Source organism: Crinia signifera, chromosome 1, assembly GCF_055691185.1.
Source record: "Crinia signifera chromosome 1, ASM5569118v1, whole genome shotgun sequence".
Classification (NCBI taxonomy): Eukaryota; Metazoa; Chordata; class Amphibia; order Anura; family Myobatrachidae; genus Crinia; species Crinia signifera.
The window spans coordinates 429,143,984-429,275,982 of record NC_139217.1 but is presented as its reverse complement, the minus strand read 5'-3'; the positions used below and the strand labels follow the sequence as shown (position 1 = coordinate 429,275,982).

Sequence of the window (131,999 nt, the reverse complement as noted above, 5' to 3'; positions counted from 1 at the left end):
ATGTGTGGTCTATGTATATCCTCAATTATTTCCTAATTGTTTAAAGCCTTCACCATAATGTTAGTATGTGTCTGTCATACTCAATGACAGCAATGAATTCAGGTGTGGAGTTGTTCCTTCGTCCACGGTTTCCCAGATCGTCGATCTTTTCCCCAGATCATCAATGAAGGAAAATTAAAACTTGGTGTTTTTTAAAATTCTAAGTGAAATTTCCCAAAAACGGCTTCGAGGTGCACACCACCGGGTCCAGAGGTATCTTGTTGCCAAATTTGGTGTCTCTGAGTGCCACGGTGTGTCCGCAATGCGACGGACACGCACACACACACACACACGCACACAGACTCTTCAACTTATTATATAGATTCTGTAGCACCAACATATTCTGCTTAGCACATATACATATACACTTGTGTGTGTGTAGATAGATAGATGGATAGATACTGTACACACACACACACACACACACACTTGTATATATACAGTGATTTCTCCTACTGGCATGACGAAGTAACTACATAAATGCGATGGGAATATGTAATAATGATTTATGAATAAGGAAATGAGAACAAAACATCTACTCAATACTAGTCATACACTATTATATATTATACATAATATTTGTTAGTGTTATTAGCCCCTTTTCAGTATTAGAAAATATCTAGAAGGAAAACCCAGTATAATTTACTTAACATGAGATATTTTACTAAAAGAAGTGAGAAACAGCGCTCTCTAGTGTAAGAATCTGAATATACAACATGTGTACATAGATAATATTGGTCAAAGGCTGCAGTGAGCTGGTGGGTGACACTAAGTGCCAGATCAGTGGCACAAATACACAGTACCCTTATACATGTTACACCACACAGTAGTAACCTTATACGACTCAATATCGGCAGGGGTGCCGGCATTGGCCTGCTGGCTGGGAGGGGGGCATTTCTGTAGAAATAGACTTTTGATTTCAATGCAGCAGGGCCACACATCGGGATTTTTTTTAACTTTTGATTTCAATGCCGCAGGGCCACGCATCGGGAATAAATCGCAATCAGGTGCGGCTAAACACAGTACGATTATGACAATGTAGTCAAAAGCTCACCGCGGGTACACACCTTTAAGCTGTGCACACATGGTGCTATTCAGGCTAATGGCCAATTTTGACTATCATATTTCTATCCTAGTTTGGCTATGCAATTTTATCTAACTGCACTTGCAATTTTGACTATCTTGCTATTTGGCCCTAGGCCAAATACATTCTACTGGGGACATAGTCAAAATATAACTTGCCTAAACAGTCTATTTTTCTTCTGATACCAATGACGTGGGGCTGTGCTGCAAGTCCCCTAAACACTGTGAGATTCTGGCTAATTTACAATCCTATTTCTATCCTATTTTGACTATATAGTCAAAATTGTAGCAAAAATTCCACCGTGTACACACCATAAGTCCCTGATTTCTTGTTTTGTTCATTTGTTACTGTGGGCCTTATTCTAGTTCACTCTTTCTGACAAAATCCTTCTTAGATGGACAAAACCATGTGCACTGCAGGTGGAGCAGATGTTACTTGTGCAGAGAGAATTAGATATGGGTGGGGTTTTACTTCAAAGTGAGATCTATATTGCAGTGTAAAAATAGAGCAGCCAGTATTTACCCTGCACAGGAACAAAATAACTCACCCAAATCTAATTATCTCTGCACATTTTACATCTGTCCCCCTGCAGTGTACATAGTTTTGTCCATCTAAGAAGGAATTTGGGTACTTGTGACTTATCTGGGCGCCCGATGTTGAAATTGTATGCCAGAAGCCCTAAGCATGCGATTTGATGCGATTTCCCTTGAAGAGAAAATCGCGTTGCATTGTATGCTATTGTATTGCATGCAATGCGATTTGATGCGATTTTAATATGTACAGGCACCCAGATGCCTGTTTCATATGTGAAATGGCCCCCCAGACCCCATTTTTAATTGTATACCCACCCTGATGGCTAAATGACCCCCATTGTTAAAGCCACCCCACTATCAACGCCAACCCGAAGCGTGGCGAGCGCAGCGAGCCCGCGAGGGGCAGCGGTACGCGTCCTCCGACCTTTTCATACCCCCACTATCCACGTCGGCGTGGAGTTGATTTTATATTGTGTGGCGAGCGCAGCGAGCCACCGAGCCCGAAGCGTGGCGAGCGCAGCGAGGCCCGCGAAGGGACGTGGATACCTTCACAGCTATACGCGTCCCCTCGCGGGCTTCACAGGTATCCGCATCCACTCGCCACGCTTCGGGCTCGGTGCGCTATATAAAATCACCTCCACGCCGACGTGGATAGTGGGGGTATGAAAAGGTCGGAAGACGGGTACCACCGCCGCTCGCCACGGCGTTGATAGTGGGGTGGCGTTAACAATGGGGGGCATTTAGCCATCAGGGTGGGTATACAATTAAAAATGGGGTCTGGGGGGCCATTTCACATATGAAACAGGCATCTGGGTGCCTTCACATATTAAAATCGCAGCAAATCGTGTCAAATCGCATCGCATGCAATCTGATTGTATGCGATGCGATTTGACGCGATTTTTAGGTGCGATGAAGAAAATCGGGCGCCCAGATAAGTAACAAGTACCGGAATTTGTCAGAAAGAGTGAACTAGAATAAGGCCCTGTGTTAGGTGCTGCAGAATCCTTGTGACACCATATAAATAAACTATAACGATAATTATAATTAAATGAACTGAATCAGCACAGTGCTCTTATTAACCTTCTGTAGGTAAGACCGTGTATTTTGTCCACAGTAGGAGAAACATATTTCTAAAAAAGTAGTTACAAAATCTTTTGTTGCCTTGACTATTGTGTCAGTGCTTTTAGTCTGCTAAACAGATAACTAGTAAAGGTGGTGTAAGGTAATAAGCAAAGGAAGTTGTCATAGAAACTATAGACTGATGGAGAACACACAGGGCTGAACGATCTCACTAGTAAAGTTTATTTTTAAAAAAAGGTTCTTTGTTAAATATTCAACACAATGGTAAAAGCTGTCAGTTTCGGATGTCTGCTCTTTCTCTATTGAGCATCTAACCCAGGGGTGTGGAAATTTTTTTGTGCCAAGGGCCGTTTGAATGGGGAAAAAAGCCTTCTGGGGACATATGTAAAAATATCTCTTACAAATTGTCCTGCTGCAGCCGTCCCACGCTCAGGCAGCTGCCGCTGAATTGGACTGACAGTCTCCGGCTGCTGTTCATTAAGAGGACACTCGCGAGAACTACCGACCTCTCGCGAGAATTCTCCTGTACTTGACTCCCGGCAAAGCTGCCATTTGGATGGGAGGGCCACTCAGACCGGCTACCTGGTCTAACCCCTTTCTTGTTGTTCAGCCTAACATTTATTGGGTACTTATGTATTTGCAGGGCGCCCAATTAGCTTACGTACGTAGGCGTAGTGAAATCGCATCGCATGGTACGTTTTTGCCGTGCGATGCAATTTCAGTCAAAACTTCACAGGCGCCAAGACAGAAGCTGCACGTGACGAGGAGCGGTGAGCACACTGCAGATCTGGAGCGTGTCCCTACTGCTTGGGAAGTAGTTTTAATTTAATTTTTTTGCTTTGCAGGTGGATTCAGCGCAAGGGGGGTTAACATGTGCGGGGCTGGGGGGGGGGGGGGGTTAAAACATGTGTGGGCCCTGCTGGTGGCTTGATCCAGTGCAGGAGGGGTGAACATGTGCTGGCTGGTGGCTTGATCCAGCGCAGGGGGGATGATCATGTGTGTGTGTGTGTGTGTGTGTGTGTGGGACATGTGAGGGGGGTGTTGTTCATGTCTGGGGGGGGGGGTTGTTCATGTGCAGGGGAGGGGGTGATCATGTGCAAGGGGGGGGGGGGGGGTTGAACATGTGGGGGGGGGGGGGGTTGATTATGTCCAGGGGTGGGGGTGATCATGTGTAGGGGGGTGAAAATGTGCAGTGGGGGTGTAATGATACATGGCGAGTAGCCTGCCGTTTACAGTTGTTATGCGGGGTGACTTGCCTGTTGTGTCATGTTAATACTATCATACAGGTGGAGCAGACTGCGGTGTCATGTTGTTATTAATGTAATGACGGAGTAGACTGCGGTGTCATGTTGTTATTAATGTAATGGCGGTGCAGATTGCTGTGTCATGTTATTGTACTGGTGGAGTAGCATGTGGTGCAATGTAATTAATATTGTACTAGATTATTATCAATATTGTACTAGCATATAGTATTGTTTTTTTCCCTTCTTTCTTTTATAGTTGTTGTTAGCAGTGAGCTTCTCCACAAGCGTCGACAAGTGTTCATCAATCAGCTAAAGGTTTGTTTTTTTGTTATATTGGACATTTATCGCCATATTTACCTTACCAGTGCATCGTATTTTTCAGGGAGTATAGCCTTCCAGTTTTTATTGTACATAGGGTTCAGCTTGTGGTTTCCTATTATTGCAGGATCTTGGGGGCAAATAGGCCTCCCCACAAACTTCCATACATGCTCTATACCATTTATGTCGGGCAGAGCTGGTGGCCATTCATTTGGAATCAAGTCCGGGAATCTCAACGTTCAGGAGCCGGGACTGATGAAATTTACAAGCCGAAATTGTGGTACTACGAATGAATGAAATTTATCGTTGAACAAGCACTAAGGAGAAGATCAGAGGGTACTGCTATGGATGAAGACTCCCTGGAAATTGATTCACTAGAAGATCCGGAGAGTGTGGACATGTTTTGTATGTAAGAAACTGTCGAATTAAATAATATTATTATTGTTATTTTTTTTTTGGAAGTTACCCCTGAGCCGGAAGCAGAGACTGGTCCTGTCACGGAAACAGAGGGTCCTCCGGAGGAGACTGTTTCCGAACCTCCACCAAGGAAGCAACCCTCCAAGACGACCAGCTCTGTTCCAATCGGCCAAAAGCATTTTTGTAAGCATACAGAGGAAGCTCTAAAAAAATCCCCCGGATTCTTTCCAAAATTTTGCTAATCACATTGACTGTGAGATGTGGGTGATGGACCCAGAACAGTTCAGAATCTTTAAGAGTTTAGTACATTGCGGTATGTCACGTGCAGCAGACAAGGATTTGACTGATGAGTGTGACATAACGCCAGGTCCTATACGCCACAGGCCATTGCCCCCACCGCCCAACTACCCATATCACCACCCTATGCACATTGTGCCGGGTAATTCTCCGCCTCCCCATTCTTCTTTTTATGCGCCGGAGCCCCTATACCATCCACCACTGCCACTGAAACCACTACATTGTCTGATGGTGTCTACTCAGCTTTGCTGAGTACACAATCCCCTACACCAGAGGATGATTTTTTTTTTATTAATTTTTTTTCAATTTGGATACGTTTTTTAATTTACAGGTAATTACTTAATTAAAATGTTCTTGATCTTTTCCTTGATTTGTTTGTTCAACGATAAATTTCTTTGCTCATTTTGCCACAATTTCGGTTTGTAAAGCTCACAGTATGGTACTTTTGAATGTTAAGATGTCCGTACTTGCTGTTCTCCTTCACAAACCACTGTTCGACATTTTTGCATCTTCTTCCGAACCCATGGAACGTTTGCAGCGCTGTTTAAGAAGCTCTACTGTAATAATCAATTGCTATATGCCTGAATCCGATTTGCCTTGTTGTGATAGTCCCTTCCACAGAGGCAGTTGTTTTCCTTACATATTTTGATAAAACGAGACCAAAAAAAATAAAAAATGTAAGTAAAAAAATTGAAATTTAAAAATGTGTAGTTTCTTTTATTTTGACTGTCGTAATTTGAAATGTATATAATTATGAAAATTCTTCCCTCAGGTGGTGGATGACCTGCTGTCAGTCGGGATTCCGACAGTCAGTACTCGTTGGAATCCCGACTGTTAAACTGCCTGACAGGCAGGATCCCAATTTACAGGGGCTACTCTCCCTCTTGGGATTCCATGTCTCCCATATAGGGAGAGTAGAATCTGTTCCTAAAACACCACCACTATCAACGCCACCCCGAAGCGTGGCTATCGGCGGCGGAACGCATCCTCCCGACCTTTTTCATACCCCCACTATCCACGTCGGCGTGGAGTCGATCTTATATAGTGTGGCGAGCATAGCGAGCCACCGAGCCCGAAGCGTGGTGAGCCCCACGATGGGATGCAAAAAACATGTAAAGTAATCCTTATCAGCTCGCCACGCTTCGGGCTTGGTGGCTCGCCACACTAATTCAGCTTCAGTCGTAGAATTGCGGAAATCACGGCGTGGCACATGGCATGCAGGATGGCCTTGCCCTGTGCTGGGCAGCTTGTGTAATGAGTTGTAGTTTTGTGATTACTCAAAATTAGGCCCATAGGGGCATATTAACAACTTGCCTGGCATAAGTGTATAGGACATGACAACAGTCAGGAGTCCTTTATGTGACCAGTTAGTATTCCATATGTCCATACTGCCCCACTCTGTCACCTGTCTGTTGTAGAGGGAATTTGTTCTGCATAAGTGCACAATTGACTTAGTTCTGCTGCTGCATCACCCTAGAACAGGGATGGGGAACCTTCAGCCCTCCAGCTGTTGTTGAACTGCACTGGCCTCTGCGACAAGTGTCTTGCACATCCCCATTGGTGCTGCAAGCCGCCAAATGGTATGTGCCCTAGGAACGCATGGCGGATTATTACTGCAGCGGCAGGCATCTACTTCCGGCACCAGTCAGTATGCCAGAATCTGAATAACGAACTCCGGCATCCCGACTATTGGGACAGTATAACAATTGCTCCACAACCAAAAACCTAATACTGGATTGGTCAAAAGCCTGAGCAACTTCACTTATATCAAGAGCAGGTGTGAAACTCCAATTCTTGAGAGCAACGGGTGGAGGAGTTGGGGGAGTGGAGAAAGACTCAAGACAGGAATAGGGGAGGGATGAGGGGTTAGGGTATGATTGATACCTTGATGGTATTAATACATTTAGACACAACAAGCAGTGCTGAAGTTACATACAGCAGGTGCATTTAGCAGATGTTAATTCTTTGCGTTACAATAGTCTAGGAAGCATTGCACCCTAGACCCAGGTACATAGGAGGATAGTGGACGTAGGAGGGATTTAATGTTTTATAGCTGGCATAAAGGGGAAACTCAGTGGCCATAGGTTCACTCAGTGGTTGAACTAGCTGCCTGAGTCGGGCTCCAGTTTAAATGAAGACATTACTTGCAAGTATTGGGATTGTTTGAATTGATATACATTTCCCACTTAAGGAGGAAGTCCCAACATAACCGTGCATTTGTCAAATAATAATAGTTGGAAGAGTCTGCCTGTCTGTGTCAGGCACTCTTCCAGCATCTTTTCACTTGCTCTGCGTCTCACACATGTTTTTCTGTGTGATCCAAACACCTCAAACTTAAATTTGTCTGTCCATAACACTTTGTTCCAACCTTCCGCTGTCCAATGTCTGTGTTCTTTTTTAGCCAGTCTCAGATATGGCTTTTTCTTTGCCACTCTGCTTAGATGGCCAGCATCCCAGAGTCGCCTCTTCACTGTAGATGTTGACACTGGTGTTTTGTGGGTACCATTTAATGAAGCTGACAGTTGATGAACTGTGAGGAATCTATCTCTGAAACTAGAGACTCTAATATACTTGTCTTCTTGCTCAGTTGTGCACCGGTTCTCCCACTTCTCTTTCAACTGTGGTTAGCCTGTTTGTGCTGTTCTCTAAAGGGAGTAGTACACACTGTTGTAGGAAATGTTTCTTGGCAATTTTTCGCACAGAATAGCCTTCATTTAGAAGAATAGACGGTCAATGTTCACATAAAAGTTACTTTTCTGGCTTCTTTGAGTGTAAATCTAACCCACAAATGTGATTTTTTTTAGATACTCAACTAGCTCAAAGGAAGGCCAGTCTTATAGCTTCTCTAATGAGCAAACCAGCTTTTAGCTATGCTAACATAATTGTACAAGGGTTTTCTAATCATCCATTAGACTTCTAACGCGATTACAAACATAATTTATTTATTTACAGTTTCTTATATAGCACAACAGATTCCGTTGCGCTTTACAATAGTAGACAGTGATAAGACATACTGGGTAACAACAGACAGACTTGGAGGTAGGAGGGCCCTGCTGCAAGCTTACAATCTATAGGGATATAGGGGGGAAACACAAGGACAGGCACCAGTAATAGCATAGCAGTCCCACCAAGTTACAAGTCCAGAAGGGAAGCTATATAATACATAAGTGCCTCGGAGGGTTATGCATGTAGAACTTAAATATGATAGGCTTGCCTGAAGAGGTGAGTTTTAGAACACTGGAGTGATGGTTGCTGGAAATGGGCCTCTATGCACCTATGTAGATATTCCTTTAAAAACTAGACCTTTGCAGCTAGTATAGTCATTTACCAGATTAACTGCATAGAGTGTATTTTTGATTAATGTTACCTTCATTGAAAAAAACAACAACCTGATTTTCTTTCAAAAATAAGGACATTTGTAAGTGACCCCAAACTTTGGAACGGTAGGGTATATTAGCAAGAGATAGATCGGCCTTGCAGCGCCTTTGAGAATGGATTGAGGAGAAGACCAGTGAGGGAAATGCAATATAGGGAAAGATTGCAATAGTCAAGTCAGATGATGAGAATAGCTGAGCGTTGATAGCATCTTGGAGAAGAAAAGTCCCTATACTGTATTTTACTAATATTTCTGAGGTGGAGACCGTGCAAGAGACTGGACAGGAGAAATAAACCATAGGGCTCCTTAAAGTATAGCCCCTAGAAAGCCGAATTATGAAATCATGGTGTTAGTGATGGCTGAACAAAAGATGATAAATGATAGTTATAAATGGACTGCATTTGGCTTGGACTAAAGCTAATAAATCAACACAAAAAAAAGTATCCATAGAGATTAAAAATCTTTTTAATAACCTTGCAGATGGCCTGAAAATGTCCATATTTGCTGATAAGCAGTTCTATAGTGTAACAAAGCAGGATAGGAACTTGCTACAAAATGGAAAACTGGGCTGTAGTATGGCAAATGCATTTTAGGGCAGGTAACTGTAGGGTTAGGCACTTAACAGCAAGCACTACACTATTAGCACAATAAAAGGAATATGATAGGACTTTGCAGAAATAAAGTGGAATAGCAGCACACAGGGTCAGACTGCAGCCTTGAAATCTAATTCTGGGTTGCATAAAAGAGCCAATATGGCCTGCCAAAGTAATGGCAAAACACGTTATCCCCAGACATACTTTTGGTAGTATTCAATGCTGCCAGTGAGCGAGTTTCTGCGGTCATCCTCGCTAACGTTCTCGCCGGCCGCTCTCCATATTCTATGCTCCGGGGAAATCCTCGCCGGTTTGACGGCCGCACTCACTGTTTCTACCTCGCTGAAAAAGAAAAAACAGCAAGGTGGAAACGGCGAGGGGGGGGGGGGGGATGTCAGTTGAATGCTGACCTGTGAGCTGTGATGGTGAGCTATCACCACTGCTAGCCATCACAGTTCGCCAAAGGGCATTGAATATACCCCTTCATGTTAATCCTCACCATTTGTTCTTGCATTGTTTTGCAAAAAGGGAGTGTTAAAACTGTGGCAAGGCATGCTGGGATTTGTAGTTTCACAACATCTGGAGGGCCGCAGTTTGAGGACCCATGATCTAGAGTGTTCACTGGATAGCGGAGAATACATAATATAATTTCAATCCACTCATCAGAATACAATTTATGGACAATGTATATTATAGGCATTATGTTTCAAAACAGAGATTCTAAAAAATCACATTATACATTTTTTTTATAAAAGTAATGTGGTACTTGATTCCTAGCACGGCGCCCATCGCATCATATACCATTAGCTTAAATATGGTATATGATGCGATGCAACGTGATATTGTAAAATAAAAAATCGTATGGCATACAATGCAATGGAATACGATTTTTTATTATACAACCACCCTGATGGGTCCTTACAATGTTAAATGCCCCCCCCCCCCCCCACTATCAACGCAAACCCAAAGAGCGGCAAGCGCAGTGAGCCCGCGAGGGGCAGTGGTACGCGTCCTCCGACCTTTTCATACCCCCACAACCCACGTCGGCGTGAAGTTGATATTAGATAGTGTGGCGAGCGCAGCGAGCCACCGAGCCCGAAGCGTGGCAAGCAGAGCGAGTTCCGCAAGGGGGCGCGGAATACATGTAAAGTAATACGCGTCCGCACGCCACGCTTCGGGCTCGGTGGCTCTCTGCGCTCACCACACTATCTAAAATCAACTCCACGCCAACGTGGATAGTGGTGGTATGAAAAGGTCGGAGGATGCGTACCGCCGTCGCTCGCCACACTTCGGGTTGGTGTTGATAGTGGGGGTGGCGTGGGGGTGCATTTAACATAGTTAGCACCCATTAGGGTGCTTATACAATTAAAAATCGTATAGGGGCTGCATTTAACATTGTAAGCACCCATTAGGGTGCTTATACAATTAAAAATCGTATCGCATCGCATGCATCTATATTGCATGCGATGCATAAGATGTCATAAGATCAAAATCGTGGGCGCCGTGCTAGGAAACAAGTACCAGTAATGTTTATTAAACCCTGCAGGAATATTTGGATCATCACCGTCTACTCAGTACTAACCAACATGGGTTCGTGAAAAATCGTTCATGCCAAACTAATCTACTAGGGTTCTATGAAGAGGTTATCAAAAACCTCGATAATGGAAATGCTGTAGATGTGATTTTCCTAGATTTCGCTAAAGCATTTGATACTGTCCCACACAAGAGATTGATTAATAAAATGGAGAACCTAGGATTGGGTGAAAATATTTGCAGATGGGTAGGGAATTGGCTATGTAATAGAAAACAAAGAGTGGTTGTGAATGGTGCCGTATCAGATATGATACCGGTACTAAGTGGAGTGCCCCAGGGTTCGGTTTTGGGGCCCATTTTGTTTAACATTTTTATTAACGATATTGGGATAGGGTTACTCAGCAATGTATCCATCTTTGCGGACGATACAAAACTTAGCAAAGTCATCAAATCATCAGAAGATGTCACCATGCTTCAAAATGATCTTGCAATTCTAGATGAGTGGGCCAAAAAATGGAAGATGAGGTTCAATGTAGATAAATGTAAGGTTATGCACCTTGGGAGACACAACCAGTGTGCAAGTTACAACCTTAGTGGAGAGGAACTGGGTAATTCCATACTTGAAAAGGATCTAGGAGTCCAAATAGACAGCAAACTAGGATGTAGTGCCCATTGTAATGTAGCTACAAAAAAGGCCAACAAAATTCTGGCATGTATTAAGAGGGGAATGGAAACTAGGGACTCAAGGGTAATTATGCCACTATATAAAGCATTGGTGAGACCTCACCTAGAGTACGGAGTACAGTTCTGGGCCCCACACTATAAAAAGGACATCATAGAATTAGAAAAAGTCCAAAGGCGAGCAACAAAGCTTATTAGGGGAATAGAGAATTTAAGCTACGGGGAGAGATTAAGCAATTTGGGACTATTTACATTAGAAAAGAGACGTTTAAGGGGGGACATGCTCAACATGTACAAGTATATCAAGGGCCAATATAAGGAACTGTCACACACCCTCTTTTCTACTAGAAAGGAATCTAGGACGCGAGGGCATGAGTATAGATTAGAAGAAAAAAGATTTCATTCAGCTAGTAGAAAGAATTTCTTTACGGTCAGAACAGTCAAACTCTGGAACTCTCTTCCCAGAGAGGTGGTAACGGCTGGCTCATTAAATGCGTTCAAGGCAAAGTTGGACAAACATTTACTGGAGAAAAACATCCATGGGTACAAATAAGAAATATAAATTGTCTGTAAAATACCAGAACCTACCAAATGAATATCTATACCAGGTTGAACTAGATGGACGCAAGTCTTTTTTCAGCCTTACCTACTATGTAACTATTTAACTATGCAGTGGTGCTCCCGAGAATTTTCCAGGCTATGCTTCAGTGCCCAGACTGGCAAGACCGGAAAATTCTTGGGATTACCAGTGTCCTTGATGTTTATTGCCAGGAAGTACTGCTCAGCTGTTCGCTGTCAGCCACTGCCTGGCTCTAGCTGCCCGGCCCCACCTCCTTCCCCACTGTTGTGTGTGGTGTGGCTTGCTAATGTCACACCACACACAGCTGGGTTGCCGGGGGCAGGGCCGGTCAGCAGTTGATATAGTGCTCAGTGGCGCTACCCAGCCCCGGGAGAGACAGTGGTGGGATTTTTAAGGGAGCGCTCCCACTAAAAAACTCGCCCAGTGGGGAGCGCTACCTAAAAAAAAAAAAAAAAAAACACCACTGAAGGGGTTAATGAGATCACATTTGAGTAAGTCAGACAAAAATGATAGACATCCAAATAAAGTGTGTACATACACAGAAATTTCTGCCATAGCCATATAAAAAAAAAAAAAACAATATACAGTGTTCGCGAAAACCCTCAAAAAACATGGGTCCCTGGGACCCTTCACTTATAAAAATTGGGGTCCTACCGGACCTTTTCTGGGTCCCAACAGAAATGAAGGTTCTAAATATCTAACAACTTAAACAGAAAGAAAGGTAAAACTGTTTTGTAAAGCAGTACTGCTTTGGGGGGACAAAATGACGTCAGTACCAACACCGGCATCCTGACTACTGCCAGGAGATCAGAGCTAGCATCAGTGTAGATACAGGCGCCAGGATCCTAACTGCCAGGATGCTGAATGCGAGTATGCTGGGGCAGGTTGGGGTTGAGGAAGGAGAGTTTAGGTACTAAGGGTAGGCAAGGTTAGGGTTAGGCGCTGTGGGACCCACACTGTACAGGGTCTTCTAGGGGCACACTGACATACACATAATGTACAGGGTCTAGGGGCACACTGACATACACATAATGTACAGGGTCTAGGGGCACACTGACATACACACATACTATACAGGGTCTAGGGGCACACTGACATACACATAATGTACAGGGTCTAGGGGCACACTGACATACACACATACTATACAGGGTCTAGGGGCACACTGACACACTGTACAGGGTATAGGGGCACACTGACATACACACATACTATACAGGGTCTAGGGGCACACTGACATACACATAATGTACAGGGTCTAGGGGCACACTGACATACACACATACTATACAGGGTCTAGGGGCACACTGTACAGGGTATAGGGGCACACTGATAGAAGAAGTACCTATTTGCTGGTCTGCCCTATGGGTGACCCTGGACGAGGAGCGTGTTCGCAGCAGTGCTTTCTTCAGTGGGGCCGGGGAGCACATTTTGTGCTTCATCCGGATGCAGAACTTGGTGGGCTAGCAGGGGCTGCAAGCAGCTGCTGTCGCTGGCAGACAGAGGGATAGTCTCCGGTGCAAGTGGCGCGTGTTTAAGGCAGTGACTAGTGACGGGGGGAGGGGCAGCTTGGGCCCCATAGCCGCTGCATCCCCGTAGTTATGCAGTGTCAGTCCCCCACATCATGTCATTCTATAACACCTGAGCCGACCTCAGTCCCACAACAAAAATCCAGCAGCTGCCTCACAGCGCAGGCTCACAGGCACCACTTCACTTTCCACCCCATAAGCTCCCACACATCCCAGCAATCATTAAGCAATGGCCTCTCCCTTCCCCCCAGCATGCCTCCTCCTCAGTCTCCACAGCACAGATAGTGTCACTGGCGTCCCATCATTAGCCCCTGCCCCCACATGGTATGTACATACCCGGTCATGGTGGTCAAGAGGACCCGGAGCTCCAGGAGGGGGTACGCACACTGAAGTGCTCAGCACGCAGGAATACAGCAGATTTGCCGTTCTCCCAGCAGCGGGTCTCCTTGGCGGGGCGGGGCGGCAGCGGGTGTCCTGCGCGGCATCCTCCGCCGCTTCCACCCCTAACACGTTTGCACGTGCAGCACTGACTCCGCCCTGCGGCATGCTGTTGGCCTTTAAGATGGTCTCCTCCGCCGCCGCATCACCACAGAGTCAGCTATTGAGGATAACTCCTCCATAGAAATGCCGGGTCGGGCGGAGCGCGTCCCAGGGGACGCAGCCATCTTTGAAAAATGAGTCCCCGCTATGCAAAAGTGAGTAAAATACTCGCTATAGCGAGTATTTGCGAACCCTGAATATATTAGAGATCTTAGTGATCTATTTTTGTAATAAACAGTAGAGAATTAACATTCTTAACAGCAAAAGCTAAAAAAGCCGGCTAAAAAAAAAAAGAGAAAAAGGAAGGAGCAATAGAATTAAAGTGTGACGTAGATTTGAATAAATTATTTAGATGAGTGATGCAATACACTAGATATGTATTCCATTTTTTTTTAGACCTACCAAATCAGTGACAGAGCTACTGACAGTGATGGGGTAGGCTTTTTCCAGTCTGCAACAATTGGACAAGTCATGGCCGAGGCGATATGATGTAACAACCTATTCTGATGCCTAGAAAGGGTGGGAAGCCTTAGAGGAAGAATGAAAAACTTAGGGTCGAGGGCAAGAGGAGGGCATTGACTTTTTGCCACAATGAAGAAATCCGTGGACAATTACACCATACTGTATGTGAAAGAAGGTGACCTCCTCAGAGGATCTTCTCCAGCACACGTCTAAATATCAGGAAACATGGCCTTCAAAAAAGAGGGAACAAAATGCCAACGGTGTATAATTTAATATACAATTTATTTTATTTGAACACAAACTGAACTAAAAGGAGGCATTTTGTCAAATTTCTGACCATTATTTTTGGTCTATGATGATTCCCAGATCAGATTCCCATGCCAGGTCATGATGGTATCGTTTAGAAGCAGATTCTTCATTAAGCAAGGGAATATCCTAAAAATTAAGACATGGTTGAGGATTACTTCCAGCATATAGACTACAGTTAGCACTGATTTAATCCTAAAGTGATAGCGCCTAATCTGCAGAAAGCAAAACATTTTGGGGACGGTGAGTTCTGGCCAGCCAAAAGAGAGAAGAAAGTGTTGATAAATTCAGCTCCTCAGCCTCAACACTGACCCAGACCTTCACTGCATCAATAGAATTCCATTGTACACAATGGGAGAGCCAAGCCACACAGCAATATTTCCAAAAGTTAGAGATACCCAGGCCGCCATCTCAGGAGGAGTGCTGTAAGCAATAATTTAATACGTGGTCATTAATGAGCTCAAACAAATTATGAAGATTGAAATTGTAAAAATTTGACGAATCAAGAAAGGATATTAAATCGATAAGATTTGGAATATAGAAGCTGAGGAAATACATACATCTTTAATGAATTTATGCTGCCTATCCAAGATATGCGAAAAGCTAAGATTTTGCATAGACCTTCAGATCAACGTTCAGCAGCTAAATTGGTCTATAATTTAGACAATGGGTTGGGTCCTTGTCTGGTTTGGGAATTACCACTATGTCAGCTTGGGTTGTGGCCAATACAAGACACACCATCTAAGATATCGTTAAAAAAGATGCAAAAATGGCCGTCACAAGCAGAGGGTTCCTCAGGCCATCAGGACTCCAAGTGAGGCCCCAACTGGTAGGGGGTGAGTAGGTTGTAAACAGCAGGGACAGTAGTCCGCAGTTCCCCAGCTCCGCAGACCATACAACCCCCGACACGACCACAGGGCAGGGTAATTGGAGCGAGTGTGGTATTCAGATTGACCTTGATATTGGTAAAGGGGAAGACACCAGGAAGGAGCACTTTCACAGCACGTTTGCTTCCCTTGCTCACCAAGCCACCCACCCTACATCACAGAATGTATAGTTGGTGGTTAACAAAGAGATCAGAAATCACATTTGGTTGAAATAAATAACCTTTATTCAAGAAAAGTAATAGATTTAAGCACCAAAACTGTGAATATGCCATTACATTTAATATGAGAAACGTGATTTAAGAACAAATAATTTCAACACACCATAGTAAAAAACAAAACAAAACAGGTAGGGGTCAAAAAAAAAAGCAACAAAAAAATTAGAGGTTGAACTAATTAGAAAGTAAATGAGGCAGAAACGCAAATCAGATATATTTATTTCATAGTATTGCTATATATAAACGTTTGTTTTAAAAAAAATTATACTTTCATCACTTAATAAATACTTTAGATTAATTACACATTTGATGGTATTTTCTGCATTGCAAATTTATAATACAATGTGCATTTGAAAAAAAAAAATTCTTTAAAAAGTGATTTTGTCTTGTTGAAGAGCAGTGTGCTAGTATTTGCTTCCCAACACTACTGCAAGAGTAGTTTGCATTATCCAGAGACTATTTTCCAAACATACAGAAAAGTCCGTTTAGCTCAGGACTGTACAAGACGGCTCACCGAATAAAATAAATGAATGTTTACCAGAAATAGGCATGGGCATCCAAAAGAATGCTACGTTTTGTGCCATTGCACTGCTTATACAAAAATAAACTTGCAATGCTGATTTAAAAACTTGCATTTTTAAGCTGTTGAGCAGAGAAAATGTACATCTAATCAGAGGGCGCAGTAGGCACAGGCTTCATGCAGACCCAGAACTTAATCTGTTTCTTTCTTGTCTTCAGCCGTACAAATAGTGCATTCAAAGCAGTCATATATGCAACCCAGTCAGACAAAACATGAAGAAACTAATGTAAGTGGCTAACAGTAATGAATCTAATGGGTGAACTGTACAGACAACAGAGCGATTAGATTGCCAAGCAGGCTTTGGTTCATGCGGATAAGAGACCAACCTAACATTCGCCGCATCAGTAGCAGATTTACGGGACATGTGGGAAAGTCACAGTAACCTAGGCAATATTAACAACATATGGCTATTGTCAAAGGTCTAGCAAATGTCAGTGTTAGTGGCTAATGTCAGTTTTACACATTAGCAAGACAAGCTTGTTTTAGATTGACCTTAATATCTATTGTATAGAGCTATATACAGGGACTGGTACAGACATACATGGGATGAATTTAAAAAGCCGGAGAAAGATTAAAAAATAACAAACTAAGCTTCTCAAGCTGTGGTGTATGTGTACCCACAGTGATACGTCAAGGAGGTATTTATAAAAGAAAAAAAGGAGTACACACTAAAAATATCAGTTTACTATAGAAGTAATTTAAAAAATATCAAAGCAGTAATATAATGGGTAGTCTTCTATATATTTAATGACAAAGGATTACCTGGCAAACATTTACACAAGCGGACACACAAGAGGGGGCACTCTGTAAACACTTGCCATCAGAAGAGGCAACATTATACAAGAAGGTTGAAAAAACTCTGGTATGAAGCACCGCTGTAATAAACCATTGTGTAAAAGATAAAACGAAACTCTTAACACCTGTAGCACATAGTATACATATTAATTATACGCACAACCTCTACCAAATGGAACAGCAAGACATTGTTAATACAAATTTGGTATTATCAGGAGAGGCCCTTTGCCTTAAGGAATGCTTTCTTCCATAGACAGCGTAGAAGCAGAACATGTCATTTGCTTTTGAAGGGTAGGGTACATTTTAAAAGGATTAACTATAGTTTCCTTACATAGTACACGGGTTAAAGTGCAATAACCAAAGTTGAGATTACAAACAGAAAAAAACAAAAACACAACATTTGAAAAGCGGTCAGAGTGTATTATATGTGCAGCGTCAGTTTGTGATGCAATAAAATGTGCCTACCTAATAGGTAAAAATCCTTTCGTCAAATTTAAAATAAAGATTCAATATATATATATATATATATGTGTGTGTACATACTCTGTGCCCTGGGAAATAAGCAAATTGGTGGTACACATATCCAATGTAAAGAACAACGGGTTTCACATAATAGTTTCTGGATGGCCGTGCCTTGTTTGACTACCAAAATATTACATTCGACCCGTGGGACATACGCACTAGATGGACCGCAATTTGATGTTCCGATAAGTTGGGATAAAATCCATTTTTTCTAATTTTCTTGCATAAAGCGCAAACTTTTTGTTGCACTGCACAAAATTGAAATCCAGTACTTAAGCATGGCTTCCTCCGGGCCCCCAAAACAGCTACTGGCCAACATCCCGGCAATCAAAATGCCTTAAAAAATATCTAAAACAATTAACTGGAACAAATAAATTGTAGGTGCTTTTTGAGTTTAAACGTGAGCGCTAGAAAGGAAAGTCAAGTCAATGACCCGGCGATATTGGAGTTGGAAGGCTAAACCGGTCTGTCATCAAAATAAAAGGTGAAATGCCCCCAAAAATGGAAATTAGCCCAATATGGCAAAGTATAGATTAGATAAAGTGCTATTTGTACAGCTATAACAAGCAAGGACTTACAAACAGCTGGTGGTGTTACTGATGGTCTCAATATTGCGGCGCAGAATTCTAGAAAATCAGCTCCTTAGAACTACAATGAAGAAAACATGTAAAATAAGCTATATAGGAATAGAGAATGGCCGTAGTAATTACTATTAATATCTAAATAATACCAAGTGTGTATTGCTTTAATTAACAATACAAAAAAAAAAATCTTTCTTCTAATTAATTTGCAGACCAAAGTTCATCAGTTTGCCCGTATTTGTGATCGAAACATTCAACTAGAACACAAGTCTCTACGGTCAGGATTCTATGAGCAGGAAAGGAAGTGCTTTAATGTAGGACTGGAAAACTGGGTGACAAGTTAATCACCTTTTACAAGTGAACGCAATCATATTAGGACATGAATTAAAGAACAGGTCTACACCATCAAAGATCTGCTTCTCTTTTGAACTGATCATTTATTCCCAAAACACGAGCTTGACCTAGCTGTTCTTGCTGATGTACTGTAATCGGCATCTGAATGAAAAATCGCTATAGAAACACATTTTTAAATTACTCTGGCAATAAAGCACAATTAAACAGATAAAGCAACACTAAACTAAGTATGAGGAGTTATGCTGGGTACACATTAGGTGACATTGCAAACGATGTGATGTTGTCAACAATTTCCACATTCAGGAGCATGCGGTCGAAGAAAATCGAGGATTTTGCGGCATGTACAGACGACAGAGGAGGTTAGTGAATGGCCTTCAGGAACCTGCATCTTTAACGCTATAGACAATATGCACGGAAATATAATTTTCGATCTAGTTATCATGCATATTATGTGCAGTAATCATCTAATGTGTACTCAGCTTTAGAAAAACGATCTAAAGGATTGGGTCATAGTGTTATAATGTATAAAACTGGCCACATAAACTTAGTTCCTAACAGAAACAAAAAAAAAAAAACAAAGCTCGTCAAAAGTATTAACAGGATGTGCAGGAGAAAAGGATTCTCCAGAGGCCAAAACGTTGACAGAGGGAAAAACCAACTCCAGTCCCAAACAGCTGTAAGTATGTGTAAGCAACTTCCGCTTGTGCACACTAATACCTAACGATATCTTAAGGCCCATATATACAAGGGGTAACTTCACCCCAGTGCTGAGCGATGTCGTTTAGCACAGATCACTCAGCACACATTCCTGACACACATGCTATGTACCAGTGATGTGTTCTCACCAGTGAGATCACTGGCGATCTGAATAGATTTTGACTACATGCAATCAAGAGCAATGCACAGGGCCGCGCTTTGCAGTCACTCGAGCACATACTGGTGGAGCGATCCGTGCCTATGTTCTAAGTGATCTGGACAGTTTGCTTGGAAATAGGGCTAAAATTGTCCTGTGTATATGGGCCTATCCAGTGTCTATAGCCTGTCAAAATCATAGATATACTGCAAAAGCTATGAAGTATTTGGTAAAGTCAACATCACACCCGTAAGCACTGGGAAAGATCATTACAGAGTGCAGATATGCAGCTGGTACCATTAGCCTAGGAAGGCTCCTGTATTCAATGTGCCCTGCAAATAATGCAGATGTGTCCCACTACATCTTTGCTGCGCATCTAGCAGGACCACAATATGTACAGCCAGGTCCCATTACATTAATCACATAGCTGGAACATGCACGTGGGGCCTGATTCAGACCTGATCAAACAACTGCTAATGTTGAGAGCACAGCAATTAGGTATACGCCACCCCACCACAGTGAAATCCTGCAGGCCTGCGAACAGCTGCCAATCCACTTGTAAGCCGCTGACTGATGATTTTTCCCCTGTATGCAGTCTGTATATAGCCGTACTCGGTGGCTGCCATACAAACAAGCTGTTCGGGGGTTGGAGCAGACGACACACGACTTCCCTAATACGCATGGGCACGTCTGCTAGCAATTCGCAGCAGTACAATCAGGTCTGAATTACGCCCATGATCCTCAATGATACATCTGTGCGCTGCAATGCGCCACACATCTCTACTTTGTCCAGCTCCATGCAAAGTGTGCTGAAGGTAAATATGAGCTGTCAAAGCTAAATCTGGGAGGAATGGTGGACATTCGGCCATTGGGTGTCCATGTCAGTTTGTTGTCTTGCTGGTCATGTGTATACAGACAACACTTTCTTCTTAGCGTTAAAAAACCCTATTCTCAGGTAGTGATAATTTGAGCAGTGAGCTACACGCACTGCTTGGTGAGTGAATGTGTCATAGACGCAGGGTAAGTACACAAAGTTAACAAAAGCTGGCAAAAACAAAAATAAACCACAGTAGGGTAATCCCATTATAACAGATGCAACATTTGGAATGTTAGAATTTTAGTGTAGGTCCCGCTACAAGTTAGTGACTGTCATATGGGATAAAAGGACGAACAAAAGTAAAACCATATTACAATCTAAATTTGCTTCCAATTGGTAACTAAACAAGGAGCTGTAACGGACGTATGATAGATCACGTTTATAAATTCATGATTGTAGTGACTGTTACTGATGCAACAAGCTCAAGGAAAGCGTCAAATTCCCCTTCACAGCTGCATTTTTCCATAATCATCATACAACGTATTGAGGCACACCGTTCCATTCATGATTTCAGCAATCCAATCATATTACATAAGAAGATCGCCCCATCAATCTCCCTCAACCCCAAAATTACTGACCGCTTTTTCGCACTCCTTTTTCTACTTAGCACACCTTTGTTCCTCTCCTTTACCCGGTGAGCTCAACTCTCTTTGTATCCTCATCTTCCTCTAAGCCCTCCCACCCCACCCGACCCTTTGCTAGTCCTGCACTCTGCCTTACTGTATGTACACTGTTACTCTGTACTGTGCACTTGCAGTGGAGTCACATTTATGTTGCACAATGTACACAGAAGCCGAATCCCAATCCAGGCTGTTTACAGACAAGTGGCATCCACCTAGCAGCACATCCGAGTGATTATTCCTCACACCAAAGGGACCCACCCAGCCACACACGGCAATCTCTGTACCAGATTCCCTTTGCTGTGTGAATATGTCCCCTAATCCTAGAATTTTAATGAGTTTGGTCATAAACATAAGGATTCTATAGTATGATTTAGGAAACAGTCAGGAAAAAGATAAGAGGAATGGAAATAATATACAATAATGGGGTGTATCATTACCTTTCCCTCTCCTGATTCTACACAAAGAAAACATACCTAGAACAGATAGAAGTACATGCAGGGATGAGGAGATTACTGCTGACAAAGGGTCACTTCCTGCACAGCACCGTTCCACCTCAGATCACCTTCTACCATGGTGCTAGAGAACAGAACGAGGGGTCCTGCAGGCATTTTTTAAAAAGGCACAAGTATTCCAAAAATGTATTTCTAAAACATATATGTGCAAACAATGTATAATATCACTTATAGAAGCAAAATATAGTCAGGACTCCATTTACAGTATCTGGAGTTGTGCTTTTTTTTTCCTTGCAAATCTCTTTTTAAGAGATAATTACATTGATATCTCTCATGCATTATCTGAAGCAGCTTAGAACTAGTCACTGGAACGGTGATTGTTTTAAATCGTTATATTCTTATGGTCAGAAAAATAAATAATCCTTTAACTTTTTCATAAAAACCTCATTACGGCCAGAAAAAAAAAGTATTTCCTGAAGGCAACATGTGACTCTCCAGCTGGTATGGAGCCTGGGGACACACCCTCATAAGACAAAGGGTATGCTCCAATATGTAGTTCCACTGAGAGGCACGCGTTGTCTAAGCTTGCTAAATAAAAATAATCTTTTGTATCTACCAGAATTGGCCATTCTGATGTTTATTTGTACCAAATGTTCATTAAGAGACTCTTGTCCAGCAACAGAAGACATCCCCTATGCAAACTTGGGTGGAGAGATACTTAAGCGCTCCCATAGTGCCGTACAGAGGAGGAGTCTAACATATAACATAATAATACAAAAAAAGCTCACGGAACAGCCAACCAATCCTTGAAGAGCATCTAATTTCTATGCTCTAACCATAGGAATCCAAAATTAGTGTTGACCGATAAATGAATGCTGAAGAGTGCGGTTCCCACAGCATACACAGTGCTAAGATAGTGTAATGAGCTTGTGAAAGAATTGCTTGCATAGGTTATGTTTTTGGAGATATCATGTTAAAAAAACAAACAAAAACATAAGCGGCTAATATTTAAAAATAAATCTATACACGTTTAAAATCTTCATCTTTTCTTTCTGCTTACCTATCTTCCAATACCAAATGTAAGGAATATTTCATAGCATGAACCAATAGTACAAAAACATATCTTTGTTGTAGAGGACAATAGTATTATAATCCATCCACTACATATGGGGGAACACCCAAGAAAAGTAAATGAGGATTTGGTTTCCAACCAATGCCCATGCAGTTTAAGTCACTGATCTATAACCATACAAGTGATCTACTTCTGGAGAACCAGAACCGGTTGAGCATTATGCCTGTAGATAGCAAAGTCGGACTATTTCAGCATCTAATAAAATCTATTTCTTTTGTTGGTTTTATCAAAACGAAGTACATTGTGTTCATGTGATTCCCCTGTATGAGGTGAGTGGAGCAGCCAGAGTTGAAGTTTATTTGCCAAAACCCATGAAAACTAGGCAGTGTAAAGAAATTAGGTGGCTCTGTGCTCATAAAAAGATTAGGAGAAAAAGTTTCCCCTCACTAGAAACCGATAAAACGGGCATCGCACGCACAATGCCAAACAACCGATTCAAATAAGCAAAAACATCCACGCAGAAAATAATACTAGCCTTTCTGAGCATTGTACAAATAGAATGTTTTCCATTTTCCTTCAGAAACCCTGACAGTAAATCCAAATATATTGCATAAAATAATTAAAAAGAAAAACAAAAAAGCCATCAAACATAAATAAGAAAAACGCAAATAAATTTGTAAAAAGGACTAAATGCGCCTAAATATACAGCAAATAGTCCATTACTATGATTATAGCAAAGGTGAGCAGCTAAGATCTATTTGTTACAGAGTACAGAAGACGTTCTTCCACCACAACGGTACAGCCGGGATGAAGTGAATGAACAGAATGCCATTCCTCTTGCTTTAGGTAAACCTGCAAATATCCTCAGAAGACATGGGGATTATATTCCATTTATGGTAGTCTCCTAATCTTGGCCAAACAACCATGTTCTGCTGTGGTCCTTCCTGAATTACTTGAATCATTGATGCAGGGTCTTATTCTGGGCAATGCAGGGTCTAATAGTGTTGCTGTAAAAGGTCAGTTATAGTCATCCTCCTTCAAGCGAATTGGATTCAGTGCATCCAGTGATATCAATGTCATAGAGGTCGTTCGTAAACTGCAACGTCAAACAAAATGTAAAAGCATTTGCTGTAAAATAAAAATACATGACCAAAACTTTAAAATTGGCCATTATTAGGGTACATATGTAAATAAAAAGGTGCTTTTGGAAGCAGGGCAAAGCTCGTATAATCAGTCTCGATTGAAAGAATCGCATAAACTATAACTTTTGCTTCAACCCCAGCTACCATTTATAGGACATTTCTTAATATTAGAAAGTCTTCTGTGAATGTGCCAGAAGTGTTTGCTTCCTGGTCCGCAGTTTCTTCATGCACCAATAAATATGATCCCCTCCATTCCGCTGCAATGGATCTATCCCAGTGGTCCTTGTGACCTGTATATGCACAGAGAAAGAACAGTATGGCACGTTATATACACAATAATGCTCTCTGCATAATTACGCCATCATTTCAAAATACAGCAGAACTGATGTTTCATGGCATAAGCATGAGTAAAGATATTGGTCTTCTATAATAAAGGAGTAAAGGTGCCCATACACGTGCCGATACGGCCATGCGTTTTGAGCTTAAATAACATCGCATGCCTTGCGCATGCCATGCGATGCGATAAAAAGCAAGTACAAAAAGTATGTGCAGCACATACTTTTTGTACTGTGGGACGAGATGCTGTGGGAGCGTGCACCTCAAAGCACACATCGCGGCGCCGGAATCGGCACGTGTATGGGCACCTTAATTCTCTCATATGTAACAGGTCCACTTAGGACATTGCTTCTGCCCTTAATGCAAAACAGGGCTTCAATTAAACACTAGTGTAGCTTCTCCATAGCTACTAGATAGTATCTCATTACTCCATAGTACTAGATTGCATCTCATTGCGTTGCAAAACGTATGCAATGCAATCTAGTCCGAAATGCGTACAGTGTATGGGCTCCTTTAGAAGGGACGACTTGTGTGTGTGTGTGTGTCTGTGTGTGTGTGTGTATTGCAGAGAAAATTACTAATATTGGTGACAGAATGTAACTGACCCAAAAAGCGACAACATAGATTCAACACAAGGATAAGAAGCAGACCCAGAAGTGTAGGGGTTATGTGGAAATCTTTCTATTGAAAAAACTACAATGTAAGAACCTAAAACCATAAAAAGTAGGATTTTACAGATTACAAAAATGTAATTCTATATCTAAATTACCAGTTAGTTTTCCCAGTCTGTGCATGGCAAACTCTCGTCTTCATCCTCCGATTCAGGCGATGCTTCCTTAATTCGCCTAAGTGCTTCGTGAATGCTGCGAGTCAGAGGGTCCGCGTCGGGCAGAAGTGTGAAGGATTCTCTTAAAACGTCTGTTTGCACCTTCTTCAATTTGACCCCTTTTCTGATTTGTGCCAATATGTTATTGCTCTCATCCTCGTCAGGGGAAGGAGCCAGTGCTCGCTGCTCCACCTTTTTCAGATGAAAGCTGCCGCGTTTTAGGGAAGCCAGGACTTCATCCATTGGTGAGCTCACTGCAATAGAAAACATGGTAATAGCACCAAATCAGTCACGGGCCATGATTGACAGTTCTCTTATTCTCAATAAAAACAAAATCCACCTTCACTGTCTAGTTCATCCAAACAAATGTAAATGATTACTGTAAATTAGGCAAGATGGTTCACTTTACCAGCTATAGGGGTGGATTTACTAATGGTCATGTACTAAATGCCTGTGCTTTCAATTGTGTTGTTGCCCGATACGTAAAAACGGACAATGATTTTACTAGCAGGTTTTAGAACCAGACACTTTGTCAATAAACCCCCATAAACTCCTGCAGAGGGCCTACTGACTCCTGTTGTCTATTTACTAAAGCTTCTAAACATGAAAAGAGGTGGTGTAACCAATAGCAACCAATCATTTCTTTATTGCATCCTAGAAAATGATACACAAAATCTGATTGGCTGCTATGGGCCTCTTATTTATTTTAACAGCTTACATAAATGTACCCTCTACTGTCTATTCAGTATGGTTTGGGAGATATCAGGTGTGGCCCAGTAACGCTATATAGATCGATGCACGGTTTTCCAAGGAATAGTGGTTGCCAAAGATTTGGTTAAAAGTGAAGGTGTGCCTGGTGAAGATATAATTTTTTTTTCTAGTTAAGATTAAGAAAAAAACAGAAATAATTACACTGTGATGCAGTCACAAAGACCACAGGTCTCTCTGAAAGGTCTTGGCTATGGTCAGTGTACAAGTCCTATGGTGGGGGCACTGCGCATGTGCAAGAACCGTGCATGCGCATGTGCAGAATGGGTCGTGCATCTTTGCACGCAGTGTCCCCTAGCCTGACTGGCAGAATAAAGGCGTTTGGTGGCGACAGGGTCAGTTAGTTAAAACAGAGGTGTGTTGGGTTTTGCAGGAGTACAGAGGTCAGTATCTGGGCAGACACATTGATGGACCTCGGCTGCGGAACTGGGATGGAAATCTGAGCAACCAAAATGTTACTCAGATGACCATTGTTCATTCCGAGTGATCAGAGCATCTTTAGGTGCACCAGCAGATCATAGCAGCAGGCAAGAGGCCTCCAGCTGCATGAAAATATTAGCTGTACGGTATTGCACAGCCGCTGCCTGGCAGTTGTGCAATAATTTGCAACACTTATCGGTACAGACAATGCTCAGTTAAAATCAAACTTGATCATATTTAATACTTTGGACACCACAGATTTATTAAGAAACTATCACTAGCCAAATACCACAAATGACCAAATTTCCACATATGAAGAATATCCCAATAATTGGAAAAAAAAACAAAAAACAAACAAGCAGCATTCTGGATTTCAACATAAATTAACGTCTACCCACAACATTTTACAAGAGACCTTGATCAAACTCACACCAAATATCACAATTAATCAAGGAACATCACCAAAGCAGTTCAGCAAAGTTAGTTATCAAACCTGCGGATAAAGAAGGCAACAGTCCTCCTTAATACAGAGGACTATATTAATGAATCCAATAGGATCCTTGATGAAACAACCACATACATACAAACCTTTGAATAGAGATCTCACTGAACAATATCCAAATACACTAAAGAAACTCTTATAAAGACAAAAAAAAACAGTGTATCAATATAACCCATCCAATCATACCTGTTTTCAACCATCTACTCAAGTACATAAGAGCCTCAAAACAACACCCAGCCACTCAATTACATTGGGCATTAACTCAATTGCATCAAATCTGTGTACACAGATACGTTTCACTTTCTACAGCCTTACGTGAAGATACAGAGATCATACATACAAGACACCATGAACATATTGACAACTCTACAAGAAATCTAGATACAGTATAACAGTATTCATTGATGACTGCCTAATTCATACAAAAATAGGATTTTAATACCTGCCGGTAAATCCTTTTCATGAAGTTCATGTGGTATACTGGGTTCTCAATACATTGGGGAAGAAGAGGTCCTCCGCAGGAGACAGGCACATAGAACTCTTTACAGTGGGTGTACTGGCTCCTCCCCTCTACTTCCTCCCCTACATCCTCAGTTAAGGAAAAAATGTGCCCAAGGAGAATAAACGTATGTGAGGTAAGGATATACAGTAACTATATGTGTGTGCGGTGAGATTCATACCAGCACACCCGTAAACATTTATAACTGGTATATAAAACAGTTAACTTGTAGAATACTACAAGCAAACATCACCTAAGTGACAACATAGGAAACAAGCCAAAATACATCACACCTTAAAGTGACAACCAGATGCAGTAGAACTCCGCACAGAGGTGGGTTCCCAGTATACCATATCAACGTCGTGAAAAGGATTTACTGGTAGGTATTAATATCCTATTTTCACTATCATTCGTATGGTATATTGGGTTGTCAATACATTGGGGATGTCCCAAAGCTTCCAGAAAGGGGGGGATACGTGCGTAGACTGCTGCAGCACAGCCTGTCGAAACTGGGTATCCTCTTTGGCCAGGGCCGACCAAGTAGCAGCTCTGCATAATTGCAGAGCCGACACACCGTGACCAGCTGATCTCTTGCCCCAGCCAGTAGTCCGGACGGAAATAATCTGTGCGGCGGCAACCTGTCAAACTCAAGCTTGTAGCCGTGCGAAATAAGACCCCTGACCCATGGACTGAGGCAGGAATCCTCCCACACCTGGATGAAAATCGACAGCTGTGCCCCCACTGCGAGTAGATCTCATGGTGGGTGTAACCCGTCATGCTGAGGGCTTTTGGGGCGCTGTGCCTGAGCTGCGGTCAGAAGGTGCAGAGGACCCAGACTTTCTGAATTTACCATGCGTGCCTCTGTTAGCATTTGAGCCACCTCTCGCCTTAGGGTGAAACTTGCCGGTCTGAAAGGACTGCTGACTCTTGCCTGAAAAGGGCCGTCTGGGCTGGCTAGAGGCAGTTGGGAGAATAGTGGATTTCCCGGCCGTAGCCTTAGAAATCAACTCGTCTAGTTCCTTACCAAACAGGCGTTCTCCCGTGAATGGAAGGTTCTCCACACTACGCTTGGAGTCAGCAACCCACTGACGCAGCCACAGAGCCCTGCGGGTGGAAACCACCATGGCTGAGTTACGCGCATTAATAGTGCCCACCTCCTTTTGTGCATCACAAAGCACCTCAGCTACATCTTGTATGTGACGGAGTGAATCAGCCACCTGGGCCGTGGACATATCGCCCAGCAACCCCTCTTGGATTTGGGTCGCCAAGGTATTAATGGACTTTTCCATCCAGCAACAAGTCTCGGACGCAAAGCTGCCCCACTGGCCGTATACATAGACTTGAGGGTACTGTCTAGTTTTTTTATCCACTGAATCCTTAAGTGTGGAAGTCCCGGGCACTGGGAGTACCATCTTTTTTGACAAACGGGACATGGAAGCATCTACCACTGGAGGCTCCACCCAGGGGCGGATCCAGGATAAAATGACAGGGGGGGCACCATGATAAAAAAGGGTTTGGGTGGGGGAGGGGCGTGTTAGTAGTGCCAGTGTACATGCTAAGAGAGCGGCAGGAGAGGGTGGGAATGGAATTAAAAATAGGCCCTGGCATTTAAAGTACGCAGGCCCACCATGGCGACAAAAGTGAAGGATGTAGTTGTGCGCGCGCCAAAGGCGTGCTCCAGAAAAGGGGGTGTGGCCACTCAACAGGGGGCATGTCCTTGAGTGTAGTGTACAACACCATATACAACTTCTACACATTATGCAACAAAATACTAGACCCCATTATACTTGCCCCTTACACATGATGCCAAATGGAATGAGCCAAAATTGACATAATGCCACATGGATTGAGCCAAAATTCAAATAATGCCACATGGATTGAGCCAAAATTTACATAATAACACACACGGATTGAGCCAAAATTCACATAATGCCAAATGGATTGTGTCAAAATTTACATAATGCTACACGGATTGGAAAAAATTCACATAATGCCACACGGATTGAGCCAAATGCATAAAATGCCATACGGATTGAGCCAAAATTCACATAATGCCACATGGATTGAGCCAAAATTCACATAATGCCACACGGATTGAGCCAAAATTTACATAATGCTACACGGATTGGAAAAAATTCACATAATGCCACACGGATTGAGCCAAAATTCTCATAATGCCACATGGATTGAGCCAAAATTCACATAATGCCATACGGATTAAGCCAAAATTCACATAATGCCACATGGATTGAGCCAGAATTCACATAATGCCACACAGATTAAGCCAAAATTCACAATACACTTCATAAACAGGGATATTGTCCACCAAAGGCGCGCATTAAACATTTACACCATAATGTCCATTACACGTTAAGTTACACGCCATTATGTCCATTATGTGTTATGCCAAACACCATAATGCCTATTAAAAATTATGCTACATAAGTGCTGCTTCTCTACATGCTCATTGCCAAGGGTTCCATGCTCATTGCCAGAGGTTCCATGCTCGTTGCCATGTGGGATTACATGCTCATTGCCAAGGGGGAATACATGCTCGTGGTAAATGGGGGACAGCCGCCGCCAGGCAGAAGTGATAGCCACTGACAGTGGCAGAGCCTGGCTGTATTCAGAGCACTGCAGGTCCCGGCTATTTGAAATAATACCCCTTTCACACCAGAAAATGCATTCCCAGGTTGGCCCCTTTTACACCAGCCTAGTCCCTGCATTTTCTGGTGTGAGGGGGAGAGAAAACCACCCCTCCCCCCTTTAACCAGTTATCTCATTTAACCGGCTATATCTTCGGAACCAACTGACCCATTTACATGAGACAAGTATTATATTGAAGAACTTTTGAGTGGGCTTTGAATGATTTTGGTCCAGTGAAACTGGAACGTTTGGTTCCAGAGTAATCTGCCCTCAAAATCATGAACAGCCATGAAATTACATTTCAAAAATAAAAAAATCGGTTTACACGCAATATCTCTAGAGCCGATTGACCGATTTGGACCAGTCTGGTATCATATTGAAGGCGCAGCGATTTGGAATTGAATGATATCAACCACAAGCTTCTGTAATGCCAGGGCGAGAACTGGCAGCCGTCGGAACCGGGTGGGGGTCGGAATTGACGGGTCCCATATAATCCTATGGGGAAAAAACGTTGCAGGTTTGCAAGGCGATATCTCCGGTTCCCGGGGGGCTAGAGACACGGGGCTGGGCTCGTTGGAAAGCCCTGGTCCTCAGCTACAAAATGAAATGACAGGGGGGGCACGTGCCCGGGTGCCCCCCCCCCCTGAATCCGCCACTGGCTCCACCCACACCCGTCTGCTGGCGGTATCAAAGGGGAAAGTGGACTTGAAGCGTTTGGCTACTTGAAATCTCTTTTCAGGACTTTAAGCCGATTTGAAAGCATCTTCCAAATCAGCCTGCTCAGGGAATACCACATCCTGACTCAGACCCCTGTAACAACAACTGAGACCCCTGCGAACCTGGTTGTGTATCATCCACATCCTCCCCCTCTTCAACAGACTCCTCCTCAGAGTCAGGCTCTACAGCAGCTAAATCATGTTTGCGTGAAAAGCCACCCACTGGAGTGAGAATGTCCACCATTGCAGACAGGACAGATCAATCCTGTTGCACTCTCTGTGTCTGCAGGGTATTTGCAGTCAGCTGAGTGGACACAGATTCCAGCATACTTTTAATGCTGCTTGCCCAGTCAGGTTCCTTAGAGTCCCCCTGTGATCCTCCACACAATTGTGTGGGGATACCACTGAGTTGTGGAGACACCCCCCCTAGTCTGGGGTGACATACAGTGTTCACAAGTGACTTGTGAAGTGGATGCAGGTACAAACTTAGTGCTGCAAATCATGCAGGTTAACTTTCTAACCATCTTAGAAAAGGTATCACCCCAAACACACAGAGCCAGTGTGAAGTGTATAGAAGCTATGTGAAGTCTCTAACACTTATAGCCCAGAAATGCTTAACAAGCAAGTGGGAAAAGGACTCAGAGATATTGGGGAAACCAGCACACCCTTAACCTGAGCTCCCAGATTGAGGAGCTGGTTAGCAGAAATAGATATAAATGCACAGAGTAAATATCTATATAAGTAGGTGCAAGGCTATAAACACTGTAATGAGCGTTTTATAAAATTTCACTTGCTGTCTCTGCTGAAGTTCTCTTCCACCCAGTCTGGAGCTGCCAGCAACTCTGAGGAGTGTCTGCTGCTGTATAATGGTGCCCAAAGCATGCAGAGAGAAGCAGGAACCAGGAAAATGGCGCCAGAGAGCTGTGTCCCCGCTCTGAGTTAAGCCCCGCCCCTTACAGTGGCGCTGGTGCTTTTACTAATCTTTATACTGGCGCTGTTGCTATTCCTAGCAAACACATTAACACCTGCCCTGATGGTCTAGAGGCAGTGTAAAGCATCCAGTGTGGACAGGGGGCTCTGCGGTTCCCGTGCAGGGACACCGCAGTCACGATCATGCCGCATATCAACCAGGGTACCCCACTAGAGGGAACCCCGGGTAACACTCACGGCAGACGTCTTCGGACTGAGCCAGGGGTGTGCAGCAAGCTGGGGGTGTGAAGCGCTACAGCGCAATGCCCGCCGCGACAATCACCCACACAGGACAGTGGTCCTGCAGCAGGGACAGTTCGGTACCTTGAAAGGCCAGCAACTGTAACCCTCCCCTGGCTTCCCACAAAGCAGGGAGCTGTTTAGTACAAAACAGGCTCCCCAAAATAACAAACAAAATTAAAGAAAAAGAAAAACTCTCTTCAGGAGCTCTGTAAGTGCAGCCTCTCCGAGGGCACGTTTTTTCTAAACTGAGAATGTGGAGGAGGAAGTAGAGGGGAGGAGCCAGTACACCCACTGTAAAGAGTTCTATGTGCATGTCTCCTGCGGAGGACCTCTTCTTCCCCAATGTATTGAGAACCCAGTATACCATATGAATGATAGTGAAAACCTAATAGAAGCTAGTAAATGTGAACAGCTGTATTCTATCGATCAGTGGCCAGGACAACTGACTACAGAGTACCCTCATAGATCAACTGTAAATAAACTGCTCACAAGATTCTAAACTACAAGAAACTGAACTCAAAGAACAAATCATTATCTAAAGATTAGAATAGTAGAAGAGACCTACAAGAAAACAGAAGAAACATATAGGATCACACTACTCCATTGGAAGGAAAAACATGATACATGGAAAGAGACCAACAGTTACAAAACCTCACTCATTACCCAATACAATCAAGACACACAACCATTACAAAATATACTGTTGTTATCAGGAACCACCCGAGAGAGAACACGAGAGTACTAAGAACCACTAGTAAATTGAAAATCAAAATTAGCGAACATAGCTGCAACATCAGAAAAGCACTCAACACCCATAATCTCTCCCTTCATATTAAAACACATCATAACCAGAACGGCATAAAATTCAAAAAAGTATACACAATTGGTGAGGAGATTTGGAGAAAACCATTTTTAAAGAAGAACTAAAATCAATCTTCAAAAGATTCACAACACAACAGTTACAAAGAAGTAAAATCAGTCAGTCATTCTGGGATGATGCCCACATACTGTACATTTGCAATGCAGTAACCAGTATGCTATATCATATAGTATTGTTTCACCACTAGATATTAGCCTTCTATCGATGATACTATACAGTTCATACAATTTAGTTCAGTTTAAAAAATTACAATCTGTTCATACAATAATTTAATAAAAACACTTGGGAACCTATAAAATATTAGGAAACTACCTGTTAATACTAGGTTGGCCAATCCTAGGATTGGCAGGATCCTGGAATAAGGCATTAAAATTGCTGGGAGCTTCCAATCCCAGGATTTGCCTGTGCATGCGCAATCTAATGCACAATCAGCGGTGACCATTAAAGTAACACAAAGGACTTTTGGAACATCAGCGCCTTGTCCACATAGATGAGAAGGACCAGCACTTAGCACTTCGTACTCTAAGAGGGCTGCTTCAGGGATGAACCTGTAATCTACCACTGCTATGCGGTGCCAGCACTCTTCAGGGAGAATGCTATTGCTGAATATTTTCTTTGCAGACCAGTGATGAGAGAGATTGCCAAAGGATCTCTTTCACTGCTGTCTGTACAGGGATCAACACTATGCATGTAGTCAGTAGTCTCTACTTAATATCAATTATAGTGACTACTATTCTCATTGGGGGGCATATGTACTAAGCCTTGGATGGAGATACAGTGGAATGAGAAAAGAAAACGGCCAATCAGATCCTAACTGCCATGTTAAAGGCTGGGTTTGAATAGTGACAGTTCGGAGTTGCTTGGCTGGTACTTTATCAGTGTCCAAGGCTTAGAACATCTGCCCCATGATGCATATATACAGTATTTGTGTATATTTCAGTACAACTCTACTTATTCAGGGACTATTTCATGTAACGGTTATACAGATGACGGTGCACAAAGTGAGTTCCAGTCATTTATAAAACGTTTGCTATCTTAAGCACACGTCTAAATCGGTTGTGATGGGCAGCAAGAATACAGTACTTTCTTAAACTGGGCACATACTACACATCAGAATGGATGATATAATGTACCGACACAGATTAGTATGATATATCGCCCATATCACATAGTGGGCCCAATGCAAGTGTGGCTACATGAAGGGATTGACGGTCTACAGTCACGGGAGCGGCAACTACAGTAGTTTTGTGGGTGTGCCAAAGCCACTATCTCAATCTTCCAATGTAGAATTCCAGGCCTTGGCAATGGAGCTCAGCGGTTAGGATTAAATATGTAAATGGTGTAACATGCGGTGTCTACTTATACCAGACGCCTCCTGCGACATTAACATGTCCAAGCATCACTGCTGCTTAGGAGCAGCACCCACATATAATACAACCTTATCGAAATCTCCCCTAGTGTGTACCCACGACTGCACATACATGGCAATCTTCTGTGCACATCAGATGGTCTGATCCTGCAGACAACGGCATGCTGTTAAATGCTGGATGTAACAATATATTAATCCAACATATAATATGTTATGCAGATGGTGCAGCCACATGATATATCAGCACACCGTATCTGGCTGATGCTGTATAACACAATCGCTTAGTGATATAACCAGTAGCGGCTCCAGAGGAGGGGCTGCAGCACTGTTTAAAATCCAAATAGGGGAACCATACCAACTGCCATTCAGAAAGGAGTCACTGGCAGTTGGTGCAGCCCCCAATTGAATTTTAAACTCTGCTGCAGCCCCACCTCTGGAGCCACCATTGAATATACTGTAACCAATACATAGCTTCAATATATCTATACTATATTAAAATATGGTCATAAAAGTGGAAAGCGACAAACAATGGAACGTTCAAATGTAGCCACGCTCATTAGAACCATTTCATGGCACAGGTGGGACATGCGCGGTGAAACACGTGCACCCGTTGCCACGATTGTGTGTCGACATCACACCCGTGGCTCATTGAAAATACATTAGCCATCGCACAATAAGTGTGGCTACATCTGTAGTTTATGTGCAAAAACAGATACTGTAGGACTGGGGTTGCCAATTCTGTCCTCAAGATCTACCGACAGTTCATGTTTTTTTTTTTTTAGGCAACCTGTGGATCTATAGTAGGAATCAATGCAGCATGTTTGAAAATGTGACAGTTAGTAATGACTGCAGCTGTGCACCAGCTAGGTGCTCTGGGGAATGTGACAGTTATGGTGCCCATACACGGTGCGATGATCGCACAAGTTATGGGCTGGATCGCATCACAAAGCATGCGTTTTGCATGTGATATGCGTGCGATGTGAGGACAGTACAAAAAGTTTGTGCAGCACATACTTTTTGTACTGTGCGATGAGATGCCCGCGGGAGTGCGCATCGCACTGTGAAAACGCAACGTGTATGGGCATCTTAAGTAATGACTACAGCTGTGCACCAGCTAGGTGCTCTGGGGAATGTGACAGTTAGTAATGACTGCAGCTGTGCACCAGCTAGGGGCTCTGGGGAATGTGAGAGTTATGGTGCCCATACACGGTGCGATGATCGCACAAGTTATGGGCTGGATCGCATCACAAAGCATGCGTTTTGCATGTGATATGCGTGCGATGTGAGGACAGTACAAAAAGTTTGTGCAGCACATACTTTTTGTACTGTGCGATGAGATGCCCGCGGGAGTGCGCATCGCACTGTGAAAACGCAACGTGTATGGGCATCTTAAGTAATGACTACAGCTGTGCACCAGCTAGGTGCTCTGGAGAATGTGATAGTTAGTAATGACTACAGCTGTGCACCAGCAAGGTGATCTGGAAAACATGGACAGTTGGTAGATCTCAAGGACTGGTTTGGCCGCCCCTGCTCTAGGATCTATCAAAGAAAAACCCATTCTAAAGCACAAACTACTAACAGATTGCAGAGCAAATCTTAGCTCTGTAAAGAGAATACATCCCAAGAAAACACACTGCCTCCCTCCTGTTTATAAGACCCTCAGTGACATTGTATGACAGGTCAGGACCATACCTCTTCTCCTCTGTAACCCCTCCAGAGCTCCTGTCTTCTTCAGCTTGTTTCTGGCACTGAGAAGCTGATTGCTGTCAAATAATTGTGACAAAGGGACAGTTCCAGATATCTGCGTTGCAGAGTCCTCGGTCTCCTTCTTCACATGAATAACTCGGATTTCTAAAGGATCTGCTTCCTCTTTAGGAAGTGGTGGAGGTGGTGGCGGTGGAAGGGGTGGAGGTGGTGGCGGAGAGGACATGGGCAGGGAATGGGGTTGGACAGCTTGAATTTCAAGTTTTTCATGAGAAAAAGTGGTGAGTGAACTCGTTTTTGGAAGTTCAGATGTAACTACATCACATGATCGTGAATTATTCTCAAGTTGCATTAGGCCTTCAAGCTTATGACCCTCCAACATCTGCAACTTCCCCTGCGTTTCCACATCGTGTAACCGCTTTGTCTGCATATTAAAAGGTTCACCAATGCTGGGGGCAATTCTTGCTGTGGTTTTCCTTCTGCCGTCAGTCATACGCAATCTTGTAGATTTTAGTATCACTTGCCCTGGATGCCGCTAAACAGAAACAAAATGTAAGCGTACCTGATTCCGCACAACATGTAATGTATTGATTCATCATAAAAACTAAAAGGGTGATTCATATTGGTTTGCAAAAGTACATTTGGTTTGCTAATGGACAAAACCACGTGCACTGCAGGTCTGCCTGATGTAACATGTGCAGAGAGAGTTAGATTTGGGTGGGGTGTGTACATTAAATTGATATCTGTATTGCAGTGTAAAAATAAAGGAGCCAGTATTTACCCTGCACAGCAACAAAATAACTCATCCAAATCTAACTCTCTGCACATGTTACATCAGCCATCAACCAGCCTGAATCACCCCCTGAGTTTCAAAATTAAATTCAGCAGTTCTCAAAACTATTTTGACAAGTATTGGGAGAAGTCACATTCTACTATATCTGGTTTGTACAACATACAGCTCACCAAATATAGCTGAACAACAGCTACCAGCAAGCAATTAGACAAACCTGCTTGAATGTGCGCAGTCTATCCAAGGTCTTCTGTCGCTCCTGACTAAACCAAGTGCTTTTTCGATCTTCTTCATCCTGTAGCTTCTCTTGATTCTAAAAGGTAAAAAAATATATAAGACTTTATTATCACATCCCATCCTCCTTACCACTCCCAATCAAAAACCAATAGAAGCGCTGCATTCAAACATCTTTTGGCACCTTTTTTAAAAGAAAGTTTAGATTTCAAGCTACAATGAAGGAGGTCACAGGAGTTGGTGTTGGCGGAAGTGCATTTGTGAATGCACACAGCATGTTGATGTGGATGAGTTACAGGGACAGAAGCTCACAAAGAGGTTTTGGGTATGGACTCACTAAACTGGACAGCTGAAGAAAAAAAAAACATGTTTGTCTAATCTCCATTTCGGCGGTAACATTTGGATGGTAGGGTCGGAATCTGGCATAAACATAACTCTATAGATCCCTTCTGTACGGTTTTAACGGTTCAGACTGGTGGTGGCATAACAGTGTGGGAAAGGTTTCCTTGGAACACATTGGGGAGAATTCAACTGAGATTTGGAAATCAGGTATGTGGGGCTCCTGTAACTGTTTCCATGGACTCATGTTGTTTATGCCCAATTCTGACCCTACAGTACCTTTTACATGTCACAGAAGAAATAACTCTGTCTGTTTTCAAGCAACCCCAGAGCAAGTCTGATCTTTTACTATCGGTCAATATGCATTAGGTCGACATGGACATTAGTTTAACACAAGCAAAGGTCAATATGGTGATGCACGACACATAGAAAAGTCGACATGCATTTACCATCCATGGGGACTATGACTGGAAACAGTAAGAGAGTACCGAAGGTAGTAGAGTGGGGCAACTGGACCAAAAATACCCGACACACTAATTGGGGGTCCACTTGCTCAAATGTACAAATTGACAATTCAGACTATGTACACAATAGGTCACCCAACATACAAATATAACACAACACATGCAAAAAGGTAACAATCAGTAAGAGCGCTCACTAATACTTATAGGAAGTGGCTGTCTTTCCTTTGGGATCAGTTCCCACAAAGGACACAAGTTGTAGACTTTTGAGACAAACTGTCAGGTAGAAATCTACTTTTTTTGCAATATAAAAAGGTTAATTTCATTACACACGGCAAAAAAGCCTGAGCTCACGGTGAGCTCAGTTCAGGTGCAGTCATGTTTGGCTACCCTGCTAAACTCTTTCCTTACTGCCACAAGCTACTGTAGGCACCTCCATTCATGTTTTTATTTCTACTGTTACTGTATGCTGCAGTATGCCCTCAAGCTGCACTGAACACTAAAATGCCTAATTGGAAAGTGGTAAAGAAACCTTCCTTTGCGGAAGAGATGCTCACAGAGCATGTCACATAGTGATACAACAGCACACAACCAGCATAATAAAAATGTTAGTTTTTGGTACGGTAAACATTTTATCTAAATGGGGCACACAGTATTGGGGAGGCATGGTGGGGCATGAGGCTGAGAGACTCAGTTGGGCATCATTATACACATCAGCACACACACATTTACAGTGTAATTACACCTTCACTGTACGACTGGGTTACATGGATGGCACAATTTCAGCAATAATTAGTGTGGCTATATCTGTATCAGCCATTCAATTGCACAGCCAATATAAATGAACAGCAGATACAATAGTCTGGTGTGTACAAAGCATTAGGAGGACTGGTAGATAGAGTTTGGGAAATCCTGGAATATAGATTAAGGTATTGCTTGTTTAAATAAAGCAGGTGACACGAGAGCCCTAAAGCAGCTGCCTGATAGAAGTTCTGATGTCTGGGTTGTTCGGATATTTGCATCAGTTAAGGGGACCATCTACAACTTGCTCCACCTATTAGTTTGAGTGACTGAACACGCACATTACCATACCATGCTCTATTACCAGCATGCATATATACAGACACACACATCTCAATAAACAACAAATAATTGATGCCTGTCCCCTCACATTATATATTACTATGAATTGTGCAAACAATCAGCACTAGAACTCACCACTTGCGCAGAGTGCTGCATGCTGTCATCCTCATCACCATGAAGATGTGGCTGTACCTTTTCCCTGTGCTTAGCAATACAGATTTCCTTAAAAAAAATAGAAAAAAACGGTACTTGTGAGTTATCCGGGCTGCCGATTTCTAAATCGGGTCGGATCGGGCACATCGCATCGCATCGCATGCGACCATCGGATGCGATGCGATGCGATGACCCGATTTTTCCATAGGAATCAATGTTAAAATGGACTGAGTCCATTTTAACATGGAATTCAATGGGAAAAAGGGGTCCTTTTCATACCCCTACTATCCAAGTGGGCATGGAGTTGGATATAAACCTGTGGCGAGCGTAGCGAGCCACCGAGCCCGAAGCGTGGCGAGCGTAGCGAGCCCCGCGAGGGGACACATAATACCGTTCGCTCGCCACGCTTCGGGCTCGGTGGCTCGCTACGCTCGCCACAGGTTTATATCCAACTCCATGCCCACTTGGATAGTAGGGGTATGAAAAGGACCCCTTTTTCCCATTAAATTCCATGTTAAAATGGACTCAGTCCATTTTAACATTGATTCCTATGGAAAAATCGGGTCATCGCATCCGATGATCGCATGCGATGCGATGCGATATCGCATCGCATCGCATCTGATTGTATGCCTTAACTTAAGGCATACAATCAAAAAATCGGCAGCCCAGATAACTCACAAGTACCAAAAAAACATTTGTGAAAATCTATTATATATCATCTAGTTATCTGGTTTTTCCAGAATAAAGTGATGGGAACAGTGAGCGATATATGCGATTAGTAACATGTCAAGTTACGATTTTTAACTAGTAAAGTACATCTAAGTAAATCGCACAGGGGAGCGATGTTTTTAGCGACTGAACATGCGCATTTACACGCACATGCAGCTGCTTGGTGCAAGCAGGCACAGCGAATTGCTTATTTGCCGTCCCGTTCCCACCTAGCAGTGCGGGTCAGGGTTTCAAAGGCGTTTCCAATGAAACCGCTGGGCGTTCCCATGGAAATTTAGTGATGATGCAGATGCCAGGGACGGGAAGCAGATGTTACCGGAAGGCAGCTGCCCGCCCTCTTCCCGTACAGGGAACGCACAAACCTAAGACAACAGAGTGTCTTAGATTTGCGTGCACCTTAGAAATCATTCGGTGGTCGGCAACAATCAAATGATTTCATCCCCCCATGCATGCTGAGAATGTATGTTTATTAGGACGGAGTGAAAAAACTGAAATTGAGAAATTCTAAATCGTCCAGTGTGGGAAAGTTGTGACTTGACCTGATTAAGAAACGTGCAAAAGCTTTTTGATCTGAGTCAACATCTTCTGTTCTGGCAAGAGGCCTAAAGTTTCACTTTTTTGGTGAAAATGACGAAAACTATGAAGATGCTCCGATCTAGTTAAAATTATGTCAGAGGTCTTAGAGTGGTTTATTAATATACTTTAGCTTAGTAAAAAAATAGTACGAATTGTCTTAGTGCAAAGTGACTGACTTTGGCGGGAGAAAAAACTCCCTGATAAATGACCCATTTTCATGGTTTCAATTGTAAATGTGGTGTTTTCTCTGGAACATGTATTTTTTTTGTGGGGGGGGGGGGGGGGGGGGGGATGCTCTGTAAACCACATTTAAAGCTGAGAATTTCACAGCTTTGCGTGTGGACATGAAGAAGGTCCTAAGGCCTAAGAGTATCATTAGCTGGAGGCCCAGCTGGTATTTGTCTCATGCTCTGAATTGCACACAGGATAAGTGGCTAAACAATGGCTTAACTACTGTTCTCAACCTTTTACATCGAGCGGCATCAGTTTAAATACATGCATCGTGGTTACCTAAACTAGAGACAATTACACAAGTCTGGTATCAATAAAAAAAAAGGGAACACATTTAAGGAATAAAATAAAGTATTAATAACAGAATACTAATAATAATTTTATGACCTCCCAAGTTTGCCTGTATTAGTACATAAGCACAGAATCTAAAGATGCCAGCCTATGCCACCGTAGTATAAAATCACCAAACCCTCTCTCGGAATACCAGCCTGTGCCATCATAGCAGAAAACCACCAGGACCCCTCTTGTTCAAATAACACCAGTCAGTGCCCCCACTTACTGCACACCCACAATAGCCTCTGTTCAGCAAGGCTTTCTACATTTGTGCGCAGTTAAACAGAAAACCTGCAGCAGACACTTCCACGCGACAAGTGAATGGGGATGTGTACGATGCTATTTTCTAAAAGATGTTACCAGTTCCAATGATTTCAAATTTCATGGTAATCAAATCCTATGTGCTACCCTTATGTATATATGACCTAAGAAATATTGTAACACTTTAATAGTAAGACTTTGGAAAGGGATAAATAAATGTAATACACGCATAAAAAAATAAAAAACCTGTGTCAGTAACACAAACAAGTTTAAATAACATACACAGCACCTGGAAAGTATTCATAGCTCTTTACTTTTTCCACATTTTGTTTTGGTACAGCCTTATTCCAAAATGGAAGAAAAATAATTTTCCCCCTCAAAATTCTACACACAATACCCCATAACAACATCAACATGAACATTTTGGGGATATTTTTGAAAATGTATGAAAAATAAAAACAGAAATCACGTGTACAGAAGTATTCACAGCCTTTGGCTCAATACTTTGCCAGAAATTACAGCCTCAAGTCTTTTTGCCATCTCAGGTCTTTTTGAATATGAAGCCACACGCTTGGCACACCTATCTTTGGGCAGTTTCACCCATTCCTCTTTGCAGCACCTCGCAAGCTCCATCAGGTTGGATGGGAAGAAATCGGTGCACAACCATATTCAGATCCCTCCAGAGATGTTCAATGAAGCACATTCATAGAGCTGTCCTGAAGCCACTCCGTTGATATCTTGGCTGTGTGCTTAGGGTCGTGGCCCTGAACTGTTGCCCCAGTCCAGGATATATCTGTACATTGCTGCATACATCTTTCCCTCTATCCGGACTAGTCTCCCAATTCCTGCTACTGAAGAAAAACATCCCCACAGCACGATGCTGCCACCACCATGCTGTACTTTAGGGATGGTATTGGCCTTGGTGATGAGCCTGGTTTCCTCCAAATATGATGCCTGGCATTCACACCACAGAGTTCAAAATTTGTCTCCTCAGACCAGAGAATTTTTTTTCTCTTGGTCTGGGTTCAGGTGCATTTTGATAAACTCCAGGAGGGCTGCCATGTGCCACTCTACCATACAAGCCTGATTTGTGGATTGCTGCAGAGATGGTTGTCCTTCTGGATGGTTCTCCTCTCTCCACAGAGGAATGCTGTAGCTCTGACAGAGTGACCATCAGGTTCTTGGTTACCTCCCTGACCAGGACCCTCACCACTCAATCACCCAGGTTTAGAAAGTGTCCCACTGGTTCTGAACATCCTCCATTTATGGATGATGGAGGCCACTGTGCTCATTCGGACCTTCAAAGCACATATATTTCTGTACTCTTCCCCAGATTTGTGCCTTGAGACAATCCAGTCTCTGAGGTCAACAGACAATTCCTTTGACATGCACTGACAAGTGTGGGACCTTATATAGACAGGTGTGCGCCTTTCCAAATTAGGTCCAATTAACTAAATTTACAGCACCACAGGTGGACTCAAATTAAGCTGTAGGAATATCTCAAGGGGAGTGGTTCTAAATCCCGGCGGTTGGAATCCCGGCATTCAAAATCCCGACCGCCGAAATCCCGACAAGGGGGGGGGACGACACACGAGGATCACTACGCAGTGGGCCCGGTGCCTCGCTACGCACGGCACACTATTTTATTCTCCCTCTATGGGTGTTGTGGACACCCACAGAGGAAGAAAGTCTCGGGATTTTGGCGTCGGGATTTTGAACGCCGGGATTGTAACTGCATACCATCTCAAGGATGATCAGTGGAAACTGGATGCAAGTGACCTCAATTTTGAGCTTCATGGCAAAGACTGAAGACTTATGTACATGTGATTTCTTTGTTTTCTATTTTTAATTAATAAGCAAAAATCTCCCAAATACATTTTTTTTTTTACATTGTCATTATGGAGTATTGGGTTTAGAATTTTGAGGGGGGAAAAATGTATTTATTCAAATTTGGAACAAGACTGTAACATAACAAAATGCTGAAAAAATTAAGAACTGTGAATTATTCCTGGATGCACTGTACAGAGGATTCACCTGGCTCATACCATGTCCTGCAGGTGGTGTGTGCAAATAGTGTGTCATGGCCAACATTCATAATACTAATGAAAGGCCACGGTTTACACCTGGCCACCAGAAGTGTCCTGCCAAGCATATGCGGATGTCATGCCAAGCTAACTTGGACCCTTTAGAGAACCCTATCCTATGCAAGATGTATTATAGCGCCACATATCATGCCGCTGTATCATATCCTGCTTTCACCGGCAGAGAAGCAGCATACTGACGCAATGTGGCCTCTCTTCATGGATGGCTCCACTGGGCATGGGAGATCTCGTGTGCAACCCAGAGCTGGCAGCCGCAACAGACAGGGGCAGAGCTGTCCCTGCTGTGGTGATGTAACAACAATATCAGCTACTATCAAAATAGATGGCTGCGGGTATCAGAACGGCCAGTGCAATCTCAAACAATGCCCAACACATCGGCTCACTACATAAAAGTATCGATAATGACAGATGCACACGGCCCTTATGTCAATTGCCACACATCACCTCATTAGGCAAAAGCTTTGTGGTGTGTTTCTGAACTTCCCTTTATACCAAATATTGACCATCACAAATAGGTTGGCCAATCATGGGATCGGAATCTGCGGGATCCCGGGATTTGGCCCCTAAAATGCCCCGGGATTGGAGTTTCCAATCCTGGGATTTCGGGATTAGACTGCGCATGCACAGTCTAATGCCGGGCAGCGTCTGAGCTTGTGCTCAGACGCTGCCCGGCTTCTCCCATCCCTGGCAGTGCAGCTCTGCGCTGTGTGATGAGGTCAGAGGTCACGCTGCGCAGGCCACACAGCCCCTCCACAGCCCTGTCCTGGGTGTTGCCCTCCTGTCTGATCAGCCCGCCGTCCCACCCTGACTGCATCACCAGCCGTGCTCCCGGCTACAGCCTTCACTGCCCGCCCACTTGCCCGGCGGCTCCACTGCCCACCCAACTGCCCGGCCGCACCGCACATGTAAGTAAATATGTGGGGCAGTTTTTTTTTATTGGGGAACCCAATCCTGGGAATCCTGGGATTGGGCATTTTTCAATCCCGAATTCCGGGATTGAAAAAAAATGCCCCGGATTTGGCATCCCTAATCACAAACTGTTTGCACACACCACCAACAGGACATGGTATGAGCCCTGTGAATCCTCTATGTGTTATTTTAACTTGTGTTACTGACAGAACTTTGACAGGTTTTATGTGTCTAACTAGAATATTCCAAAATGCCTTGGGTAATATTAGACATAATGGTAGCACAAAGTATTTGATTACCATTAAATGATAAATTACGGGAACTAGCAACATCTTTCAGAAATAAGCGCTGTACAAATCCACATACCTTGTGCAGCAAGTCCCTTTAATATAAGAGAACACACGCAGGGAGTGTACTCAGCATCCTGGGCACAGCAGAGCAGAGGGTGGGTGCCTGCCCATGCAGTAAGAACCGTACCTTTTTGTTTCTGAGGTAGGCTTTCTTGGCTGAAATTCGGCCACGTTTTGCTTCAAGTTGCCGAACCTTTAGTTGAAGTTTATGCAGCTCTTCCCTCTGTAAGTGGATGGAGGCTGCCATGTTTTCAGTTGCGAGCATTGCCTCCATACTTTCATATGTATCATAGTAAACCACTTCTTCTCTTTTCTCTAGTAGGGAAACAAAATTTAGGGGGGAAAAAAAGTGAGGCTAAATGGTGCAACATATCTCTATTCCCGAGAAATCATTTCGCTCATTTGCCCTCACCACACTTGTAAGATCTAATGCTGTGTACACACGGGGGAGATATATTGCTAGCAATATATTGCTAGCAATATATTGCTGAGAAATATATTGCTCAGTGTACTTGCAATATATCTCAGCAATATATTGCTCAGTGTCCAGTTTTTCAGAGGGACCAGCAATTTTCCCTGAAAATTGCTAGCAATTTTGACTAGATTTTTTTTACCCTCTATTTAAATTCATTTATGATTGACATGGGTTGTGGGAAGTCCTTCTGGAAGGGAATAAAAGTGTATATGGTGTATATACAGATGTAGCAGGGGTCATCTTTGTAGGGGCAGGATAATCTAGCGGCAGCAGCTAATGCATTCCAGCACTGTCCTGTCTGGGTCACTTTTCTCAAACGAGTGACATACTATTGGTGTGGGGCAGCATGGTAATGCTCATGCTGCCCACCGATGGTGCAAATCACCATCGATGGGCAGCATGAACATAATCATGCTGCCCGACACCAATGCCCCCTTCATTTTAAATGTGGTCACATACTATTGGTGTGGGGCGCATGGTAATGCTCATGCTGCCCACCGATGGTGCAAATCACCATCGATGGGCAGCATGAACATAATCATGCTGCCCGACACCAATGGCCTCTACTACAGCCTATGCACTTACTGGATAGTGCAGCTGTGCAGTACTAGTGTGCTGACACAATGGGGGGAGCTGCTGCTGTGTGCGCGGGAAGAGAACGGAGCAAGAAGCAGGGGCTGGCTCTGTGACAAGGCGGGTGGGCGGTGACTGACAAGGCGGGTGGGCTGGTCTCGGTCGGTGCAGGAGGCTAGTGTCGCTGGTGCACAGTGCTTTGTGCACCAGCGACCTGCAATTTTTAGGCAGAATCGGAGGAGCAAGCTCCTGCGACCAGCGACCATGAAGGGCTGGCCGCGGGAGCGCGCTCCCAGCCATTTATCGCTGGCTGCACATTAAATCACTGCCAATATGGTGGCTGAGCGACCATTTTGCCAGCGATTTCATGCATAATTGCAGCCGTGTGTACACAGCATAAGTGACACTTTTGCTATCTGTAGTTCTCAGCAGTTGCAAAACCTCAGGTTCCAGGACACCCAGTACCCAGAATAGTCTTTCAGATAAGTTATTAAACATTTCAGTCCCTCTCATCACCAAATTTCTGATTTCTATAAATCCTCCCTTTAAAAACTACAATGCTGCCAAAAAATTTCTTCAGCAGAGACACAGAAATATATTTTACTGACGCAAAATCAACCTTGAAAAAAAGGACAGCATCAATCCTTTAATTACAATATTTCCCATATTTTGCTTTTTCTTGGTCGCCTATGGGACTGACCTAAATACAGTACGGTGAATTTGCACAACTGCCATTTTGCAGACACGGCTTTTGTTTCCACTGTATTTGGAACGTCTTTGATCAACAAATCATGCAATATCCCCCCTGGTGTGAAGCTCTGTTTCAGCAGTCATGAAATGTACTTACAAACAAGATGATAGACACAAAGTGAGAATGCCTCACAGCTTTCGAGACTAGCCTTTATAATAAGTACACATTGTTATGTTGGAATCTTATGAACAAGATGCTTGCAAAAACTTATTTGGTCTAACCTTTATAATAAGTACGAATTTTTTTTTTGTAAATCATTTGTCACAACACTCGAATGCTGTGCAAATCAGGGCTCGACAATTTATTTTTATTTTTTTAATCTAGGAGCCAGGATGAAAGTGTAAGCCAGAAAAATTAAAAATAGGGACAGTGTGCACCAAAGAGTTACACCATAATGCCTAGTACACATGTCACACACCCATTACATATTACACCACATGCCACAATGCCCATTACACATTATGCCACATGCCATAATACCTATTGCATATTATACCACACGCCATAATGCCCATTAAACGGTGTACCACTGTAATGCCCATTACTTGCTTGATACCAGGGGCAGATCCAGAAAAAAAGACGAGTGCACAACTCACCCGGCTGCCGCTGTATCAAGCAGGTCCGCGGCACGACTTTTTCAAAAGTCAAGGTGGCTCGCGAGCCAATCAGGAGCTACAAATGCAGCTCCGTGCTCGAGTCCACGCCGCGGACCTGCTCTGATGGCAACTGGCTGAGTTGTTCACCGCCCTGCTGGCTGCATGTTATATCTAACGGTATAATCCAACGCGGGGGACGCTGCGGTCATTAATTCAAGCCACCACTCTGCCCGGGGAGTTCTGATTCCTGGGACATCTGGTCTCCAGGAAGCAGAATCACCTGGCCCCCAGGTATTTTCGAGCCCTGGTGTAAATTAAATGATAACCAGTCATGACACTGAGCATAATTCAAAGGTGTATGCAACCAATGGTTTATGTACATGCCTGATGTCTGTGATCTGCGCATGTGATGACCATGACCCTTTAAACCACCTGTGGTAGAAGAACCGGTAAAGTGATAAACTGTAGTTATGTTTGGCCTAGGTTTCTGGCCTGTGTATTTTAAACACAGGAAATGTTGGTTTTGCTAACAGGTTTAATTACAGGTTTGAGTTTAAGTAAAACTCATAAAATGGGTCCTGAGGGTATGGATGTGAGAGAAGGGAGGGCTCCATCCACAAGGATCATTTCAGGTCTTTAGGTCTTCAGCCTGAGAGCAGGCTAATTAGTACCTGCACCTGTAGAAGGCTGACAGAAGATGTGGCAGTGCTTGGGTTTAGGTTCCCGATGTCACTACCAGGGAAAAAAGGCAGCAGGTCTGTTATGAGACATTGGGGTATATTCAATGCCAGGGCGAGCTGTGCCAGCGAGCAGTTCTGCCTGCTCGCTGTTACAGCTTGCCCTGTCAGTATTCAATTGACTCCCCTCGCTGTTTGGGGGGAATCCTCGCCGTCCTGTGACCGCGAGGAAATCCCCCTGGAACATAGAATAGGGTGAGCGGCCGGCGAGGGGGGTTAAACAGCGAGGATTGTTGTTTTCTGTGATCACCGCCGTTTAACCCCCTCGCCTGCCACATTGAATACAGGTCACTGATTTACTGACTGCACGTACCATGCATATGCTTATGTTTGTGGTATGGACATTTGTTTCTACCACCGTGAAAGCAGAAATCTGTTGTTTTGTTAGTGCCCAGATGGGCTAGGATATATTTTTAAGTATTTTACCTACCAGCCATAGCTAGATTGCATGGAAACCATGGACTATCTTGCGGTTTTCCTGGTTGCTGCCTGTTTAGAGGTGGCCATCTACCCAGGAGATGGCAAGCCTACCATGAGCGTCTCACATGCCCTTTGGGAGTGGTAACCCATTACACACAAGGGTCATTCCATGGTAACAAATGGTTCATTTTGACCAAACTGAGGTGAATTATATTTTTTTGAGCATGTGTTTTGATTATTTTGTGCAAAGTAAATGTTGTTTGTAGTCATCTTTGAAAACCCATGCAGTTCCTCTTCGCTGTCTGCTGTAGTGCTTCTAGCACAGTGTGGTCTGTATATCAGCATTGATATGCAAACCAGACCTGTGCTAGAAACACCAAAGCAGACAGCAACACCCCAGGCATTGAAGAGGAACTACATGGGTTTTCAAAGATGGCGGGTGCTAGAATAAACACTAGTTTGTGTGGTACATAATATGCTTTAATTCTGATGCAAAGCTTGTCGTGAAAACTGGTAACAAACGTTACATGAAAAAGGAACTTTTCATGGAATGACCCACAAGTGAAAGTAACGAATAACAAATTTCAGACATTAGTAATTAAGCAACACACACACATCCAAGTTATCTTCAAATGTATGTATATATTGCAGTTCATGGAGCATCAAACTTTGCACAAAAGACCGCACCTGAGATTTGCCGCTTGATGCTTTCCAGTTGAGCAGTCAATAACAGCTCCTCACATTTGAGAATCTCAAATTGTACTTCATATAGCTGAAGCTGGTGATCGTAATAATCCGCCTCTAATTGGTCTAGCACGGCTATCGCTTCGGTTCCGCCATGTAAACTCTGCATCTAAATGACAATGAGAAAAAACAAACTTAATTAGCTCACTGCAGTGCACCAGGTTTTACTTTACCTAAAAAGGGTAACATTGTTCTATTAACTTCTTCATCTCATAAGATCCTTCGGCTTATAAACGAAAATAAACATGCAGTAGCCTGGAATAACAGAGCCTAATAGCATCAGGTCTTGTGATGGCATGCAGACATGGAAAGGGATGCCAACACTGTAATGCTTTACTCTCAGCAGAGGGAGGAAAGTCTAGAAAAGGGTTTCTGTATACGTGCAACAAGGAATAACCAAAAAGATAAAAAGGTTAAAATTGAACAAAAATGTGAGATTTTCTTGCTTATTAGGAGTTTGCACAAAATCATATTTTAAAGATTATCACAATCATCAATTTTAATACAAATATTACATTGGATCTGGATGAAAGGTCAACGGTGTCTGAGTTTTTAACAATTTTTATTTTATTTTGCGGACTTTTTCATATTTTACCATCGATGTGCCTCACAGCAGCAAGGTACCTGGCCCAAAACATGGCATGGGAAGAGAGCCGTGTGAGGGAACGCTGTACACTTATTGTGGGTCCAGGTGTTCAAGTGTCAACATCGACACCAGAAAAGCTTAAAAAAAACCTGTCGACTTTTTTCACGAGTCAACATTTTCCTAGTATCGACTTTTTCCAGTGGTGACCTTGTATAGTTTGACCTAGAAACTGTCCACCTTATGATCAATATCCATATTACATTATTCAATTGGCACTATATTACTATATCTATCTCAGGAGGAGGTGCACACATCAATCAGCTGCTGTCATTTTTTAAACCGTATGTAACATGTCAGTAAGCAGCTGGTTGACTGGTGGTTGCTCACTTTCCATTTAATTACAAGCTTAGTACATCTGGCCCATTTTGAGATAGAAATATTAATTTGTAGGAAAAGTTTGCAGATGTATTTCTATGTCGTAGACTGCACATATGCTATATATTGCAGATGGACCCATTGGAACACATTTATGTACACACAATGAATGAGCTCTGAATGAGTGGTTCTGAATTGCTACACTTTGAGAAGTGCTATTATTTTTCAAAGCCCATGTGCACAAGACTAGAAGCAGTAAACACAATGCTCTGAACTATGCAGAACAAATGAATAGATAGTCCAAGAATAAGTTAAGTAAACGCATGAGACGCCAAGCTTCAAACCAGTGAGAATAACTAAGTGATCAGCACATCAAGGCTTGAAGCAGAGCAGACAAGCAATAAAAGTACAACACGATCTGATACAGAACAGAACTCAAGTGAAGAACAAAATAAACTCTATGAACAACAAAGACCTGTAAGACCTACAAAAGTGCATAACATGCTTTAAAAGTGTAATGCAGGCGAACTACCCTCCAAAACTTTAGAGAACTCCAAGTACCTTTATTAATTACGAACCTATGAGTAGACAGTAATTTTGTTGCCCTTAGGACACAAGCTACTTTCTAGATGTAATTGTATACAATGGAGAGAGCACAGCAGAGCTCTGCTCATCTGGGGGTGTAAAAATAAACCAGGATTTGAATTCTTCCATTAAATTATTGCTACGTTCCTCACATTAGGAGACTCCTGGCTTTGGAGGGTTTTCAGAGCTGATCGCTGCTGTGCGATTCTGCAATCAGATAGCCACGGCCCAGACAGAGGGAAAATCCGCATTATGCAAGTCTGCGAATGGCTTCCAAAAATATATCTGATCGTTGTCCAGCTGCAAATCCATACATAACTCAATCATCATCAAATGATGCGTAACCCTGAGCCTTCCACAACTCTGTGATAGAAAACACCAGGGCATGCCTGTGTTTTTCCTGACACTTAAAAAAGGTACTTGTTTCCTAGAACGGCACCCAATTTTTTCATCTTATGGCATCTTATACCATCGCATGCCATATAGCCGCATACGATGCATGCGATGCGATTTTTTATTGTATAAGCACCCTAATGGGTATTTACAATGTTAAAAGCAGCCCCAATACGATTTTTTTATTGTATAAGTGAGTGCAGCGAGCCACTGAGCCCGAAGCGTGGAGAGCGCAGCGAGCGCAGCGAGCGGACGCGTATTACTTTACATGTATTCCGTGTCCCCACGCGGGGCTCGCCGCGCTTTGGGCTCAGTGGTTCGCTGCCCTCGCCACACTATATAAAATCAACTCCACGCCGACATGGATAGTGGGGGTATGAAAAGGTCGGAGGACGTGTACCGCCGCCCCTTGCGGCCTCGCTGCGCTCACCACGCTTCGGGTTGGCGTTGATAGTGGGGGGGGGGGGCATTTAACATTGTAAGGACCCATCTGGGTGGTTGTACAATAAAAAATCATATACCATCGCATTGTATAGCATACAAATTTTTATTGTACAACATCGCATACCATATTTAGTCTTATGGTATACAACGCGATGGGCGCCGTGCTAGGAAACAAGTACCCTCAAAAAATGTCAGGTTACCACCCACAATTGCCAGCTTTATGTCAGTCAAGTTGTGAGGGGAATGCGATTAAAAAAATAAATAAATAATAAAAAAATAAAGAAAATCGCTGTTTGGCTGCAATCATGCATACTACAATCTGTACTCACTAGCAGTCGTTCCATACTCAATCGCATGTGAATTCACACAACAGCGAATAATCCCCTTTGTACAGAGTCTCCCGCTGCCCCACTAAGCTCTTCAAAAATCCTGGTAATCCAGACACCTACAGTATGTTGGCTGCGACAGTGACCTGCAGTAGAGGAGCTGTCCAAGCTAGAGAGAGGTCAACCAGGGCAGAGGCAGCCACACACTATACCCTCCCAGCCTATACAGGAAGGGTTTACTTTCACTTCCTGCGAAGCTGAGCTTCTGGACACAGACTGAGCCACTGCGGGACCTGCCACAGCAACAAGGTAAGTGCTGCAATAGATAATCATGGAGAGTGGGGACTCTGGGGGGGTAAAGGCAGTGAAATGGAGAATGCGGCTTAGGTGCCAATTACACTGTAGGACACACCCATAGATGGTACTAGACACGCCCTTTGGGCAGAAAATAACATGATCTCCCTGGAACTAGTTTTCCAAATTAGCATGTATACATTAAATCTTTTTCCCTGTATTCACAGGGTCAATATGGACTTTGTCACTGAAATTATTTTCGCATCTATGCTCCTCTCTTCACTACACCAAACAACCTAACCTGGCACCACAACACAAGCAGATAGAGAGAATAGAAGCTGGAGTGCCACTACTTCAGCAAACCCTTAAAAAACATGACTTCTGCGCCCATACACTAGGGCATGGTTCCTCAAACTATTTTGCTTTGGGACCCGATCAGACAATAATAATAATAATAATTAAAGGACCCCAGCAAGTTACCAGAAGGTTACCACACACCTGTGGTCAGCAAATAGCAAATGCATGGCAGCATTGTGGTGGCACAAAATGATGCAAGGATTCTGAAGTAACAGCCAATTTAATGTGATTTTTCAGACTGATTGTATCACTGACTGAGAAATTCATCAGTGTGACGGTCAGCAAAATGGAGTCGCGACCCACAGTTTGAGAACCGCTGCGCTAGGGCGATTCCACAGCGATTTGGTCACTCTTCATTTGTGTCTGGAGGGAAATCGGATGAAAAGTGTCAACATTGCATGTGTGTGTGACAATAGTTCCATTCGATGCGCGGCCATGTGAGCATTGCATCGTAGCCTGAAGATTGCATGTGCTGCACTATATATTTATCACCAAGCCAATACATAGGACTGATATAGTCGCTTCTCCATCCTGGCAGGAATGGCCAGCTAAGTGATTAGGTCCAACAGAAGGACATACTGCAACAGAAGATTCTCTACCACAATCACTGTGTACAGTGTTATGTCCCTGGAGACTGCCCTTCCTCCTCCAAGACTGCACTTACACATCAACCAATTTCGTGAATATTTTCAAAAGATATAGCTTGTAACATAATAGGGAAGGAGAGAAGGGAAGGTACAGAAAAGAAAGGGGAAAGATAAAGCACTCACGTGCTGTAGGGAAAGGCATTGGGGATGTGTCTTGTTATGGTCTGGAACTAAAATTACAATGACAAATTCTAAAAAAAATGTCCTTTATTATTCTTCTTCTGGAAAGCTTAGACTACCTGCAGCAAAAATGGGAATCTGGTATGGATTGGGTGCATATAGAGATACCTTACCCTCATGTTGACCCGATATAATAATGGTCATGTTCGGGGAGCAGAGTGAGCCCTGCTCCGGTGTTGGTCCTTGCACTCCTGATAAATGATTATACTGGGGTGTGTGGGTTAGGGCCACGGTGAAGCAGTGTCAGGAAGTGGGGGAGGAAGAGAGACACAGAGTTCACGGCAAAAGCTAAATCTTTCTCAAATGGGCAAAACCTGCACTGCAGGTGGGGCAAGTGTAACACAAGCAGAGAGAGTTAGATTTGGGGGATTTATTTTGTTTCTGTGCAGGGTAAATACTAGGATGATTTTTACATGGCAATTTAGATTTCAGTTTCAACACGCCCCACCCAAATGTAACTTTCTGCACATTACACTAGTCCTACCTGTAGTGCAACATGCTTTTGACCATTTGAGAAAGATTTTGCTGTGGCGATCAACTCTGAATCAAGCCCACATAACGGGAGAACAAGCTCCTCCTCATTCCCACATGATGCAGGTTCCTTAATCAGACACAAACACAATTCTTATTGCCTTGAGCTAAAATACCAAAAAAAAAAAAAAAAAAAGACAGCTTGCTGTGTCGATAGGTTACCTCCTCTTTTAGTGCATGTTTCTTTTGCTCAAGACAAATTTCTTTTGCGCGCATCAGTTGTAAAGTCTCCTTAGAAACCCCATACTGAAGCTTCTCTATGCGCTCCACTGCCACCGTCCATGCGGTCTTCCCAAACTTCTTCTGGTCGGCTCGCATCCGATCAAACACAGCTTTGGTCACAAAGAGATGAATGTTAGCGATACTAGAGAACTGGCCCAAACTGTGCAGGCATGCAAATGAGTAGCTCAATTCACTTAACCCAAATCCCAGGCACAAATTTCTTGATCACACTTGTACAAATGTATTTAATCATTTAAACAGGTCCGTCACCAAGTCGGTGACGGACCTGTTTTCCCTTGAGCTCCCTGGGAGAGCTCCTTCCGACTTGGCACTTGATGTTCCATTTTCTACATGCGATAAATCGTACATGATTTAAAAAAGTACTCTCAGGGAGCTGCCAGGGGAATCGGATGCGATACATTGCAGGGGCTAAAAAGCACCCGTGATGTACCACTGATGATCCGATTGCATTGCACTGACCCATTGACACAGGCTATACCAGGAAAGATACCCACGGGAAGAACAACTCGGGGGAGGGATGATAATGAATTCTAGTTGAAAAGTTAATACAAATAATGGATTTTACAGCCCATTAAAAAATTATCTACATTTCATTTTTGCTGAAATTAATATTTCATAATAGAAAAAGAAATAAATAATTATAACCTGGAAAAACAATCCCGATTAATGGCAGCTACCCATAATAAATAAAGTTTTCCTGTCTATATGTGAATATACAACAAAAATGGATTTATTAACCACAAGTGGAATAAAGAACACTGCCTTGTATACGATGCCAGTACTAGCACATAATCCAGCTAACCACTAATGAATACTTAGAATGGTGTTTCTAACAAGCACAATGTTGCATTAAAGTAGACATTTACTTTAAATGGATTTAGACTCCAGTCTCTGTAAATGCTAAAGGGCTTTAATAAACACAGGGATTGAGCAATAGTAACTAATACCGCTTTTCCACTGACATTTAAATCCTGGGTTTTTACACATGCCTGGGACTTTTTGGTCAGTGGAAATGGCTCTTCCTGGGTACTGAGCAGGGCTTTGGATCGGGAAGGTCCTTGGTGAACTGCAGTGGAAATGTATTACCCAGGTTGTCCACCCTGGAACCCAATTATAGTGCGGGGATGGGCTGAAACGAGAATAGTGCAAGTTGTCACCTGGGAGAGAGAGATGACAGCCTCACCATTTAGTGCAGACCATACAGGTTTTTACTCCAACCCTGCTTCACATGGGGAGGCTGTACTCCCACCCCAGTTGTGACATCAGACACCCTTTTGGAGATTAGAGCATTTCTGAAAAACGAACTGTGAGTACATTAAAGGCGCCCATACACCAGAACGATCTGCATACAACCTGGTCCTATGCAGGTCAAACGAGCGATCGTACACATAAAATACGCTTACAACTGCAGTGGAGGGCCGACAGATCAGATGTGATCAGAGGGCCGACCACTCGACCCGCGGGACCACGCATCGTGCACAAGATCCGTCGCACAACCAGTCAAAATTGTGAGGATCCTGTGCACATAGTTCTGGTGTATGACGGCCTTAACACAAACTACTCCAAGTATACACATGTTTGATAGAAGGAATAACTGACGAATAATGCAGAACAATAACTATCTGCTCACCTTTCTGGGCTTTTGCTGTTATTTCAAAGTATTTAACAGTTAGGTCTTGAATAGACAGCACAGCCATGTGAGCTTTTTTCTGCCAATCAGTATCCTCCTTCTTCAGGCTCTCAATCCGTCTGGGACCCAAATAATCATTGTCTATGGATATCTGGAAATAAAATAAAAACATTTGTCGTCATGAAACAATTGTATACCACTATCGGATAAGAACAGTGGTCCTATCACTATATACTTCAGCATTCTGCCCTAGTTTAAATCCACAAACTGGCCCTTTTTGGAGGAGAGACAGCCTGGGCTTGTTGCCACTAGAGCAGGGAAGCCACAAGCTGACAGAGAGAATAAGCTTCAGGCTAGAAAGCTTGCATTACACTACGTAAATAATAGATAGGCACTCCATTAAAAAAAAAAAAATCAATTTTATGAAATTTACTTTGATCACATTCATCCTAGTGCAGTTGTTTAGGGAGAATGAGGTAGTTGGAGGTGTTTTGCTGACACCGTACTGGAGTCCCAGCTTTTTTCATCACTTGTATGAACCAGTGTGGAAGCACAGATCACTACAGCAGTGTAGTACCCCATGCTTTTAATGATTATGCATTAAGGCATTTACAGCAGTATCTGGGACTTAAATCACTTGCCATTCTATGCTTTTCAGCTATACAAGTTTTCCGCTTTGACAGATGCTGTTGCTAACGTGCTGCTTTTCACACACTGGATATGCATAAAGTCAGGAAACTCTGAAAGTTCGCTACTTTGGCAGAAATATTCAGGGGGGTATTCAATGCGAGGGTCTCGACAGTTGAGCTTGCTCGACCACCGTGACCCAGTCCCGTTCTCGGTCATCTCAATGTCCCGCCTGCAGTGGGACGAGCAGGGGGTGTGGCCGCGAATTGCGGCAAGCCGCAGCCGGCAGCTCGTCCCTTCCTGGCCATTCTCGGCAGAATGAGCCCGACAGCTTGTGATGTCGGGCTCGTTCTGCCGAGATACCCTGCTCAATGCTGTCGGGGAAGACAGCATTGAATAGGGCCCGGCGGGCATCTCCCCGACGGGAGATGCTCGCCGGTGATTGAATATCCCCCTAAGACTTAAAATTTAAATGCCACAAAAATGGCAGCACTTAGAAGAAAATCACCCAGCATTTGAAGATCATTTTACTCATAGCAGCCAATCAGCTTCCACCTATTATTTTTTACAAAATGTACTTTATAAATGGTACCTCAAAGCTGATTGGTTGTCACATGTACAATGTATTTCACTGCTTGATCCTCCCAAGGCTCTTTAGAAGACCTTCTGTATACCAACTCAGGTCAGTTCAGTTTAACTGCTGTTACCATCTCTACTGCTCCTATTTGGATTGTCTCTGACAATTGGTGGCCACAGATGCTGCTGAGAATGTGGAATAAGCATCCTGGCTCTTAATCCAGCAGCGAGCATGATAGGAAAGAACACCCGCCTGCTCAAAACCAGGCATTCCTAACCACGTCCTCAAGGCACACTAACTGTGCAGGTTTTAGTGGTATCCAAGCTTGAGCACAGGTGATGTAATGGATACCTTAGTTATTGTGATGTAACCATCTGTGCTGAAGCCTGGATATCCGTAAAGCCTACAATGTTGGTGTGCCTTGAGGACCGAGGTTTGGAATGCCTGCTCAAAACAGAAAAATGTCCTGAGCTCAACAAATAGCAAAAACCTCTTCTAGAACCGAGATGAAGGGTGTTCGTTTAAAAGAATTGCTAAATGGATGGTCATCTGCAGCAGACTGTTTTAGAATCTGTAGAGTGACTTCTTAATTTTTCATGCCTCTGCCTTTAACTGTGTAGCCTCATTCCAACCGTGGGGTGTATTCCATGCTTTCTGTGAGCTGTGACAGCGAGCAGTGCTGCCTGCTCGCTGTCACAGCTCGCAGGGTCAGTATTCAACTGACCCCCTGCACACGCCGTTTCCCCCTCGCTAGGTTTTTGGAGCAAGGGGGAAACTGTGTATGCGGCCGATAAAAAACAGCGAGACTTGCAGCTAAATGCAAGAGGCTTTAGCCACGAGCCTCGCTGTTTGGGGATTTCCCCGGCGCGTTGAATAGGGTGAGCGGCCGGCGTGGGAGTTAAATGGCAAGGATCGCTTGATTTCTGGGATCTCTACCATGTAACCTCGGCCGGCCGCATAAGTGTGAACTACATTTTCCTACATATTAGTTAATCCAGAGTAGAAGACAAGAGAGGTTTTGTTGGTCGCACAAGACACAATTGGGTGGACCCCCTAGAGTAGGTTATTGTATTTCAGTATACTGAATTAACTTTTATGGGGGTGTGCTACCATTAGACATATGGGATTTGCAGAATCAAAAAGAAGAAAAGAAATGTCCTTTGTAGGTGCACCAGAAAGGGGAATAAAACTTAACCTTTATTATTTATCTAAGAACTGCGCGTCCGCACTTGAGACTTCGGTTGACATAGCTACCATGACGCCTCCGATATATCTGAACCGAGCAGGACACCGTCCAGGGGCTCGTGTTTACATGAGGCACCTGATAGGACGGTAGACCCCGGCTCTCACTTCCGGGGGCACGTCCGTTTAGAACACACGGATTGGAGCATACGAATATACTACTGGTATAAAAACCCTAGCAGACACACAGTCAGGTTGGCCCTGAGGAAGCTGTATCTGCGAAGTGCGTGCCGGCTAGCGGTGCGTGGGCAGATGTTTGTAGTCTTTATTATTTTTCATATTGATGTATTTTGATTCTGTACTTAGACAGTGAACTGACGCTACAGCCTTTTTTAAGGCGCTCACGTTTGAGTGTGTCAGTCCAATTGAAGGGGGCTCCACTGGACTTGTGCTACCAGATACTTAGGCAGTGCAGCGATACAATTTCTGCCACTGGGAGTCTGCACTATCAAATTACAGAGCGTTTCCACGCTTGATAGTGTACCCCTGCACTAAAGGCAACCTATATCAGACAGTTGTGGGCAAGCTGCACCGGCCCAGCACACTAATCCTAAGGGGGTTACGGCGATCAAAGGATCCTCCCTATTGGAGTTAACAGTGATCTGTTACACACACACTGTCCAATTATTGCAGTGTGTGCCGATCCATATCCAACGCCACCCCCAGGCTATAGGTCCACTCATTTATTATATGAGCAAGCGTCAATGAGAGCCTAATATTAAAGAGGTTTTCAAGTAACCCGCTCTCATAAAAGTACCCTGGCCTGTCAGAACAGACTTTTTCTTCTGTACAGACCGGGAACACACTGTTCTTAAAACACATCATCATTTGAATAAAGCTCCTACAACATCTGCCCGCCACCTTGGTTTTAAAATTGTGTGAACCCCACCCTTGTTTGTGGTTACATGTTTAAATTTTATCTCGCAGTTCTTAGATAGATAAATAATAAAGGTTAAGTTTTATTCCCCTTTCTGGTGCACCTACAAAGGACATTTCTTTTCTTCTTTTTGATATTAGTTAATCCAAAAGTAACGATGGCAGCAAAAATATACTAAATTATGATCGCCCTTCCGATAGGTGGACAGAGGGGATGCGGTAAATATGCTGGCAGTCGGAATCCTGGCGGCAGAAATACCGAAGCCGGAATCACGACCGCCGCAATGCCGGCACTTTGTCCCTCTATGGGTGTCCACGACACCCATAGAGGGAGAATAAAATAGTGTGCCGAGCATATCGAGGCACCAGGCCTGCTGCATGGCGAGCACAGTGAGCCCGCAAGGGGAGTGATCCACAGCCCCCCTTGTCGGCATTGCGGCGGTCGGGATTCCGGCATTGGTATATCGACTGCTGGGATATCATACCGCACCCGGACAGAGACTAGGTCAATAGTTCGGCATGCAAGGATCGACAAAAGTTTTTCTGAATTTTTTCAATTTTCTTTAAACTATCATACGAAAGTACGCAGTACACTAATTTAGGTGTCGACATGAACACAAAAAATAAAAAGTGAAACCGTATGTCGACTCTATGATACCTATCCATCCCCACCTAAGCCTATTTTATTGTTGTCAGCTGATAATGTTGCTGCACAAAAAAGGAGACACGGACATTTTTTTCCACCAGCAGCAACAATTATTAGTCCACTTACTTATGTAACAAGTGTTCCTCTCTCCAAGTCTTAATATACAGCCATGACACAAATATTAATTTTAACAGACTTCTGCCTGTTTTTATGATGCAATTTGCATACTGCAGAAAATCATGTCAATTAAGGTTTTGCCCTGACAATGAACTTAGGCCCTTATTCAGATCTGATTGCAGTACAAATTTGTTCTCAAAATGGGCAAAACCATGTGCACTGCGGGTGGGGCAGATGTAACATGTGCCAAGAGAGTTAAATTTGGGTGGGGTGTGTTGAAACTGAAATCTAAATTGCAGTGTAAAAATAATGCAGCCAGTATTTACCCTGCACAGAAACAAAATAACTCACACAAATCTAACTCTCTCTATATATGTTACATCTGCCCCACCTGCAGTGCACATGGTTTTGCCCATTTTGAGAACAAATTTTTACTGCGATCAGATCTGAATAAGGGCCCTAATCCCCAAAACATTTCTGCTGCATTTCAGCCCTGCCACAAAAGGATCGGCTGACATGTCTGTTATTCTCTCCATTACACCAGTGAGAATGTTCACAAGGACAAGGCTGACTGAGTTAGAATAACAGGCAGAGCTTTAAAAGGAGGGTGGTGCTTAAAATTATTGATCTTCCTGTTAACCATGGTTACCTGCAAGGAAACATGTGAAGTCATCATTGCTTCGCACAAAAAGGGCTTTACAGGCAAGAATATTGCACCTCAATCAACCATTTATCGGATCATCAAGAACTTCAAGGAGAAAGGTTCAATAGTTGTGAAGAAGGCTTCAGAGCTCACAAGTACCCCTAGCAAGAACCAGGACCATCTCTTAAAGTTGAGTTTGAAGAAACTCAGGGAGCCCGAGGTGTGCTCCCACCACCACCAGTGCTGTGCCTAAACACGTGCAAAGGGGGCAGCCGTACGAACGTGTGGACCCTCTCCCAAAGGAGAAAGGCCCCATGGTTCCCCTAACCCCCCTCAACCATAAGGCCGAGGAAGGGAAAAAAGGGATCGGTGGGTCCTCTTCGCCGAAGCTCAGAGAGACCCGCGTTTCCTCCACCCCCGGAAGGGTTTTGGACGGTGGGTCCTCCGCACCCGAAGGTTTGGAGAGACCCGCTTAGGCTTCCCTCTGCCTTGCGGCTCGGGGTTGCCCTCGAGGGGACCGGGACTCTCCCCAAAAGGTGAAGAGTCCCAGCCACGTTTGGGGAACGGAAGGCCCGTTAGGGACAGCTGCACTACCCAAATCAAAAAAACGTGACAAACTAACGAAAAACGTGAAGTGCTCAAAAGTGCAAATCAAAGAAAGAAATAAAAAGAGGCCATAGCCAGAAGGCCGGGGTGGGGGTGTAAAAAATTGTCCTACCCCATCCAAAAGGACGAGGTAAGGATGTGTAGCCTAACCTAGAGGGAAGTGCGCGGTGCAAGTGCCATTCAGTGCATGGTGCTGGACATCACCAGTGCAAATCAGGCACCCCCGAGTTACCCCGGGGGCACAGTGCAGCCTCGGGCTCCAGGCAGCCGACCAGTCAGCGTCCGATCAAGTGTTTCTCCATCTCACCAGCAGGTACTTTCCAGCCCCCGGCATGGGAATGGGTACTCCACTGGGCTTTTCGAAAGACTCCCTTAGGGGCTGCACCCCCCTCGGAAGAGCAATCTACTCAGTCCCAGTGTTTCTCCGCTCCCAGGGTTAAGATACTAGGCTGAGCTTTTCGCTGTGCCCAGGCTGGATCCTTCCCAACCTGGACCAATCTACTCGGTCTCAGCCTTTCTCCGCTCCCTGGGAATGGATACTAGACTGAGCCTTTCGCTGTCTCATCCTTCGGGGGCCACGAACCCCGTCAAGAGAGTCAAACTACTAGGCCCAGTGTTTCTCCCCCCTCTTACCGCTGGCAGAGGTGAAGGTACTCAGCTAGCCCTTTCACTGCTCCCGGGAAAAAACAGAGGGGTCCCACACCCTCCGCCCATCAGAGCAGCTACTCAGACCAGCCTTTCTCTATTCTCTGCCAGGAGGCCAGTCCATACCCAACTGATAAGAACAGATACTACACTTGATCTTAGCCAAAAGGTTAAAGTTGATTCAGCAGCAGGGCACCACCAGTGCAGAGCTTGCTCAAGAATGGCAGCAGGCAAGTGTGGGTGCATCTACACACAGTGTGAGAAGACTTTTGGAGGATGGCCTGGTGGCAAAAAGGGCAGCAAAGCAGCCACTTCTCTCCAGGAAAAAAAAAAAACAGGTACAGACTGATAGAAAATGTACACAGATTGGACTGCTTAGAACTGGGGGAAAAGTCATGTTCTCTGATGAATACCCTTTCAGATTGTTTGGTGCATCTAAAAAAAAACACTTGTCTGAAGAAAGATTTTGGGGTACTTGTTTCCTAGCACGGCCACAATCGTTGGGATCGTGTACCTTTAAGTTAAGGTACACGATCCCAACGATGGACCCGATTTCCTTTGAAATCAGGTCCATTTTGCCGGCAAAGGTAAAAAAATCGGGGGCATCGCATTTGTCGGGACCATTAACATTGGTCCTGACGCGACCGACGCGATGCCCACGATTTCCCCATAGGCTTCAATGTTAAAATATTTTAACATTGAAGCCTATGCGCGCCCGACGCGATGCCCCCGATTTCTCCATAGGCTTCAATGTTAAAATATTTAACATTGAAGCCTATGCGATGGACCCGATTTGTCCATAGGCTTCAATGTTAAATTATTTTAACATTGAAACCGAGTCCATTTAACATAGCAAAAAATGGGAAAAGGCCGAATAAGGGCCATTTCTCATTGGGTATGGCCCCGTCATGTGTGTAAAAAATAATGGCCCCCCATTGTGGCCGCCACCCCCACGATTGACGCGAACCCGAAGCGTGGCAAGCGCAGCGAGCCCGCGAGGGGCGGCGGTGCGCATCCTCCGACCTTTTCATTCCCCTACTATCCACGTCGGCGTGGAGTTGAGAATAGATTTGTGTGGCGAGCGCAGCGAGCCACCGAGCCCGAAGCGTGGCGAGCCCCGCGAGGGGACGCTGATACCTGTGAAGCCCTGCGAGGGGACGCAGGGATCTGTGAAGGTATCAGCGTCCGCTCGCCACGCTTCGGGCTCCCTGCGTCCCCTCGCAGGGCTTCACAGGTATCAGCGTCCCCTCGCCACGCTTCGGGCACGGTGGCTCGCTGCGCTCGCCACACTAATCTATTCTCAACTCCACGCCGACGTGGATAGTAGGTGAATGAAACGGTCGGAGGACGCGCACCGCCGCCAATCGCGGGCTCGCTGCGCTCGCCACGCTTCGGGTTCGCGTCAATCGTGGGGGTGGCGGCCACAATGGGGGGCCATAATTTTTTACACACATGACGGGGCCATACCCAATGAGAAATGGCCCATATTGGCCCTTTTACCATTTTTTACTATGTTAAATGGACTCAGTTTCAATGTTAAAATAATTTAACATTGAAGCCTATGGACACGATGGACCCGATTTCTCCATAGGCTTCAATGTTAAAATAATTTAACATTGAAGCCTATGGACACAATGGACCCGATTTCTCCATAGGCTTCAATGTTAAATTATTTTAACATTGAAGCCTATGGAGAAATCGGGTACATCGCGTCGGTCGCGCTTTGGTATGCACCCGACGCGACCGACACGATTTTTTCCGACACGACCACCACGATAGAAATCGTGGTGGCCGTGCTAGGAAACAAGTACCGATTTTGGCTATGGACAATTGACTGCGATTTCCCTTGAATTACCCAGAAGCATACAATCTTGACTATCTTCACTTGTGATTTTGACTATACTGCTATTTGGCCTAAGGCCAAATACCTTACAAGAGAGTCAAAATTGCCTGCACAGTCTATTTATCTATGTGATAGCAACCTCATGGGGCCGCGCATCACTACCGCAAGCATGGTTAACACTGCGATTTTTTTCTAACTTTGTGTACAAGTTTGATTATATAGTTCAAATTTTAAGCCAAAATCCCGCTAACGATATAATGAGTAGACAATGTCTAGGTTGACAGTCACTCGTCGATCACTAATGGTTGACCAACTAGGCTGACACCTCAAAATGGTCAACATAGCATAGGTCAACATTGCTAGATTGACACAAGTTTTTTTATTTTTTTGTGTCGACATGGACACCGTATAAGTGGACCGCGTCCCCTCACAAGGCACACTACGCTCGCCATGCTTTGGGCAGACTATTATATTTTCAATCTATGCCCACTTGGATAGTCTACACCCAACAAAACTCATGTCGACCTTAAGCTTGTGTCAATGCCAACTTATGGTATGTTGACCATTTTCAGGTGTCGACCTCATCATGGTTGACCATTAGTGGTTAACCTAGTGACTGTTGACGTAGACATTGTCGACCCAGGGACAGCATACCAAAAAATGCACCGTGTGTACACACCTATAAGCATACTGAGCCCATTCATGTGTGGACTCACTTACAATTTTGCCTAAGAACACAGCCATGCATAAAAGAATGGTACTAAAACATCCTTCAAGAGAAATTTCTCCCAACCATCCAAGAGCAGTTTGGTGATGAACAAAGCCTTTTTCAGCACGATAGAGCACCTTGCCATAAGGCAAAATGATAACGAAGTGGCTCGGGGAACAAAACATTTTAGGTCCATGGCCTGGAAACTCCCCAGAAATCCCATTGCAAACTTTATTTAATATTCAAGAGGCGGGTGGACAAAAAAAAAAAAAAACACACAAATTTTGACAAAACTGCAAGCATTGATTAGGCAAGTCATCTGTCAGTATGTGGCCCAGAAGCTGATTGCAGTTCGCCCAGGCATACTGTCAGAGGTCTTGAAAATATTGACTATTTACATAAACTTATTTTACTGTAATTGTCAATAAAAGCCTTTGACACTAAAGGACCCCCAATACAATAGGGCGACTTCTCAAGGAGGAGAAGTCGCCTGCAATCCCCCCTTGAGCCGCCCGGGACCTTCCCGGACTGCAGGATCGTGTACAATATATCATATGGGATCCTTTCGCATACAACATATCGCAAGCGATCCCAGCCAAGCCTGCCCATCTCGGATGCGATCCAACAGATTGCTTCTGCAGCTGGTGCAACTCGCAGGCTCCGATGCAATGCACACGGAACCTCGTAGCGCATCAGACCGATTGTCAATCACATGCAATTTGAATGCTGTCCATGCACTTGATTGTCGCAATCTCATGTGAATTGCCCAAGTGTATGGGCACCCTTTGTGAAATGCTTGTAATTTTACGTCAGTAAACCAGAGTAGCATCTGACAAAAACTGTCTAAAGTAACTGAAGCAGCAAACGTTGTGAAAAGCAATACATTTGTCATTCTCAAAACTTTTGGCAAGGTATAGTGGTCATTCTAGCACCCTGCACCTTTCAAAACCTGTGCAGTTCTTCTTTCCTGCCTGGCATATCGCTCTCTGCTTGTGTGTGTTTAGGATAGTCTGGTCTGGCAACACCCAAGGAAGGGAACAGGAACCTCACAAGTTTTTAAAGGTGCACGGTGCTAGAACGAACAGGAATATGTTATACAATATTCTTTTGTAGATTGGAACAACATATTTTGTTCACATCGTATAAAATTGTCCATAGAACTGTTCCATGATTTTACATGCAGCAATCATTTAGTGTGTATGGCAGATGTGAAGCTTAAGGATCCCAACCCCTTTACAGTAAGTATGCTAACCCTCCACCTAACTTTCGCTACCTGCAGCCTAACCCTCCCGCTAAGTGAATAACCCTACAGCGCAACGGAATATGCAACGCTATATAAGAAACTGTAAATAAAAATCACTTTCCCAAATGCCTAAATCTTGGCAGGATCATCTTTACCGTCGGTCCTATATTATTGTATACAAATTATTATGATACCCACAATGTATAGTAATGCACAATATGTAAGCTCTTAGATCATTTACCATCTTTAACCCCTTCCCGACATTTGACGTATATATACGTCATGGCCGGGATGTACTTCCCGACACATGACGTATATATACGTCATGACTTTAAACTGTCACCGCGTCTATAGACGCGGTGACAGTTTAAACATGTCTGCTGTCCCTGACAGCAGACATGTCCCAGCATGCCCAGGGGGGGCGGCGATGCCTCCCCCCTGTCGGCGATCGCTGCGATTGGCTGTTCAATGTGAACAGCCAATCGCAGCGTTTTCCTGTGTTACCGGCGAATCAGACGCTCGGTAACACAGGGATCAATCACCGCCAGGTGTGAGGGGGTGTGAGGGGGTCACCGGTGGTCACCGGTGATGACCACACCTCACCCCACCTACCCCCAAGGCTGTGATTGGTCCGTCGGACCGACGGACCAATCACAGCCATGGCGCGTGATTTAAACTAACGGTGACTGCGCTGCAGACGCCATTCCGGTCTGGAATTGCGTGCAGAGCGGTCACCGTGCCAATCTGTCGTGATATACTGACCTGATCCTTGCCTGATACTTACCTGATCACCGCTGGTAGCGTGCTGCCAGCAGCTGGATGCTTCCTGGATCTTGTGACTTCCTGTGTGCTGCTGCTGCAGTGTCAGAGTGACAGATAGTGAGAGATAGTGAGAGATAGTGAGAGAGAGTGACAGAGAGTGCTATATTTTGTGTCTGCTGCCCCCCCTTTTGTGCTGATCAGTATATCTGTGCTGATCAGCAACTTTTTGGGGGTGCAGGGTTGTTGTTTTTTTTATATATATATATATATATATACCTGTCAGTTGCACCAAAGGTTGTGCTGCCTGTGCAACTGACTGCTGCCGCCCCTGCTGCCCCCCCTTTTGTGCTGATCAGTATAAATTAACTGATCAGCAACTTTTTGGGGGTGCAGGTTTTTTTTTTATATATATACCTGTCAGTTGCACTGTCAGTTGCACCAAAGGTTGTGCACCTGCTGCCCCTCACTGGTAATCAGTGTCGCATCACTGATCACCTTTTTTTTTTTTTGAGGGTGCTGTGGGGTCTTTTTTTAATTTTTTTTTTTACACACACTGTGATTTTGTGGGTGTCCTGTGGCCACTGTGCGCTGATCAGTGACGTACATCACTGATCAGCATTTTCGGCACAGGGTTGATCTATTTTTTTTTTTTTTTTGGGATCAAATTCCTGTTGCCTTTGAGCGCTGTTCAGTGACGGACGTTACTGACCAACATCTGTGCTCAATTTTTGGCGCAGGACCTTTTTTTTTTTTTTAACCCCTTCAAGGTTGTACCAAAAGCTGCCTTGAAGTTGCTGAGTGACGTACATCACAGATCAGCATTGTTGCCACAGGGTTGATCTAATTTTTTTTTTTTTTATTGGGATCAAATTCCTGTATAAAGTATTTTTTTTTCTGCACTACATACACACTACACACTACATACCCCCCGTGTTGAAATAAAGTTTGTACCCCCCCTACACTATACACGTGTTGAAACATTACACTTACAGAAACACAAAGATAAAAATGGCATCCCAAATGTCATCCCAGTCATCCAAAAGAATGTATTCAGCGGAGGAGGCATATGCCATGCTTGCCTCTGACTCTGACACAGCCAGTGATGCAAGCGGGGAATTTGAAGGATTTGTCTTAAGCTCCTCTTCCTCCTCTGGTGATGAGGGACCCCCTCAAAGACGCCCCCGTAGAGCAGCTGAGACCCCCCCCCCCAAATGATTGATCCCGTATGGACCCCACCACCAGACAATTTTGAGCCCCAGGTTCCTGAGTTTTTGGCCATCCCAGGAATCCAATTTGATTCAACAGGTCTCAGAGAAATTGACTTTTTCAAATTATTTTTCTCTGATGATTTTATAAATTTAATGGTGGACCAAAGTAATTTATATGCCCAGCAGTTTATTGCTCAAAACCCCACGTCATCATTTGCTAGGTGGACCCCTGTAGATGCAGTAGAGATGATGACGTTTTGGGGTCTGGTGTTACATATGGGCATAGTAAAAAAGCCAGAAATTAGGCAATATTGGAGTACCGATGTTCTGTACAGCACCCCACTTTACCGTATGGCCATGACTCGGACTCGTTTTGAGACAATCCTTAAATTTTTACATTACACCGATAATGCACAGTGCCCACCCAGAGATGATCCCACCTTTGACCGGCTATTCAAAGTCAGGCCAGTCATTGATCATTTCAGTGCCAAATTTGCAGAGATGTACATCCCTGAAAAATTTATTTGTATCGACGAGTCCCTTATACATTTTAAAGGAAGGGTTCAATTCCGCCAGTACCTTCCCAGTAAGAGGGCAAGGTATGGCATAAAAATGTATAAACTGTGTGAAAGCACCTCAGGGTACACCCACAGGTTTAGGGTATATGAAGGGAAGGATTCAAGAATTGAACCGCCAGAATGCCCCCCTCCCTCGTAGGTGTTAGTGGAAAAATTGTCTGGGATTTAGTGCACCCCTTCCTGGATAAAGGTTATCACCTCTATGTGGATAACTTTTACACTAGCATCCCCCTGTTTAAGGCCCTTGGTTCAAGAGGTACAGCAGCTTGCGGTACTGTGCGCAAGAACCAAAGAGGCCTCCCAAAAACGCACATTGCCCAAGTACTGAGAAGGGGTGAAAGCAGGGCACAATCCACCGAAAATATGTTGTTGGTCAAATATAAGGACAAGAGGGATGTCCTTATACTGACAACAATTCATGGAGACAGTACCACCTCCGTCCCTGTACGAGGTACCAGTACCCACACCTCAAAACCTAATTGTATCCTACATTACAATAAGTACATGGGCGGAGTGGATCTTTCAGATCAGGTACTGAAGCCGTACAGTGCCCTGCGGAAAACAAAAATCTGGTACAAGAAGCTGGCCGTGTATATCATCCAGATGGCACTGTATAACGCTTACGTGCTATTCCGTTCTAACAGCCAGAGGGGGACATTTATGCACTTTCAAGAGGAAGTCATAAAGGGCCTAATATTTGGGAACCAGCAGGCAGAGGGCCCCAGTACTTCTAGTACTGGCCCCCGTATTGTACCAGGGCAGCATTTTCCTAACGAAATCCCCTCCACTGCAAAAAAGGGCAGGACACAAAAAAGGTGCAAAGTTTGCTATAAAAAGGGAATAAGAAAGGATACTATTTTCCACTGTGAAACTTGCCCCGACAAACCCGGCCTATGTATAAAGGAGTGTTTTAAAATATACCACACATCTATGAATTATTAGGTTCATCATTTCACCGTGCTTCGGGGGTCTTGCTAATGCCACATAGCACCCACCATTCATTCCACCAGAATCTGAGCTGCAAAATCCAAAAATCACTCCTTCCCTTCTGAGTCCTGCCATGCACCCAACTGGTATTTTTTGGTCACATATGAGGCATTGCCGTACTCGGGAGAAATTGGGGCACAGATTTTGGGGTGCTTTGTCTCCTTCATTCCTTGTGAAAATGAAAAATTTTGAGCCAGAACTGCATTTTTGTGTAAAAAATTTAATTTTTCATTTTCACTGCCCAGTTGTACCACAATTGGTGAAACCCCTGGGGGTTTGAAATGTACACTATACCCCTAGTTGAATTCCCTGAGGGGTGTAGTTTGCAAAATGGGGTCACTTGTGGGGGGGTTCCACTGTATTGGTGCTTCGGGGGTCTTGCTAATGCGACATAGCACCCACCAACATTCCACCAGAATCTGTGCTGCAAAATCCAAATATCACTCCTTCCCTTCTGAGTCCTGCCATGCACCCAAATGGTATTTTTTGGTCACATGTGAGGCATTGCCGTACTCGGAAGAAATTGGGGCACAGATTTTGGGGTGCTTTGTCTCCTTCATTCCTTGTGAAAATGAAAAATTTTGAGCCAGAACTGCATTTTTGTGTAAAAAATTTAATTTTTCATTTTCACTGCCCAGTTGTACCACAATTGGTGAAACCCCTGGGGGTTTGAAATGTACACTATACCCCTAGTTGAATTCCCTGAGGGGTGTAGTTTGCAAAATGGGGTCACTTGTGGGGGGGTTCCACTGTATTGGTGCTTCGGGGGTCTTGCTAATGCGACATAGCACCCACCAACATTCCACCAGAATCTGTGCTGCAAAATCCAAATATCACTCCTTCACTTCTGAGTCCTGCCATGCACCCAAATGGTATTTTTTGGTCACATGTGAGGCATTGCCGTACTCGGGAGAAATTGGGGCACAGATTTTGGGGTGCTTTGTCTCCTTCATTCCTTGTGAAAATGAAAAATTTTGAGCCAGAACTGCATTTTTGTGTAAAAAATTTAATTTTTCATTTTCACTGCCCAGTTGTACCACAATTGGTGAAACCCCTGGGGGTTTGAAATGTACACTATACCCCTAGTTGAATTCCCTGAGGGGTGTAGTTTGCAAAATGGGGTCACTTGTGGGGGGGTTCCACTGTATTGGTGCTTCGGGGGTCTTGCTAATGCGACATAGCACCCACCAACATTCCACCAGAATCTGTGCTGCAAAATCCAAATATCACTCCTTCCCTTCTGAGTCCTGCCATGCACCCAAATGGTATTTTTTGGTCACATGTGAGGCATTGCCGTACTCGGGAGAAATTGGGGCACAGATTTTGGGGTGCTTTGTCTCCTTCATTCCTTGTGAAAATGAAAAATTTTGAGCCAGAACTGCATTTTTGTGTAAAAAATTTAATTTTTCATTTTCACTGCCCAGTTGTACCACAATTGGTGAAACCCCTGGGGGTTTGAAATGTACACTATACCCCTAGTTGAATTCCCTGAGGGGTGTAGTTTGCAAAATGGGGTCACTTGTGGGGGGGTTCCTAACTTTTAGCATCTTATGGTGCCTAGAAACCTACATGGTGCCTAAAAAATAATCTCATAAAAAGGAGGCTCCAAAATCAAGTAGGTGCTCCTTCTATTATGAAGCCTGTGGTTTGGTCAACGTGCACACTAGGGCCACATATAGGATATTTATGAAAACAAAAGAATTGGGGGAATCAATTTTTAGTCACATTTCTCTAGTAAAATCTACTGTGTTCCTTAGAAAAATGTATTAAAACTAGGTGATTCATCGCGCCCTACGGGCGCTCTTCACACCGTCGTAAGGGGCTGCGCCCCCTTAATTTGTGAACGTTTGTATATGAGAAATATGGTTAGAATTGTATGAAAGATGCCCTGTATTGCAACTTAGGTGTCCGCGAATCGCGGGAGGGGGGGTCGCGGAGGGTGCCGCGAATTGCAGGAGGGGGGGTCGCGGGGGTGCCGCGAATTACAGGAGGGGGGGTTGTGGGGGGGTGGATGCTGCGAATCGCGGGAGGGGAGGGATTGCAGAGAATCGCGGGAGGGGGGTCGCGGGGTGGGTTGCCGCAAATCGCGGGAGGGGGGTTACGGGGGCGGGGGTTGCGGCGAATCATGGTAGGGGGGGTCGCGGGGGGTGTGCCGTGAATCACGGGAGGGGGGGTCACGGGGTGGGGTGCCGAGAATCGCGGGGGTGTGTGTGTGTGCCGTGAATCGCTGGAGTGGGGGTTGCGGGGGTGGGGGTGGGTGTGACGCGAATCGCCACAAGAAAAAATCAACACAGAAAGGTCAACACATGTAAATGTTGACATAAGTGTGGCACTTCATTGGTGTCCATGTCGACACATGAGAATGAATATGAAAACATTCAAAAATGAAAAAAAAAACTTCAATAACTCATGTCAACCTTTTTCATTGTCGACCATAGCCATGTCAGTGTTTTCCATGTGCAATTTAATTCTGGAGCTGCAGCGAATCGCGGGGGGGTGCCGTGAATTGCGGGAGGGGGGGTTGCGGGGGTGGGTGCCGCGAATCGCGGGAGGGGGGGTCGCGGGGGTGTGCCGTGAATCACGGGAGGGGGGGTCACGGGGCGGGGTGCCGAGAATCGCAGGGGAGGTGTGTGTGTGTGTGCCGTGAATCGCGGGAGTGGGGGTTGTGGGGGTGGGGGGGGGGGGTGTGACGCAAATCGCCACAAGAAAAAATCAACACAGAAAGGTCAACACATGTAAATGTTGACATAAGTGTGGCACTTCATTGTGTCCATGTCGACACATGAGAATGAATATGAAAATATTCAAAAAATGAAAAAAAAAACTTCAAAAACTCATGTCAACCTTTTTCATTGTCGACCATAGCCATGTCAGTGTTTTCCATGTGCAATTTAATTCTGGAGCTGCCGCGAATCACGGGGGGTGCCGCGAATTGCGGGAGGGGGGGGGTCGCGGGGTTGGGTGCCGCGAATCGCGGGAGGGCGGGGTTCACAGGGGTTCCGGTGGGGGGTTGCCGCGAATTGCGGGAGGTGGGGGGTCACGGGGGGTGCCGCGAATCGCGGGGGGGGGTTGCGGGGGGGTGTGACGCGAATCGCCACAAGAAAAAAATCAACACAGAAAGGTCAACACATGTAAATGTTGACATAAGTGTGCCACTTCATTGGTGTCCATGTTGACACATGACAATGAATATGAAAACATTCAAAAAATGAAATAAATCTTCAAAAACTCATGTCAACCTTTTTCATTGTCGACCATAGCCGTGCCAGTGTTTTGCATGTGCCATTTAATCCTGGGGCTGCCGCGAATCGCGGGGGGTGCCGCGATTTGCGGGAGGGGGGGGTTGCGGGGGGTGGGTGCCGCGAATCGCGGGAGAGCGGGGTTCATGGGGGTTCCGGTGGGGGGTTGCCGCGAATTGCGGGAGGGGGGGGGGTCGCAGGGGGTGCCGCGAATCACCGGAGGGGGGGTTGCGGGGGGTGTGACGCAAATCGCCACAAGAAAAAAATCAACACAGAAAGGTCAACACATGTAAATGTTGACATAAGTGTGGCACTTCATTGGTGTTCATGTCGACACATGAGAATGAATATGAAAATATTAAAAAAATGACAAAAAAACTTCAAAAACTCATGTCAACCTTTTTCATTGTCGACCATAGCCATGTCAGTGTTTTCCATGTGCAATTTAATTCTGGAGCTGCCGCGAATCACGGGGGGGTGCCGCGAATTGCGGGAGGGGGGGGGTCGCGGGGGTGGGTGCCGCGAATCGCGGGAGGGCGGGGTTCACAGGGGTTCCGGTGGGGGGTTGCCGTGAATTGCGGGAGGTGGGGGGTCACGGGGGGTGCCGCGAATCGCGGGAGGGGGGGTTGCGGGGGGGTGTGACGCGAATCGCCACAAGAAAAAATCAACACAGAAAGGTCAACACATGTAAATGTTGACATAAGTGTGCCACTTCATTGGTGTCCATGTCGACACATGACAATGAATATGAAAAAATTAAAAAAATTAAAAATAAATCTTCAAAAACTCATGTCAACCTTTTTCATTGTCGACCATAGCCATGTCAGTGTTTTGCATGTGCCATTTAATCCTGGGGCTGCTGCGAATTGCGGGGGGGGGTGCCGCGAATCGCGGGAGGGGGGTCGCAGGGGGGGTGCCGCCAATCGTGCAAGGGGGGGTCGCGGGGGGGTTCTTTTTGCAGCGAATTGCGGGAGGGAGGTCGCGGGGGGGTGTTTTTTCCGCGAATCGGGGGGGGTCGCGGGGGAGGGTTTGCCGCGATTCGCGGGAGGGGGGGGGTCGCGGGGTGGTGGTTATGCCGCGAATTGCGGGAGGGGTCGTGGGGGGGTTCTTTTTGTAGCGAATCGCGGGAAGGGGGGTCGCGGGGGTGTTTTTGCTGCGAATCGCGGTAGGGGGGGTCGCGGGGGAGCGGGTGTTTTTGCCGCGAATCGCGGGAGGGGGGGGGGGGCGCGCGGGGGGGAGGTTTTGCCGCAAATCGCGGGAGGGGGGCGCTCACCTGGTGGCTGTGGAGTAGCAGTGCTGGGCAACATGGGAAGGCAGTGGGTGTCTGGCACTGTCTGTGGGCTCACTGGGCTGGTTCTCTGTCACATACCTCCCAACATGACCCTCTCCAGGAGGGACACAATGCTCTGTTTCTAGACTTCCCCTTAATGTATGATTGCCATCACCTGTTTTAAACAGGTTAATTTCTCAGAAAGGTGTTCAGCACAGATGAAGGCAATCACACATTAAGAGGAAAGTCCAGGAACAGAGCGTTATAGACACAGACACCCACTTTGAGTGACAGATGTAGCCAAATATATAGGAGATTGAAATCTGCAAAAAAAATGAAATTTGAAATTTCACCTACACTTTGTTTTAATTCCTGTGAAACACCTAAAGGGTTAACAAACTTCTAAAATGCTGTTTTGAATACTGTGAGGGGTGCAGTTTTTGAAATGGCATCATTTATGGGGTGTCTCACATACAAGTCCCTCAAAGTCACATCAGAACTGAACTGGTCCCTAAAAAAATCAGTGTTTGAAATTTTCTTGAAAATTTGAGAATTTGCTATTCATATTTTAAGCCTCCTAGTGTCCAAAAAAATTAAAAGGAGGTTGAAATAATGATGGAAACATAAAGTAGACATATGGTCTATGTTAGTTATTAACTATTTTGAGTGGTATGATTATTTGTCTCAAGCAGAAAATTTAACATTTTGCAAATTGCAAAATTTTCAATTTTTTTACGACATTTTGGTATTTTTCACAAAAAAACACAGACTGTATCGACCAAAATTTACCACTAACTTGAAGTACAATGTGTCACGAGAAAACAATCTCAAAATCACTGGGATAAGTAAAAGCAAAAAAAAGTTATCCCCACTTAAGTGATACATGTCAGATTTGAAAAAAAGGGCTCTGTCAGGAAGGCAAAAACAGGCTGCGGCGGTAAGGGGTTAAATGTCTACAATGGACCTAGCCAGTATCACAGCCCAGCTCAACCAGTTTAACGGACATTAGCAGCTGTGTTTACACGAAGAACAGATTTGCAAATTGAATCTATGTATAACCTCCTTATTTGCTTTTCATGAATATGCTTATTTTTGAGCAGAAGAAACAAAACTTGCAATACTATTCAATGATATAACAAAGATCAGGTAAGATTTCACAGGGCTTCATAAAATGTAAATCTGGATAGAGACTAATGGTGTGTTCACACTGAAAAATGAATGCGTTGAAAGACATTGGTGACCAATTTCTCTTGAACTTCCCCAGTGTCCTGGACGAAAGATGTGGTGCATACACACTAGACGATATGAGTAACGTTGAACGATATAGCTACACACTATAGCTTTTTCTGAAAGATATCTGAAATTGAACTGCCTGCACAGTCGACGAACAACCTTGATGAATGACCTGTGGGTAAGCACATCATAGTTCGTACATACCCACTGAACGATATTTTGATCAATATCTTTCAAAAAGGGGCAAAATAAACTATATTGATAAAAAAAAAATCATAGAGTGTATACACCTTTAGGTTTGGGGCAGTACAGATGGTGTAATGGTTAGCATTACTGCCTCACAGCACTGAGGTCATGGGTTCGATTCCCACCATGGCTCAAACTGTGGGGAGTTTGTATAGTCTCCCTGTTCTTGCGTGGGTTTCCTCCCGGTACTCCAGTTCCGTCCCACAATCCAAAAACATACTAGTAGGTTAATTGGCTCCCAACAAATGAACCCTAGAAGGTCTGTGTGTGCGTGTACATGTGGTAGGAAATATATATATATTGTAAGCTCCACTGGGGCAGGGACAAGGGTTGCCACCTCTCCCGGATTTCCAGGATTCTCCCAGTTTTGATGGCAACCCTCCAGGCGGCTTTTCTAGTCTCCCTAAAAAAGCCTCCAGACCTCCACATAGCCACTCCCAGAGCTGCCTTGTATGACAGATGTGCTCGCGAGATGATGGGGTCATCATCTCGAGAGTCTTTGCCTGCAGGCCTGCCCACCGCTGGTGTCTGGTGATCGTGTAGGCTGCCGGTGCCATGTAAGTCTCCAAGTCCTGCCAGCTGCCCTGCCCAGCGAGTGCCACAAAGGCAGTAATTACTCAGGTAAAGTAATCCATCAATGATGACATGCATTAATATAATAAATGTAACAATAGGCACTACATGTCTGTATTACGGATGCCACACCCACTTTTCTTAATAGGCCATGCCCATTTTTCTGGGAGCGAGTGCACATAAGGATGGGGGTTGGGGGAATCTCCAGGAATCAATGATGAGTGAGGTGGCAACCCTAGCAGGGACGGATGTGAAAGTTATAATATTCTCAGTAAAGCGCTGCGGAACATGTGTGCGCTATATAAGAAACGGTTAATAAAAAAATATTTATTTGCTTGAGTGGCTCATAGACCAGAGTGACATCATAAAAACAGTCCATGAAATGATACGGAAGAACTAGCTATGCAGAAATCAGTGGTACGCATCTTCTGTGGTAGAAGCAAATACAGTACCCGAGACAATACACAACATGTACTGTATGCATTTCATATTCTGCAGCCATGGAGACACACTCTGGAGACAGGTCGACGATAATGAATGATACGCAGAGTCTTTATCAGGACCAAGCTGGCATCAGAGAGGATGTAACTCGTAGCCTGGGGTGGTATAGGATTGGAAAGTGTGTAGATGCAGCGCTAAACAGACTCCCAGAAAAGGCCTGACTGGGCAGAAGCACATTGGAACGACATCATCTACATCCCTACCAATCCTATACCAACCCTCTGGCTATGGGCTACATCATCTCTGATGCTGGATAAGTGCATTCTACAGCCGTGTTCACTGGGCACTAAAGCCGCTACCTCTTTCACCACACCTACCAACGACGAGCCGGATAAAGGGGAAGGAAATCAGGTTCAAACCTGCACAAGTTTACATCCCCCCTCCCCCCAGCAGAAACCCACTCAGACCTCCGTGTCCAGGACCCCTACCTCAAAGCAAACCCCACTAGCCTCCCACCCCCCAAGTTTTGGGCCTCTTTCCTGACCATGTGACTATGTGACCATGGGGTCATGCAAGCAGACAACTGCATCGCCTACAAAGAAGCCCAGAAATCGCTGTAGGAAGACGGATATCCTGCCCTTGACATTGTGAAATGGCAACTCACCAATGGTTTACATCTTGTGGTAAACCCTATATATTCACTCTTGTGAAGTCTTCTCTTGATTGTTGACTTGACACATATACACCTACCTCCTAGAGAGTGTACTTGATCTGGTCAACTGTTGTGAAGGGGCTTTTCTTCACCAGGGAAGTAATTCTTCTGTCATCCACCACAATTGTTTTCTGTGGTCTTCTGGTTCTTTTGGTGTTGCTGAGCTCTCCGGTGCGTTCTTTCTTTTTAAGAATGTTCCAAACAGTTGATTTGGCCACACCCAATGTTTTTGCTATCTCTCTGATGGGTTCGTTTTGATTTTTCAGCCTAATGATGGCTTGCTTCACTGATAGTGACAGCTCTTTGGATCTCATATTGAGAGTCGACAGCAACAGATTCCAAATGCAAATGTCACACCTGGAATCTACTCCAGACTTTTGACCTGCTTAATTGATGATGAGATAACGAGGGAATAGCCCACACCTGTCCATGAAATAGCTTTTGTGTCGATTGTCCCATTACTTTTGGACCCTTAAAAAGTGGTAGGCACATATAGAAACCATTGTAATTCCTATGCCGTTCACCTGATTTGGATGTAAATACCCTCAAATTAAAGCTGAAAGTCTGCAGTTAAAGAATATCGTGTTTGGTTTATTTCAAATCCATTGTGGTGGTATACAGAGCCCAAAATATGAGAATTGTGTCGCTGTCCCAATATTTATTTACACCTGACTAAGTTTGTCCCTGTAGCACAGCTGATGCTGATATTTCTCCTACTCAATCCACCTGTGTGTGTGGCCGACCTGCGGATATGATTGCCACAGAAGCCATTGAATATTTAATCCCAAGTGAGATGGTGGATTGGTAACTGTGCATGCATACACTTTACCAATCAGTAAATCAGTGATACAGTACATGTACCCCAGCCTGCACACAGTCAGATGGATTGTTTGAGTCCAGACATGCTACGCCCAATTACTATCTCATACGGAAGTGTTTCTAATAACTGTATAACCTCCTGTGAATATGATGGGGGAGAGTCAATTGTTTAATGGGCGCCTGCCGGCAGCAGTGCCGTTGTGGCAGAGATATATTCTATGAATATTAGATTCCTGCAAAGTGAATCTAATAGAATCAGATGGATTAATTCAGTTCCATTACAATGAATCATTTAGTGCTGGCAAACCATCACATCAATCAGAGTAACCACTGCTTAGCGTCAGTCATATATAGAGTAAAAAACAACTATCTGGAAACTATTGTGTGAATTCATAATCCTATCGATTATCGAACAACTGCGCATGGAATGTAGCGCGCATGCGTGAGTACAAATAGCAGGATTAGCTAATCGCAATCCCTTCACAATTTAATGGGCAGGAAGTCCTCATTTGGGGGTGTAAACATGCGATTTCCTGGGGGTGCCAGAAAAAACACAGGCGGGCTCAGGAGTTTCAAATGGGAGGGCGTGTGTCCATCAGTCTGTCTGTCTCATAGTTGTCGTGTTTGAGTGGGAAAATCATTTGATAGGGAGTGAATTGACATGGAGCGTGTTTACACTCTGTCTGGGCGGTGGCCAAACACTCGCAGTTATCTGCAAATTTACAGATCAACAATCAACTCTGAATCGCCCCATGAAGACGATTCATTGTATGCTTGGTACAAACAGAGACTAGCACGAAGTAGATATAAAAAAAAAAAGTGAAGACCGTTAATAATTACCAGTCTGTGTCATTTTCTACATATTACTAGAAAATAATAGGGTTGCTTCCATATAGGAGAAATATTACTTGCATTGTCTCTCTTCGTTACTGCTGCAAATCCTAAAGCTGGGAACACAGTAGACAAGATTTTAATGATTTGGCAGATTCTGACTGTTCGGAACGACTAACTGTTGAAATCATCCACTGCACTGTGTCAGTGACGACGCACACTCCCGTGCTTTGTAAGAAACATCCTCCATCGGCCCAACACGCAGGATGCTGGAGGACATCGCTACCAAGAGTCATGCTGTGGAATGCAGCATAGTCACCAGTGCACCAATGCTGCCGACACTGGCAAGTATGTATGCACTTCCTGATGCCAGGTCCCGTCTACCACGATGGCTCTGGACACACAGGTCATCTAGTGTGTACCCAGCTTAATCAAAATAGAACACGTAAAAGGGAAAAATTAAATTAAGTCTTTTTAAAACATTATTTTGTATAAATGTGTCATTGCTAGAACACTGAGTTGTATATCTTTCCTTGTTTTGTTTGCTCAGTTATGTGAACACACTTTGTAAAGCAGGGGTGGCCAGACTTTTGTAAACCGGGATCTACTTTTTGTACACTTACTTACCAATGATCTACCGGCATCCCCATGTGCAAAATATCCCAAACCCCAGCGCAAAACACACCTTACACATTATGCCACACAGAATGATGCAAAATTCTGTTATTCGGTGGGAGGGAGTCTCTTCAAAAGTGTAAGTACTTGTTACTGCCTGTGATGGCATTTTGTACAACATATTATGGGGATGAGGGCAAGCAGCAGCAGAGACAGTGAGGCTGGGTTGATGGAGATAAAAGGTGACCAGGGAGGCTGGGGTGACCGGGAGATATATTGTGACTTGGGAGGCGGAGATAGCGGGTGACTGGGGAAGCTGGGGTGATAGAGATAGCGGGTGACCAGGGAGGCTGGGGTTACCGGGAGATATATTGTGACTTGGGAGGCGGAGATAGTGGGTGACTGGGGAAGCTGGGGTTATAGAGATAGCGGGTGACCAGGGAGGCTGGGGTGACCGGGAGATATATTGTGACTTGGGAGGCGGAGATAGCGGGTGACTGGGGAAGCTGGGGTGATAGAGATAGCGGGTGACCAGGGAGGCTGGGGTGACCGGGAGATATATTGTGACTTGGGAGGCGGAGATAGCGGGTGACTGGGGAAGCTGGGGTTATAGAGATAGCGGGTGACCAGGGAGGCTGGGGTGACCGGGAGATATATTGTGACTTGGGAGGCGGAGATAGCGGGTGACTGGGGAAGCTGGGGTGATGAAAGGAATATATATGTGTGGGTTTGTGTATGTATATAATTATCAGCACTCAAGGCTTATTCTCAGGTAGAAATAACACGCACAGACCAGGATGATCAACGTTTCATTTTCATTCCTAGTCCTGGAGATAGATAGACCTTGCAGTTCCTCTTCCCTGCCTGGGGTGTTGCTGTCTGTAAATGACTCAGAACCAATAAATAATATTTATTGCGCTACTGTCTTTATAAATTAAAATAATGCTGTGTACACACGGGGGCGATAGGGGCTATAATCACTGGGAATATGGTCGCAGGCGACCATATTGCCAGTGATTGGAGTGCGCACCAGCGATAAATCGCCGGGTGCGCGCTGCCGTTTTCTGCCCTATTGTAATCGCTGCAAGCTCCTGCGACCAGCTAATTACCTCTGCAGCTCCCCCGGCAGAGATCCTTTTCATCAGCGACCATCTCTGGTCGCTGATGCAAAGGAGACACTGGGCAATATATTGCTCAGGAATATATTGCTAGCAATATATTGCTGGGCAATATATCTCCCCCCGTGTGTAGGGGGCTTAAAAGTTGAAAACAGGTATTCCCCTGCAACCACAAATCCAGGATTACGCAGCATTGAATAGGAACCCGTCGCTATTTCCCCCGTCAGGAATAGGGGCGGAACATTGAATACCCCCCAATATCTCATCCTTAGGATCAGTTATGTCATAATGGATGGTATTCACTTCTGTCACAATTTGACTAAGATATTGGACATAGATAACTTGAATTGGTCCTGGACCCCCAACCCAGGGCACCCCTGCAAGTCCTCCAAGGTACCCCAGGGTGCCACGGCACACAGTTTGGGAACGTCTGCATTAGGGCCTGAAAATGAAAATTATCAATTGGTCTAGTTGTGTTAACTGGAAAATAAAATAAAAACTAAATTTAGACAAATAAATGGAAAAACATACAAAGCAATTTGCACCTGATCGTATTGGATTATATAGCAAAAAGGTTTCTTTCACTCAGCAAAAAGGTCTACCACAGTGCACAAACATATATAGAGTAACACACTGGAACATGGGCTTGTTACATTACAATAGGAATAAAGGGTACAAATCAGGAATTACTGTAAGGCAGCGTTTCCCTTCCATATTTATACACCTACACTGAATAGTTTCAGAGTGTTATGAAAGCTTCATTTCACAAGATGTAAAAGAATTTTAATTCAATATGCCATTCTCGCAGTCTTGCCCATGTTGTCGGTTTGCATCAAACGGAAATGAGATACAAGACATCAAAGGAAATAACTACATGACACAACTGGGGCAATCCAAACAAGGCATATATAGTGTGTGTGTATTTATAAAATATATAGGTCTAGTGTCCGTGTGACTCCGAAACACTGCCATCTGTTGGAAGCAAGTGAAACTACATCTACCAGCTTTCAAAGCATTAGCTCTGAGCAGGCTTATTAGTATATAAATATATATAACAAAAAAAACAAATCTCCTATATTACGCTAATAAATGGTTGCTCTTAACACTGAGCTCTCTACTAGTAAGAACTCGAAAAACTAACAGTAGTGTTATAAGCGCCCTTGAGTGTCAAGTTTTTTTTATATTTCAACCTTCATAGAATTTAACAGCAATTTAGGAATTAGTAAAACATTTATTAAAAATTATAATAAAAATACAGTTTACAAGTGTCTTGATTAATTCTCTCTTAATGGCTGTTTAACATTCGTAGATGCAGTACCAGATGCGACCCGATCGCTTATACCTATTTTGACAAATTCCCCAAATGTAACTCAAAGGGTTAACAATGGGCCTTTGCTGCTGTACTTGGATGTGGTAGTGGGTGGCTGAATACAAAAATCTTAGTCCAGGGAGAAATTGGTGCCAAGTTGCGGTGCCGCTGCAGGCGTTTCCACGCCCTTGTAATGGCAACTTGCCTTCCTGTCTAACTGAACTGACCCTTACGAGTAAATGTAGTTAGATTGGCCACAAATTTAAAGATTAGCATTCCAATTAGTTAGCTGGACAAAACTATAATCTTTAGACGTGTGACAGGTAACTAATGGTGAACATTTACAAAGGAATTCTATTGTTTATCACCCTTGATCTCTGGTCTAAAGTGACAGTTGATTGCGAGGCAATATTTAATTGATGCTGCGCTGATCACGCTCATTGCGGTCGGGTTTCGCTGCATAAAGCAGCTAAACCCAACAAACGTCCAGTTTGAAAGCTAAAACTGATCCCAATTTGCTCCTTTCAGGTCGCTATGCCCAGGGGTTGCGAGCTCAAATGCAAGTGCCAGCAGCCGATCGTACCCTAACAGAACAACAATTTAATAGCTCCATTGGATGCCATCTGCTGGCTGCCACCTCGCTAACAACTGAATTGTTAGGGTTGAACATATTTCCCTGGAAAAAAAAAAAAAAAAAAAACTTCCCTGTGTTCTATATTTGCATGAAAGCATTTCTGTGGGAGACATGGAGATTGTTTATAGGGAGTAACAGTCAGGAGTTGTCCTTAAATATCCCTTCTACTCCCAGCCTCCCTATCCATGTCTGGAAACACAGCTCTCTCATACATGGATGGTTAGTGATGCAGATGGAGGTATACAGGGGGAGGACAGGGAATCTTGTCGGACATGGGAAGGCTTTATTTAAATGCTGTCTATAGTAGTGCCAAACAAAAATGTACATATTTTTATCTAGCTCATTATTATCATAAGGCAAAGCTACAAACATAAGCAAAACTGACAGCCATCAATACGGTAAGGGAATTCAATTACGCACTAAGTGCTGCAGCTGTGCACATACTGTAGTACGAGGGAAACTTTGAGACGCTGGTAGGGTGCTATGGCCGTATTCAATTGAAATCAGGTGTTGGCAATTTTTTTTTACTTTTTTTTGGGCTATCTAATTTAGACGCCTGAAAAAAATGTATTTCCAGGGAAACCTGTGTGTTTTTGCTAGAGAAGCAGCTCTATTTTCTTTATGAAAAAGGGCTGTTTTTGGGGATGTGAAACAAAACCCCTGATAAGTGACAGCATGTAATAATTGCACTATAGCTTAAATGTAATTAACCTAAACTTTTGTGCTAAAGTTGCTCCATGAGAGTCAATTTACTAAGGTGGGAGTTCTGTTGAAAATGGGATGTTTCCTATAGCAACCAATCAGATTTTACTTATTTATTTAGCACTTTCTAGAAGACAATAGATAGAATCTGATTGTTGCAATAGGCAAATTTGCATCTTGAATAGAACTCCCATTTTAGCAAAATTACCCCTAAAATACCAGAGGAAAGCACTCAATTAACGGGTTACACCGTCTAAAATGTAACCTTTGTTGGATATGTAATGAGATAAAATAAGGAATTTGGTACTTACCGGTAATTCCCTTTCTCCGAGGCAGCAGGGGACACTGCAGTCTACACGTGTGGGATAGTGTGGGTGCATTGGAGGAGTCGGCACTTTAAGAAATTTGAATACAGCTGGCTCCTCCCCCCGCTATCCCCCAGCAGACTCCAGTCTTAGAAACTGTGACCGAGAGAGGATAGGGGCCAGGGCTCGATCCCTGGAACAGAGGAGACACTTCGCAGAAGAGAAAAGATTAGCAAGAATAACTCATAACAAGAACTCACAACTTGCAATCGGCAAACATTCAATGTTAAAGTAAAACAACTTGTAAGATGGCAGGAATAAAGCGCAGGGAGGGCGTGCAGTGTCCCCTGCTGCCTCGGAGAAAGGGAATTACCGGTAAGTACCAAATTCCTTATTTCTCCTCCCAGCAGCAGGGGACACTGCAGTCTACATGTGTGGGATAGTACCAAAGCACTAAACCCGGGAGGGAGAGCGCTGAGAATCCTGCAAAACAGCTCTGCCGAATGATGCCTCCTCACTGGCAAAGCTGTCAAACTTATAGAACTTGGCAAAGGTGCTAGCACCCACCCAAGTGGCCGCCCTACAAACCTGTGTGAGCGAAACACCTCTGGCCGCAGCCCACGAAGTGCTTACGGCCCTTGTTGAATGGGCGGAAATCCCTAAAGGAAGGACTTGGTTAGCCCTAGCGTAGGCCTCCTTGATTGTGAGGCACAACCACCTAGCCAGCGTCTGCTTGGACGCCGGCCAACCCTTCTTTCCTGCTCCATACAACACGAAAAGACTATCCGTCTTTTCTCCACGATGCCGTTCTGGAAACGTAGATACGCAGAGCGCGCACCACGTCCAAGGACTTCATATCTCGTGAAAGGGCTGGAACCACAATAGGCTGGTTCACGTGGAACGCCGAAACCACCTTCGGAAGGAAACCCTGGCGAGTTCTGAGTTCCGCCCTGTCCTTGTGGAAAACCAGAAACGGGGAACGACAGGAAAGAGCCCCAAGCTCCGACACCCTGCGGGCCGAAGCCAGCGCCATCAACATGACCGTCTTCCACGTCAAAAACCTTAGATCCACCGAATCTAAGGGCTCAAAAGTATCAGATCTTAGGAATTTCAGAACCAACTCCAAATCCCATGGCTCTGAAGGCGGAACGAAGGGAGACTGTATACGAACAACCCCTTTTAAGAAGGTCTGTACCTCCGGAATTAGAGCCAGCCTTCTGTGAAAAAACACCGATAGGGCAGACACCTGGACCTTCAAAGACGCCAGTCTGAGACCCTTCTCTAAACCCGATTGTAAGAACTCCAACAAACGGGAAAGATGAAACACTGCCCTTGGTACCGATCTAGCTTCGCACCAGGCTATGTAGGATTTCCAAATCCTGTGATAATGAGAAGCGGTCACCTCCTTCCTAGCCTTCAGCATAGTTGGAACTACAGACTGCGGTATTCCACGTCTCCTTAACAAGTCGGCTTCAACAGCCACGCCGTTAAACGTAGAGACTCTAAGCCGGGGTAGATGAATGGTCCTTGTTGTAGAAGATCCTGTCTGAGTGGGAGACGCCACTGCACATCCGCTTGAAGAAGCTTGAGGTCCGAATACCAGGCCCGTCTCGGCCAGTCCGTGGCAATCAGAATTACTGAAGCGGACCCTCTTTTTATGCGCTTGAGCACTCTTGCTATGAGTGGAAACGCATATATCAGCTGGAAATCCCATGGGATGGAGAATGCATCCCCCGCCAGAGCTTCCGGATCCCGAGACCTAGCACAATACCGAGGTACCTTCCGATTCAACCTGGAGGCCATCAAATCCATCTGAGGCATGCCCCACCGGACCGTCAACTGATGAAAAACCTCCGGATGAAGGGCCCACTCTCCCGGGTGGAAGTCCTGTCTGCTCAGATAATCCGCCTGCCAATTCTCCACGCCCGGCAGAAACACCGCAGAGAATCGGGGGACAAACGCCTCGGCCCATTCCAAGATAGGACGCACCTCGCGCATGGCCGCACGACTTTTGGTTCCTCCCTGTCGATTTATGTATGCGACCGCAGTCGCATTGTCCGACTGGACTCTTACCGGACGTCCCCTGAGCAAGTTGTGTGCTTGACCCAAAGCCAACCTGATTGCTCTTAATTCCAGGACATTTATCGGAAGACTTGCCTCCTGGGCCGACCACCGCCCCTGAAAAGTCTGGTTGAGAACAAAAGCTCCCCAGCCCCTGAGGCTGGCGTCGGTGGTCAGTATCGTCCAACTGCATGGACTGAAACTCCGGCCCTGGAGTAAATTGGGAGTGTGAAGCCACCATTGAAGTGACTGACGAGCTGCTCTTGACAGGGTAATCTTCCCGTGTATCTGTAGATGCGACCCTGACCACTGTGACAGTAGGTTCCATTGGAACGTTCTGGTATGAAATCTGCCGTACGAGATGGCCTCGAAAGAGGCTACCATCATCCCCAGCATCTTGGTGCACAACAGGATCGAAACTCTGCCGGGAGCTAGGACCTGTCGTACCTTTGACTGCAGCGCCGCGATCTTGTCCACTGGAAGAAATACCGCCTCCTGCGCCGTATCCAGAATAAGGCCCAGAAATTGAAGCCTCTGTGTTGGATTGAGCTGAGATTTGCCGAAGTTCAAGATCCAACCATTTTGGACCAGAAAAGAACATGTGGCCAGAGCGTCTGCTATCAATTTGTCCTGAGAAGAAGCCTTTATCAAGAGATCGTCCAGGTACGAGATGATCGTTATCCCCTGTAACCTGAGTACCGCCACCATGCAGGCCATGATCTTGGTAAAGACCCTGGGAGCGGACGACAGGCCGAAGGGCAGAGCCCTGAACTGGAAATGAGAAGCCTGCATTGCGAACCTTAGAAACCTCTGGTGAGGTTCCCAAATAGGGACGTGCAAATAGGCGTCCTTTATGTCTAGCGACATAAGATATTCTCCCGGTTCCAGTGATGCAATCACGGACCGTATGGACTCCATCTTGAACCTGTTGTAACAGATGTATTGATTTAAATCCTTGAGGTTTAGGATAGGCCTTACGGAGCCGTCCGGTTTGGGGACTACGAACACATTGGAGTAAAACCCCTGTCCCCTCTGATGTTCTGGCACCGGTATTATTACAGAAGCGTCCAAAAGCTTTTGAACTGAATCCTGTAAGGCCTTTCTTGTCTGATCCAGCTTTGGAAGGCCCATTGGAAAGAATCTTACTGGAGGTGGCGCTGAAAATTGAAGTCTGTATCCCTGTGTAATAATTTGCAAGACCCACTCGTCCCTGCAGTGAGTCTCCCAAACCTGAGGGAACAACAACAGACGAGCGCCCACCCTGGACTCTCCCACTAGAGCCGGAAGACCGTCATGCCACGGTCTTGTCGGAAGCCTTGGGCTCCTGGCGATGTGCTGGGGCAGCAGCGGCCGCTGCTGTTCCCGCCCCTCTACCTCTGCGACCTCTAAAGGCCGTAAAACCTCCTCTGGGCCTGCCTCTAAAGGCAGAGGAGCCTCGAAAGGACCGAAAGGACTGAGTGAGGGACCGCCTCTTAGGTGGAGGAGCGGCTGTAGGTAAGAATGTAGACTTACCCCCCGTGGCCTGGGAGATAAGTTTATCGAGCTCTGGCCCGAAAAGCATATCCCCTGTGAACGGCAAGGCTTCAACGGCTTTTTTAATTTCAGCCTCAGCCTGCCATGACCTCAACCAGACCGACCGTCTGGCCACCACAGCTGACGCAGAAATTCTGGCTCCTAGAGTCGAAATGTCTGCCGCTGCCTCACCTATGTAAGTTGAAGCATCCCTGATGCCTTCCGCCATAGGCAACAAATCTGCCACAGGCATATTTTGCTCCAGACCAGCCACAAGCTCAGCAGCCCATTGCTCCATAGCCCTGGCCACCCAAGCAGAGGCCAAAGCAGGACGCAAAAGGACCCCTGCCGTGGAATAAATGGTCTTTAGTGAGCAATCTAAACGCCTATCCTGCGCCTCTTTCAAAGAGGCCACCCCGGGGACAGGCAGAGTGGCTCGCTTAGATAGCCTGGATAGCGAGATATCCGGAGTGGGAGGAGTCTCCCACTTGGCCCTGGATTCAGGAGAGAAAGGATATAGTGTCCTTAGGCGAGCTGACACCTGGAATTTCCTATCCGGACATTTCCATATAGAGAGGAGAGGAGAGTCTAATTCCTCCGAATCCGGAAAACACAACTCCTGTCTTTGAGAGCGTCCAAAAATGGACACCTGGGGAGTAACCTCAGGCTGCTCTAATTTCAGAGTGGACCTAACAGCTCTAATAAGCCCCTCCACACCCTGTGATTCATCCTCCCCTACATCCAAGGGTTGGATATCCTCCACAGGGGGAAGAACCTCTCCTTCCTCTATAATATAATCCTCATGGTCTGAATCATCAGCCAAAAACAGAGAGGGCATAGCCTTTCTTTTAATTACAGCAGCAGCCGAAGGTCTCTTAGCAGGACCTGCCATAGACTGAGTTAAAGAGTCCACTGACTGAATTAAGGATTGAGCCCAAGCAGGCTCTGCAGAGGTCAATCTAGAAAGCTGAGTCTGAAACACCTCTCTATCCTTCCTAGAGGCAGCCATTTCAGCATTCAGATTAGACAGCAATGATTGCAGCACCTCTGAGGAAACAGCAGCTGCCTGCACAGGTGCTGCAGGAGCAGCAGTAATTTGAGAAGCCCTATAGCAAATCTCACAGAGGGAACACCCTCTAACATGTTGTGTGTATTGCTGCTTACAGCTCTTGCAGGAATAAACCTTCAAAGCAGCCTTAGATGAAGTTGCTTTTCCTGCCATCCTGCCCAGTAAATGTAACAATACTGACAGACACACAACACCAGTCACACAAGAAACACCCCAAAATACAGCCCAACAGCAGGGAAATACCCAGTAAAGTAGCCCTGAAGTCTGGCTGTCACACCAGGGGACTCAGTCGACAAGACTGAGACCTCTGGTGGGGACCTGGACCGGTACCTGAACCGGGGAGGTTGGAGAGGACCCCTGCGCATGAACTGCGCGACAGTGCACCCAGAGCCAATAAGCAGTCAGAGGTAAAAGTACAACCAGATTTATTATGCAGAAGGTTGTAACGGTACAGGCAGTAAAGTATGCAGGAGAAATGACAGTTCATGCAGATTGCAATACTTTACAGGGATGATGAATTGTGGAATCGATGGTGGAACATCGGATGGATATCGGATATGGAGACTGTGGGTCCGGAATGACGGACGGAAGATAGGAGCTTGACTGTGGGTCCGGAATGACGGACGGAAGCTTGACTGTGGGTCCGGAGTGTTGGACTATCGATGGTGGAACATCGGAGATGGATGATGCTGGAGCATCGGAGGACCAGAGTCCTGGAGCTAGGCTGGATCGCTAGGCAGACGAGGCAGGCTCACAGGTGATGGAATAACCTGGACTTCAACAGGAGATGGAATAACCTGGAATACACTGCAGCATGGAAGACAACACCAGCAGAGAGAGACACTTGCACGGAGACAAGGACAGCTGACCATATACAGGAGACAACTGAAGCACTAGCATTGATCTGAGAGCTCCCAGCATACTTATACCCACTGGGTGGCCAGGATTGGCCGGGCAGGTATGACTGGGAGATCAGATCACACAGGATTGGACGGGAATGACATGTGACTGGGAAAACATGGCAGCCCCCATGTCAGGCTATGGCGGGGAAGTATGTTTGTGCACACCATGCTGGATACTGGGAGCAATGGCGGCGGACAGGTGGATTGCCGTGCACTGAGCACTGTCACTGGGGACAAGGAGAGCGGTGCGCCGCGCAGCCGCGGATTCAGCAGCGCTGAGCAGACTGGAGGATGGCAGCGGTGATGGCGCACGGCAGACAGGACGCCGGCAGGGGTGACGTCTGGACCGCAAGCTGAACCTGCGGAGGCACTTAGCCGGTAAGAAAGTCTGTCTGAGAGCTCGGATCGTGACAGCACCCCCCCCTTTAAGGGTGGCCCCAGGACACCTTTTAGGCTTGCGGGGAAACTTGGAGTGGAACGCCCGGATGAGTCTGGGAGCATGGACATCGATGGCATTGGTCCATGATCGTTCTTCGGGGCCGTAGCCCTTCCAATCGATCAGATATTGCAGACGACCATATCGGATGCGAGAGTCCAAGATCTTACTGACCTCATATTCAGTTCCACGCTGGGTGCAAACCTTAGGAGCCTTGGGGAGCTTGGAATGAAAGCGATTCAAGACCAGCGGCTTGAGCAGCGAAATGTGGAATGTAGCTGGCACTTTCAAATAGGGCGGCAATTTAAGCTTGTAAGCTACTGGATTGACGACTCGCTCAACTGGGAAAGGACCAATATATCGGGGAGCGAACTTCATCGATGGCACTCTCAATCGAAGATTCTTGGTTGACAACCAGACACGATCTCCGGGACGGAGGGCTGGCACAGCTCTGCGTTTCCTGTCGGCAAATTTTTTGTACCTGCTTGAAGCCTTCAGGAGTGAAGAACGAATAAGCTTCCAGGATTTGACGAATTGCCGGATGGTCGTGTCGACCGCTGGAACAGAGGACACAGGTTGCAGAGTGAAGTCAGGAACTCGAGGATGAAACCCATAGTTGGCAAGGAATGGAGTGACATTAGATGAAGAATGATATTGGTTATTATGGCAGAACTCTGCCCATGGAAGGAGTTGAGCCCAGTCATCTTGGGAAGAAGAGACATATGTGCGGAGAAATGCTTCAAGGTCCTGATTCACCCTCTCCGTTTGGCCATTGGTTTGAGGGTGGTAGGCTGTGGAAAACTTTAGCTTGATTTGAAGCAGGGAGCACAGGCTTCGCCAGAATTTGGCTACGAATTGGACTCCTCTATCGGAGATGATTTCGAGAGGCAGTCCATGAAGCTTGAATATCTCTTTGACGAAGAGCTGGGACAGCTTGGAAGCTGACGGAAGACCGGTGAGGGGAACGAAGTGAGCCATCTTGGTGAACCGATCAACAATCACCCAGATGGTGGTGAACTTGTCAGACTCTGGAAGATCAGTTACAAAGTCCATAGAAATATGCGTCCAAGGACGATGTGGCACTGACAGTGGCATCAATTGCCCAGGAGGAGACTGACGACTGGTCTTGTGCTGAGCACATTTAGCACAAGAGGAAACAAAGTCCTGTACATCCTGTTTGAGGGACGGCCACCAGTAGGACCTGGTGATAAACTCGTAAGTTTTCTGAATGCCTGCATGGCCAGCGAATTTTGAAGAATGCGCCCAACAGAGCAACTTCTTTCTTAGAGCTGGCTTTACATATCTTTTCCCTGTAGGGGGCGTGAGATTTGAAACTCTCGTTGCGGAGAATGCCACTGGATCAATAATAAAGTGTTGATGTGTGGACTTAGACTCACTTTCTTGCTCCCATGAGCGGGAAAGGGCATCAGCTTTTCGGTTTTGTGTCCCTGGACAGAACGACAGCTTGAAACGGAACCTGGAAAAGAAAAGTGTCCATCTGGCTTGACGGGGATTTAAACATTGAGCAGACTTGAGATACAGAAGATTCTTGTGGTCTGTGATAATTGTGATCTCATGAACAGCGCCCTCTAGAAGATATCTCCACTCTTCTAATGCCAACTTGATGGCGAGAAGCTCTTGGTCACCGATGGCATAGTTACGCTCTGCAGGCAGGAACTTACGGGAGTAGAACCCACAGGGATGAAGACGACCATCGGGCGCTTTCTGCGAGAGGACTGCCCCAACACCCACGGAGGAGGCATCAACCTCGAGAATAAAGGGCAAGGTGGTATCAGGTTGTCTTAAAACAGGAGCGGAAGTGAACCTCTGTTTCAACAGATGGAAGGCTTTGATGGCTTCTGCCGGCCACTTCGCTGGATTAGACCCCTTTTTAGTCAAGGCAGTGATGGGAGCCACAATAGAAGAGAAGTTACGAATGAATTTTCTGTAATAATTGGCAAAACCCAGGAAACGTTGAATACCTTTCAGCGAAGAGGGAATTGGCCAATCTTGGATGGCTTGCAGTTTTCCTGGATCCATTTGAAGACCGGAACCGGAGACAATGTACCCTAGGAAGGGTATAGACTTCACCTCGAAGACACACTTCTCCAGTTTACAGTAGAGATGATTAGCTCGCAGCCGGGACAGAACCTCTTTGACCCAATAACGATGTTCTGTGATGTTATTGGCGTAGATTAAAATGTCATCGAGATATACAACTACATGACTGTACAGAATGTCCCGAAAGATCTCATTGACATAGTGCTGGAACACGGCTGGGGCATTGCTGAGCCCAAAGGGCATGACGAGGTACTCATAGTGGCCGTCTCTGGTGTTAAACGCCGTCTTCCACTCGTCGCCCTCTCGTATGCGGATGAGATTGTATGCTCCTCTCAAATCGAGTTTTGTAAAGATGGTTGCACCGCTGACACGGTCAAACAGCTCGGTGATGAGAGGCAACGGATATCGGTTCTTTACTGTAATGTCATTGAGGCCGCGATAATCAATGCAGGGACGTAGGCCTCCATCCTTTTTTTTGACGAAGAAGAATCCTGCGCCAGCAGGAGAAGTCGAAGGACGGATGAATCCCTTTGCCAGATTTTCCTTGATGTAACTGGTCATGGCTTGAGTCTCTGGAAGAGAGAGAGGATAGGTTCTACCTCTGGGTGGTTCTTTGCCTGGGATAAGTTCAATAGGGCAATCCCACGGTCTGTGAGGAGGTAGAACATCAGCGCCAGACTTGCTGAATACATCTGAGTACTCTTGGTAGGGAAGAGGCGGAAGGTCTGCTGCATCGGCTGAAGAATGACGAGCTGGGAGTACCTTTTGGAGACAGGTACCGGAGCAGGAAGGATCCCAGGAAAGGATTTCAGATGTCTTCCAATCAAGACGGGGATTGTGAAGACGGAGCCAGGGTAAACCCAGAACCAGAGAATGAGTGGCTCGGGGTAAAACCAGGAAGGACAAAAGTTCAGTGTGCAGGACTCCCACTTTTACTGTAAGTGGCAAAGTTCTGCGGGAGACTGTCGCATCAGGAATCCTACTGCCATCCACAGCAGTAAGGAAGACAGTCTTGGAAAGACTTTCAGTGGGCAACCCCCACTTGCGGACCAGTTCTGCAGTAACAAAGTTGCCAGCGGCACCGGAATCAAGAAGCGCGGAGACAGTCTTGAAATGCTGACCAACTTGTAGGGAAACTGGAAGGACACAATCGGTTGCTGATGGAGAGGACTTAATTACTCCTAGCCTACCCTCTCCTTGACGGGCTAGGAGGAGGAGTTTTCCTGACGCTTTGGGCATGCAGAAATTTGATGTGCAGGATCGGCACAATACAGGCAGAGCTGTGCCAACCGTCGACGTCGACGTTCTCCTGGAGACAAGCGGAAACGGTTTATCTCCATTGGTTCTTCTTTGGAGTGGACCGCAGGAGCAGTGGGTAAAGAAGGCGGAGGAGTTGGCACTTTAACTGGAGCGCTCTTGTGACGTTCTATAGCCCTTTCTCGGAAGCGTAGGTCTACTTTAACACACAATGAAATAAGGTCACTTAGACCTGAGGGTAAGTCTCTTGTAGCAAGTTCATCCTTGATACGATCGGATAGACCATGCCAGAAAGCTGCGTATAAGGCCCCATCACACCAGGAGAGTTCAGACGCCAGAATCTGGAACTGGACCAGATATTGCCCGACGGAGCGGGATCCCTGTCTGAGACGGAGGAGTTCAGTGGAGGCAGATGCTGATCGCCCAGGCTCATCGAAGATACGCCGGAATGTTGACACGAAGTCCTTGTAATTGGACAGGATGGCATCAGATCTTTCCCATAAGGGAGATGCCCACTCTAGTGCCGCTCCACACAGGAGGGAGATGATGTAGGCGATCTTGACCCTTTCAGTAGGGAAGTTACTGGGTTGCAGCTCGAAATGAATCTCACACTGATTGAGAAAGCCTCGACAGGTCTTGGGGTTCCCATCATACTTGGTGGGGACAGATAGATGAAGGCGAGGTGCAGCAGCCATTACAGGAGGATGAACGGGACTTGGAAGTTCTCTGACAGGCTCAGGGCCACTGAGAGTGGTCTGTAACTTATCCAGCCGGGAAGACAGATCTTGCAGGCAATGAATCACTTGGCTCTGCGCAGCCTCTTGCTGATCCAAGCGAACAGCCAGTTGCTGTACAGGGCTGGGTGGAGAAGCTTGGTTTGCGGCTGGATCCATTTGGCTAGTGCTTACTGTCACACCAGGGGACTCAGTCGACAAGACTGAGACCTCTGGTGGGGACCTGGACCGGTACCTGAACCGGGGAGGTTGGAGAGGACCCCTGCGCATGAACTGCGCGACAGTGCACCCAGAGCCAATAAGCAGTCAGAGGTAAAAGTACAACCAGATTTATTATGCAGAAGGTTGTAACGGTACAGGCAGTAAAGTATGCAGGAGAAATGACAGTTCATGCAGATTGCAATACTTTACAGGGATGATGAATTGTGGAATCGATGGTGGAACATCGGATGGATATCGGATATGGAGACTGTGGGTCCGGAATGACGGACGGAAGATAGGAGCTTGACTGTGGGTCCGGAATGACGGACGGAAGCTTGACTGTGGGTCCGGAGTGTTGGACTATCGATGGTGGAACATCGGAGATGGATGATGCTGGAGCATCGGAGGACCAGAGTCCTGGAGCTAGGCTGGATCGCTAGGCAGACGAGGCAGGCTCACAGGTGATGGAATAACCTGGACTTCAACAGGAGATGGAATAACCTGGAATACACTGCAGCATGGAAGACAACACCAGCAGAGAGAGACACTTGCACGGAGACAAGGACAGCTGACCATATACAGGAGACAACTGAAGCACTAGCATTGATCTGAGAGCTCCCAGCATACTTATACCCACTGGGTGGCCAGGATTGGCCGGGCAGGTATGACTGGGAGATCAGATCACACAGGATTGGACGGGAATGACATGTGACTGGGAAAACATGGCAGCCCCCATGTCAGGCTATGGCGGGGAAGTATGTTTGTGCACACCATGCTGGATACTGGGAGCAATGGCGGCGGACAGGTGGATTGCCGTGCACTGAGCACTGTCACTGGGGACAAGGAGAGCGGTGCGCCGCGCAGCCGCGGATTCAGCAGCGCTGAGCAGACTGGAGGATGGCAGCGGTGATGGCGCACGGCAGACAGGACGCCGGCAGGGGTGACGTCTGGACCGCAAGCTGAACCTGCGGAGGCACTTAGCCGGTAAGAAAGTCTGTCTGAGAGCTCGGATCGTGACACTGGCAAGTTACAGGGGAAGAGGAGCCAATTAATAACCCCCGATTCTTGTGTGTGTAATGTACCCCTTAAGACTTACAGTGTCCCTGTAGTCCGCTGGAGAGCGCTGAGCTGCACAGGTAACAGAGGTCCCGTTTTGTACAGCAAACTGCAGAGAGAGAGAGCACCACAAAAGCCACCTCACAGCTCAAAAGCTCAGAGAGAAGAGAGAGAAGCAAGCTCCGCCCTCCTCTCTTATGCTGAGGCACGAAATCCAAGCCCTGCCCCAAACAGCCGGCATACTGGAGGGTGCGCTGACGTCACCACCGCGACTCAGCTCTCTCTCTGCCACCGACCATCGCGCTTAATGGCCGCCCCCTGTCTGGCGCACAGCGCCCTTACTTGTCACCGGCGTCCCTGGAGTTCAGGGGAGATAGCCCAGGACCCGCGACGCACACCGCATGCAGCTGCGGGCGGGTCCCCGGAACGGAGGCTCCGGTGGCTGGACAGTGGAGGGAGGCTGCATGCAGGCCCGACCATGTCCCTCCAGGGTCCCACGTCGCAGACAGGCATTCCCAGCCTGTCTGTGTCCAAGTATAAATAAAAAATAAATAAAAAGGAAACAAAAATCCTAGTCTCCTTAGGAGAAATAGCCCGGGAGTCCGACTCCTCCGGGCACTTTTTCTAAGACTGGAGTCTGCTGGGGGATAGCGGGGGGAGGAGCCAGCTGTATTCAAATTTCTTAAAGTGCCGACTCCTCCAATGCACCCACACTATCCCACACGTGTAGACTGCAGTGTCCCCTGCTGCTGGGAGGAGAAAATACAAATATAGTGTTCACTCTAGGACTTTTTATAGGGCAGGGTGCTGCAACCGAAAAGGGTACATTTCCACAGAAAGGGGTATGGCCTTATGACACGCCCCCTTTTCCATCACTTTGGGCTGGTGCCCAATCCACCCCTACATCAGACATTACCTAACCCTTCATATAACATTATTTCTGTGACCACAGTTCTATAGTGTGATTCTGGTAAAAGTGCCATCACCACCAGCAGCTTATACACCAGGCTAGTTATATTTAATGGATGCTACAGGCTACATACATGTGGTAAGATATTACCACCACACGTTGAGAGGTGCACGGCAAAAATTAGGGGCATGGCTTTACCAATAGCACCATAATGTCCATTACACACTATGCTGCACATCGTAATGCCCATTACACATTATTCCGCAAACTGTAATGCCCCTTACATTCTATGCCACAAACCGTAACGCCCATTACACACAACATTGCACACTGTATTGCCTATTACACAATATGCTGCACACTGTATTGCCTATTAAACAATATGCTGCACACTGTATTGCCCATTACACAATAGGCTGCACACTGTATTGCCCATCACACAATAGGCTGCACACTGTATTGCCCATTACACAATATGCTGCACACTGTATTGCCCATTACACAATAGGCTGCACACTGTATTGCCCATTACACAATAGGCTGCACACTGTGATGCCCATTACATATTTTTGTTACATGTAATGCCCCGAGTACTCCTGTTTATAAAAACTTAATGCCCCCAATAGACCCACTTACATTTTGTTCCCAGTCCAGTCCAATTTGTTCCCATCCTCTGCCTTCACTGCTGCTGTGGTGAGAGGAGGAGAGCAGAGCAGTGCAGCAGCGAGAGGTGTGCTCGGTGGGGAGGGAGGAGAGGCAGTTACCCAGCTTCCCTGCTCCGCACTGCTGCCAGCTGTAGGGGGTCCGTCACAAGAGGGATGGGATTGGAGCAGAGGATGTAAGAGGCAGCGTCTGCTCCCAGATGGGGGGGGGGGGTGCGTCCTAGCGCTGCTGCTGGCCCAGGTGGGATGGGGAGGAGAGGCAGCTTCCGTCTCGGGGGTAGCCGCGGCCATGCGCACAGGGCAGCAACAGACCACGGTCCGGAACAGTCGCTGCTACACCGGTTCCCACAAGTCTGATCCCGACTGTCGGACCCCTATACCACACCCCTCAAACCTCACTGTTGGGGTTGGGCCCAGCACCTACGGAGATGCTGGTCTTCCTTCCCCCAAGCTTTCCCTGGCATTGACACCACACGCACTGCTAAAAGGGCAGACAGCGATTTGCCCTTTAAAAATTGGGCAGGGCGCAAAACCCTGCTAAAACAGCCAAGTGGGAAAACTACAAAATATTTCACAAAAACACAGTATAGTACTAGTGGTGGGTGGAGTAATCACTCAACTGAAAGATTAGAGATAAATAAACGGTTACTAGGGCGTGAATACATAGGTTGTGGAGTATGGCGGGAATAAATTAGTAAGCCAAAATAGGAGCACAACATATCTAAGTCCTAATAACCACAATATGAGGTGATCTTCATATTTCTGCATTCTCAGTGCCCCCCCCCCCCCCAAAAAAAAAAATGTGCGTAAAATAAACTGAAAACCTATATGGAGCAGATTCAATTAGTTGTGCATTTATCTGCCGGTTATGCAGTTTCTGCTTGTTCCTCTATAGGCTGCAAGTGGAATCTACCTTCTGCAGTTAACAGTTCCAAGGTCTTCTGCGCAAATATGAATATAGAATACTATATAGTGTACAGAGTAATAAGTACAGAAACCTGTTACTTAGCGGGGGGGAAATGCTGCTGCCTGCTGTGTACAGTGAATAGGTGCTGAGCAAGAATCCCCCATACTTGCAGATAAGTATAAATGCAAGGAGGCATCTTCCATATGTATCCCAATGGCTGTTCTTATAGAACACAGAAGTTCCATAGGAGGGTCCCATTCATACAGGATAAGGACTTTGTGTTAATGAATTCAGATAATGGGTCAAATGTAATAGGGTGTGAGAATCAGAAAGGGAGAGATTATGGGAGAGTTTTCCTATTTGGCAATTACATGGCAAAATCAACCTGGTAATTCAGTGTATTTGATTTGGCCCAATGTCTTATATGCAGGAAACACCACTGGTCATACCTCTGAATGTCTAAACTAGTGCAACAATACTTTTCTGCACTTGGCGCCGTGCAAACAGCATTGCGGCAGGTGCTTAAGTCATAGACGGCTGTGCACTTATTCTCTTTCAGTAAATGGTGGCCCTGTGCCACGCACACTCTGCTGCTGTGGAGGTGTCACGTAAAGTACACAACTCCAGCACGGAAACGGACTGTCAAAAAGCAACAATTGCGCATGGGCCTCTTGTTTGTTAAAACCAGGGCTGTGGCGTCGGAGTCGAAGGCAATTTCGAGTACCTGGAGTCGGAGTCGGCAAACAATGCACCGACTCAGACAATTATAATTAATGGCTTCTCTACTGTAAGAATAAAGACCAATGCATGCAGTGCCTCACGTAACCGCAAAACGAACACGTTAAGTGACCATGAAAAAGCATGCTTTTCATGTGCTTCACTATATGGCACGCAACGCACAATTCGGAGCACCAATACTTATAAATGTATTCTCCCTTGTAGTTTACAACTTATTTCCAACGTTCAATAAGGTTTTCAATACCTCGTTGGTAGAAATCACCTGGTGTAGACTCGAAAAATTAATTCAACCAAGCTCTTCCACCATACGCACAACATCTTTTTGCGCGGATGAAGATCTTGTTTCATGCGCGGGGTCGTTTGTTTACCTTGGCTAAGCCATTCCTTACGCTGGTTCATATTGATGTACAGGCACCATTTTTCGTCGCCAGTAACGATTCGGTAAAGAAATCGTTCCTTGTGTCCATGAATTGAACGGTGACGAGCAAGCAAACCAGCGGAGATTGTGGCTCGTTGATTTTTGTTGTCGTCACAAAGCATGTGGAACTCATGCTCCACACTTCTGAACCTTTCCTATCGAGTGAAGATTCTTCTCTATAGCTAGAAGAGCTTAGAAGGACTTGATGGAACAGCTTCTTGGATTCAACTGTTAGTGTTTATATTTATTTTAAAACCTGCGTGCCTGCTTGTCTGTATGAGGGTAGACATGTGTACATGTTTCTGGAAGAAACTGTCTATCCTAGGTTTTTAAGTGTGGTGCAAGGAATGTATCAAATACATTTGCATATTAATACAGAGGAGTCCGAGTCGAGGAGTCGGGGTCAGAAGTACGAGGAGTCGGAACATTTATCTACCGACTCCACAGCCCTGGTTAAAACACCCCTGTGTAAAGGGTTATTCAAATCTTATATGTATTACATTGTATGGGAGTTGTACATAAATAAATACCTTAATCTGCTGCCTCCTTAACATAGCGAGCTCTCTCATATCTCGGAACGGTTGTAACAGGTATTGATATAGTTCAGTAGTGGCTTCTACAACAGCACTGTAAGCTTCATCCTCCATCTGATACAGCTCCAGCAAGTCAGTCATGCTTTCAGTGACTTTGTGTTTTTCCAGCAACTGCAATAAAACAAGACATGATTAATATATGAGAAAAAGCCGTACATACATATACATTGTACTCTACAGTACAGATGTGTCCACATACATCTAGGGGTACTTGAGTCCCGGGCCTGGACAGAAATGGGGCCCGGGTGGCAGCATTGCTGTTCGTACCGTGCTGCCAGTGTATCAGACTTTTTCAAGAAAAAGTGTCTAGTGCACAACACGCATCGTTGCCGATATTGTAAGGTCTATGGAGGCTCCTTTTACCCCACCCTGCATCCCCCAGCAGCCAGAGAAGTCAGAAGAAGCTGCCTGATACCGAGCTGCAAACGGGAGGAAACAGCAGTGGGAACACAAGGGTCACCAGCCGCACCAATTACCGGCCATTCACGAACTGCCAGCCCACCCAGCACTACACCGACGGCAACCTGAGCTGCACAAGGAAGGACAAGTCAGCGGGGAGTAGAACGGCTGCCCCACGAAATGCCTGTCAGATCATCAAGATGTAGGGACAGCCTAGTACACCCCAAGGACCTTTATCACTAAAAAGAGCTGGAACATTTTTCACAGGTGCCACATCCATTTCTGTTTATTTTAGCCTTACATTATTTTTTTTTATTAATTTATTATATTTTATACTTTATCTAGCTCTCTGCTTACCTATGCACCCCACCTTTCCCCTATGGAGGCCCTGCCCATTTTGTCAGTCCCTGGCCCCGCAATTTGAGATGGCAGCCCTCTGTGTGACTGAAGTCCCTTAAATCAACCCAAAGGTTATGGAGTTGGATTAAATAAGTTAACTGGTTTGTTAGCTTCCAATCACAAAAAAAAAAAAAAAAAACCTCTTTATACAGTAGTTTTGGCCTTTGTGAACACATCAGCACTTTGGACCCCTCATCCTTTATCAAGTGGCATAATTCACAACACAACAATTTAGCAACACAGGTTTTACTTAATAAAGCAATGGGAAAGCTATGTGCAAACAGGATGCAGTTATGAAGCAGGCGGTCCTAACCCCAGGGCTGGAATCCCGACCGGAAACAGAATCGACACACATCACTGGAGATGCCGAAGTAAGTTTGCCAGTGTGTCGCAGTGTTAGGCTGAGAAGGGGATAGGTTTGATTTAGATACTAGTGGGAGTTCGGGTCGGAGGGGGTATGGGAATGTTAAGGTTAGGCTGTGGGGATGGTAAGGCTGCAGGAGGGGCAATTAGACACGAACGAGGATGGTTGTGGTTAGTAGGCTGCGGTGGGAGGAGAGTGTCAGGGTTAGGACCCCCATACACTGCGATTTGGGCCAGATTTCACCCGATTCCTGTGGATCGAGCCAAGAGATCTGGTGAAATCAGGCCAGATAGCATGTGTGACATCCGATCTGATGCATGGTCCCGTGCACATTAAATCGGAGCCGGAGACCATACATGCTGCATGTAAGATACCAGTGGCAGGGAACGCATGCAATCCTGCCACCCGGGAAGGTCCCAGGCGGCTCAAGAGGGATTTGGATGCAATTTCTCTGAGGGGAGAAGTCAAATAGTGTATGGGGGCCTTTAGACTGCATGTAAGGAAGTATGCTTGACCAGCCCCTGTTGGGATTATGTTCCGTGGCTTCTGACTGGTGGCATCCCATCTACCAGTCACACATACTGAATCCATGCAAACGTGTCCATCTTTGTTAGCAGCTAGCAAAGTTCAGTTTCAGATTTTAGGAACCACATACATTGAGCAGATCTTCTGTTACATACACAATTTGTGAATAGCATTTGGCATATCGAATGCTTTTTTTTTTTTTTAATTGTCAATAATACTAATCGCTAGCATTACAATATCTTTTTTTTGCTTATGCATAGCAGAGTGGGTTATCATGGCAAAACTAAGCTAGTGTACCAGTGTGAGATGTGTATAATCTGGGAGTTATAAGGACACATAATAGTTGTCATGGTGACCGCCATTTGTCAAGCCCTGCATAAGAAAGTCATTTTGTGAATTTAGGATAGTTTGTTTATAGTATATGGGCAATAGCCAACCATAGTACAGCGGTTCCCAAACCTTTTTGAACCACTGCGCCCCAGAATATCAGAATATTTTTTCGCGGCACCCCTAGCTCAAAAGTTTCTTGTTGATAAATTCTGAAAAAATATTAAATGAAGTAAATTGTGTTTACATGTCATCCTGAGGATCAATTATGTAGTGAGGAAGCAGATAAGCTTTTGTTTGCGTATATATTTCATGATTTCATGGCGGCTCATTTGCCTATTGCTTTGCCTAGAACGATTATGAGTTTGTCCAAGACCACCAATCCAAGGCACCCCAGGGTGCCTAGGAACACAGTTTGGAAATCACTACCATAGTACAATACAGTGCTGTATACAATGTACATGCGCTATATGTTGTATTTGTTTGTGACTTATGCTTAAACCTGCATTATAGCCCCATTCCAGTACCTGACAAACCTTTACCCATCAGAAGACTAGGCAAGCGCTGCCAAGTGCTGACATTAAATCTGTGAAACAGACCGATTAGTGTGATTTGTAGATTAAAGTACATGCTGTGTTCAGGCTAACTACAGAGCTCAAAGTAGAGTTTGCACACATGCCAAGTGTGCTGGGCATGTGATACTCCTGCTGGGGAATCTGGTACTTTTCATCATGTTGCAGATATGGGATAGCATAAAGAAACCATTCATCAGTTTTAGCGTAGTGGCCTTAACCAATAGTCTTAAGCCCCCTACGCACTACGCAATAAAGGCAGACAACCTGCAGGATAATGATATTGAACAATAACAGTGCCCATTCCAGTGGGTCACTATCGACCCCCTTTTTTTCCTGTACATGTAATCAAATTCTGCTGCTTGTTTAGGACTAGATGTATATAGTTCTGTGTGCACAAACGATGTAACTAAAGTTAAGCCCAGTACAAGACCCATGGGACCACAGATATAGTTAGCGATATCACCGCGGATCAATAACTTGCCAAATTTTTGAGTATATAGCTCTACCTAAAAATAAAAATGTACAGCTCTAAAAATGTATTCCTTCCCACTGAAATACAATCCAAGAATTAGACTTTTTTTTTTTTTTTTTTTTAAAGTCTGGCAATAAACTTTGGGCTTAAATTCAAGTCATAAGGAAGTGAGGCAGGGAAATAGTTACACAACCAACAACAAATGTTGATTGAAGGGGGAGAAAAGGTACTTGTGTATTATCACGGCGCCCCCGATTTCCATCGCAGGGCATTGTACAACCACAAAATCGCATCGCATGCCATATGATCGCATGCGATGAGACGCGATTATACCCGATTTTTAATTGTACAGGCACCCAGATGCCTGATTCCTATGTTAAATGTCCCCCCCCCCCCCCGACCCGATTTTACATTGTACACCCACCCTAATGGGTAATGACTATGTTCAAATGCCCCCCCCCCCCCCATTGTTAACGCCACCCCACTATCAACGTCAACCCGAAGCGTGGCGAGCGCAGCGAGCCAGCTAAGAGCGGCGGTATGCGTCCTCCAACCTTTTCATACCCCCACTATCCACGTCGGTGCTGGAAACGTGGTGAGCGCAGCGAGTCCCGCGAGAGAACGCGTAATATTTGTGAAGTAATGCCCGCCACGCTTCGGGCGCGGTGGCTCGCTGCGCTCGCCACACTATATAAAATCAACTCCATGCTGACGTGTATAGTGGGGGTATGAAAAGGTCGTAGGACGCGTACCGCTCGCCACGCTTCGGGTTGGCATTGATAGTGGGGTGGCGTTAACAATGGGGGGGCATTTAACATTGTCATTACCCATCAGGGTGGGAATACAATTAAAAATCGGGTCTGGGTGGGCATTTAACATTGAAATCGCATCGCATCCCATGCCATTATATGGCATAATATGATGGCATGCGGTGCGACGCAATATTAACATTGTACAATATTAACATTGTACACTCATCCCGGGAAAAGCCTTAAATCGGGTCCATCGCATGCCATCGCATAACTTAATTAGTGGTATGCGATGCGATGGGCGCCGTGATAATACACAAGTACCGGAGAAAATAATGGATTTTATACCAGCTTTCTATGACTTTACTGAGCAGAAATATTGCATTTACCCCACGTGTCCGTAACAATGAAAAATGTCATATGCCACGATACAAAAATGGTATATTCCACGATACAAAAAAGCTAGCTAGCAGGGTTGAAATGCCTAGACAAAGTCCTGGGATTTTTGGCCCGGGACCCAGTCACACCAGGACTAAACCCGGGTCGACCCGAGAATCTAGGCTGGTGTGAGAGGGGTCAACCCAAGAATGCGCGGTAGAATTCCGGGACAGAATTCCCGGGTATGACCCTGCATTTTCAGTGGTTTCTGACTACTGACTTACAGGGGTCAATACACACAAAAAAATATAGATTTTTTTTAATATGGTCCAGCAACCAGGGCTGCCCACTCCACATGAATTGACCCTTTATCATTTGAAATCGTTCAGTGTGTATGCACTACAGTATGTCGTTCATTCTGCAGCCCTGTACTTTTCTAGACACAAAATAAAATATATATCCAAAGCATTCTCAACTTTATGTATATTTTTATAAAACAAAAAGTAGATTGTGCTCATCATTTGCATTTACTATAAGTCACCCGTACATTCCATGGTGCAAATTAGCAATGTGCCATGCACATAATCATGTACCCAGCACATAGCAATAGCAACATCTCATCGGTACATAATCATGTACCCAGCACATAGCAATAGCAACATCTCATCGGTACATAATCATGTACCCAGCACATAGCAATAGCAACATCTCATCGGAAATAGAACTCCCATCTTAGTAAATTTCCCCCAGAGAGTAAAACTTTAACAAGGATACCTGAGCAACAGACGCTTCCATACAGCCACAGCCTGACCAAGCATAGATGAAATACCACCCCCAGAGCTAGAAGTATGACATGGCCATCTCTGCCACCTTCTCACATTACCCATGGTTTCTATGGCTTGTCACTTGTTATTGTGTTAGTAAACAATTAGCAGCGGGTTAGAAGTTTTGAGGTGGACTCCTAGTAAACAGCGATATTAACAGGTGATATCAGATGTGCTAGGCGATGGGACTGCACACTCCAATTACAGATAACTGGAGGAAGAAACAAGGAGGAGCCCTTGTCCTGCATAACAGCAGATTTCAATATAAAGTAGTCTACACCAGGGTTGCCGGCCCTCCCGGAATTCCCGGGAGTCTCCCGAAAATCGGGTCCCCCTCCCGGCCCCCCGGAAGGGTGGGCAACCCTCCCGGAATCTGGGGGACCCCCCTGAGCCCCCCGAATTGCGGCATGTAAATGCCGCAATCCGCGGGTCTCAGAGGAGGGGCGGAGCTAAAATGGCACAATCGTGAAATTTTAGCCCCGCCCCCTCCACGGTGATCAGTAATTTCTCCTATTACCTGTAATGGGGGCGGGGCTTAATGACGTCACGGTCAAGCCCCGCCCCCGATCGGGTAAGGAAAGTCTCCTCTCCGGGCTTCTCCCGGAGAGGAGCATTTAAAAGTCGGCAACCCTCCTGGTCTACACATGGGGAGATGATCATTGTTAGGAATGCTAGATCATTCAGCAAACAGTGCTGCACAGCAATGTGGTGCTAAGCGATCCGTCAGGGTCAGTGTGCTCTGGGAGAATACTGGCCCTGACCTCGCTGACCCAAGCAATTAACTAATTGTACTGTATCAGCATGCTGGATATGAAATCGCCGGGGCGATAGCAACGTGCAATGCACCTACACATGGAGCGATGTAGGGGTATTTTCTAAGCGATCTAGTGAGATCACATGCCTGTGTCCACTAACATGTGTAGGCCCCATTGCATAGAAAGATCGCAGACTACTTGCTATGTGGAATTCACATACGCTCAGCTCTCTGCACTACCTCCCACTTCCCCTTATTCTAGCAATATAAAAGGACTGAACATTTGTGGAAACTTGGTAAACAAGGCAGAATCACTGAGGATTACATCCCACAAAAGCTATTTGAAGGAACTACTGAACTCCCACCTCTATACAGATCTCATTGTAGTATTCCACATTTGTTCTGCCGCCCCCTGAACACAACAGGTATTAATGTTACCTTCTTAGTTGCTGCAGCTGTACTCACATAGGCAAACTGAGAGTCTGACCATGGCCAAAGCTGCACCAACTAATACATTATACAAGGATTGAAGAAATCCCCACACATTCTCATACCCATCTCCAGTACCAGATCATAGTAAGCCATAACATAATGCTACCAATTTATAATAACTCATACCATATTGCCTCAGTTCATAATATGCAACATAGAAATGCTCCCATATTCTTTACCACACTCCTATGGACTGCACTTATTGGCATATCATAGTGTCATTTCTAACAGTACTCAGAAAACAGAACAATACACCTTTAAAGCTCCATCCCCCAACCATTGCAATGGACACTCCCTTGGCTTCCTCTCTCCAGTTCCCTAAAGGGGCGTACACATTTTGAGATGTGGGCTAACCTACTGTGCTAAGCGATCTATGAAGGTGATTTCCCTTGAACTCCCGATGTCTAGATCGCCCTATACACACATTGCAATGTGTTAACTCAGCTAACTCGCAAGGCGATCAAACTAGATTTTAACTGCATGCACTAAAGATCTGAGCCGGGGATGGCAATGCGCAGTCCATCACTATGGGGTGTACTCACGGAGCAACCTGCCCGTTTTTAAAACCTCAAAATGCACCCTGCCCTTTTTGTGTGTGGCATTACCCCTGACATGCCTCTGAGAACTTTCGGTGTGTGTCATCATGTGTAATGGGTATTATTGTGTGTGGTATAATGTGTAAGAGGAGGTGGACTCCTAGTGAACAGCGATAGCAACAGGTGATATCAGATGTGCTAGGCGAGGTGGTGGGACTGCACACTCCAGATAACTGGAGGAAGAAACAAGGAGTGGCCCTTGTCCTGCATAACAGCAGATTTCAATTGTAACTCTATAAAATATAAAGGGGCCTACACATGGGGAGATGATCATTGTTAGGAATGCTAGATCATTCAGCAAACCGTGTTGCACAGCTGGTCCTCAAGATCTACTAACAGTCCATGTTTTCCAGATCACCTGTGGATTTCTAGAATATGTTGGTTAGTATATGAATGCAGCACATGTTTGAATATGTGACAATTTGTAATGACTGCACCTGTGCACCAGCTAGGTTGTCTGGAAAACGTGAGAGGTTAGTAGGTCTCGCGGACCAGAGGCCAGGCCTGCTCTACAGTAGCCAAATTTGAAACTTTTACAAATCATCTATAGCCCTATTCCATCAACCTTTCTGTTCCCCCTTTTGGATTTTCTGACAAGAGATTGTCACTCCATGCATATGACAATCTCCCATATTGTGCATGTCTGGGCCGTAGGGTAGGGTGGCAAGATGCAAACCATGTCTTAGAAAAAAAGAGCTCTCAATATCACCTCAATTTTGCAGGAATAGGGCTGATCGCAAATTATGTGGAAAACACGTTACAGCCCAATGAGATAAAGGATAAGTGCAATGACAACGGCACTCCTAACCCAAGGCACACCATACCTACGGTGCCACATGCTGGAGGCAGCTTCCTGTTTTGAGGCGGATTCTCTTCAGCTACGGCAATGGCTATAGTCAGGATAGGGGGCATAATGTATAACAAGCACTAAAACTGCTGGCTTCCTTTGAAAAGCTGAAGACGACTTTCACCTCCAATATAACAACACATCTAATTCAACCGGAGAAAGGCTTCAGAATGAAAAATGATTCTCAGTCTTGGAATGGTTCAATCAGGGCCTAGAACTCAGACCACACAAATCTAACCTCATTATGCCACGCGGTGGTAGATGCCTGCTGTGAGTGTGTTGAGAGATCCTGTGCAGCTCAGATAGCATACAGCTTCTTTTTTTTCTGCTGAAAATACATCATGGTTGCAATGAGTTGGGACAAGGTGCACCAAGAGTCTCCAAGAGGACAAGGTGCACCAATGCGATATATGACCTGTATGCATATTGTATACATAAGTGTGCAACTGTCACAGCTGCTGCATTGTGGTACTTCAGATTCAGAGACTAATGCTGGCCACACATCAGACCAACTTTTCTCCAACCAACCAACTAGTTGGTTGGATGGAATAAAAATCTGGTACTGGATAGGAGCAAATGTAATTTGTAATGAAGTCATTTGTTTCTCAAATCTAAAAATGGACAACAACTGTCACTCAGACAATGTACTGTAGTTGGACCGATTTGATTTAAACAATTTCACTGAATGTTTTTGACCATTCTCCTGAGTTTGTAAGAGAATTGCTTATTGTCATTTGCACCCATACAGTACCAGATTTTCAGTCCAACCAACCAACTAGTTGGATGGTTGGAGGAAAGTTGGTCTGATGTGTGGCCAGCATAAGTCACACACAGATATATACAGATGTAGCCATGTTCAACGTTGTGGCTGGCCACTAGTGCATGTTCGGGGCGCCAAATTCGCACCCACAGCATGGAATCACCATGCTGAGATATTGCCGCTCAACATGTTTCCATGAACTGTGGGAGTGAGTTAGAAGCACACGCATGGCAACAGAATCACACCAATCGCTCGAAGAGTCACACGTGACGACTGTCGCGGCAACTAGGAACATGGCCACATTGTAGCACTTTGTGTACAGATTCAGAGACTCACAAGCACACATTATACAAACAGGTGTCATATCAAATTAATCAGTGCAGACTCCTTGTGCATCCCAGTCATGTTGCATTGCGTATAAAATGCATTTTCAGCAGAAAAAAAACACCCAATGCTAGAGGATTCTCAAACGATACTGATGAGGAACCAGTGGCTGTAGCAAAGATGTATGAAACACATACCTATATGCCATGTTTTGGCCTGGTGCCGCACTACACCTTACAATGCAACAATAACAATATTTATAATAATTCACATTGAACGTCAGTGTTTAGAGTACAATGTGTGCAGAAGGAGCTGCAGAAGAGCTTTTCGATAATGTACTTTATTGGCTGAAAATATATGGCTTTCAAAAGCTCCCAGCTGACAGAGTGAATCTGTATCTGAACACAGTGTTCAGAAGATGAAGCGTGCATGGAGGGAAAGAGGGGAAAATACTCAAAGGCCCAGCGTGATAAAGAGATCCAGCAATACTCAGTCAGCCAGCCAGCCAACTAAAAACAGCTATAGAGGCTTTGGGAAAATACAGGATAGCCATGTACTTTTTAAATGAAGGCCTGAACCAAGTAAAAAAACTTTTGGCAGGTGTAGAATCTTGCAGGGTAACACAAGGTAACTGGAGCACACAATGGACAGAACATAGAAGAGCAGATACCCCAAGAGACACAAGTAAGGAGTCATGGAGCTTTGTATGTGCAAGTACGGTTAAGGGTGTATTCCATAAGTTAAAAATTGATGTATAATATTACAGGAGGTCCGTACGATGTCTGCTGTAGTCTGGTTGTACGGATATCACTCTCGCTGGCAGGGTGTTGACAAAAGATACTGCCTAGTACTGGAAGTAATAAAACACCCCTTTGGCAGGAAAGCATGGCTCGCCAATAGAAGAAATACTAATAACTATAATCAATGCTGCAGCATCTGTCCTTTGGCAACACATTGCTGGCCGGAGAGTATGTCATGACTCAGGGGTGAATTCAATATTTTTTCTTGTGCTTTAGCTCTTATCTAGTTTTATTGCATTCTTGCACCCGAATGAGAGGCAGCTACAATGTATAGAAAACTGCATTTCCAACTTAGTTGGGTATTCAATAAGCCAATTTTTTTGGCTAGCAGAAAAAAAAAAAAAAAAAAAAAAGAACTTTCCTTATTCAATTGCATCCATTTTCGGATAGTTGCTGCCAATGCAGTGTCCCTTCTGTAAAAAGAGGAGGAAGCTGCATAGGTGGAATATTGTCAAAAACATGTGTGGATCGGTAAGTAAATCGCTGATCCACGTGTTTTCCGACAATGCTGATTTATTCAACAGTTGAAAAATTGGCAATTTCATTGAATAGGTTGAATGTAGAGAGAACAGAGTTTTCGACTATCGGAAAGTACGGCACTAATTAAAAACCCCTCTTAGAAGGAATGCCATACCCTGGTAATTAGCATCTGTAAGCATTAGCTAAACAGGTTGAGGGGTAAATGTATGAAGCAGTGATGAGGGAAGAGAAGTGATAAAATGCCTGGTACTTTATCACCGGCCAATCAGCTCCTAACTGTCCCTTTTTAAACCCAGCCTGTAACTTAAAAGTCAGGAGCTGATTGCCTGGTACCTTATCACCGGCCACTTTATCACTTCTTCATACATCTACCCCTGAATGAGCTACATAGGCTGTAAGCCGGTAGGTGCGAACCACTGTACATGATAAAATGACCTTCTACAACTTCCTTTCTCCCCTCGTCCTGCCCTATATTAGCTTATATACTGCTATCAGTAACTATTGAGCTGAATGGTTACATAGCCAAATACAGCATATTCATGTGGGACAAGTGAGCAATTTGAGCAAGAGGAAGTTCTGAGTAGATTGTGGTGGAATTGTGGAGCAAATGAAGGACATGTGGGTGCATTTCGGTATGAGTGTTGGGGCTGTGCTAGAATAGCACTGTAATTATTTTTCGGTATCCGGTCCCTGGCTCAACAATGTGTAGGTTGACAGTCTCTAGGTCGACCACTAATGGCCCACAGTCACCAGGTTGACACCTACAAATTGTCGACAATGACAGAAGGTCAACACAAGCTGAAGGTCGATAATCAAAGGCTCGACAAGAATTTGGTACTTGTGAGTTATCCGGGCTGCCGATTTTGTCCTTAAGTTTGGGTAACTTAAGGACACCCGACCGACGCGATGCCCACGATTTAGCTCCAAATCGGGGGCATCGCGTCGGTCGTGGCCGTTATAAGGGGCCGCGACGCGATGCCCCCGATTTCCCATAGACAGTAATGTTAAAAGACACGATATCGGGGGCATCGCGTCGGTCGTGGCCGTTATAAGGGGCCGCGACGCGATGCCCACGATTTCCCATAGACAGTAATGTTAAAAGACGCGATGGACCCGATTTCCCATAGACAGCAATGTTAAAATAAAATTACAATGTGAAATTGGGCAATATGTTTTTAAAAAAAATGTTTCATGGCCCCCCACCACCGTTAACGCCACCCCGAAGTGTGGCGAGCGCAGCGAGCCCGCGAGGGGCGGCGGTACGCGTTTTCCGACCTTTTCATGCCCTACTATCCACTAGGGCGTGGAGTGAGAATAGAATAGTGTGGCGAGCGCAGCGAGCCACCGAGCCCGAAGCGTGGCGAGCGCAGCGAGCCCCGCGAGGGGACGCGGACACCTGTGAAGCCCGCAAGGGCACGCGGATACCTGTGAAGCCCGCAAGGGCACGCGGATACCTGTGAAGGTGTCCGCGTCCCCTCGCCACGCTTCGGGCTCGGTGGCTCGCTGCGCTCGCCACACTATTCTATTCTCACTCCACGCCCTAGTGGATAGTAGGGCATGAAAAGGTCGGAGGACGCGTACCGCTGCGCTCGCCACGCTTCGGGTTGGCGTCAATAGCGGGGTGGCGTTAACGGTGGTGGGGGGCCATGAAACATTTTTTTTAAAAACATATTGGCCAATGTCACATTGTAATTTTATTTTAACATTGCTGTCTATGGGAAATCGGGTCCATCGCGTCTTTTAACATTACTGTCTATGGGAAATCGTGTCGGAAATCGGGTCCATCGCGTCTTTTAACATTACTGTCTATGGGAAATCGTGGGCATCGCGTCGCGGCTCCTTATAACGGCCACGACCGACGCGATGCCCCCGATTTCGGGCGCGATGAAAAAATCGGCAGCCCGGATAACTCACAAGTACCGAATTTTTCAGTTGTTTATTTTGTTTAGACTGACTTGGTTCATACTTTACTATACAAGTGGACATAAAGGGAGACTATAATTGTGTGCCAAGCGCAGTCACGAAACATGGACGAGCACAGCAAGCCATTTGAGGGGACGCGGTACACTTATACGTTGTCCATATCAACATATGTCGGCACAGACGCCAAAAATACTGCAAATAGCTTGTGTCAACCTTTTGTGTGTCGATTATGTTCATGTCGACCTTCTGTCAATGTAGACTGTTTTAGGTGTCGACCATTAGCTTAACATTTCTACTCATTTTAAAGCCATTATTTATTGTATTATTCCTCTTTTCCACTGCCACAATAACACAGGCCATTGCCAAGTCATTCTGGATCACAGCTCAGTGTAAAAGTTACCTGGAAATCTGACCTGGGTAGCTACGAGAACTGGACTATAAACTGCAATGCAAACGGGCAATCTTGGCTTGTGAGCTAGGTCATGTTACATGACCAATGGAACACATCATGTGACCCGCGACGGCAAGGTCGGTGGGACACTAATTTCACTATCCATGTCACCACTGGTTGCCTTTAGTAAAAAGGTAGGAAGTGAAGGGAGCCCGCGAGGGTATATTTTGTGTGTCCTGTTGGCTACATTCATGCTCCCCCTGCCCTCCCGGGTAATATGGTATGTCCCGTCAGCCGGGACATTTACTAAAGAGGATTAATATCCAACCCTATGGAAAGAAGTCAGGTCACCGGCGCTTGGAGATGATGTAATCTGCAAGCACCAGCACAAAAAAAGACTACATACAGGTGCAATGTAAATGGGGCAGAACCAGGAATAACCTGGGTTGTAGGTGAAGTGTTAACAGGGTTGGAACAGTGTTCAAAAACGTATATGTACACACGGTGCGATATGGCTTCCCGATATAGTGAACATCGGAAGCCATATCACATGCTGATTGTGTGCTTTTTTAGGGCTTGCGAGCCCGATGCGCTGCCGATGCGCGCTCCCGTGTGAGTGAACATCGGCAGTCAAATAGAGAGGGTAGCCAAGACTATATAGTGCAGATCTGCACTATATAGTCAAAATTGTGCCTCTGCATGCATGCCGTGCTATGCGATCTGATCGTATCGGGACTCGCATAGCACGGCATATCTACCGTGTGTACACACCATTAGTTTGGACCCAGGATTTTTATGGAAAAGAGTGTCTCACTTGATTAATGGTTTAGCTCATATTCAGTACTATTAATATGCTTTCTTTTCTACAGTGGAGATCTTTATTAACTTTTACAAAGTGGGGGGTGGGGACAGGCAGTGGTATACAATGTACAGTGAATGAGCCCTTAGTAAGTACAGCAAGGTGGAAACAGTATGCAGAAGAAGCCAAGAGTAACCAAAATGACTCCCCTGCATGAAAGTGTGGTGAAATTTATTTTGGAAAAGTCTTATTATGATATTATGACGTATTAAGGCAACATGAATAGCCCAACATGTAGAAAACTGAAATGAACACAGTGAAGTAACACCAGATTAGTCTGTGAGATCACCTCATTAATGCGGGGAACATTAAGCATGATCAATGTGCCATTGATATGAATTAAAACACAAGCCAAGTTGTCAACAACAAAAATGCAAATACAGAACAATCCCAGCACATTCATTTCAGACTGCAGCAATGGCTTACAGTGGGCCCTCTGTTCTGAGCAATCCACATGGATTTAACATACCAGCTGTATGTTATGAGGATATTAAACATAAAAATAAGGGATACAAATAGAAAACCGTGTGCTATACAACAATAACAGTTACTTATTGATGCTCCAATGTGCAGCAGGGTATGTGGGAGCTACAGAATTAACGGTCTATTTACTGGATGAATATTACAGTAACTCCAAATTGCTGCATAAACAACCACACTGGTGTGATGGACTTTGAATCTAGGAATATTACTAGATGAAGCAATAGCTGTACGGGATACATAGACGAATGTCTGACTGTACATATGGATAGAGCAGGGATGGGGAACATTCGGCCCTCCAGCTGTTGTGGAACTACACATCCCAGCATGCCTTGTTACAGTTTTGCTATGTGACCAGGCTACAACTGTTGCAGGGCATGCTGGGATGTCTAGTTCCACAACAGCTGGAGGGCCGAAGGTTCCCCATCCCTGGGATAGAGGGTAAGTGGTTTCCCAAGACACAGACAGACAACTCCCCCGCTGTAGATCACAGGTAAGGTTCGGGAATGAAGAAACTGATAATAAATCAATACAGCATTTCAATCATCAAGACTTTAGGAATATTCAATGCTTATGAATGGATGACTTCAGGGCTGACCTGGAGGCCATCGAAATTGATTCAATATCAACATCCAATGGGGTGACGGCAACAGCTGCCCAAGAGGGAGGGCTCTCCTATCTATCAGACAGAAATACACTTGTCTGCTGCGGGGCCACACACCGGGATCAAATCAAGATCAAATGCAATGTACATGAGCTATATAGTCCAAAATGAATAGAAAGTAACCCTGAATCGCACCTTGGGTGCACTACTTTAAAGTTTCCTAACACTAGTACAATATGGCCCTTTTAAACACAATTTCAACCCATCGAGACAATAAATTGTGCGGAAAAAAAATATCATATCGTAAGTCATTTATTTCCCATTCTAATCCATTGCGGAGAGCGCGACGGCTGCCACAAGGATATGTCGCATCCTGGGCTAGGGAATGACATCGCATACGATACATCGTATGGATGAATCATATGTGATCCTAGTGGCCGGGAAGTTACCGAGGTGCAAGGCGGCATTTGATCCCTAGGCTAGTGTATGGCGGCCTTTACTTTTGTAACGGACAAAATGACAGGGGGTGCATTACGCTGCACTTACATTAGAAGGGGACAAACATTATTCTTAAAGTATTAAATTCGTTATAGATAATTAAGACATTAAAATACATCTACATGATAGACAGTAAAAGGCAGATAGAAGAATAGAGATGGGGGTGCTAGGGTACAGCAGGTTTAGCGGACCTCACACAATGGTTTAATTGAAACATCAGTCTTTGTGGTTGACTCATATGTGCTGAAGAATAGATATCCTTAAAACCTGGCCTCTTGCAGTGCCTTGAGGGCATTTGGACAACAATATAATGCAAGAACCTGCGGTGGCCATAGTAACCGCTGAGTGACACAGGATCCCTCCCCTGCGCCCACAGGATCGCCCCCGCGTACCTCTTGCAGCCTCCGCCGGGATCTCTGCAGCACCTCCTCGTAGCCCTTGTGCTTCAGCTCGCTCAGGCTCTCGTAGTACTCCTCCGGGTCGTCGCTCTCGGTGAACAGCACCTGGGAAAGGATCTTCCACCCGCACAAGTCCAGCGCATGGCCCAGGTAGAGCTGCAGCCGGCAGCACAGTTCCTCCACCTCCCGCTGTCCCAGCTCCGGGGCCCCGAACAGCACGGACCACATTCCGGAGGGCTCTTCGGGGAAGGCGGGCAGGCAGGGCTCCAGCTCCCCGCTGACGGAGCACAGCTGCTGGTGCACGGCCCGCAGGTCCTGGAAGGAGAAGAGGCCGGCCCAGCTACACTCCTCCTCCGGCTCCCGGGCCGGGCTCCCCGCCTGCGCGGTGTCCCCCTGCCGTGTCGGGCTGATCTCCGCCGCTCCATGCCGGCCAGGGCTGGCGCCTTTGTCCGCACTGCGCTGGCGCTGAGCGGTCCGGTTATGGCAGGTGATGGCGAACTTGCCCTCCACCTCATTCCACGCCACGATGAAGACGAACTTGTGCCTCTCCCTCTCCTCGAATACGTTGGGCCTCACGGCCACCCAGTCCGCCTCCAGCGTGTCCTCCAGGCTGAAAGACATGTCCCCGCCTGCCGGGCCCCCGGCGCTCACCCGCTGCCTCCTCACCGGACTAGCCGTGTGCCTGCGCGCTGGCTGGCGGAGGGATTCCTGAGGCTGGTGCTGTGCTCGGTGGCTTCTGCGGCCGGATCTCTCTCTCTCCCACTGGCCCCTATTGTTGTTCTTGTCATCAGCGGCCTCGCTCGGCGGTCACGTGACGCGGCGCTTTGTTGACAGTCACCGGGCAGCTACCCCGCTGCCCCCCCGCTCGCCTCATCACCGGCGGCCGCATCACCTCCCCGGGCTTCGTCCACCCGCCCTGATCTGTCTCCTCCGTCCGCGGCGGCCTCGCTCAATCCCTCTCTGTGTCTCAGGACGATAGGGACAACAAAGCAAAGCTGTCAGCAGCAGAAGGGCCGGCGTTTGTGACGTCAGGACCGCTAGAGGAACGTAAACATGCGCACGTGTCAGAGACGGGAGCGCGCCAGTCAGTCGTCAGGCTGTGCGCGCGCCAGTCTGATCCAAGAGTTCTTTGTTGTTGCTCTCCCCAACTTCCTCCTCCGATAGTGTCCTGTCTAGTAGCAGCGTGTGACTGTGTGATTGTGGAGGAAATGTATTACATGTGCAGAAGGGTCTGCTGGGCTTAGCATACCAGTAGTTAAACAGTACCCAGTGTGGGCAGGAGGGTCTTATAATGACAGCGACACAGGCACTAACTTGACACTATTAGGGAATTCGCAAAGGATGCTATTATTATCTTGTTCAAGTTCAGAACGGTTGTGGTATACGGGGCGACGGGGTTTAGAGCGATTATGGCAGGGCCGAAACTAGGGTTTCCGGCGCCCGGGGCAAGGCAGTCTTTTGGTGCCCCCCCCCACTCTAGTGATGCTGCGCGCCTCCGGCGCGCCGAAATTTTCGGGGGGCGTGGCCTAATTTGGGGCGTGGCCTATAATCGCTGCTCCCCCGCGAGGCCACGCCCCCATTTTGCCGCTATGGGGGCATGACCCAGAGGCTCTGTGAGCCTCTAGCCATGCCCCCAGCCCCCATGCCCCCAGCCACACCGTAATGCCCATTACATACTATACAACACTGCAATGCCCATTACATACTATATAACACTACGCAATGCCCATGACATACTATATAACACCGCAATGCCCATTACAAATAAATACTCCGTAATGCCCATGTCATACTTTATAACACTAAGCAATGCCCATGTCATACTATATAACACGACGCAATGCCCATGACATACTGTATAACACACCATACACATTTGACACATAAGTGCCACTTACCTATATGCTCAATGCCAGGGGCTTCATGCCGATGCCAAGGTGGACTGAATTTGCTTGTTGCCGAGGGGGATAGATCTGTGCCTCTGTGCTCGTTGCCGAGGGGGATAGATCTGTGCCTCTGCTCGTTGCCAAGGGGGATAGATATGTGCCAGTGTGCTCGTTGCCGAGGGGGATTGATCTGTGCCAGTGTGCTCGTTGCCGAGGGGGATAGATCTGTGCCTCTGCTCGTTGCCAAGGGGGATAGATATGTGCCAGTGTGCTCGTTGCCGAGGGGGATTGATCTGTGCCAGTGTGCTCGTTGCCGAGGGGGATTGATCTGTGCCTCTGTGCTCGTTGCCGAGGGGGATTGATCTGTGCCTCTGTGCTCGTTGCCGAGGGGGATAGATCTGTGCCTCTGTGCTCGTTGCCGAGGGGGATTGATCTGTGCCAGTGTGCTCGTTGCCGAGGGGGATTGATCTGTGCCAGTGTGCTCGTTGCCAAGGGGGATAGAATGCCAGTGTGCTCGTTGCCAAGGGGGATAGAATGCCAGTGTGCTCGTTGCCAAGGGGGATAGAATGCCAGTGTGCTCGTTGCCAAGGGGGATAGAACCCCCCCTCCCCCGCCTGCGGGAGGCAGACAGGCAGGCAGGCTTGTCAGTGTGCCTGTGCCTGCCTGCCCGTCCCCTCACGTCTCCCCCGCTGTATTCGCGGGAGAGACGTGCTGCTGCTGTGCTGTATGATTATGATTTTAACATTTCTAACTCCCGCTGCTGGACCGCTAGCCAATGGCCGTTCGCGGTCCAGCAGCCAATCAACTGGTGGCTGCTGGACCGCGAGCGGCCATTGGCTAGCGGTCCAGCAGCATATGCAATACCGCAGCAGCACGTCTCTCCCGCATACACAGCGGGGGAGACGTGAGGGGACGGGAGCAGGGCAGCCAGCGGGGGAGCGGGGAGACGAGGGGGCGGCGGCGGCGGGCGGCCATCTTTGATGTGGCAGCGGCTGCGGCGCTAGCTCCCCGCTGCTGCCGCTGGTCACACCAGCGTCCCCCTGCCTCCAGCGCCCCCTGCCTCCAGCGCCCGGTGCGCGTGCCCCCCCAGCCCCCCCCTAGTTACGGCCCTGATTATGGTATGGCGACCACCCTTCGTCGACCCAGCTTAGACGCGCAAAGGTAGGTGGCAGTAATGCTAGTTACACACCGGCGGTTGATAGGCGTGACCATGGTTGGCGGACACATGGTCGACTGGACTTTTACAGGGTTTTTTATTTTTAATGTCACGCTTGGCACACTATTCTATTCTAAATCTATGTCCACTTGCATATTAAAGAATGATCCAAGTAGATCGGCACCAAAATATCCTGAAAAAGTCCCATAGACCATGTGTCTATCAGCCATGGTCCCGCCGATCTAAACCCAGTCCGGATACCGTTCAAAACATGGGACCCCTTGGATTAACATAACTGAACTTCTTTAGAACATTATTCAATTTGTTCAGAACATTAAAACTGCATCATCGCCATGCTTCGGTATTGGACAGTATTAGTGTTCATTCTAGCACCCACCATCTTTGAAAACCCATGCAGTTCCTCTTCCCTGCCTGGGGTGTCGCTGTCTGCTGTGGTGTTTCAAGTACAGGCTTGGTTTGCATATCAGTGCTGGTATACAGGCCACACTGTGCTAGAAGCACTAAAGCAGACAGCGACACCCCAGGCAGGGAAGAGGAACTGCATGGGTTTTCAAAGATGGCGGGTGCTGGGATGAACCCTATGAATGAATTGTGTCCATTAAATAAGACCATTGTCCCACGGTGAGCAAGTTGGTAGATATAGCAGAGCATCGATGAACGAGTGTCAAGCTCATGTCATCGGTGGCCCGATGTTCTCAGGGATTTCACACCCAGCGTGCGCTTATTGTTCTTATTCCCCAACTTCAGACTCCTTGCCTCCTGCACTGGAGTGCCTACTGGTGGGGTTGGATATATTGAGATTTGTAGTTGCAGAGCCACAGCTTGCTTTCCTGTGCTTTAATGTTTTATGAGTTTTGGGCTTGGGTAGTGGTTTTCTTATGTATGGGATCTGGATGATAGATCAACAGTGTCTACATTTTTTCATTAATGTTTTTCCATTTTACCACCGACGTGGGTTACGTTTGGGAATGGTAGTGTAGCAAGTCATGCGAGGAGATACGGTACTCACTTTGGGATCCACATACTCAGGTGTTCACATTGACAAAAAAAAAGTGAAACACTCAGGAGCGTGTGAAGCAACAGGATTCCATGGCATTCCCATGCAAATCGCCCAGTGATGCGAGGGTGGGCAGCTGACATCACCGGATGTCACCTGCCTGCCCACTTCCTGCCGAGCATGCACATTGAATAATGTGGGTGTTTCCCCCTAGCCTGCAAATTGATGTTTATGTTAAGCATCCATTCGTAGGCAGTGCGGGCGAACCCACAGTGCGCAGTGGGGGCAGGTGACCCGGCATTCGCTGGGTGGGGTTTGGAGGACTTACAAGGCTGAGAATTCGCAGCCTTGCGAATCAACCAGAATAACCCCCATTGTTTCCAGCCAGCAACAAGCCCATCAGAGTCTGCTGCTGCTGGGGCCTGCAAGAAAAAAATAAGCTGAAACTTCACTTTAATCAATCAATGATTCTATATTTAAAAACAAACAGCAATGAATAGCACAACATGCTGAAATAAAAAGTGACCCTTTGTCACATATTGTAAATAACCACTGTATACACAAATTACCGTCAGCTGTCTTCCCGCTGCCAACATAAAGGCCACTGGCTTAGTGGTCACAAGGCTGTAGGAATTCTCTAATGGAGTTATACAGCTTTATAATGACAGCTGCACATTGCAGACATTTCCGCAGAACTGAATAAAGGTATTGTGTGTATAATCCTCCTAAACGTCTATCTCTGACATGCGCAGTGAGACGGATGGTGGCACATGAGCACTCCTAGGGCACAGTCCCCAATCCCGCCAACGACGGACAACATGCTAACACCAAATGGGTGTTATACTTACATTACACGCGTCACAATTTGTTAGTCTCACATGGGTAAATGACAAACTAATACCCCTTTCACACTTGCAAAAATATCCCGGCTTTTTGCACATGAACGCGCATCAACCCGGGATGTAACTCAGTGTGAAAGGGTCTTGAAAGAATATCCCGGGATGAACATCCTGGGATTTCTACCCAGGTCCTGACCTGGGTAGATTCCGGAATCGACCCGGGATGCGGTCAGTGTGAATGGACCCGTACCCGGGATTGGGTACACGGGACTTAAAAAAAGCTGCTGGTTGGAGCTTTCTTGGGCTCACAAATGCTGATGTCATCTTTCAGAGCCCTGGAGTCCATTTCTAATGACATGCATATGTATTTGCAGGGATTTCCCGGGATCAGTGTGAATGGGGCTGTCCCGGGTCAATCCCATGTCTGAGTGCAGTGTGAAAGGGTACATTCCCAGGTAGAGTCCCAGGAAGCATCCGGGAACACATTCCTGGGTATGACCCGGCTCTGCGAGTGTGAAAGGGGTATAAAAAAAACCTTCTACTCGGGATCAGAGTCAAAATTAAATTGGGCAGATGGGACTAAAATGCCAGGCACCCACATTCAAATAGGCCCATCATGGTGACAGCACAATAATATATATTTTCTCAGCTGGCTTTATGGTTGGCCATAAATAAGTATTCAAATTTTATTTAGATTTTACTTATTCTATTTTTCTACTTTTACTAACTAGAGAGGTGGCCACCACTGGCCACATCCAGACACCATTGGTCGCAGTTCCTCTCCTAATCATAATATGCTGCCCCTGCTTCTGTTTTCCTTCAACCTCTTTATGTGCTCTTTTGCCAACTAGTGTTGGTTTGATAACCCTGCACAACCCATATATACTATAGATATACTTTAGCGTTAATACATTGTTTCATGTTGCTATTTGTGTAGCATTTTCTGCACTGCTTTATGAATTTGTGTTATTATCTGTGAGCACTTTACAGCAGCGGTTTTCAAATGCTGTGCCACGAGTGGTTGTTAAGTGTGCTGCCTGATTCGCTGACCAGGTGTACAGTTAGCGCAGTCTCCTGCCATGCCGGCTGGAGGCTGCTGAAGTTCAGTGACAGCCGAACCTCTTTCTCACCAGCAGATAGGTAGGAGCCAGGGTGCTTTTTCTTGTCTGTGGAGGAGCACTTTCTTTAACAATAGTTGTGTCCATTGCATTTGGATTACTGTGCAGGGCAGTGTGTTTGATTCATTACTGTGGAGTTCAATGTGTTTGTACTACTATGGGGGACACTGTGTTTGTTTAATTACTGCAGGGGACACGTTTATAATTATGGTTGGGACCACTGTGCTTTATTGCTGTGGGTCCACTGTATTTATTTACTGCTGGGGACACAGTGTTAAATTGCTGTGGGGGGGGGGGGGGGGGGGCACTTTGTTTGTTTAATAATGTGGTGCCACCTGTGTTTGTTTAACCCCTTCCCGACACAGCCTGTTTTTGCCTTCCTGACAGAGGCCTTTTTTTCAAATCTGACAGGTATCACTTAAGTGGGGATAACTTTTTTTTGCTTTTACTTATCCCAGTGATTTTGAGATTGTTTTCCCGTGACACATTGTACTTTAAATTAGTGGTAAATTTTGGTCGATACAGTTTTTTTTTTTTGTGAAAAATACCAAAATGTCGTAAAAAAATGGAACATTTTGCTATTTGCAAAATGTAAAATTTTCTGCTTGTGAGACAAATAATCATACCACTCAAAATAGTTAATAACTAACATAAACCATATCTAAACTTTATTATTACATCATTATTTCAACCTCCTTTAATTTTTTTGGACACTAGGGGGCAGCAGAGTCTAAATTTTACACATCACACAGTTTAACGCTGCTTTTGGCTGTTCACGTTTGAACAGCCAATCGCAGCGATCGCCCATGACGGGGGGCATCGCTGCCCCCCCTGGGCAATGAGGGAGGATGTCTGCTGTCAGGGACAGCAGACATCGTCCCTCTGTCACCGCGTCTGTAGACGCGGTGACAATTCAAAGGCATGACGTACATTTATGCCATGTGTCGGGAAGTACATCCCGACCATGATGTAAATGTACGTCAAATGTCGGGAAGGGGTTAATAACTGTGGCAGCCACTTTGTGTGGGCTTTTTTCCTGTGGGGCCTTAATGGTGTCATTTTAAAGTCTTGTCAATGTGCTGCAAGTAGATAAAGGCTGAAAATCATTCAACATGCGAGAAGAAGGACGTTGCCCAGACAGAAAGGTAAGTCTCCCCTTGCTAACTTGGGAGAAAATTTTGAATGGATCGCTAATCGCAAATCATTTGTACATCCATAAGCAGTTCCTGAACCATCAAAGAGTTTTTGCGATCGGTGCATTTGTGAGTACGTCTGTGGCTTTCACTAATCTGAGACTGAGACAGGATGGAAGCAGGGGCTGGCTGGCAACTTTTAGCCTGGGGGGCAAGTCCAGAGCACTGGCCTATAAGTAACAGCGCATCATTAAAATGGAGGTTTTTCGGTAAAAAAAATATGTATTAATAAAAAAAAAATAATAATAACACCATGACAGGCTGCTCCCCCTGTATAATAACAGGACACCAGAGGCTCTGGTGTCCTGTTATTATACAGGGGGAGCAACCTGTTGTGGTGTTATTATCTTTTTTTTATTAATAAATTTTTTTTTACTGAAAAAACTCCATTTTAATGAGTCCACAGGCTGCTTCCCCTGTATAATAACAGGACACCACAGACTGCTTCCCCTGTATAATAATAGGACAGCACAGGATGCTTCCCCTGTATAATAACAGGACACCACAGACTGCTCCCCTGTATAATAACAGGACACCTCAGTCTGCTGCCCTGTATAATAACAGGACACCACAGACTGCTCCCCTGTATAATATCAGGACACCGCAGGCTGCTCCTCAGTATAATAACAATAACAGGACTCCACAGGCTGCCCCCTTGTATTCAAATAACAGAATAGGACACCACAGGCTGCTCCTCTGTATAATTATACCAGGACACCACAGGCTTCTCCCCCGCATAATAACAAGAAGACACCACAGGCTGCTCCTCTGCATAAACTGAACAGACACCACAGGCTGCTCCCCCTGTATAATCATACCAGGACACCACAGGCTGCTCCCTCTGTATAATCATACCAGGACACCACCGGCTGCTTCCCCTGTATAATTATACCAAGACTGTCCTGGTATAATTATACAGGGGGATCAGACTGTGGTGTCCTGACAGGACACCACAGGCTGCTCCTCCTGTATAATTATACCAGGACACCACAGGCTGCTCTCTCTGTATAATTATGCCAGGTCATCACAGACAGCTCCCCCTGTATAATTATACCAAGACTGTCCTGGTATAATTATACAGGGGGAGCAGCCTGTGGTGTCCTGACAGGACACCACAGGCTGCTCCTCCTGTATAATTATACCAGGACACCACTGGCTGCTCCCTCTGTATAACTATATCAGGACACCACAGGCTGCTCCCCCTGTATAATTATACCAAGACTGTCATGGTATAATTATACAGGGGGAGCAGCCTGTGGTGTCCTGGCAGGACACCACAGGCTGCTCCCCCTGTATAATTACACCAGGACACCACAGGCTGCTCCCTCTGTATAATTATGGCAGGTCACCACAGGCTGCTCTCCCTGTATAATTATACCAAGACTGTCCTGGTATAATTATACAGGGGGGAGCAGCCTGTGGTGTCCTGGCAGAACACCACAGGCTGCTCCCCCTGTATAATTACACCAAGACTGTCCTGGTATAATTATACAGGGGGAAGAGCCTGTGGGGTCTTGGCAGGACACCACAGGCTGCTCCCCCTGTATAATTACACGAGGACACCACAGGCTGCTCCCCCTGTATAATTATACCAAGACTGTCCTGGTATAATTATACAGGGGGAGCAGCTTGTGGTGTCCTAGCAGGACACCACAGGCTGCTCCCCCTGTATAATTACACCAGGACACCACAGGCTGCTCCCTCTGTATAATTATGGCAGGTCACCACAGGCTGCTCCCCCTGTATAATTATACCAAGACTGTCCTGGTATAATTATACAGGGGGAGCAGCCTGTGGGAGTCTTGGCAGGACACCACAGGCTGCTCCCCCTGTATAATTACACCAGGACACCACAGGCTGCTCCCTCTGTATAATTATGGCAGGTTACCACAGGCTGCTCTCCCTGTATAATTATACCAAGACTGTCCTGGTATAATTATACAGGGGGAGCAGCCTGTGGTGTCCTGGCAGAACACCACAGGCTGCTCCCCCTGTATAATTACACCAAGACTGTCCTGGTATAATTATACAGGGGGAAGAGCCTGTGGGGTCTTGGCAGGACACCACAGGCTGCTCCCCCTGTATAATTACACGAGGACACCACAGGCTGCTCCCCCTGTATAATTATACCAAGACTGTCCTGGTATAATTATACAGGGGGAGCAGCTTGTGGTGTCCTGGCAGGGCAGGACAGCACAGGCTGCTCCCCCTGTATAATTACACCAGGACACCACAGGCTGCTCCCTCTGTATAATTATGGCAGGTCACCACAGGCTGCTCCCCCTGTATAATTATACCAAGACTGTCCTGGTATAATTATACAGGGGGAGTCTTGGCAGGACACCACAGGCTGCTCCCCCTGTATAATTATACGAGGACACCACAGGCAGCTCCCCGGCCCCCATTATACGCTTAATACATAGTTACAGGACACCTGCCTTTCATAGGACCGGCTCCCTCTGCCCTCTTTGCTTTTACTCGCCGCCTCTCCGTCCTCCGAGTATCTGTCGCACGAGTAGGGCGGCAGTGACGGTGTCATGACGTCACACGGCGTCCGCCGCGGCCACACTGTATCCAATGCCAGGAATCCGGCCGGGACTTGCACATCCCGGCCGGCACATGTCCTCATGCAGTAGGCAGCCATGTTCCTGTAGCCGCGCTGCTGCTTATAGGAGGACAGTCACAGCAGTTAAAATAGGAGGCAGCCCGCGGCCCGCAACAGTGCCTGTTAGAGTGGCCTGGGGGGCACATGGCACCCTGCCCCCCGGCCCAGCCCGCCCCTGGTGGTCAGCACTGATGTCCCAGACCCTCCGCAAAAACGTCTGGACAAGCCTTCGTTTTTGTTCAGACAAACCCAGAAAATGTCAGGTTTCCACCCCCAAACATCCGCTTTCTGGTCACATTGTGCTTGTGATTCATATGCATTATTTGTTTCTATTTCTCCTTGTGCATGCGTGAGGCTTACGGTACGCATGTGCAGTCATTTGATAATCATTTAATAAGGCCCTATACGAAATAATAGCACTTACTAGTTACAATACTGGAAATGTAAGGCCTAATTCAGGTTGGCTCACAAAAGCAAATTCTCTCTCTAATGGGCAAACCCATGTGCACTGCAGGTGAGGCAGATGTAACATGTGCAGAGAGAGTAACATTTGGGTAGGGTGTGTTTAAACTGAAATCTAAATTGCAGTGTAAAAATAAAGCAGCCAGTATTTACCCTGCACAGAACAGAAACAAAATAACTCACACAAATCTAACTCTCTCTTCACAAGTTACAACCATTCCAACTGCAGTGAACATGCTTTTTTTTTGTCCGTTAAAGAAGTTGTTTGCTCTTGCAGACCAAGCTGAATCACCCCCTTAGTTGGACTTTTGACTGTCTAGCAATAGAGTAACATTAGCACCCACTGCTGATTTCTAGAGGCTGCCCGGGGCAACAAGTGTCACATATCAAAAAATATACCACACTAATATATATACAAAATCTAAAACAAACAAACATATATCACACTAATTAAAAAAATATATCTTATCCATTCACATGGATCTGCAGATAATAGACATATGGAGCAAAGAATACATGTAAATATATATCCTTATAATACAATCATTATATCAATTCATTTTAGTAACACAGCTAATCCCGTTTGTTTCCTTTCTTTTGGATCCAACACATATATGGACCTATGGGGACTCCTTTGAAAATCCAGCGGGACTCCTTTTGCAATAATAGTCTTGCCCTATCTCCGCCTCTCGTCAATTTTGGGACATGGTCTATTATCATGCTTCTTAAAGATGCCAGGGGGTGTTGAGATAACAAGAAATGACGAGCTACCGGTTTATCCGTCTGACCACTACTATACGCATTTCGTATGCTCATTCGGTGGCTCGCCATTCGCTCTTTAAAAGAGCAGATTGTTTTACAAGTTTATGAAAACGGCATAAAGCTGTGGAGAATAGCGGGAAGCTGATATGTTGATTGGGGAGTTAAGGAGCCCATACACGCTCCGTTGTGTCCGGATCCGTTCTGTACTATGCGATGCGTGCTCCCGCGCATCACATAGTATAGTACAAAAAGTATGTGCTGCACATACTTTTTGTACCAGCTACACATCGTATCGGATCGCAGTGCATGCACAAGGCATGCGATGTGATGCCTACTATTTAAGTCCCAAATGGATCCGTTAAACGGACCGTGTATGGGGGACCTTAAGGGGATGTTCTAAAAGTTAGAAGGGAGACTGATTGAGTATCAGTAAGATCGCTACAGGTGTAGTGCATTGCTAATTACTAGCAGTATAAAATGGTGACAGGGTGGCTGGTGGTTAGATGCTGTTTGGTGCAGGAGATGTGAGCATAGCCATGACTAAGGACCTCTTCAGGCCCGAAACGTTGGCAGTGGCATCAATTGGACGATGGATATAAATAAATAATTATTTTACGTGCAATGTGGTGAGTGCTCTGGGATATTGCAGTTTGGATGATGCAAGATCGGTGGGAGATTGGAGCACCCCATGATTATGGACTGGTGAACTGTGAATGCAATATGACTGGCATTGGATATATATATATATATATATATTTAGTTATTTATTTATTTATTATTTTTTAAATATAAAAAATTGGATTTAATTGTCAGCTAAATGGCAGACGGCTACTGACTATAAGAAGCAAGCCCCCCCCCCCCCCCTCCATTAATGTTGTGGTCAATAAATCCTGATACGTAACATCCATGGAGTAAGTATGTAACTAGTATTCTGGATGACACAACTACTGTAGGTCTTCCATCAATATCTACAAAATGGCTTGGCTACTCCCAGTTTGTTCATATTTTGGATGTACGGGGATAACTTCTACATTGGTTGCTACAGTTATTTCTGCTACTTGTATTGCATCTTGTCAGTCGCCTGCTTTTCTGTGTTTTACTGCAGCCTTGAATGAATAAAATCAGAGATTTTTTTAAAAGAAAATGTGTGAGGGAGAGAGGGAGATTGCTGTTATTTCAGGGAGTCTCCTGCAGAATGCAGGAGGCTAGGCAACTATGATGTAACAGTGTAATGTGGGTTAGGTGAAATGAGGGAGATTGTTAGACTAATGAGGGAGAGATGGAGATTGCTGTTATTTCAGGGAGTCTCCTGCAGAATGCAGGAGGGTAGGCAACTATGATGTAACAGTGTAATGTGGGTTAGGTGAAATGAGGGAGATTGTTAGACTAATGAGGGAGTGAGGGAGATTGCTGCTATTTCAGGGAGTCTCCTGCAGAATGCAGTAGGGTAGGCAACTATGTTTTACTGTATTTAGTTTTCATAGAGCCTACATTATTTATTTATCAATATGACCCAAAAAGAAACCCACAGAAAAAAAAAAAGCTTTGCCTATTTTCCCACAAAATCTTTGCCAAGGAACCTGTGCAATTATCTACACATAAGATAAATAAATAAATAATAATAATAATAATAATAATAAGTAAAAAGATTTTTATGCTAATTTGATAGAAAAAGATAGCTGTTCATCCCCTGTTCAAAATGTTGAAAAACATGGCGCCGGGGGGAGTGTTCAGCAAATGTCACTCAAATAGTATGACAGTCGCACGCAAAAAAAACACAAACGATATGCATGCGATGGACACCTGGCCCGAGTACAGGCGGGGACGCGCATCGAATCGGAATCAGATCTAAAACATGCCAAAACATGCCCAATTTACATTCAATCGGTCGGAATTGCATCGAAATTGACGGAATTGAGGCCAAATTGTTCTGGTGTGTACCCTGCATAACTCATTGAGTTTGTTATTGAAGGATCTATATGTAAGCTGATGCTTGGATCTGTGGAGCCTCTGTAGGGATGGCCATTGACCATCGATGTTTCATAATCATCAATGGTTTATGTCTGTTGTTGAATACTTTTGCCATAGATGGGGGGATATCCAGATTGTTTCCCACCATTGATAGTATATAACCAATCAATGGTTCTCTTTTTTTCACCTGGTTCCAGGACACAGAGCATAGATCCGCAGCCCCCCTATACTCATGAAGCTTCACCCCCCCCCCCCACCACCACCCCCCCGTGATCTGATGAGCTACTGGTTGGTGAAATCATTGATTTTCATCCATATCATAATATACAACCATCGATGGTAACATGACACATCACCACCGATTGTGGTTGCCTCAGTACATTTCAAATGACTACAGTACATCAATAGCATATTTTGCACATTAGTTGGCGTACATGTTGAATGTGTACTGTTTCCAATGAGGAGCCATAAGCCTTCCCGTCAGTAGTGTACAAGCTAATGTGATCAGTGATGCTTTTCATATTGATCATTATGGTGTTAATGAGGGAGGTGACCTCCATTTATCACTTCATGCAATGGACATGTGTAAGCCCAGGATTAGAGACGGAGAATCTGTCATTTTACTAATATCTGCCATGGTAATTCTAATTAATACAATTAGCATGCTTCATTTTGATTTGTGAGTATAATTAATCATGTAAGTGCAATTATCTAAATATGAATACAACTGATTAATGTACTTAGCTATTATTAGTATTATGTAATATTAGCTATTATTAGTATTATGTAACATTTAAATATGTAAAGTGTCAGTTTAAATATAAGCCTGGACTCTACCAATGAATAACAATCTCCCTCATGTCACCTAGCCCACATTACACTGTTACATTTTTTTTTTTTGGGGGGGGGGAATGAGAGATAGATACATTTACATTGAATCATCAGCACCATTTCCCAGCACATTACCAAGTACAATAACTCTTACCAACTTTGGGGCTCATCTACTATTTGGATAGAAGTCATTTTAAAAGATTCCTCTCAGATGTAGCAGTACACACCAGGTGCCACGTTCACAATCTCTTTTTACAATCTCTCCATATATGGAACTAGCCACACCCTTTGGGTGGAGCATGAAACGCTCCCTCAATGGGGCGTTGCGCAAAATTCTATTACCCACTATAATCTCCTTGAAACTAGTTTTCAAAAGTAGGCAAGTATGCAGTAAAACATGGTAATAATTTGTTCAAGTGATAGATTTACCTGTTCCACATATATAGGAAAGTGTTCTTATATTTTTCTATTCCATTGATTCCAAAATGCACATATATAGTAGTTGCTATAGTAGGATTATATCCAGAGCTACGCCATTGTTGTCCTAGGCCTGCATCCAAGACTCAAATCTTGGCTCTGCTTCCACAGGTACTGTGTGTATTCTCAGACTGGATGTATTCTACTGTTCTGTCTTTTCTGCTTCACAATGCAGGTCTAGGGCATTTTACAAGCAGCCAATTAACTCAAGCACCAGAGATTTCCTGTTATCACACCCTGGGCCTAATTCAGTAAGCCCCAGATCACTGAAAATCGCTATTCGTCAATCTGCTGTCGCATTACGAAAAATGCAACAACAGTGTAAGGGTTGGAGGCAGCTGGGTGTCGACGAGTCATTGCAGGGCGAGCCGTGTCAGCTGCTTGACCTCACAGGCAGCCACATGAAAAATCTTGTGGTCGCAACTCAGGGAGGGACCCATGATTCGGGGCAGCCTTGCCCTGTGAAGGATATACACTTGGCCAGCACAGGTCACAACTGGGCGGGCATTTGAATGTGTCCGTCAAGTTAGGATGTCAATCAAATAAGCAAGATGCGACAATGTGTCTCTGCGTGACATTGTTCACATACATATAGGGAGTACACAACGCCAAGGTGCTTGCGATATATTGCCTGTTTGCCCTGTGTCACATGGTTCACCCTGTATCCACTGAATGTTTACAGAAAGGGAATAACTGATGTATATGAAATAGTTGAAGATGGATTAATGAATAACTGAGAAAAGCAGAATACAACTGACCATAGGATGGAGTAATACTGAGTGAAAGGGTATAACACAGAAGGGAGGAATGTAACCGAGAAAAGGAAGAGTATAAATGGGTGAAGTAGTGACTGTAATTATATATTTATTTATTATCCGTTATTTACATAGCGCGCACATATTCCGCAGCGCTTTACAGAGAATATTTGAACAAATCCCCATCAAGTTCCTGCCCCAGTCGAGCTTGCAATCTATATTCCCTACCACATGTACACACACAGAGACATTCTAGGGTTACATTTTTGTTGGAAGCCAATTAACCTACCAGGTAGTATTTTTGGATTGTGGGAGGAAACCGGAGCACCCAGAGGAAACCCACGACAGCACTGGGAGAATATGCAAACTCTGCAGTTAGTGTCATGTTGGGAATTTAACCCATGACCTCATTGTTTTGAGGTAGTAATGCTAACCATTGCACCATCAGTTCTGCCCAGTAGATTTATATTTACTATAAATAACAAAAAATTGTAGGTCTTGTCAGGTGCACAGACTCGTGAATGTCGGGTCATTTTGGCAATAGGCAAACATTCTCATTTGTACTTAATTTTGCCATAATTTAAATGGACGTAGGTGACGTAGATGGACCCTTCCAGAGACATCAGCACTTTGAAGCAGTAATGCTAACCATTACACCATCCGTGCTGCTCATCCATGTAATGCTGGATGTTGGTAATAAGAACTAATGGTACTTGTTTCCTAGCAAGGCGCCCGATTTTACTACATACGCAAACGTAGTGAAATCGCATTGTATGCCATTATAATGGGATTTAATGTACTATACCATTAAATCACATATCATTTCATTTATTTACGCCCCCCCTCCCCCAGTATCGACATCATCCCAAGCGTGGCGAGTGGTGGCGGGACGCGTCCGACCTTTTCATACCCCCACTATCCACGTCGGCGTGGAGTTGATTTTATATAGTGTAGTGAGCCACCGAGCCCGAAGCGTGGCGAGCGGACGCGTATAATGTTACATGTATAACGCGTCCCCTCGCCGGGCTCGCTGCGCTCGCCACACTTCAGGCTCGGTGGCTCGCTACGCTCGCCACACTATATACAATCAACTCCACACCGACGTGGATAAGTGGGGGTATGAAAATGTCGGACGCCGCTCACCACGCTTCGGGATGACGTGGATAAGGGGGGGGGGGGGGGCAAAATAAATGACATTATATGTCATTTAATGGTGTAGCACTTTCAATGCCATTATTGTATGTGCAATCATACCATTAAAAAGATAGGGTGCGATAAAAAACCGCATCCCATCTCATCACATGCCATACAGTAATGGCATGCAATGCGATTTTTTTATCGCACCCCATGGCATACAATAATGACATGCGATGCGATGGGATGCGATTTTTTTATCGCATTACATGCCATACAATAATGGCATGCGATGGGATGTGATTTTTTTTATCGCATCCCATCGCATGGCATACAATAATGGCATGGGATGCGATTTTTTATCGCACCCTATCTTTGTAATGTATTTACTGACAGAGAGCAGTCAATACATTACATACAAAAATCGCATCGCATGCCATACAAGTATGGCATGCGATGCGATTTCACTACGCTGATTAGCCCACTACGCAAATGCCGTAGTGGGCGCCGTGCTAGGAAACAAGTACCGAACTAATTACTTTGACCAGTATGGAGGAACTAATGCCCCTTTCAGACCGCACTTTTAAAACGGTAAATTGCCGTTTTTTTACCGTTTTAAAACGGTAATGTGTGCGGTCTGAAAGGTCCAGTCCCACTTAACCGGTTAGAAAATGCCGTTTTTTCTAACCGGTTAAAATGCAGGGTCCTACCCGTTTCTTAACCGGTATTTTAGCGCAAAAATCGGCTCAGAAACGGTATTTAGGACCCAGCCAATGAGCTGGGTCCTAAATTCAGCACAATGAATACTTAATGAGCGCTCATTAAGTATTCACAGCACTGGAGCCCCCCCCGCGCGTGTCGACACCCCCCGCGCGCGTGTCGACGCCCCCCCCGCGCGTGTCGACGGCCCCCCCGCGTGTCGACTCCCCCCGCGCGTGTCGGCGCCCCCCCCCCCCCGTGTCGACTTACCCCGTGCCGGTATCTCCGTTGTGGTTCCCGGCACTGCAGCTCAGTATGCTCGGAAAGCACTTATGAAAAAAGTGTCTTTCAGAAAATGGCTGCCCCCTATACGGAAGACAGTTTTTTTAAACAGGGTTTCCTATGGGGCAGCCATTTTCTGGAAGACACTTTTTTCATAAGTGCTTTCCGAGCATACTGAGCTGCAGTCCACAACGGAGGTACCGGCACGGGGTAAGTCGACACGGGGGGGGCGCCGACACGCGGGGTGGGGTGGGGGGGCGTCGACACGCGCGGGGGGCGTCGACATGCGCGGGGGGCGTCGACATGCTCTCGGTCGACACGCGAGGGGGGGGGAGCTGCACGGAGGGGAGGGCTGAAGGCTGCACTGGCTTTGACCCTGTATTTGGAAAGTTTCCAAAAACGGGTCTGCCAGTGTCAAAAAATCGGCACTTAAACGGTAATATACCGTTTAAGTGCTGCGGTGTGAAAGGGGTTTTATCTGGCAGACCCGTTTTTGGAAACGTTTCCAAATACAGGGTCAAAGCCAGTTATGCGGTCTGAAAGCAGCATAAATAGAGATTATGGTGAATTATCAACATTTTGTAAAGGATCTATATTAAATGTAATATATATGTTGTATCATATTACGCTTAAGTGGTATAGTTGATTCTATGCTATATTTGTTATGCTAATTATGGAATTATCTATGTATTCACAACTTTATTATCATATGTTTTAAGAAGTGTGAATCAATCTTAATAATGTATATTAAGAGGAAGTTTTTTTTTTTTTTATTTCATTTCTGTTTATATTATATTCTTATTACAACTAAAAGAAAACTATGACCAATTAGTGTATGTTGAAGTATGAATGAGAGGGAATATTACTGAGTAAAGAACGAAGTATGACTGTGTGAAGGAGTGAGTATAACATAGAAATGAGGAATATAACTGAGTGAGGATGGGTGTAGAATGGTGAAAGATAAAAGGATACTCGCATAAAAAAGGTGTAAATTGAAACATACAGGATAAATAACTTAAGGAGACTGCATGCTTGATTGAACTAAGAGCTATTTCCGAGTGAAGGAGAGTAACTGTGAATGTGAAGACAAAATATCACCAATTTAATAAGATATAACTGAGTGACTATGAAAGTATAACTGACTGAATGATAACTGAGTGGAAGAGTAAGTACAAAAGAGTGACAATGGAAGTATAACTGACTGAATTATAGATAACTGAGTGGAAGAGTAAGTACAGCAGAGTGATGATGGAAGTATAACTGACTGAATAATAGATAACTGAGTGGAAGAGTAAGTACAGCAGAGTGACGATGGAAGTATAACTGACTGAATGATGGATAACTGAGTGGAAGAGTAAGTACAGCAGAGTGATGATGGAAGTATAACTGACTGAATAATAGATAACTGAGTGGAAGAGTAAGTACAGCAGAGTGACGATGGAAGTATAACTGACTGAATGATGGATAACTGAGTGGAAGAGTAAGTACAAAAGAGTGACGATGGAAGTATAACTGACTGAATGATGGATAACTGAGTGGAAGAGTAAGTACAGCAGAGTGACGATGGAAGTATAACTGACTAAATGATAGATAACTGAGTGGAAAAGTAAGTACAGCAGAGTGACAATGGAAGTATAACTGCCTGAATGATGGATAACTGAGTGGAAGAGTAAGTACAGCAGAGTGACGATGGAAGTATAACTGACTGAATGATAGATAACTGAGTGGAAGAGTAAGTACAGCAGAGTGACGATGGAAGTATAACTGCGTGAATTCTAGATAACTGAGTGGAAGAGTAAGTACAGCAGAGTGTCGATGGAAGTATAACTGACTGAATGA

The 131,999-nt window shown here is 45.4% G+C and overlaps 1 protein-coding gene across 1 annotated transcript; it reads right to left on the bottom strand.

Moving 5' to 3' along the window:
• Window positions 1-15,915: 15,915 nt before the first annotated feature.
• On the bottom strand, window positions 15,916-114,026 carry JMY (junction mediating and regulatory protein, p53 cofactor). The gene is made up of 11 exons (XM_083152285.1): window positions 112,967-114,026; window positions 97,692-97,865; window positions 54,882-55,032; window positions 53,171-53,340; window positions 48,234-48,399; window positions 44,122-44,309; window positions 38,486-38,572; window positions 36,451-36,546; window positions 35,432-35,978; window positions 24,671-24,981; window positions 15,916-23,855 (listed from the first exon to the last, which is right to left on the bottom strand). Exons 1-10 carry the CDS (start codon window positions 113,591-113,593, stop codon window positions 24,674-24,676), a joined length of 2,514 nt encoding a protein of 837 aa, XP_083008411.1. The 5' UTR covers window positions 113,594-114,026; the 3' UTR covers window positions 15,916-23,855; window positions 24,671-24,673.
• Window positions 114,027-131,999: the final 17,973 nt, after the last annotated feature.

Bases quoted from the DNA above. Each gene is read 5' to 3' on its own strand.
- JMY (XM_083152285.1), bottom strand. From the start codon at position 113,593: ATGTCTTTCAGCCTGGAGGACACGCTGGAGGCGGACTGGGTGGCCGTG. The intron at 97,866-112,966 runs GTACGCGGGGGC...GTTTTATTGCAG, and splicing joins CCCGGCGGAGGCTGCAAGAG to TTGCTGGAAAAACACAAAGT. The intron at 38,573-44,121 runs GTACGGTTCTTA...ATTTTTTTTAAG, and splicing joins CCTACCTCAGAAACAAAAAG to GAAATCTGTATTGCTAAGCA.